Source organism: Conger conger, chromosome 2 (genome assembly GCF_963514075.1).
Source record: "Conger conger chromosome 2, fConCon1.1, whole genome shotgun sequence".
Taxonomy (NCBI): domain Eukaryota; kingdom Metazoa; phylum Chordata; class Actinopteri; order Anguilliformes; family Congridae; genus Conger; species Conger conger.
In genome coordinates, this window is record NC_083761.1 from 62,016,250 (window position 1) to 62,130,308 (window position 114,059).

Sequence of the window (114,059 nt, forward strand, 5' to 3'; positions counted from 1 at the left end):
CAAAAAAGTAGCAAACAGTATGCAGCAGAAAAAGAACTACCTTGAAATCTTTTTTCACTATTCAAAATTCAATTTCCCCTTGCCCTCATGCTAAATTAAAGATTTATGTTATTTTCTTAATTGAATTCTGATTGAAGAAGGTATCTGACATCAAGGAGTAAAGGTCAAACAATTGATGAGCTGTCAAAATATTGATGGCAGAGGTTGTGGATGAGAGCTTTTCTGCAAATTGAAAAGCCAATGTGAGCCTGTTTATTAGGCCTTGTTCAGGCTTTATTGTATATTCACCAGTTTATTCCAAGTGCTGATTTTCACAGGCTTCTTCCTGCTGTTGATGGTTCAAGGTTCAAAGGTCATTTTAAGAGCTACAGTATAATTATGAACTGTTCGACCTGTAAGATTAATCTCCTCAATATCTGTATCATCACAACACTACACTATTTTGAATGGTGAATTAAATAATAATTATTATTCAAAGGTTTTAAGCACAAGTAACTTGTTTATTCAAAAGGTTTTAAGCACAAGTAACTTGTTTACACTTGTCACTAATCAGGGAAAAAGTGCAAAGAATTGTTTCATCATTTTAGCACCACATGGTATCAAAATAGGGTTAAAATAAACCTTCTCACAGAGGACATTTCGTGATCTGCACGCTATTTTAATTCAGTGTACATCATACCAGATTAAAAATAGGAAGTTGTTAGAAGGTCGGTTACAGTTATATAATCTGTTAAAATTAGATATTGTTCACAGCCTTCCTGACAACAGAATTTATGCTACACACATAAGCAAATGTTATAGCAATTTATAATTAAGTGTCAAAGCACTGGAGTTAAGACATGGCTAGCCAGCGTTGTACCTAAGATAAAAGTACACACTGCATTGAATATCCACACATTTGATCTAGCTTGCAAGGTTGAAATATCTGAAGCACTTAATTTCATTAATTAGTTTTTTCTGAATGGCAATGCAATATACCCCTTGGACGTTTGGAAGTCTGATGTTTAACGAATTACATCCACTATCGGTAGTGTTTTGTTTTTTTGACATTGTCACAGTTCATTAAAAAATAATTATTTTTCGAGGGATAAGTCACCAGCCTTGCCATTATAAGTTGGGAAATTAATGTAACATGAGTGAGATGAGAATTTTTAGAAACTATGAGTATGTCAGTGTCTTTCTAGCTGGTATTGAGTTGTAATATGTAATGGTATCACTGTGGAACATGAGGAAAACAATTTTCAGCTTCTACCGGCGGTTTTCTTAAACTGGCAATAAACTTAAAAGCTTTAAACAGTATGTCAAATATTTTATCCTGGAGATGTATGAAGACAGTCCAGACCCATATAATGCATCAGCAAAATACTTATGTATGAGTAATATGTAATTACTAAAAGATGGAATTATGGTCAAATGACTTATGAAGTCATTTTTGTCCATGTAATGATCGTATGATTACCTTGGAAAGTAGGCACAGTGTAGGCACAGTGCTTTTTATAAGACTTTTTTGCCCAGTCTTCCTTGTGGTTTTCACTGCTGTGGGTCTAAAGAAGTGGATATCTAATACTCTGGTGAATCCATTCCATAGAATGTTCAGTGTATGGTTGAGGCTGGCCTGAACATTAGACTAAATTTGCATGCAACAATTCACTTTCAATTCTTTGGAATTACAAGAGGAACATTCGTATTTGACTGAGGCAGTTGGCTGCATGGTATTTATCAGTAAAAGCTTAAAAGAGCTCATCTGCTCTTGAAAAGAAGTCTAATAAAACTTTGAGAATAATTCCCAGTGCCTTAATTAATGCCTGTAAGTTAACATCTGTTTTTCATAAACGGGTCATATGAAGGATATACGGACGACATGCTTGCTACTAAATATTCAGCTAATGCTGAATACAAGAACACAGCAGCATGCTTATCAAGAGGCCCTTGGTGAAATGTTGCCGCAATAAACACGTAGCTATTGTACATGGTAAAAACAACCTTTGGCCTTAATGAAATGTATTCACTGGATATTAAGGGATAAGAACTAAGAACATTTGCAATAGCACATTTTCACCAGGGCAGAATTGCACCAGAGTTGTAATGGTTACCACCCTCCAACCCACCAATGACATACATTATTAAAACACATTTAAATGGAAATGTGTCACAATATTAAATCACTTTTTTTTTAAGTTATGAAATTGTTTTATCTCCCTTTCTCCCTGTACACAGTGTCTGGTTGCACTTTCAGACCAACCTGACTACACAACATCAGTTCTATTCCTGCAAATATTTAATTATCTAATGATGGGGCAGCAACTAAATGCAAACAAGCATGCAGACATGGTCAAGAGGTTCAGCTATGTTTTAGACCAAATGTCAGAATGTGGAAGAAATGTGATCTGCGACTGTGGAATGATTGTTGGTGCCAGAGAGGGTGATTTGAGTATCTCAGAAACTGCTGATCTGCTGATTTTCACACACAATAGTCTCTAGAGTTTGCAGAGAATGGTGCGAAAAAAACCCCCAACATCCAGTGAACAGCAGTTCTGCAGACAGAAATGCCTTGTTAATGAGAAAGGTCAGAGGAGAAGGGCCAGACTGGTCAAAGCTGACAGGAAGGTGACAGTAACGCAAATAACCACTCATTACAACAGTGGTATGCAGAAGAGCTTCTCTGAATACACATCAAACCTCTAAGTGAATAGGCTCCAGCAGCAGAAGACCAAAAAGTCTAAAATATAAGTCTAATAAATATCTATAAATAAAGTGCTCACTAAGTGTATGCAAGACACTGTGATCAGAGTGTCTGCTAAATGGCATTAGCCATGGTATAATCAGCAAAGGATTCATGGCTGGGGGAATTCATCAATGAAGCCAGCCTTCAAGTGTTGTGCTGTGCTGTGCTGATTCAGTTGTTAAAGTATTGGGTTTGATTTTCTAAAAATGCTTTTAAGAAGTCCCTCTACTATATAAACATTCATTAACATATAGATGACAGTGAAGCGCCCCAATGTCATAACTATATCAATAACCTTGTGCCTCCATAATTAAAGAGCAATTTTATATTGAATCATACAATAAGAAGTGACACAAGTGTATGCTCAGATTAACAGTATTAGTCAAATAGTGAAGTGGAGAAAATGGCCCAAATTGCGAAGCTCCATTTACAATCTTTTTTGAGTGGAAACTTGGAAAAGTAAAAGTAAGAAGTGTTAAAATCAATTAATGGTCCCCTCCCTATAATCTTCTGCCCGGACATTGTCAGTTAGCCAGACAAAGGCATCATTGTTTATTCAAGTTATAAAGATCTGATTATTCTCAAGACAATCAACTCCATGTTTTAAACCATGAAAGACTTTATCTGAACAATGTATTCCTCTGTCCCCCACCCTGTTCTCCAACTGTTGTGTTTGCTTTGTAAGGATTGAGGTCATATTTAAGTGGTGATGCAGAATCAAACTCACACCAAATGCCACTTAAAGGGTGGCAGTTATATTTCCCTTTGGCCAAAGGTCCTCTTTTCATTCAGAAATGCAAGCTATCAAAAACAAAATCACAAAATAAGAAGGCTACAAAAATTAAAAAAAAGAACAAAACAACTCATTAAAAAGCCAGGTTTGTGCACCATAAAAGTCACTTGCTCGATCAGGCCTTTTTTAAACCAGAAAAACATCATTAAATCCCACACTGATTCTTCTAGGACTGTTTTTCTGATTTCCCCCTCATAATATCAGACGCATATGCATGCAAACAAGCTACATACACATTCATTAACAATACAAAAAAGTGAATGGGAACAATTTCAGCTGTGCAGACCAGTGCAGTGAAACCCCCTAACTTAGCATTGGTCACTTTCCTTTGTGCAACCTTTACTGAATAAAGGTTTTTTTCCATATACTTGCAATATGCATATGCTGGCCTCTCAGAATGTGTCATCATTTTCAAGACTTGGATTTGTACAGTAACTCATTGTCTCTCAGTGGTGAGAAGACCTACTGAAACACGGCTTCCCCTTTGGGGACCCCTTACCCTCATCCACACATTTAACTGCAGCGTGCCATGCACTTGCACAGTGATGATACAAAACTGCCTCACACAGGCAACAATGCTCCTGGCCTTCATCTGCATCTGTATCAGATCCACCTGCTAGATCTGCGATCGTAGTTTTGTCATTGTTTATACGGAGCTCAACCCACACATCTGGCATGCAAAGCTAGTTTTTCCTGCAGTCGTTTAGCTTTGTTTGGCTTCGATTTGCAGGTACAGTATAGCATGACCAGGAAAACAAGATACAATCTGCAGGACTATCCTGCATGAACGCGGCGCTATTATTTATTTCTGCTTTCTCATCTCAGAATGGCATCAGTTGTTTCTTGTTGCGGCAACAAATGAAGGGTATCAATTACGGCACAGAATGCTCTGAAATGATCCGTAAACTGTTTGTAAATTGAGTATCCTCCTCGGGAAATGTTTTGTGCAAATTCAAACAGAGACACTGCCTAGTGCTTTCGTCTGATCTGTGTGTTGCATGTTGAAAGATTAAAGTGTATGAATGAATCATTTACAGTAAATCACTTTATCACTTAATATCTTGTAGCCCTTGTTCAAAGTGCTATGTGTGATGGAGCAGCGATAAGCTGTTTTCACTCTTCCTCTCGGCAAAGAAGTGTTGGTGATGGAAGTTGCAGGACAGAGGTAAGAAGGAAGGCTCTTGCCTCAAGGCTGCTTCCTTCCTCTCTCCAAAAGCATGCAAGATGGAAAGAGATACTAATACCTTCTAGCCTCTTAGCCAAAGATCCAGTGACAGGGATAACGCAGTAAATGCAGCAACCTTTGAACCTGACAGTAAACACAAAGCACATTCTCTTCATCGAGCACACTAAGAGCAGGTACAGCCCAAACTGCTGACCTGCCCTAAAATCATTTTTGCTATGAACACGCAATGTGATAATCATGGCTAGTGTGTAACTGGAGACAGACTTAGGTTTAGAACCAGTGCATTGGCCTTTCCTATTCCCTCCACACAGTTAAGAGGATTAAATCATTCAACAGAACCACAGGGAAAAGGCATGATCATGAGCATAGCTTTGATTTAAATAGCTAAAAAACGCACTCAAATGTGCAATGGACACCCAGTTTCTATAATGTGTGTGCACGTTGTTAATGATTTAGCTCTGGGTCGTGCCTAAACTCCTACATTGTTGTGCCAGAACCATTCTGTAAATATAACACTAAAGAATATTTGAGATGATTTCCAGACATCACATCTCACGTCTTAAACAATATTCTAAAAGAACATATAAATACAATGGAGGAGCCAAAATGTTTAATGGTGCTATCTAGTTGACGGTATTGGAAATTCAGAGGTAGACATTATTCCAGCAGTACCCTAATAAAGAGAGGTATAAAGCAATCAATGGATGGGATAAACCTAATTTAAGGAAGCAATATTGGAAAGGACATTATACCACAAAGCAAATTTATGGTCTCGTGAAAAGTGCTACACAAGTAATTTAACTATGCAGGAGCAGTGAAGACTAGGCTGAGAAGAACATAACAGCCACTCCACAGATATGCTCACCAAGTACATATTCTACACACACCATTTGAATGGAACAGAAAATAGCATTCAAACATTTCTTACGAGTTTATAATGAATTCAATTCAATAATGAAATGAATTCAATTTTTTGAAAGATTTAACATAAAACTGTGAGATATGGCTATGCATACAAATGAAAACTGGTCAAATTGGCTTTGCCGTATTGCTGAATTTAAACACTGCAGACCGTGAACATTAAGACTTCAGTTTTCAGCTCGTGCCACATGGGTAAATGCTGTATTTGTCTTTTCCACTTAGTAGAAGCGCTTGGTGTATGACGGCATCTGCCAAGCTTATTTCAATGAATGACAATAATAAGTTGAAGAATTTGCTCCCACACACACGTAATTGATGTGAAAGGCCACAGTTACCATGGCTCGCTCGACCACATCTTTATCTGGTTACATGGTCACACAGGAGGCCAAGCTGGCCCGGCTCTCTCTCAGCCGGCCTGTTACAGCACAGTGCTGCTCAGGCAATTTTCAAATTTGTACCCAGCCTTGCCTCCTGGAAGCCAGGTCTGCCACAGGCATTTCCAGGCAAACACTTAATCTCTCCCTTTTAAGCATTGACAGAGAGCGCGGAGTGTGTGAGAGAGGAGGTAGACAGGACCAGTGTGAAGGAGAGAGAGACAGAGCTGGTAGACTAAAATTATCAGGGGCAAAGCGTTTCCATGTGCTTGCATGTTTTGAATTGGATGCTGCTGAAAAGAAAAAGCAGAAGAAGAAAACATAAAAGATGAAATTACAGCTGTGAATTTTGATGATGCTTGTGGTTTCTCCCTCTCTGGATCCTGTTTCGCTTGGGCCATGCTATGCTATTTCTCAGAACTGAAAGAACCATCTTCCTGAAAGACTCTTTCAGATCTCCCAGATATCTGCACGTAGTCAGGTCTACATAATAGTGAGCCAGTGACCCAGTGTTACTCACAGCCTGCTTCACTGTTACTGAAAGGCTGGCTCACTCTTACTCACAGGCTGGCTCATCTTTTCCATTTGCCTTAATTCAGTTATATACATAAAGAATACATTTTCTATTTTTGAACTTACAAGCCTGTCCTTTCTCTGAGATGCAGTGCTTGACTAGCAGTTGTCACAGTAGTTTTTGGCCCTCTTCAAAGTATGCACTGCAGGGTCCTTCCCTAGAGAGTAAGTCATTGGCTCCCTGCCTCCTTTGATTACCCTTACAACCCTCTAATGGCCGCCGCAGTTCTACCCCAGCACACAGGAGAGCAGTCATGTGAATGAGAGTAGAGACCGCAGCTCCTCTCCCAAAAGGCCTTTTACCACCAAACTCATTAAACCCCTGCGATTGTATGAGCTCAGATAAAAGCCATGTCAAAGCATGTAGCAGGCCTCTCCGTAATGTCATGTCAAGTGTGACAGGGTCATAATCTCTAACCCCTTTCAATGTCTCCCAGCCAGCGGAGCTGATACCTGCCTGTCATTACCGATGCAAAGTCCCTCTGGTGTTGACGGAGCTGTCAACAGATTAAGGACTACAAAAACCATTCTGCTTTTTTGTGCTAGTGAAAACCCACGAGGTGGAACAAAGCATTAAATACATGGTGTTAAAAGCCCAGAGGCTATATTGTGGTAGGCCATGAGAATCTCAAGAGCACATCTCAGAGACAAGAGAGTTCAAGTAGTTTGCCTGCGTCCCAGTCAGAAAGGTGGAACTAGTCTGTTTAATTAACATAAGCTTGGTTTGTGTCATCTTCCACTCATTGTGCAGACAGTATTCCATTCCCGTAAATGTAACTCTTCTGCTTGTTTTCTCTTTGTTTAGTCATATTAGCTCTTGTGCGGGTAAATACATGAGCAAACCCTTGATACAAAAGGCATGTCCACATGGTCATGGGCTTAAAAGTGTAAATTCACAGTTGTCATAAGATGCCCATCTCACTATTAATGTTAAAAAAAATCTCTGACCAAATGCATAGGCAGCTATTTCTCATTTGTCAGAAGAGTTCCTGCTAAATTGTGAAATAATGCACTCACTGCAGGACTTAATTTGGCATATGCATTAAAATGTGCCTGACTCACTAGAGAGGAGCAGGGAGATCTAACATGTCCGCACGTCAACTGTCAACTCGCTAATGAAGGGGAGAAAAGAGCAGTCTGTTTATTCCACTGCCCCTCTCGTCCCTGGCCAAGGCATGTGGAGGGGCAGCATTCGGGTTCTGCATCATGAAATTAATAAAAAGAACATTTCATTTTGGATTATTAAGTAATGACGTTTCATCCTTTCCTGTCTTGATTTATTTTCCTGGCCATCTGCACCTCGTCAGTCAAGCTGTGTGTTGATTTATAGTTCTGCTTCAATGGATATTACCAAGGAGGAAGCTATTATTTTCTGCAGTAATTGGTTAGAAAAGTGGGGGAAAGTGAAGAATTAGGACTCACTTTTACACCACATTAAAAAAATAATATGGACGCTTAACTGCCATAGTCTTCGCATTTACGTTTGAGAAACACGCTTACTGTATTTTTACATTTACTGAAGTTAGTAAGCAATATTTAGTGTAAGTAGAGTAGAGTAATATCAGTGTCAGCTGAACTTGATATGTGTTAAAAAGGTGTATTGGTTAGAATGAATGTCCCCCACCCCAAAGGTGATAATAGACAACCTTTGAACTAATACAGTCTCTTTGAGGAATGATGTCACATCACATGTGTCAAGTCACATTCAGGCAGTCCCATGGTGCAGTGTGGGTACACATCAATCATAAAGCAAACCCCAGAGAATTACTGAGTCACTTCAACACTGCGAGTGTCAGGTCAATAAACAGCATTTTATCGGCAAGGGACTGAATACCCTGCCAATGAGTGTGCCTCTAATCCCCAGTGTTTATTGACAAGTGATATTAATGAGTGAAGCACCGACAAGGTAGAGAACGCTGCTCAGTACAAACAATCAATTACACCCCCACATCATGGTTTCTCTCTCTCTCTCTCTCTCTCTCTCTCTCTCTCTCTCTCACACACACACACACACACACACACACATTTTAATTTTGCTGTACCATCAACCATCCTGAAAGATTATCATGCAGGGCTCCCAATGTATCTTCAGTATTACAGATAATGAACACATTTTTTAACTAAATTGTGATCTGTTTCCTAAAATACCGTAATGAAGACACAACTTTTAAACCAACATTTGCACAAAACCTGTTTAGTCAATATTCACTTTAGACAATTAAATGAATTTTAGCTGAGAGCAGTAGACCCAACAAAACAGTTACCACGTGTAACAGTTTTAAGTGTTGTAACTTCTAGCAACTGCAGCACATTCTTTATTTGTACAACTGTGAATAAAATTAACAAATAGTAATAATAATTATTATATATTTTTGCTAAACCTGCTGAAGCACCCTCTCTTTGTCCTTTGGATAACTGGATAAACACCTGCACAGTTTATTAAATTTAATAAAATGATTTCCAGGTATTTCATATAAACATGGCAGTCAGTTTTATGTTTAATATTCCTGTTTTTCGTGATTTGTGAATTACTGGGAATTAACTACAATTAACTACAATTTTGGCACTACTGGTGTCATATTAATGTCTATTTTTACATAATCAAGTTACAAAATGATCCAAATTAAGGCTAACAATATCTTAACTAATCTGCAATGGTGCGTGCAAATTCAAATTAATTACTCCAACGGAAGAAAAAAAAACATGATTATTCATGATTGTTTTCAAAGATGTACTTTCTCAACGAGTGTAGATCAAGCATTACATTTGTCTAATTAAAATACCTCAAAAAAAAAAAAAAAATGCCACTGCATTTTGCAAAAATGTCTATATCTTGTATTTTAAAAGTCGTAATTTGTTCTCATTCACAGTACATGACCACGGATATTTTTTCTCAAGTGCGTAACACAAAAAAGCTATGAACTGTCCTCTACCTATCTTCCAAGATATATCTCAGAACATATAAAGGGGCTTACCTGTACCATTCGAGTCCCTTGTCATAAAACCTGTCGAAGAAGTGCGGCTCAGCACCGACAGCTCTAACGTCAGGGTGAATGCGAAGAAATTCGAGCAGCGCTCTCGTACCCCCTTTCTTCACGCCAATGATTATGGCCTGTGGGAATTTTTTGGTCCCGAAGTTGTTGAACACAGAGATGCTGTTGTCGACATCTTCTGTTTTCGCCGTTTCACCGTTCGATACCTGTTGATGTACGTGTCCAATCTGTTGCAGGATGGAGTGTAGCTCACTCAAGCCAGGAAGTTCTTGGGCTACTGAAATTGTAGAACTTCTGTTCCAGTGGCCCTGTGCGCCAAGTTGTTGCTGAGGTGAAGGCGCCAAAGAGCCGAATTCGTTATGCACGGTGTCCACTACATCGTATTTGTTTGTGTTCGTTAAAGTTTGATGGTCATACACTGGTCTCGGAAGGGAGTCGCAATATCCGGTAAGACAGTAAAATAAATAAGTGAAAATAATAATCATGGTAAAAAATACCGAAACTTTGGACTGCGCCTTCAGTTGTCCAAAGTTGAACCTAGTCCTCCATATACTACATCCCATGAGTCGCTATGCTGATCAATATGCAAGAGGCAAAACGTAATCATGCTTCATTACACTACCCAAGTATTTAGACAAATTCAAAACTAAAAAAGTTAAATGGGAAGGCATGCCAAGAACCTGGATCAACAGAATGTCTGGTCTAACGAGCTGAACAGTTGTAAGCCAATCCCTCTGTTAAACGAGATAATCTTCCAGTATATGCCATGCATGGTTTTCATTTAGTCGTCATATTATAAATAAAAGAATGTCATCAAAGTTCCACAGGCAAGAACATTTCCAGTTCAGTAATGCCAATTGAAAATTAATCCAGTCCCCCGTGCTTCACTGAGTTAAAGCTTTTTTGTGATAATTATTTATGTCAGTGATTCCACAGAAAGACTCGCTTTGCTCAGTTGCGTGATCCTCTCTTCTCTGTTTCAGTCCCTCTCCCGGCAGCCAAGGTTTTGCAGACTCTTTTCCTTGTAAGGTTGTTATCCACGCCCTTTTTGAAACTCCCCACCCCTTTAGTTTATCCGTCGTATTTTGGAAAAAGAAGCATTCTAACGTAAGTCAGCTGTTAGACAGACATTGGACGACACTAGGATCAGGCCAACATCTATTATAGCAAAGTAAAATAATGTGTGGCAAATCGGGAAACGTTATCGTTTCATTGATAATAATTTATTTGCATAACCTGGTCGACATTCAGTGAAACAGACCAAATACTATATTAAATTAGCCAGTAACTGTCAGTTAACAAAGATTGACCTAAATTCTTGCAATATCCAAATGTTCTTGTCCTGGTGCGTTTTAGTTTGCGGAGTTGGTAATTAGCTATCATTCTCACGCAGAAATGAAAGGCGCAGTTCCGTACGACTGTTCTCAGAGAACTGACATAGTTGTCCCTACCAACTGTCCGTAAGAACACGCCGTATCGCAAGACAGACTGGACACAGGCTTATTCCGTTTTTACACGACACCAACTGGGGCCGGACAGGTGCCATCTGTCGGAAGCTCTCGTGCCCATCAGTGTAATCAAGAAGACAGTATTTCAAATACACTTAAGTAAAACATCTTAAAGACGACCATTTGTTTTTCTCAAGCTCTGTTACGTATTCTTGTGAATGAAATGCTCTCACTGCAGTAGCCTATTTGAATGCTTCATTAAATTGTACTCATAGTAAAACTCTTAGAGGAAAGAACTAAACAAAGAGCAATTGGAAACAACTGACACAAAACTCGTTAAAGGAAACCATTGTAATTTTCCAGCTAAGAGGAATTCTTGACAACTTCTTCTTAATGTTAGCCTGAGTGATCTTATCTGCTGTTTTAAATTTGAGACTTTGATATTTAGATAATTCATGATATTTATTCTGTACACAGGTGAATTAGAAATCAGCTTTAGTGGATCTTGGTTGTATTTAGTGTGATCTCTCAAGAAAATTGTATACACCTGCGGCAATTTAGGCTGTAAATACAAAGGGGGTAGTTATAAGTTAAGTCATTTTCATTTAAATTTTTTCATATAATTAAAAATACGTTAAAAAAATACATTTCATTTCACAGTAGAAAAAAATACAGTTTTAATATTCTATTTGTCTTTGCAACACAGCAAAAACATTAAGCGGGCATGAACACTTTCTGAAGGAACTGTAAAAAATAGGCAGACCTGTATCCTAGTTTGTACCACTTCAGCTGGAATGATGGAAGGTTTATAAAGGGTTATCTCAGTCAATGGTCAAAATACATACATTCAAAATGCACAACTGACCAATTCAAAATGGTCCATTGTGAAAGGACTCATATTTTGCATTTGCAGAGCAAACATGAAAGTCACCTGCCTCACAATACTCACAGGTAGATGCATGCACCAACACACATAGAATATCAAATAAAAATGACAGCATTCATTTAAAATGGCTAACCATCTTTTCAGTTAAAAGTAGTTATTAAAAGGCCAGTCGTTTTCCAGCTGATACTTGTTTGTGTGTCTGATAGCTAAGCCAAAGACATCCTGCATGGCATATTGGAGGCATGCTGATGTGATATTCTGCAGATGAGTTAATTGAACTCATGCTGAAGCCTATTGCACTCTTTGCGTTTCTACATATACCATCTCTGGATCATTCCAAAAGAATAACTAAACATTCATAGGCTTTCAGAGCTATTATAGAATATCAAAATTTTCATGTGATCTAGTTTGAATCATTCTTTATACACACAAGACCATGATTTTTCTTTTTCTGAATAATGACACTCTCTCTGGCAATAGAAAAAATTAATTGATTTAATGCCCTTCTGAAATAACATAAAAGAATATACAATAACAAACACTGGAATTATGTTTTGTATATGAATAAACATGCTTTGTACAATTAATAACACTGCTTGAATACAGCCCATCCCTTAGATGTTCTGTTACCATTCTCTAGTATTGCTATATTAAATAACCAGTAAGAAGCATTGCGAGTAGTATGAATATAATAATGTAATTTACTGGTAATATAATAATTGTACCCAATCAACATGAGTAGTCTAGATCATGTTTTTGTTTTCACAGACACATGAAAGTAATGCAATTTAGACCTTTTGTTTGAGAAAAGCACATTAATTGAGATAATTAACCTTGTCTGCCATATTCAGATAAGGTTAATATAGACCATCTTTCTCTAGCTTTCCTTTTCAGGAATTAATTGGAGAAACCCGGGCAGCTGTTTACAAGCTCCAGCTGCAGTGAAAGATGAATGTTCATTCAATGCCGGAGACTTGCATGCGAAGTCAAGCGAGGCAGTTCATGTGCAGATCATTATCAAATGAAAGTCAGGTTGAAACCAGTTTTCTTTTCTTGCATCTATTTACCGAACAGAGCAAGAATCCAGAATAGAAGGGAAGAGGGCCTTTTGATTTTTGTGAAAGTCAGACTCTGAGATGCTAATGCATGGTAATGACTACCACTCAGAGGAAGGCCCCAGAAATCTGCATTCAGATCAAAAACATTCTGTGTATAAATCATAGGCTGGTACAAATGCTCATCTTTGAACCATACGTGTGTATCCCTTGTGCACAAGTGACACAAGTGTGTTGGTCCAATGCTGTGTCAGTTGAAAACAACTCATTTTTAAACATATTTTTAATGTGCTAATACTTCCTACAACAGTTAGCATGTACATAGTTTCACTGAAAGCAAAATTATTACTTCTTTGAATATTTGACATTTGAAAAGTGTATTGGAACTTCTAGAATATGTATTTAACATTTTAATAATTGTCAATTGTCTTATTGCACAACTTCATCACTTTGACTCAAACCAAGTACTTAATGTTCACCATGTCAACACTGGCTTAAACCCCAAGCTGAAGTAATACTGAAAGCAAAGGTTTGGATATACTGTAAATTCAGATGTAACAGAATCATTAAAATGATTACCACAGAGTACCAACAACAATAACAATGTAGCAGATACAATATTAATTTAAACACAATTATGTAATAATGCAACGTGAAGATTTGTATGTGTTAGCAAGTAAAAGTAAAAAGTATACTATGTAGATCTGTTCAGATTACCCACAAAATAGTTTTAAAAAATCATTGGCCATAGATATGCAAGTAATCACACTCCTATAGCCACTCAAGTTCATTGTACTATAGATTATCAAATTGATACATGGTTTATAACATTCTACACACAGTACTATGAATCATTGTTTGAAATGAATGTTAAAAACAGTTTATGTTGTTGTAGAATTCAATGTTATTATACATATTAGGAAGGGGCCTCCTGAGAGCCTCAGTCTATAAAGCTTTGAGGAAGGACTGAGCCCTGTAACCTAGGCTGCTAATTAATGTCTAGGCTATGTTGTTATCCATCAGTGGTGCTGAGTCTGCAGAAGTGAGACACAATGGGGTTTTTCCTGATGTAAGCTAGCCAGCCAGTAAAACAGGGTTCCTTGGGGTGCAGTACCACCCCATTCTCCCCAGATTGACTCGGATGAATGATGGTTTTGTTTTATTTCATTCCAACATTTATCTGTACCCAAAGAAGAGGTAATTTCTGACTCATCTATGTCTATGACACATGTCAATCACCATTGATCCTCATTGCAGCATGAAAGCACCTCAGTTTCACTCCACATACATCTTTTCCCTTTCCAATATACAGTAAGTCTATAATTGACCAGGTCCTGTACATTAAAATGGTTTAAAACATATCAGATATCAAAGAGCACAAGTGTGTTGTGTTACTGCAAATATCATCTTGATACAGTTACATTGTGTTCATGAGCATCACCACAGTTATTCTTACTGTCTTTTCCTTCTTTTTTCCCCAGTTATCATACTTGCAATGACCTGGGCTTTGGCATGAGAGAACCTCAGTCTGCCTGTTTTTGTCTCGCCTCTTATGTCATTAAATGGTACCCTATGTCAGGTGTTGTGATAGGCCTGTGAGTGACATTTCCAGAGACACATTCCTCCAGCCCTGTGTAATGCGTTAACCGAAGGAAAGAAACAGCTGAACAAAGCTTTGCAGAGTACTGTTATTCCGTGCCATGGCAGATAAAGCACTGTCACAGACTGAGAAGCCTCTTTGAAGAGCATATCTGATTAAACAGTCCCAGCTCAGAGGCTGCAAGTCAAAACAGACCTTCCTGATGAGTGTCTTCTGCCGTGCCAGAGCCTCAACACCTTGTTTACAAAAAATGAAAATTATTGGTTGAGTTTCCAGTTTGAGTGCTAGTAAAACTATAATTAACCCATCTTCATTTTTTGCACTGCAACGAGTGGTAAGAACAGAACACAAACTGAACTCCTTGGGAAAACCGCAGAACGCCTTACGCCCTTACTGTGACATTAAGCAGGCTCAAGCTTACCTTTGCAAAAAGTAAAAGACCAAATGTGAAACACAGGGTTTCAGGGACATGCACGATGATGTGTATGTGAAAACACAATCCAGGAAATAATGTTATCCTGGAGCAAGCAACTTAGCAGCTTATTCAGCACACATACTGAACTGGGTGTCTATTTTCACATGGAGGTATATTTTTTCAGTTATAAGTTATATCAGCACTTGCCTCTCAGTGTTTTCCAAGATTTATTTTGGTCAAACAATGTTCTTATATACCTACCCAGGTCCAGTCTGGGGTTTGAGGGCCCTGTTCTTACGATCTAGCCGAGTGAGAGGAAACAAGGCAACCCCAGTCTTTCCCAGAATCTGTCCATCTGGTGCAAACCATGCGTTAGACCGAGTGACACCTGGCTTCCGCATTCAACAGCACATCCTGCGGGTGTGAAGGCCAGGGCTCAGGGGTGGTACAGGCCGAGGGAAAAATCCATGGGATGCTTACTGAGGACATGCACAGTTCCACATGAACAGTAGTAAACTGAATTGGCTACTGTTGCATTGAAGGAGTTTGTAAATGTAGCAAAACCCATGGATATATAGATGTATATCTTTGCTATCAAAAGGATTTTTGCGCTTTCAGTTTTGTGACAAAAGCCGAGATGTCAGATTAGCAGGAAACATAAAAAAAAAAATTGCCTTCAGAAAGTTTGTACTTTTTCTTTACCACACATAGTTTTCCAGCTCAAATTGATTACGGCATAAATAAATGCATTATGGTTCATGTTTACTTATTGTGTCTTTGGGAAATACTTTCAGGAGAACCAAAAGCCTGGATTCAATTTGAAACATTTGTCTATAACTTTAAATTAAAATGAGTGTTGCTTTTTTTCTTCAGTAATGCAGTCTGGTGAGTTTATTTTAGTGATCACGGATCACTCCAAGGGTGGGCCAGTAGTGCAGTGAGTGGCACTGTCGCCTCATAGCAAGGAGTTGAAATTCTGGCCCAGAGCCTTTCTGAGCAGAGCTGGCATGTTCTGCCTATGCCCTCAGGGTTTGCTCTTGGAACTTCTCCCACAGCCCATCCAATTAGGTTAATTGGACAGTCTAAATGACTGTATGAATGTGTGAATGAATAGTGTGAGGGCATTGAAATGGGTTGGTGACTTGTCCAGTGTGTATTCCTGCCTTTCATCCAATGACTGATGGGAAAATGTCCAGCCCCCCGCAAGCATGACCAGGAGTAAGCTGTTTAGAAAATGGATGGATGGATGGACGAGTGGACGATTCTCTCCAAACCATGTCTGGGAAAAGAATGTTATGCTTACATTTATTTATGAGTGAAAGTTAAAGAAGAATTGTGTCAATAGATTATCATTCAATGAATGTAATTGAATTTGTAGTCACATTTAGAGGGCAACCTATGGCCAAATTATACAGAAATCATTATCTATAATACTAGAATGAATTATAATACCATGTGATCGCTGTAATTTTTTCACCATTATTGTAAATACTGGATTTTATGTGATGATTGCAGTGGTTTGTCATTGTCACAAGCCGTCACCCACCCAGGGAGGATTAACGAGCTGGACACAGGGAGATATGGAAATTTTGGATTGCACCGGCATTTTATTCAATGTGATGCTGAATGGAGGAAGGGAGAGAGAGCTAGAGTGAACTTACAAACAAACAAATGTCTTTGTTTGTCACCCTAAAAAATAATAAAGGCAAAACAACCAAGGTAAAATAATAAAAAGAAACTTGATTTTCGCTATTTCACTTTTCAGCTCCATCTCTCTGACCACAGCTCTCTGGGACGTGGTTCCCCGGTCTCAGCCATCTACTGTGGAAAGAGCAGACATTTTAAAAGCCTGAACTAATTCGCAATGTTGTCCAGGTGTGTGCCTACTTAACCAGTAGGTGTGGTCCTTGGACGGCCCTGCTTCCTCCCCGCAAACCATGCCCTTGCCACAGTCATGCACTCCACTCCTCATCAGAGAAGTGGAGTATTTGTATTGCAGAAACAATGTGGAATTGATTTTGGGATGAGCTAGTTTCCCTCTGCTGATTTGCATACGTAATTCTTATCACATGCATGCTCTTCCGCGATTTGAAACAGAGATGCCCTCCCCCTCTTCTCCCAAAAGGCATTCTCATTTTTCACTGAAAACTAGATTTACACAGGGTTCTCCCTAAAAAAAGTGTTATTTGGGTTTTTTTAATCAAAAGAACTGTGTGATATCCTGATGGTAAATTAAATGGTAAGTAAATATAAGATTAATAAATAAAACAGTGATATAATTAATTTGCCATGGAATAAATTACATAATTGGATTTGTCAATACAATCTCAGGGTGTTTGTTAAAGCTGCAATGTTATGGTTAGATTTTTACTTTATGAATAATATACTGTAGCTCATTCAGCTACTGTTCTTTACACAATTCTACACTGCCCAGACTAAAACCAGTTGATGTTACATCACTGATTTAATTGAAAACTAAATTTAAAATACTGAATTTGTACGGGATATTGATTGACTCAAACACTACAAATAACATAGCTGAATGCAATTATTGGAAACTTTTAGAAGATGTCTCATTTTATCTCAGTATTAGGTATGAGGATGTACAGTCTCTGTTGTATTGATGGGGTTTTTCAGTTTCAGAGATATGTATCAGTGAAGATGAACAGAAACATTCACAGCTTCTGTAGCTACATTTACAGTTCATGGGGTACATCAACAGCTGAGAAATGACTTTTAGAACATTCTTTCTTCATGAGCAAGTTGACACTGACAGCATCTTCTCCCATCTTACATGCATGTGTTCAAAAGCACTTAAAGGTGCTTAGAAACATCCCTTTACCGAAAGCACTTTCCACCGCAACTTTTATCAACAGCATTGGTTGGCAAAACTTTATTTAGGCCAATACAGACATGTTTCTTTTTGGAAAGCATATAATTAATCAACACCCCTAAAAACATAAAGTATGTTATATACATCTAGTGTCAGAAAGTATGGGTCATCAAAAACATGCCTGCACTTACTCAACACCTCAGTCTGAAGTAGATATGCTTTATTCTGTCAAACAAATACCTGAAACGTGCACTCTTTGTTACTCCTCAGAACATTTTAGTGCATTATTAGTAAGCATGCTAATGGAAATCTCATGATTTCCATTAGCATTCCATTCCATGAACCAGACAATTTCATTGTCTGGTTTTTCTGTGAGAGTGAATGTTCGCAGAATAACAGAACGGAATGATTTCCTGCACAGAACCAACCATGTGCCACATAATTTTAAAATATTCAGGAAAAGTGTTGATTGCTTCAAAGTTCTTAACATTTTGGATCAAAGCTACAAGTCTGCTATCAACCAATTCTATACCATCAAGAGCATTTAGTTAACAAAGTACATCATCTTTCACAACAATCCACAGACAAATCACCACTGTTGCTGTTCTAAGCAAATCTGCAAAGCCTGTGCACACACAAGCAAATCCCATTTGGCAGGGTAGCTGAACTAGATTAAGAGCTCTCACAAAGCCGCATTGCTACAACCATCTTTTTTCTTCTTCTTTTTTTTTTAACTTTATTTACTTGACTGATTATATTATTATAAGGGCCACTTATGCACTAGATGGATCTTTAAAATGTTAACAAAATGTTCACTCATAAACAGCTCGGTAAGCTTATAGAATGTGAAAAACAATACAGTTCCTGAGCCTTTACCCAACCATTTTAGAAAAAAAAATATTTTTGAGGCTAGAGGGATATAAAGTTGTAACTGGGTGACAGCAAAACAATTATTTCAGTTTCTATCCAGATTTTTATTTTATTTTGTTTTCTCTCCCAGCTGGACTAGAGAAATCTATTCTGAGAGCTTCAGAGTCAGACACCAATACTAACAATTCTGTATTCCAAGACTCATAAAAGCAAACATTTGGCAAATGTATATTATGTTTTAGGTTCTCTGGACAGAGAAGATTTCCTTGGCTTTAGGTCCACTGATGCTGTGCCCATATGTCAGTGATTATGGTAAATTACAAGTGTCCTTCATGAAAGACCATGTTCTACCCAGGGCTTGTCATTTGCAGGGCTATTAGGAAGCCCTCAGTCACACGTGAAACACTGCTATGGCCAAAGTGCACAGCAGTCAAACCAGGCTCGCACAAACCAGCCCAGATTTGGCGTCTGCATACACTCAGTGAGCACTTTATTAGGTATTTATTAGACTTACTTCTGCTGCTGTAGCCCATCCATTTCAATGTTCGATATGTTGTGTGCTCAGAGATTCTGTTCTGCATACTCCAGTTGTAATGTGTGGCTATTTGAGTTACTGTCGCCTTCCTGTCAGCTAGAACCAGTCCTCTGACCTCTCTCATTAACAAGGCCCACAGAGCTTATCGCACAATTCTCTGTAAACTCTTGAGACTGTTGTGTGAGATCAACTGTTTCTGAGATATGCAAACCACCCCGTCTGGTACCAACAATCATTCCATAGTCAAAGTCACTTAAATCACATTTCTTCCTCATTCTGATGTTTGGTCTGAACAAAAGCTGAACATCTTGACCATGTCTGCATGATTTTAGGCATTCATGCCTCATGATTGGCAGATTAGCTATTTGCATTAAGAAGCTTACGTATTGCTCTACCTAGAAAAGTGGTCAGTGAGTGTAAAGAAATAAAAAAGTAATATGTTCATGCTATTAGTTTATTCTGGTAGACTAGTAGGGATTAGAGGAAGGTTGTAGATTAGTTTTAGGCGAAATATGTGCAGAAAAATAGAAAATCCTGAAGGGTTCACACACTTTCTCACACCATGATACCATATGGCCATTGCACAATAACCGTTGTCTGAACCAGTGGGCTTGCTGGTTCGTTCACATGGAAAGGCAGGTCTTGAAAAGGGATATTAAATCACCTAGCAGGAATGCGCAGTCTGGCCTCACCCTGGGGCAGCGGTCCCTTCAGACTGAAAGCAGGGCGTCCCCAGAGGCAGGCGTGTCAGACAGGATCACAGAGGACACCCCAGAACAAAGACTCCACGGCGCAGAGCCATGTTCCTCCCTTTATGCCCTCAGCCTTTCATCATAAAAGGAGCCACATGAAGCGAAGTTTTATTCAGTGGTCACCGGTGATGTTCATTAAGGCGGGAGAGAAAAGAATATGAGAACGGATGTGAGCATTATGGTGACGCTCAACTTGATACGGCTCCTATTCCGGCCCCGCCAGCTTTGACAAGCAGGCATCTTCTTTCCTTTTGCCCCGTGCCCGTGGATAACTCAAGGGAAAAGGAAGAGCAATACAGCTGGTGATGAATTATGAAGTCACAGAACACTACCCATAACAAGGGAAAATCTTTGCTTTCGTGGTCATAGATGGTAGAAACCAATAATGGATCTTCAAATGCAATGAACAACAGTTGTTAGCGATTTTAAAGAAACCTATGAGATAAACACTTGACACTTTTGGGTAAGCCACACATTACAGGTGCTGCATCAACACAGAAATGAACAAAAACAGTCTTGTGCACATCCTCAACATTTGACCACTGTGTAGAGATACTGCCATTGTGTTCTGTAGCCTCTGTAACTCAGACTCCAGCAGCAAGAACCAGAGAGATGAGACACATACTCTACCCACATCACACTGAGGAGACAAACTGGAGTCCATTGCACATATCTCCCAAATATCAATTGAATATTAAAGTGCTGAGCAGAGCTGACTCAGTGTCTCTTTACAGTATTTAAGCATTCTCCTGGTGTTTTTGCGATCTGAGTGTGTTGTTGCTGTTTTTACAGTATATATTAGTGGAGGACCACAGTCAGATCTAATGACAGAGTGGGGTATTACAGGAGTGATGGCTTTGTACAATAGTTTAGGCAATACTTAGAAGTGTCTATGGAATGCACTCAGCCATATCACTAGCCTGTAGTCATTATGGGAAAAGCGCTAAGAACTGAGCATGTCATTATTTGGTTGCAAACATGTCTGTCTCGAACCTCAGTGGCTGGCTTGTTCAGACCAGCTGCATGCATGATGCTAGGTCAGCAGTATGTCCCAGAACATAAGTGGACCTTCTAGAAAAATCATAACAGTTTATTTTTTGTTCAAGAGTTGTGTATGAACTGTGCTTATTTGCCTGATCAAATTCACGTGGAATCTGAATTAAAATATACATTTTATATATTTCTTCTTTCACATAATGCATTTGAACATTATGAAGCATGTGCTACAGGTCAAATTTCTAATGACTATTTTATCAAAGTGTGATCCACTGTATAGATAGCATTCCAACATGGGACGTTAATAATCTTTGTCAATACTTATTACCAATTTTGGAATGCAAGAGGAGTACCGGGGGCGACATGGCTCAGGCAGTAAGAGCAGTCGTCTGGCAGTCGGAGGGTTGCCGGTTCCATCCCCCGCCCAGGCTGTGTCGAAGTGTCCCTGAGCAAGACATAACCCCCAAATGCTCCTGCCGAGCTGGTCGGGGCCTTGCATGGCAGCCAATCGCTGTGAGTGTGTGTATGAATGAGTGAATGGAGAAGCATCAATTGTATAGCGCTTTGGATAAAAGGCGCTATACAAATGCCTGCCATTTACCATTTACAGTACCTCTGTTCACAGTTGTGACCAAACCGGAAACTTTATCTTAATGTAGGTGCGGTGATTATTTATCAATATACAGTATAATGCAACTAAGTACAACTTATACTTATGTATGTTCTGCATAAATTAAGCAAGGATTGAGTTAGACCTTATTTCGGAATAATTTTCTTTGTCCATTAATATTTTATCTCATTATTGTATACTGTATGGTGTAAATCTTAATTTTAGAGACAGTACCTCTCTATGATGTCTCATAGGGCATTCAGATTTAAATATAAATTCATATTGAGAGTGCAGTTAAAGTATGTTCTGTAATTTAAAACCTTCCCTACATGAAGTATGATCTGTCCTTATTATCAGCATTCATAAAATCCTGAAATATCCTAAAAGTATACATTTGACTAATTATGCACAATAAAATTGTGAATCGAATCCAGTTATTTATAATACTAAAGGAAATTGGAATCTCGTTAAATAAAAACAGATCTTGTGAGGAAAATCTCAGTACACAGTATAACAGGTTATCCACCTTCGTTTCAATGACTGAATGTTTGCAGAAACATTTTAACTTGCTATTGCTCTGATTAATCAAAAGCAGGCTAATGTACATACACAGTCTCCTGTGCTCATTAAGTTATGCTTCATTCAGAAACGGAAACAATAAAATATTTATACATTTATAAAACACATGTATGCTTAATTGCCAAACTGACCCCTTACAGCCCTCAGTACAGTTCATAGTGCAAACTCAAGTGGCAAAGCCCTGGCATGCACATTACAGTGCACTGCAAGTTCTGTGGTTAACTGTAAGTATAGGGGAGGCAATTGTGTGCCTTACAAAACAGGCACAGCAGAGAAAAAAGCTTTCAAAGAAGAACAGGATGTAAATACCGGACATGTCTGCACAGGAATGCTCTTTTCAACCAGGGAATTGAGAATAAAATGTTTATCGGCATTGTAAGTCAAGAAATGGACCTGGAAGACAAATACGCCATCAAAGCTGCAGAAGAATGCTGACTTGATTTCCCATTAAACATTTACTGCTGTTAGAAAGAGTTTTTTAAATAAGTTTTTATATTTTTGTTTGTTTGTTTTTCAGTGTTACATACATGTAAACAAATTCAGTAAAGCAAGGATGCTTTCAAAACTGAAATAAACAGTTTTAAATATGTTAAATTACAGGTAGGTGCTAGACATTGGTAGTGGTTGAGGCGAGTTTCCTCCTCATCACTGTAAACAACTTTGAGTTTCGAGAACAATGCTATATAAATGCAATTATCTATCTAAATATCAAAAAGGTTCATATAAAGGGCAGTAAAATTTGTTAAAAACGAAATCAACTCCATATTGTTGTGACCACCCATCGCTTTTAAAAAAGCATCAATCTTAGGTACACTTTCCTGCAGTTTTATAAGGATTTTATAAGAATATTATAATTATATATATAATATAATATATAATATAATTTTATCATATATTATTATAGAATTTTATAAGAATTTTATAAGAAAATCAGTAAGTCAGTTGGAGCAAGCATATTGGAGAACTTACCACTGTTCTTCTGCAAATGTTGGCTGTCTCGCTTGCTTCTGGCTATCCAGGAAATCTCAGTCAGCCACGGTCAAGTTTTTATCTGTAATATTATGTTACTTTGTTTAATGAGGAACTTATGCACTGGTAAATCACTTTGGAATAAAAGCATCTGTTAAATGATTAAAATGTAAATGTAAATGCAAGACTTTCATTGCAACATTAATTTTTTTGGAAATCTGAAATTTGTTTTTAGGTACTGGCACAAAAAATGTATATCAAAATATCTAAGCGCAAATTTATACTTAAAAAATCTAGGGTGCCTAAGACTTTTGCACAGTGCCGTACAATATATTACACTGTAAAGACTGTTTTTAAATAAATTGTTGGTTGAGAAATTAATCTGGCTTTTGTTGTAAATATTGCAAGTAAATATTGCAGTTGTGCCAGGAAAAACAAGCACTGCATGTTTGCTCAAAGCCCTTGTTATACGTTCACATTTTGTGGATAATTTTCAGAAAAATACATGTGATTAATCCAGTTTTAGCAAAAGAAAGGATCATATTTTGAGAATTTATGCACCGCTACACTGTGAGGGTTAATCATCTTAAATGATAATTATTGTCATTCTGGGTCAGTAGTTCAGATACAACATTTTTTAGTAAAAAAGTGTTTTATCTTTTCCCACCACTGTGACAGAAGGTAAAATTCCCAGCTGTTCCGATGTCTCCGTACTTGAAGTCTTCACAACATGATCCAAATCAAACCCAACATTTGGCTGTGACAGAGGGTATCTTTTTACACACATGTTGCAGCTGCAGCCTTGCAGCCGAACAGATGTATCAGTTGCCTGTGCATTGACTATACAGGTAAAAGTGTCAAGGCTCAGAGAGATTTGAGAACACTAAAGTGTATTTGAATACCAAAGGAAATGCCCAACAGCACATTGAGATCGAATGACACAACAGTGTGTTTTGACAGCTTCTAGCAACATACATAGAGCAAATTTAGAAGCTTACTGCCTTTTAACCTCATTCATACTCAAAACAGGTCTATGCAAAAAAGGGCTGGGGCTAACAATTCGGTCACTTTAACTGGTACGGCAAGTTTAAATTGACATATTCTTGTTTAGTTTTTAGCATTCTATATGTAGCTGTAGTATATATAATATGCATTGGATTGACAAAAGTTAGCTTCATTTATCACTGATAATGCATTAAAGGCTTCAAAAAAGATATCAAGTCTAAGATACCTATCACTGTGAAGTTAAAGCATCTTCACAAACATATTTCACAGCATATACCTCATGATGCTACATTAATTACTATTCTTAATGGATAATTTTGTTTGCAGGCATGCTCATATAGTCAATAAATGTAGACTCCTGCTCTTCAAGCAGTGCTCATAGAGCAACACCTGCATTAAAGTTTCTGGTATACTACTCTGAAACTGATTTTTATTTTATTTTAACTGTAGCTTTACATTGTACAAAAATATTCACAAATGTTATGGTAATGGTCTTTAAAAAACGAATGCATGAAATTGTAAACTGCTGAAATGTAAATATATAATAGATAATACAATAGAAATACATATAATAGAAATACAACTTGTGACTATATTGATACCATTATATATATGGTGAAGTTCTGGCAACTTTCGTTGCCAGTATTTTATTGTAAAAATGTATTGTAATTTTATGGTATAAATGACAGTAACAATGCATTAAGCATTTTGTATATTATGTATTACGTTTATGTATCATAAATAATACAATTATTTCTATTTTAGCTGTTTAGAATGTATACCTTCTCTATTTTACAGACTTTTACCATAGACAGTACAGTGTACTGTTATTGCATTACATTGCATTATTGGCATTTGGCAGATGCTCTTATCCAGAGCGACGTACGACAAACTGCAAAGTGCATACCCATAACCAGGGACAAGTCTGCTGAAAGACCCTAGAGGGAAGCACAGTTTCAAGTGCTAAGGCTACAACAAAGATAAGGATTAGGTTCTATTTCATTATTGAGTTTTATTACACTGGATTGATGTTGCCAGTTAGCTGGTGATTTAGCCTTGAATTCAAGCCACCACTGTCATTGGCCTCTAAGTTACAAAATAGTCACAAGACAGGACATCAACCCAAGGTCTTGCCAGTTGACTATGTTCAGACAATTTCTGAAGAGTTAGTTATTTACTCTGAACTCAGAAAATTTAGTTTATACAAAAGGAAAATGTGGAAAATGTGAGTCACTCATGTTATTAGCGCATACTTTACATCTCTCCGTCATTCAAAACATTTTCTTTCTCATCTTTCCAGTCTGTTCAGTTAAGATAGACAACATGACCACTGCTAATTGCTGGACTTTCAATAATAGTTTTTGTAATTTTGACTGTTGCAAATATTCCAGATATATCACCTCAGGAATTCATCATTGAATGTACTTAAACTGAACCATCAAGTAAAGCCAGACTGAAGTATACTGAAGTTGTGAGCCCTTCAGGTATCTTTCCATTAGCCTGTGACTTAACCTGTCTGACTGGACCAGAATATGCAGTATATCAGTCCCACACTGCTTCAGACTGGGCCATAAGGACCTGCTGTAAATGGGGATGGTTTGATTGTGAAGATGCAGCCTTTGAATTGTGCTGAAAGTGCCAGTCTTGTAGGACAAAATCCCTATTGTCACCCATGCAGAATAACATGCAGAGTTTCTGACCTTGCTGAATACCCACTTACCAAAGCCCTGAGGAATTAGACTCAGGAGGGGCTCTTAAACGAGAAGCTTGTGGTTAGGGGAAGAATCTAGTCGAACCACTCGTGGTATCTGGGTTTGCCAGCATGTCAGTTGGTGGGCCATTTTCATGCATCAATACAGGCTCTCACATCACTGGATCCCCTCACATTGTCAGGGGAAATGGCACACGAGTCTTTCAGAGTGTCATCTTCTGAAGGGCTGAATGCATGTGACCTGTGACTCATAGACCAGTCCCTGTGGCCACTGGTGCTTGTCTAGGCTCTCTTTGTTGTTTCTATGTAAGGATGTTATTCTAACGGTACAAGAGGGCCTTCAGCAAGAAGCGTTAATGGCACATACTGTACAATACAACAGCCTAAGGGTAGGGGTGGAGGGAGGGGGTGACACAAATAATACCGCTGAGTGCCAGTTTCCTGTTTCTGCTGAAGGACACCTATTTCACCTGCATCCCACACATACAGTCAGTAACCGAACAGGGCAATTGGTAACTGTAGACTGACTACTGGTCAAATCTATGAGTGTGTATTTTATGACACAGTAATGACAGATTCACACTTGGCACAACAAAAACAGAATGGATACAATATATTGGCTGACATGACAAATATAATTTGAGCTGGCACCATGTACAAGGGTTGAACTTTTGCACACAATTCATCCACTGTTCAAAAAAGGTAGGGTTAATGACTACAACTGTTCACCCCCTTTCTTCATGAGAAAAATTAGTTGAGGATGCAATGTGGTTCAATGTTGAAAATGTACTGTCCTTGACATTTGTTGAAACAAGCAAAACTTCAAAACTTTACAGATACATAAAATGTCTGAAGTAAAAAAGAGCACTCTTCTTCCCCAAAATATCCCAAAGATGAGATGTGCCTCATCAGAAAATCCCCTCTCTGGTGCACTGGCAGCTGTGGACAGAATGCTGTGTGCTTCACACACCTTAAACCACAATAAGTGTGAAGAATCAGAGGCCCATGTCCCCATACCCCTACCTGTGCATCACAAAGGACTGCACTTCCCCCATATCATGCCTGTTTTGTGTCATACACAACTCTGATGGATGAATATGTTTCCAGAACTAATAAGCAGCATCTGCAGGTATGTTAAATCACTGTAATATTAATAGTTTTGTGTGGATACTTTATACAAAATAGCTTATTTGTTTTTTTGCATGATTATTAGCTTTTGAACAGTGGTTGAAAATACTTCCAAATGGCATACTTTATTTCTTATGTCAAAACTACCTGAGCCAATGTGTAATTTCAAAGAACGACTACAACCAAAGGAGAAGGAGAAAATGTTTAAATGGCATCGACAACAATCAACACTGCCTTTTTTCCACAGAAGTAAGCAATCAGGCCCCTTCTGATAGGCTATCTGAGGGGCAATTTGCTCTAATAAGACCACCCATCATATCCAGCTGTGGGCCGCATGTGCTGCCACAGGACTGGGTGTTTTTCAGAGGGACATCTTCTGCTGGGCCCCCCGCTTCTGCAACCAATCATCCTGCTTCCCTCACAGATCTGGATTTCATACAGAACACATGGAGCCCAGGGGCTTCGCTGAAGACAAGATGCAGATCAGTGGCAGGGGTTTTTTCCATCGACAACGTCAAGGGTTAAAGTTCATCAACTTGAACGTAAGGACTTCACATGTGACTGTACAGGTCTTGTTTCAAGAAGAATCACAATTTGATATAAATTTAACCCTGGTTGCCATGTACGATTCATGAATCCAATATTCCTGTCAGTTGGTTAAAATAAATAGTTAATGAGTAAAATCTCACAATTTGCAATTCAATTTTTCCACATATTCATAAATATATGCAATATGTGGCATATGAATGTACTATATTATAATTTTGCTTCATGAAGCTTTCAACAGCTTGATCATTCCAACTGTCCATGTATTTGCTTGTACTTGTTTTTGCTATTTACTTGTTTTGTAAAATCAGGAACAAAAGCATAAATAATCCTTGAAAAAATATACAAAATTGCTGCATATGAAACTGTAATGAAAGATGAATGTTTCTCACTGCCATATCACCATTGGCGATTATAACATCCACAATCACTGGATTGACTGTGCTTCCTTCTCAAACTCATTGTCAAATTGTCCATCTGACTGGACCTGTGCCACCCAACAAGGTTAAATGAATCAAAAGACAGATTAATAAAAAAAAAACCTTCTTCTTTCCTATTTGGATCTTTGAGGTTATCATATTTTAAGGTCTGCAGCAGGGGACTAGTGAAAAGATTCTGATTGAATAGTTAGTCTCAGTTCTCTGTATATGTTTGCTTTGAAGCCTCCAACTGCCTGTGTTCAACAACTATCTCTGCCAGGGAAGATAAGAACATGAGACTGAGGTCAGGTCTGATGTTTACAAACATTCCTCTCCAATATCTTCAAAAATCTGTCTTCAGAAATTATTGCCATTCATCTAAATGCCTGCATATCACTGACCTGTACTGTATGTAGTATATCAGAAAGACAGGTCACACATTTCTTAAAGAAACAGATTCAATAGTAAAATGTGTTTTGATATCTGTTTTGAGTTTATATTTCCACTACAATACCAAGAGAACAGAAGATCTTTACATTTTTATCAGTTGTACATCAGAAACTGTTGTTAGAAGAGCAAATAGGTAAATTACAGGACCGTTAGGACCTTGTGATATGTTTATAACATGGAGCTAAACACAGTAACAATGCAAATGCACTGTGTACAGAAGCATGCTGTGATCCTGCATGGTACTGTGAATAATGCAGGCATTGTCAATATTGTGCCTATCCATGGCATCTTCACCCTGGAACAGAACAGTCCCCACATGAAGTCTTCTAGCAGAGTAACAAAAGCACCTCACTGGCATTGTGCAAAGAAAATATCATGAGGCACGTTCTTCTGATCCAAGGCGGAAATAACATTCCATCCATCTTTAAGACTATTGTATACAATTCCATATTGACCATACAGAGTGTGACAGATGTTTGGCTGCACTCATAAAAACACACATGCGTTCTCGGTAAAAACATATGGATTGAATTCCTGTTTCAAAAGGAATTTTGTATGTGTTTGTCCATGTGAATAATTATCATGCCATAACTAAAACGCAAATTCACAATGTTTATCTCATGACAATGCATGACAGAACATACAATGACAAAATGTCAAAGTAGTACAAGTTGAGTGACTGCATTGATTTACTAAACACAGATGAGATCATTTAGCCATTTACTGGATATAAGACCACTGGTTTCTTGAGTTTAAGTTCAAGAAAGCCTAGGGACTTGAGAAGCATAATTGGAGAGTGCCGTTTAGGGACAAGAAAAGGAGGGGAAATTCGTTTTTTATTAAACAAGATAATGCAAAAAACAGTTTGTGCTAAATTGGTAACAGTCCGACCCTTTGGCTGTGTCTCAAATTGCAGATTTTCGGATTAGTTAGAATGTAAATCAAGCATGGAAGTTAATGGTCATGTAATCAAATGTGTCCCAAACTTAAATACAAAAATGGACAGAATTCACTGGAAATTGACATTATGCGATCAACGACAAAGGAATGTAAGCTATCTAGATAAAAATACAATGCTGCAGCTAATAAGGGCATAGAACTACATATGCTAGCTAATGTCACTGACTGGAGATGACAAACATTAGCGACAAATATCACATCATCTCTCACCTTAACCTTAATATACATGCTGCTAAGCATTTCCCACTTTTTAATGTATTAATGAAAATATACCAACATATGTTCACCACAAATTTGTACAAAAAATATATGTTTGTGCTATAACATAGCTAGCTAGCCAACTGTCACTTCACTGCCACTAGTCGGATGCGTGTCACACTACGGTCAGAAGAGTCACGACGTTATAGGACAATGTTATAAGTGTGTCTCAAATTAACAGATTTTTAGTTGACTTGGTGCACTTGTAAGTTAAGCTCACAAGAACAGGAGTGCACAGGTACACAAGTGTACAATTAAAGTCTAAAAGTTGTGCTTTGCATGTCATTAGCATTTAAGACGAGAGGCTTGTCTCCTTCAGGACTGTGGTTGGCCAGGCCCATCCCTGTGAGTGGCAGCTCAAGTGCGCTGATGGATCGCCGGGCCCTGGGAGATGATGTATCGCTGTGGCACGGCGCTGAGTGGATGGGGCTGATGGGAGTAACATGTGACACGCGGGGATGGGGAGGGCACAGCATGCCCGACGATGAAGACGGATGCTGTGATTAACTGCCAGCAAAGGGGAAATGGTGTCTAATTCACTCCAGATGTTGTGTGAATCGGCTCCATTGACAGGTGTGGTCTCAAGGGGGCTGCAGTAAAGCAGTGATGCAAGCGCTGCCTTAATCTAATTTAGGCACTGTTCTGCTTATCAGCCAAATTAGCCTGAGAGGTCAGCTGAGGAAAACAACTGTTTTCACTGCTCTCCCTCAGTTCCTCATTCGCCTTTTGTTGTCGAGGCCATAAAGCCATCGCTAAATTCCAAGCTTGTAATGACACTGAAATGTAAAGGTAGATGTCAAACTGTGATTTTTACATTATAGGTAGAACTGAGGATTTAAATGTCTCAGCAGAGTCATCAAATTAATCATCAATGATTTAAAGTATACAAAGTAGGCCATCATAGGCTTTGAAAGTAGGCTAGAGGGAGAGCATAAACTCATCACAGGCCATTTCTCTCAAGGCTTTTTGACCATTTCAATGAGCCACCTGAGGAGGAATGACAAATTGAGGAACCCACCCTAGGTGATATATGGCCCATCTGTTTTGGCGTCAAGTATTCAAGTAGTCTCTACATACACTCATAAAGAGTCCTTATTGTTTGGTATCCACCTGCCAGTCTAAGCCCAATGGGATATTCAGTGTAGGCAACAGGCGAAGGGAGAGTGTGAAACAGACTCTTTGCGGTGGCTTGTGCCCATTCCACACTCCCACACAGCTTAATCAAACAAACACAGTAAATGCCCCTGTGTTTTGGCCTGTATCGCTCCCACTGGCTTCCACCACACAAAGCAGCTGCAGTCTCCATGCACCATTAACCATTGAATTCCTGTTTTTAATGTTGTGTAACTAAGACTGATTAGAGTCTTTCACACATGCCTGTAAATGTTTTCATTGCATTAAACCTGGACCTAAACCTGATAAACCAATTAGGTCCTGCTGCGATACTAGAGGCAGACAAAAAACACAGTTCCTCCAGACAGGTGTGTTTCGCATGGAAAGGGTACCTGAACTATATACTATGCTCACCTCAAATGCGAATGTATGGCTCTGGCAATTGGAAGGTGCACTTAAAGTGTAAACCAGAATGTGCCCACATTGAATTATTGCATAACTAATTAAGTTTAATACAGTTCAATATTAACTCAGGAGGAAAGACAACTCCATATCACCTCACTGAACCTATTCTCAGTTCTTATACTGTACACAGTACCAGCCAATCTCAGCCTCTGTTCCAAACTGGTGCACGTTCCCCAGCCCTCTTCATCCTTAGTAGACTCAATGATTCCATTGGAGAAGAACAGCCTGTTCGTTTCAATGAATGAATCCAATTTAAATGCATCACCAGCTTATATTATTCCTAAACAACATTGCATACGGTATCAAGCCCTTTATTTTTACAGAAGGTGGATTTTGGTGTTGATCTGACCATGGTATTACTCACCTTTTAATGTAACAATAGGCAGAAGCATTCAAGTCAAATTTTACAAAACACAAAAACAAGAAATAGCTTATTGAAGGCAGCTTTACTTTTGGAATTTATTTTGCTCCTAGTATGTTATCCTTCCCAGTCTTCTGTGCCCAACCCCCCAATATTGGATTGTGTCCATATAGCAAGCTAAGCCACTGAAATGTCAGAACCATTCACACCTGATCTTTGAACTCCACCTGTTCTCCCAAACCCTGTGAATTTTAGATCCACACCTGTACTGAAGAGTACGTATAAACACTTGGGAATGCTTTCTAAATTCCTTTCTTGTTTAGGACTCCACTTCAGCTCTGTTTGAAGGTGGCATTTAGGAAACATCTGTTGAGGGCCTGATGTTTGTAATCTCTCTGTGCCATTCTTTTTGATGTGAAAAACAGAAGCAGATTTGCACATTTGCTGTCAACAGTGGAGTGTATGGTTGCCAGTTCATGCACAGCCAAGTCCTTGCTGAAGTATGCAGTACGTTATATTACATTAAACGCTACAGGCCACCTACAGTACACGATCAACCATAACAATGTCCTGGTATCCACAATGACTCCTCCTTCTAACAGGCAACAAACCTGTCTCTCTGAAAGCCCTTTTATCAGGCTCTTAAAGTGTTTCCAGTGAAGTTTTCTTGCAAAAAAAATAAATAAATAAATAAAATAATAATAATAATAATAATAATACTTTGGAATCATTCTATGCATTTATGAGAGAGATACATGTTCATCAGCCTGTGTCCTGTTTCTCAGAGACTTTGTGTGGGGGTGGTCAGCAATCTTTCCCCTCTAGTCCTAGTATTCAAGAGAATACATAACTTAACTGAGAAACACTGGATTTAAGGGACAGTTTGATACACTTGACTGCCAGAAATACAATGAACTCTAGAGCATAGTTACAGAGTAAGATACTAACATAGACAGACACATAAACTAAATTATATCCTCAACAGCAGAGGCTGTAATTATCCAAGTAAGGTGAGGTCATTACTTTCCATAGTGGGATTAAAGCAGAGTAACATTTTTGTGATGTACAGCACCATCAGCTGGTAACATCATGCCACTGCAGGCCCCAGAAGACTACATTGAAACCTCACAGCAAGGCTTACTGAGGTAAATGATTGCACTAGTATTTGATGTCCTGTGTTCTGTTCAGACCAGTACAGTGTTACCTAACAAGTCTGTGATTCAGTCATTTAGCTAATCCAGTGTAAATAAAGAAAACGGGATTCCAGTGGATATCTTCAGATATGAACAGCAGCAGGGGACCCACACTTGATTTCAGATTTCTGTTCAATTATCTCAAATGATTCACTCCCTCCCCACTGTGCATGTTCAGCCTTATCAGACTGAAACTTCTAGGGAGACGCCTGTGCTGGGACAGAAATCATTTACAGATATAACGTAACAAAAGAAGCAGTTTAACCTCTGAAGTATCACCCCTTTTCTTAACACAAGCTTGGAAATTAAATAACCAAAACAAAATGGTTACTATTCTTGAACCCTTTTGACCAGAGGCATAATCCTGGCCTCTTCTATAAGGTAACCCTTTGGGGTTCATTTTCTAAGAGTCACTAAATCACTAAATCAAAGTTACAGAAGCTCAAACACAGTAGAAGTGGAAGATTTTCTGTTTTTGAGAGGATACAGATTTGTGTGGCTGTGCCTGACTCACTTGGACTGGACACAACACTGGACAAATCCATTTCAAATTTGGACATTTGGAGACTCCAAAATGGCACATGGAAACTAAATGATGTTATGGGTCTTGTGAGGTGTGAAATACAGTATTCTGCTTCCTAAAGTATACTGTTGTTGCTAAAGCAATGGCATCTTAAAATAGGTTACACACACAACCGTGTGTTAACGCTTTCAAACGGTATATTCGTGAAAGTGATTGAAAATTGTACCTTGAAAAAATGAATGAATGCATGTTTTAGCCCAGCACTAAGACTCCTGGTTCTCTTCAGCAATGATGTTCTGTCTCAGAGGTTCTATGTGTGGACATTAGCCGACTAGTCTTTAAAAAACAAAAACTTAATTGAGGTTGAAACAATTTCCTACGATCATGCAACCTATGCTCTAAAGCCATGCTTTCCTCTATTAAAATTACTACATGGGCCCTTGGGCTTGAGAGAATGAGAAGGGGAAAAAGTACCAGCATAAAATGAAAACAGATAGTTATGTCAATAATGATGAATAAATGCTACAAAATGTGTTTGCTAGTATGTACAGCGCAGTCTGTAAGTATTTGGACAGTGACTTTTTTGTTGTTGTTTTGGCTCTATAGGATTTAAAGCCTTTTTAAATGCTATATAAATATGCACATTTCCACCATGTAGCCACATAGAGAAACTTTCATTCTGATACCACTTTTCATTTGTGTTTTCAGTTAAGTGACAGAAAGTTCCATCCTATAAGTGAATGAGTGTGCCAATAGTATTGAATGATTCCTGAAGTCACTTTTAACCATCAACTTCAAGATGTTTAGCACCAGTCCTACGACTCACATGTGAGTGAACAATTAAAGTGAAATCTTCACTCATTAACAGAGAAGTTTAAAAAATGGTGTGCACTTCATTAAACAATCATTAACAATACATGAGCATACTGTGCCGTGTCTGTCTGGTTATATCCAGCATATACTCTGGGAAAACAACTGTTTCATGCAAGCTTTCCTTATTTAATGCGTTAATCTAAGGGCTGAGCCAAAGACTAACTGGGTCTGAATCAGTTCAATGCAGAGCAGCAAGCCAAGACCAACTGCAGTCAAAGCCTGGAAAAGGGTTTCACACACCATGGCAGCCAGGCCTACGAGAACAGCAGCCTTGTCAGCACCGGCTACCGACATGGCTTCATTTCAGCCTGGGATGCTGGCACCTGGGACAGAGGCTGGCATGAGAGGGCACCGGTGCCAGAGCCCTGCTGGGGCAGTAATGAGCCCCAGAGAGCAGAGCACTGCCCCCTCTCACCCAGTCAGTGCCAAGCCAAGGAAATGACTTCCAGCTGGGGCAACTTTTATTAACCCACAGAAGGGAGGGGCAGACAGAAACCAGGGGCACAGTAGGAATTGTCCAATACCCAACTAATTCTAGTCCTCTATTTCTGCAATTATTGCATAATTATAATTGCATAATTATACACATTTCTGAGAACCAATGCCACATGGAAATTAGAAATGATGTGCGAATTTAACCAAGTGTGTTCACTTCTGCCCAATACCTTGCTTGCCTACTTGCATTTGTCATTATAAAAACTGCGAGCGTCTTCTGGGAATGGGCCTTTTTATTTCTGTGTTGCATATAAAAAGCATGTGTCCAATACACTAAGCTCATTATCCATGATTCAATAGAAGAAAAAAGGGGGGGGGGTGACACTAGCAGCAGTGGATAGTGTCACCACCAACTAACTTTTAGCTAAAGTTAGCCAACTAAATACAGACAGGAGTAATGTCAGCAGGTTATGCTTTATGAATCATATTACACTGTGGTTTCTCAGCTCATTGCTATCATGGCACACAGTCGTCTGAATCTGAGAGGCAGGGTTGAGAATGGGGTGTAGTTGTTTTGTATACAAACACAGGAGCAAGAAATCCTGCATAGTTCACCACCTTATAAGAAGTAAGAAGTAATTAAAGCTGGTGAAATTTAGTAAAATAACAAACAAGTAAAAAAACTAAGTACAGTCCAGATGAATGACTTTAAAACAAAATGAGAATGACCAACTTCAAAATTCTAGTTAAGTTTAGAATTGAAAATGATTCCACATGAACACATGATCATTCGGCAGATGTGGCTGTGGGCTAAAATGTTCTTCAAAAGCATCACCATAGGTAAGTATTCAGGCATGTTGTAAACAAAAAACACAAATTCTGCCAGCAGTACATTTTCTCAGGATTGAAAAAAGAATTCTATCTTTGTGGCAGGGCAGTGTTGATTACGCAGAACATCTATTTCTTGTGGGTGTCCGTGTGTCTGTGGAGGGCTGAAAACACGCTCATATTTCTACCCCTGTGACAGACAGATGTGTAGCCCTATACCACAAACAAACAAAATAAGAAACCAATCACAGAGATGAGGATACTTTGTTGAAAATTACATTTATTGATTGAACACCGTTACTTAAAAACTTTTAAAAAACTGAAAAAGTTTTTAAGTTAAAAACTTATATTAAGTACCTGAAACATACAAACATAGAAGTATTGCTTCATTTTGGCTGAGCCATCTCCATTAAAAGCTGTTTAAAAGTATAAATATTTTGAGAACTAGTTTTTTTTGCTGAATTTTCTGTAGTCAATGACCTTTGTAGTGTCCCTTAGTTCACCTACACATGTGGAAACAATGCCTTTTATTTGAAGAGACCACAGCCGTCAGGATGCAATGCCAGAGGTAGTAATAGAAGAAGGGGCTTCAGTTAGGTAAGCTATGCTTGTTACATGTGCATAGATGAGATCAAGCATACATTTCTTTAATTGGTTATCCAAAGAATCAACAAAGAGAAGAACAGGCAGTACTGCCAAACCCTTCAGGGGTATATTTTCTGTTACACTTTCTGATTTTGGAACAAGACAAATCTTGAATTGCAAAACTAGACAGACACTAATTTGCTATTCTGGAGTTGATCTGAGGAGCCCATAGCCTTGGGTTATAAGCCCACCTGGCTATTACAGAAGATTTCAGCGTCAGGCGATTGCTGGGAAACAGTCTAGTTATTTGAACAATAAAATCCCAAAACTGTATCTAATGGGGATTCTCCTGTTGTGGCAAAATGCTACCATCAGAGAATGCTAAAAATATATCGGGCCAATTTTAGTATACCTTCCCTTTCTGCAGAGAAACTGTAATGAACCAGACCAACAAATTGATAGGCAGACACACTGCAATGGGGACAAAGGTCTTAATCTTTTCTACATCCAGGAATGATTGAAAATATTGTTAAATCATTGTCTCCAATCAGTGGTACACTGCCATCGATTAACTGATTTAGTAAACATTAAGTGCAAAGCTTACAAACAAAGTCTTTCTACAGTTCATATACTAGTGTGTGCGCTCTTGGAAATTAAAATCAGAGCGTCTCTGCATTTGTATGGGTGATCATTTAGACATCTGAATACTGGATGCCCCATTTGGGGTTTTACCCAGCATGCTTCATAAACTGACCACAGGACCCACAAAAACAGTGCTACTCAATCACTTGTTGTCTTCATTATTCCAGCTGCTTTTACTGTGCGTCAACTTTGTCTGAAACAGAAAGGGAAGAATTGATCCAGTGAACATGCAATTTACCATTACAATTGAATTAATGACAGTGATGAGAGAACCCTATAGATGAAGTACAAACAACAATGTCAAAAAAACTATAGTAGGGCTGTGTGCTACCGCCATTTTATTTCCACGTCTGTGAACAATCATAATGCTCATCAGCATGGTTTGATTATGTGTGGTATCGCCAAAATAGGATTTTGTTTGATACAGGAAGTGAACTGGGACTGCGTGTTTTTCATAGCTAGTTAGCTACATATTTTCATATATTGTACCTTTTCAATGGTAAATGGTAAATGGTTGGCATTTATATAGCGCCTTTATCCAAAGTGCTGTACAATTGATGCTTCTCATTCACACACACACTCACACAACGGCGATTGGCTGCCATGCAAGGCACCGACCAGCTCATCAGGAGCATTTTGGGGGTTAGGTGTCTTGCACAGGGACACTTCGACACAGCCCGGGCGGGGAATCGAACCGGCAACCCTCCGACTGCCAGACGACTGTTCTTACTCCCTGAGCAATGTCGCCATGTCGCCTCTTGGATTGCGATCATGAATTTGGTTCTCCTTTCAGCTTCCCAACCAAAGCAACTGCTTGTAAGAACATGACTCAATAAATTGTAAGAGATTTTTAAAGGCAAACTGTGCAGGGGTTTTAGCCTTGCTGTCGTCATGGGTTTACAATCAAATAATCTCCTCCACTGTCCTCAACCCTGCCCACTCATCTCACTCATATTTTCTATCAGTTTTTATTTATATATCTGTTTTTTTATTTTTCTTCATAGAGGAAAGCAATGCCAAGGCTGACCCTAGTTTTTGAGTCCTGTTGGCTTTGCTGAACTGTACTTGCGTTTCATCTCTGTCATTGCAAGTAGCTAGCTAACACGCTGCTAAAACCATTTAGCCCCAACAAAACGTAGCAAAAAGTTGATTCAAATGGAAATGGCGGCACGTTGAACACCATGTTGCAAGCCGTGGGCGGACTGACTGACGTAGGTATGGTGTCTGAGGCCATTCGGGCTTTTAAGCACAGGTCTACTTCATTATTGATTCAGGCTACCCCCCAACACACCCGCCAAACGGGGGCAAATCCTGAATTGCAAAACGTTGCACAACGTTGTGGGGTAAACCATTCATCCCATGAACTGTAGCAAAACATTTTCTGATTGGACGTGCATATGAGCCCATCTCACAGGCTCTATAGCCACACCCAGCCCTCCCCACACACACAAAAAAAAATAAAAATAAAAAAGAGTGCCACGCCCATAATATACTGAACGCAGAGGATTCGGCAAAATGTGTACAAAGACAGAGATTGCCAGTGAATCATATATGGTCCATTTCCAAGGTAAAACATGGTGCATAGTATCCTGCATGTTTATATAATGTATACACACATAGTACACACACCTTTAGGGACAAACTTCAGCGAGCTGCTGAATATTCAGAAGCGAGACGTTCCCTCCGTTGGCCCGTCGTTGAGGAATTCGTGCCCCAGTCCATTCCCACACTTTCCACACAGGACCTGAAACGAACCGTCACACCAGCAGCACCGCCCCTGGTAAACTCACTTCCACAGCAGCGGAAAACACCAGCAGTAACATTAGGTAATGTGTGGTATCTGTCAACTTTGAGTAGTGCTACTTCATCATTTTAACACCCTCAATTTGATCTTCAGATGTAAGAACAGTTCTCTTAAAGATGAAAGCAAGACAGTTGCACATTCAAGAAAAAAATAAAAATAAATTTTAAATCGGTCACCTTGAAGGCGGTTAGTGTCTCCATATGTTTGGTAACACTGTCCTCACGTATGGTCTCGGTGAAGGCCGGCCAAGGAGATGAATGCTCAAACTTGGATCTGCTGGAAAACAGCTTATGCCCACAACTGGCACACACATAAATACCTGCACAGAACACAAATAGTTGGAATATTAAAACCTGAACGTTTATAATGTTTTGTCATAAATATTACGTTTTGTTCATGTATACTTTTCCTAGACAGCAAAGAAATACTGTGCCAGACATCTTCAGTGGCAGGCAGGCAGGCAGGCACATTATTAAAGCCCACATCATTTGATCGGTGTTATGGGATACATGACTTTACATGTCCTAAGAGAGCCTTCTCCTGTGATTTGAAACGGGGTTGCTTCATAGTGAAACATAGCTATGAAACTATGAGTGAAAATATGATCTTGCATAGTCATTATATTATTATTGTTAACATGTAATGTCCAGAATTGCATAAGCATTATAACGTGCAATCGCGTGCAATTGGCAAGGTTAAGTGTATATTGAAGGTGCTAAGTTTAAGGATGCAAATTCAAATTACAAGAATGACACGTTTCCCCATACTTTACAATTGGCTACTTGTCTTACCGAGGACGCATAATGTATTGTAATTCGATTTAATTTCCGGATAACAAGTTCAAAAACAGGAAAACTATTTTAAGAATACTTGTCACTGTCTTAGTCAAGGAATGGCAACGTTCCTGCCAAACTTGTTTCCGAAGTGCTCCAAAAAGCTTTGGACTGAAAGGAAACCACAAGCTTAAAGAGGCCGGAGTGCTTCAGAGCGAATGTTTGACATCCCTGACAGGGAGTCTCGCGCCTCGGTTCAGTCAACGCAATTTCTCATTTAATTATAGTAGTATGCTTGCAAACACTAGCAGTTAACATAACCGTTATTTTGCAACGTTTGTGTACCAAGTGAAATTAAGGGTTCAAAGTCTCATTCGATTACACACACACACGTTACGTAAAAGAAGTTACATTCATATTTTGATCCATACACATTCCGCGTTTATAGCTAAAATATCAACTATTTTTATTTTAAATATGTTCATTTACAAACGTTCACATACATTACGTCCAAATCAGCGCGGAATAAAAATGGGGAAAAAAACGTAGTTAAGCAAGTTGAGTTACATAAACATAACCACATGATCATAATTCGACGTCTAATTCGAGCACTTGGATGACTAGCTTTAAATGTTCGCTTAAATATTGACGCGAACACGTTCATTTTAGCCTACATAATTTGCTTAGCCATTCATGAATCACATAATAGCAAGTTAGCTTCCTAGCCAAGTTATGAATAGTTCAGAAAGCTACTTACCTGGTTTGAAGTGGTCTTTAAATTCCTCACCACCCAGAAAAGAACAAAACGACATTTTGAGTATGCCTATCTCTCTAGGTAAGTAGGTAGTGGTACTGATTCGTTATGAAACCACTAGAGCAGCATTGCCTACTGATCCAACAGCCAGCCTATCAAACAAACTACCGTATATCAACAATGCAGCAGATCCAGTCACGTGTAAAATCACGTGATCTAACTAAGCCGCTCGATGGAGCTGGGAGCTCAGAGCTCAGAGTGGTTGAAAGGATAACTATGTATTTATTTTTCTTAGTCTTTTATTACGCTGCCTGTTCGAATAAAATAAAATGTAAGATTACGTTAGCCAGGGGCAGGGATTTCCATTCTCTGAGAATCTCGCAAACTTACTCGAGGTATTGCACGTTTGTATGCCTCTGGTGCCAAAAAGCAAATTTCACAAAGTCAAAGATTTTACCATGGCCAAATGATAGTATTTATATTACTTTTCAACTGTAACATTTCTTCACACTGAACTAATTACACTCCAGGGGCGAATCTATTTTTTTTTCTGAGCCCAGCAAAAGAAGACCTATTCCATTCCAATTTGGTCCTTCGGATTTTGCATCACACTGCATGCTGCTTTAAGCCTTCTGAGATACTCAAACCACCATGGTGGTCAAACTCACTTAGATCACATTTCTTCCCCATTCTAACATTTGGTCTAAAAAACAGCTGAACCTCTTGACCATGTCTGCAGGCTTTTATGCATTTAGTTGCTGCCACATTATTGGCTGATTAAATATTTGCATTAACAAGCTGGTGTACAGGTCTACCTAATAAAATGCTCAGTGTATATATTACATTATTTCCATTATGCAATAGAGGACTAATATTAATATTAGTAAAAAATTACAATAGATTAATCAGAGACATAGCCCAAAAAAATAGGTGTGTCAAAATCTACTTTTTGGTACATTGTTGATAAGCAAGAACGCACTGGTGAGCTAAGCAATGGCAAACAGCCTGGTAGACGATGGAGAGGCCAGTGTAGTGGATGACATAAGGACCCTTTGAAAGGTGAAGAAAAATCCAGTTGTAACTGTTCAACAGACCAAGAACACTCTCCAGGATGTAGGTGTTGATGTGTCAAAGGTGAGATAAGTGTGGATTTTAAGCCTGCCTGTGTCCATGTTTGTTTGCTACCCTACCCTGAATCGGATCCTTGCTCACCCTGGACCTGCTCTGGACCATCCTCCAGCACCTTTCTTCACGCTTCTCCAGCACCATGTTCTCACTACCTGGCTTCGACCTCCACCTGTCCTTCTACATCTGCCTGCCTGATTCCCCATCACCCTGTTTGCTTGGCTCATGACCCGTGGCCTGGTCTTTACTACAAACGCTGCATATTCCTGTATTTCCATGATTTGCATTACATTACATTACATTACATTATTGGCAATTGGCAGACGCTCTTATCCAGAACAATGTGCAGTTGATTAGACTAAGCAGGGGACAATCCTCCCCTGGAGCAATGCAGGGTTAAGGGCCTTGCTCAAGGGCCCAATGGCTGTGCAGATCTTATTGTGGCTACACCGGGATTAGAACCACCGACCTTGCGTGTCCCAGTCATTTACCTTAACCACTACGTTACAGGCCGCCCCTTTTTGCCATACCCTGACCACAACGACATTACCCAAAGAAAAAATAAATAAATGTGTCACTGTCCAAGTACTTATGGACTGCACTGTAAATTGGAATTCTTAAGACATGGAGATACAAGGTTTGAAACTGAAATGTTTAGCAATGTAGTTACAACTAAAAGGTATTGTAAAATACTAGCTAGTGCAACAACCCTGTTCAGTTTTAAATGTAATACTTACAGGTTTCACAGACACAGGTTAAGCCTAATCCAATACTAAATTAAGTTTGAATGGATATTCTCCATACAGAACTGAATTTAGTCCAGGAATAAACCTAATCCGTGAAACTGGCCCATAGTATTAAATATTAAGACTAATTGACTGAACTGTACAATGACTTGTTTGTGATACAATATGCAAGAAAAAGCATTTACATGAAGATTTACTTTCATTCTTAAAATGAAGGAGGGAAACCTCATTTTTATTTGCAGAACTGTTTTTTTTATTTTGTAAACTCAGGGATTTTTTGTCTTGCTGTATAAATAAGGCAAATCTGTGAGGTATGGATTTGTCCTTAAGTAGTCCAGTCTGTTTGTTGTCATTGAGCATTAGCTTTCTTAGCAGGAGTGTTTATCCAGTATTTAATATAAATAGTTTCAGTTTCAGCACATACCATTGTCATTCATACTTGCAGTAATTTTTTAGTATTTCTGGTAGCTCCAGCCAGTCCAGAGCCATTCTGTGAACAATGTGTTTCTGAATTGTCTTCCGGCACAGTGTCTGTAGAGATGAAACTAAGAGAAAGAGGAAATAATAGAAACACTTGTTTATGTTAGAATGTTAAACTGTTGATTATGAAAGGTAATTAGCATGCTTTGATAAAAAAAATATAGTGTGAAATTGATGTACCAACAATTTAAACAGAAAATCAGTTCCATTGCATTAATTTATTTGATTTGTTTTGTGCTTAGTGTGTGTTATCACCATCTTCTTTCTTACTCATACTGTGTATTCTTTGCATGCTAAATCCTAGCAGGGGGGCAAACAATTGACATTTCTCAAAAACTCAAGGTGAGATTTTAATAAAATGTCAAATTATGTTTGTCTGTTTTCATACACATTTAGAGCGGTGGAACTTACAGCCGTACTCCACCTGGATAATTCGGACGCATTTGGTGGCAGCGAACACGTCTACCACGGCATAGAGTGGCTGCTGGGTGGGAATTCCTTTGGCGCTGGCGCCCATGTCTTCTCCATTAATGACGATGTGCATGTCGGCGATGCCCTGTCCTCTGGGCACAAACAGCACTCCGATGCGGCTGCGACGGGCGGTAGGGGGGAGCGCGTTCGTTTTGTACAGGTCGTCCAGGATGTGGCTGAAGCGTCCAGGCCGACTGCGTCCTACCAGTTTGTCCCTAGGGATGCGTACATTTTCAATATGAAGGTGGGACTTTGTGAAAAATGTGCAAGGGTTAGAGACTCTTTCCTCTGCCAAAACTCTGCCCTCTGCGTCTTCTCTGGCTTCCCCCTCCTCGACAACCTTGTTGTGGGATCGGGTGATGGCAAAGACCCAGCTGTTACCCATGTCCACTAGGTCAGGCAAGGAGTACTCAGGTACTGCCTCCAGTCTTCTTGGATCATGGGCTGTCAGCCCGATCCTTAAGTGGCCACACCAGCCCAGTTCCTTGTCCTCAATCTCAACAAGGAAGATCTCTCCGGGGACCAAGGGGTGTTTGCTGAAGCAGACTCCATTAGCAAAGCTTTCAACCCTTGTGGCTTGTGTTGCTGAGTTGTCCAGTGTGACATTTACCCCGTGAATTGGGTGGAATTGCATGAACCGGTCCTCCACAACAGCCATTGGCCTGTACAGACAGTCATGACAGTGTAAACGCACTTACAGCCAAACAGTTTAGCAATGCAGTAATTCATTTGAAAAATATATCCTTTTATAACAAAAGGACAGTGGCGAAGCAGCACTTCACATAAACTAAAACAAAATAACTTTTCTGTACAAACCTGAGAGCAGGAAACCAGCAGGAAAAGTAAGTAACAATCTTTATCACTGATGTCACCGTCCATTAACAAGTAGTTCAGGAAAAAACACATTCATTCTGGCAGAAAAGCATACACAATTAGCCTGGAGTCAACACTGGTCTGACTGTTGCCTTAAGAAATCTCTAGTGCCATGCATGTGACTATTTTAGAACAGCTGCATATGTCACTGGACACTTTCAGCTGATGACATGTTAAGAAGGGAGGAGTTACAGCCTCCAAATAAGGTGGGCAACGCCCCTGGGACAAACTGCCCCATATACAGTGGGCTCCTGAATTACTGGCACCCTTAATAAAAATGAAAAAGGATATAATAAAGAACATAGATGATAATATATATGTTATGTTCAAACATATAGGAAAACTATATACTTTTACATACTTTTATTTCAGTACGTTTCCTCTCATATTTCAACATTTTATATTAACATAACATGAGATGTTATGTATAACAATGAGAATGTAAAATCCCTTTGTCATCTATCAGCATGGGAACAGCCCAAGAACTGTCAATTCAGAAGAGATAGGTGGTGATTGACCATCACAGATGTGGTAATGGGTACAAAAAAAATGCTTAAACAGTCACTTAGAACTGTAAGGGCAATAATAAAATGTAAGACATAGAATCTTTGCAAACCTGCCAGGAAGAGGACATAAGTGCATGTTTTCCTCACAGATACTGAGGAAGATGGTAATAAACAAAACCAAGCATCTGGAGTTTGCCTGACGTCATTGGAAGCATGCAAAAAAGGGAGTGTTATGGTCAAAAATTGAATGTGGCCATACACATCATCAACATGTCTGGTGGCAAAAGAGGAATGCATTCAAAGAGAAGCACCTCATAATACTGTCAAATAAGGAGATGGGTCATTGATGTCTATAGCCAATAATATCTATATTCATCCAATGGCCATCTCAATTTCCAGACTGGGGTGTTTACACAATTATTAAACCAGGGCTACCATCCATCCATCCATCCATTATCTGAACCCACTTATCCTGATCAGGGTCGCAGGGGGGCTGGAGCCTATCCCAGCATACATTGGGCGAAAGGCAGGAATACACCCTGGACAGGTCGCCAGTCCATCGCAGGGCACACACACCATTCACTCACACACTCATACCTACGGGCAATTTAGACTCTCCAATCAGCCTAACCTGAATGTCTTTGGACTGTGGGAGGAAACCGGAGTACCCGGAGGAAACCCACGCAAACACGGGGAGAACATGCAAACTCCGCACAGAGAGGCCCCGGCCGACGGGGATTCAAACCCAGGACCTCCTTGCTGTGAGGCGGTAGTGCTACCCACTGCGCCATCCGTGCCGCCCCAGGGCTACCAATAACTTGATTTTGTGGAAATATATTTATAATTAGAAAAATGTAGGACTTCGACATTAAATAATAAATAAAGCACACTACTTTATACAAATAGGAAAATATAGCTTATGTCAATTACTATAATTTTTTAGGTTACAGGAAATAATTCTGGAGCCCACTGAAGCTGTTAAAAAGCACATTTACGGTGAATATATATATATATATATATATATATATATATATATATATATATATAGTATAATGATAATATATTGCATAATATTACATTTAATAATATTTCTCACTCTCATTTTATGTTGTACTCAAACCTTCTAAGTACAATGCGCTCATTATGCTCATCAGGACATCACAGTAAATGTATCAGAACATTCTAAGAAACTTGACCAGATTCTTTCAGTGTTGTTTCCAGAATCTTCCACACAGCATTATTTTTTGTCTTAATGAACATGAAATGTAATATCTCACAGGCAGGCAGGGCAGCTAGCCTTCAATTCAGAGAGCCATCCAGCCATTATAAAAATTAAACAACTATTATTGTTGGGAGGTCTAGTGATCTCGTACATTCAAGGCTCCCAGCTTTATTGGTGATTTTCCAGGTGTTTTGTTTACCATGCACATGCTCGCACTGGTCCTGGAAAATCACTGAGGTATCTAGCTCTCATTAATGATAATGTAATTGAATGTGAATGATGGAAATATGCTTAGTGGCGATTGAATCTAGCTGATTAATCACCAGTCACAACAAACCTGCATTTTTGATAATTATGTTAGTCCCTCGCGAAATGGTGTTTTCACAGTTCCTGTTTCTGACCGCCAGAGGCCGCCAGTTCCCTGACGCTATTATTTCTCATTTTTGTCTGTTTGGTCACCTTTTGTGGTTTTTGTCTCATTATTGTACTATTAGATTGACACGGTTTGCACCTGTGTTTTATTAGTTAATTTAGCTCACATGGTTTTCCAGCACATTTAAGTCCCGTGTTCCCTGTGTTTCAATGGGTCTCACTGTTGTTTGCAAGCTTCAAGCGGCCCTGTGTACAGTTTTATTGCTGATTGTTTCCCAGTGTTTGTTGTTTTATATATTGCTCCTAGTTGTTCAGATGAAGGCTTTTGTATCACTGACTGTAGTCTCATGAGTGTGCTCCTGCACTTTTTTCTTTTCCCTGAGCACCATGTAATAGGTGTATTTATATTCTACCTCACATAAAGGATTACTTATTAAGCAATTACCCATAAAGTTCTTCCACCAGCATCCTGCACATACAGGAGCTGCATGCCCCACCCACTGTATCCAGGATAATACCAAAAGGCCCTGGACTGTTTGGATGTTCCAACAATATCCCACAGATAAGCATCCTTTCAGCCACCTAGCTGTGTCTGGATATATGCAGTGGTCTGAACTGACAGATGTATATGTGTGTCTTTGCGATGATCGTTATATTACCAGGAGACACTTGATATCTTACGGCTTAATAGAGGCATTGGGCTTCTGTGAAACCTTTCGTGTAGTGTAGTATAGGCTCAAAATGAATGCAGATATACACATATAATGTTGTCCAACTATTTTGACCCCCTGTTTCCTTACAGTAGGTGGTGGTAGTGCTGGTCTCACAGCAGCCATTAAAGGGAGTCAGCACACCTCTTTAGTCCTTCATAAAAGTGGGTTTATTGGCCTGTGGGGGAAAAGTATCAAAGCATGACACAATTTAATTTGATACTTAGACAATGGCAAGGGCATTGGGGAATTAGAAGGAAATACAGAAAAATACTGTGAGGTCAGTCAAATCAGCTTCAGTGGGGGCTTCCTGATTGCCCTTTGCTTCCTGTGTGTCAGTCTGATGCGAGTAAGTGATTAATAATGCAAAATGGAGTCCTGCTGACGCTCCATGAGCCTCATTTTCTTTCTGTGGTGTGATCGATTTTGGGGGAGGGGGGTACAGTAGAAGTGGGGAATGTACATTTGACCAAGTGTTGCGGATTGTTGATAAAAAAAGAAGAAGAAGAGTTTCTTATGATTCAGTTGAATTTTGAAAAGTGTGTTTTAGTCTTATACATTCATCCATCTCAACTAATTCTATGGTCATGTCTATGGGTCAGCTATCACTGATCACTATATTTCAAACAGGCAAACATAGCTATAAAAAAAATATTTGTCACAGTGTTACTGAGTATGAATTATATAATTATAATTATATAGTAATTATATAATTATTGTTTGTTTGTTTGTTTGTTTTTTTCCGAACAGTGTTTGTAAACGACAATGGTTCCTGATCCTTTTCATAGAAATTCTGAGTAATGAGAGCCTACATCTCAGAGAATTGTGTTTTTTAATTTTTTTATTTTTAGAGGGGGGGGGGGTTCATCTGGATTAAAGTGCACTGCAGCCACGACAATAATAATCAGATTGGTGAGCCACAGTATCAGCAAAGTCACTTCAGGATGGAGACAACTAAAATGAAACGGTGGGGGAAGATGAACGCATCACTGTTGCAATGCTTGTTCACTGTAAAGAGGACTGGACTAAAGACATGTCAAGCAGAATGTGAATGGTACAGTCTTCTGCACCCACTCTACAGTATACTACAGAAGAGATTAAGGTCCTCTTAGTAGGTTATTTATCAGCTGCCCTTCTGTAAAACATCAGGACGCTATATAGGAGCTAGATGCGAACGATAGCCATTTGAAGTCGTAACTGAACAATGTTATATGACTGTAGATATTTTTTGACGAAAAATAAATGTAGCCTAGTAGTACTGAGGAAACGAACAGAGGCAGTTCTTTTATTTTGTCGGAGATGTAGTTTTTTTTTTAGAAATTGTCTTTTTTTTTTATTTTTTTTATTTTATTTATAAAGAAGCACAATATCAGATGAGGTAGCAGACTAATGCCCGGGAGTAGGTTAGCAGTCGCGCAGTTCCTCGTGCAGAGACTCCGTCTAATGTTTGTCACGAATGTGATGTTCTATAGAGAACATCTTTCTCTCTCTGCACCTTAGGGCTGTTCCCCGGCAACTGGGAAGCTATTTCAACGACGTTGGTGAATTGGAATGATAACATGGAACAGTAATTTATCGTGCGGAGAAAACCGGAGCATTTAAACTCTGATTACCATGTTCAGGTGAGTTCATTTCTTCAAAAACTCTGTGTAAATTATTGATACTCTGCTACAGTATATGCGTGTTTCCTTGGTTTATACGAGAATATATATTGATTTTAAGTTGTCATGCGTATTGTGGAGTTTATATCTGACCTAGAGCTGTTTTCGAATGAAGATTCACCATTCGAATGGTAAGATTCAGTTTCCTTGGACCCTCATAAAACATTTCCTTCACAACCATGGATTTTAAAGTAATTGATGCAGTAATGTGGGCAGACGACGGAAATTGCAATAACAAAATAGTTTGCAGAAAGTGAAACTACAAGACGTGTCTGTGTGGTAACACGAACCATTAAAAGAACATTCAATGTACTTGATTGCTTGGACATCCACGAACCAGCAGAAAATAGCAAAAATGCATTTTGTCTATGAAAAAGGAGGATAGCAAGCATTTAATAACTTACTGGAAAAGTGAACTTCTGCTTTAGAGGGCCGTGTTGTTCTTGGACATAATCTATCCTGTTTATAGCTCAGACGTCAAGACTAGGGTATCAGACATGTTGTTAATATAATGGTATAGGCCACCATGCCTTGTGAGAGTGTGGTATGGACAACTTGCAGCAGTGCTCTCATATGAACTTCAAACGTGAATCTGTGCTTCCCTCAGTAGCTTCAAAGTCTCCAGCTTTTGGTATCAACATTGTGTCCTTTTACAAATGCAGGAAAGACAATTCTCTCATTAGAGGTTTTACCAAATATGTACATACGTATGCACACTTTCAGGATGTGTGTATGTGTGCATGTGTGTGTGTTCTGTCGTATCTGTCATCATCTATATTTCTAAAATAGAAAAGTGTTAGCTATTTTGGTCCCCAGTCTTGTGGAAATATTCACATTTTCATCTGTGATTATCTTACATATTTTCAGTAATTTTCAAAATGTATGTCTGTCCCAGCAATTATTTTAGATGCTTTACGTTATGAAGACTGATGCTCAGAGAAATTGCACTTGGATGTACATTAGTCAATGCCAGATGCTGGACTGTGTCCTGTCTTTCTTTCCCCAGCTATTTGTGGCATGGGATAGTGCATTCTGCCCCAGGGGTATCCAGTCAGAGGTGAATTATCACAGCTCATCAGCTAAGATTCCACTTATGGATGTGGCGTTCGAGCCTCCACAAAGGCCAGTGCTGCTATATTCTTAGATAATGCAATTTCATGTCTTGTTTCACTTCAACAACCATGAATTGATTTGGAATGACATTCCTTAGCTATGACCATTCTGATAATGTACTGAAAACTGTGCCATTGTTCAATTTTGACATTGCTTCTGATATGGCTGATGATTTGTAATCATTTTTAATATAATTTCAGCTTTAGTGTATGTTTTTGACTGGCCCACAAATGTTTGTGTGTGAGATGAGATATATTTGCAATTTTTGCATGTTATGATGACCTGCCAACTGGTATAGGGTGATTGCAGGTTTGAGGTTTAAAGCAAAAATCTAAAATAAAATATACACTTAATATATATGGATCGTTCTTAATCACATGACAATTTCCTTGACGATTTTTCTGGTGAAGCACTGGGGTTAAACTAGGCCTCGATCACATGGCATCCATTACAAATATTATGATGTTGCCCAATACCAATATCAGTTTTCATATGAAGGTTGGATGCTTGACTTGTAACAGCAGAAAATAAAGATCTAAGGTGGGGGGGGGAACTTCACTGTTGCAGCAACCCTCTGCTTGCTCTTCTTTCTGTTGACAACAATTTTCTTATCCCTAGTGGGTAATAATCTTTGGCAAATAAAAAAAAAACTACTTCTCTCACTCCTGATCAGCTCAATTTGAGCAACCATAAACTGCGCAGAAATGAAGCATGAGACCTGAGATTTACAAAACAATATATTTGACAGAAAAATACATTGAGTTCAATGGGCAGCTTATCCTCCAGCAGAGCAGATGAGTCAAGGTCACATGGTTTGTGACGTGCATTAAGAACGCAATACAGTTTGTACAGTAACATTGCACCTCCAGAGGCTATATAGCATGTACTGTATATGCACAGATATGTAGCAGCTTGCTGCAAGTATTCACAATTGTGATGGTACTTCATTCCTAAGTTCAAAAACAGCACAAGCGTTTCCCTCTTCCTAGAGCCACAGAGAGGCATGCTTTAGATGTGGTTGGCCCAGACAAGGGATAGCCTACCACACTGCCTGTGTTGATGTAAGCCTAACTTTAGCCAAGCTTCTTACAAATTGATATTGAAGCTACATTTAATAAGGTAAATGAATACTGACATCCTTTTTGAGAACTAGCTGCAGTTATAGAAATTGGGTTATCCTTTTTGCTCTTCCCTCCTTTATCTCCCAATTTGGAATGCCCAGTCATATTAGCACTCATTACTGATTGGGTCCTCCACTATCAATTCCAGACAGCCCAGATAAGCACATGCTCTCCCCTGAAGCATGCAAGGCCAAGCGTCAATTTCTGTTCTACCGCAGCTCACAAGTCAGGCTTGCACGGAGAGAAAAACACTTAATCTGCAGCTTAACAGACAGTGGGGAACAATATTGTTTCTTCAGAGAGTTATTTTCCTTTTATCCAGGGTGATGGAAGACACATGGATTTTACATGTCTGTAGTCTCGCTTTATATCCCAGTGAAAAAGGCCACAATGTAGTTCCCTTCCTACAACTTGAACTTTAACATAAAACACCTGTAAACTATATACAGGTGTTTTATGACGTTTAAATGCTTTAAACTGTATAAACGTGTCTATAAACACTTACTATTTAATAATATGATACATACGTGTACTTATATAAGCAGATAATCATCAGTGAATTGCATTTTAAAAGTTACATTTTTAAATGAAAATAGAACTCTTGTAAGCTCAATGGGAGGGCAGATGCATTGTTTTTGTTATTTAAATATCTTTGTACGTACTGGTGTTCATGATTATGTCTATCTTAACAGGTGCTCTAGGACCTGTAGAATGTTTCATATTTTAGAAAAAATAAAGACCACCTGACATATTTATAAATGCATGGCATCTAATCCTCAATTTCACCCTTCTTCCCTCCATTGGGATTACATGGTACTGCATGTGGTGAAACTTATGTCGGAATGAGCCGATAACAGCATGGCCAGGTTAAAGAGTTTGCTGAAAAGTTCATTAACAGTGGTGGCGGGAATAATAAAAAAAACTAAAAAAAACCAAAACAAAGTCAAACAAAGTCTAATAGACCGATGAGATGGGTAATAACCTGTACCAAAGTGATGGGAAGAAGAAAATGTAGAGAAAGAAAGCCACATACTCATGGTCCGAAGCATGCCACCTCATCTGTGAAGCATGGTAGAGGTTGTGACATTCAGTGGTGTGATTGGTGTGATTGGCTGAGTTGATTAGATTTGCCTGCAACATATGTACTCTTGTGAGGGAAAATTGGGTAGTAACTCATTCATCTGTTACTGGATTACTGGACGTGGACAGTGGACACATCTTCCTACACTCTCATTCTCTCGAAAATGGTGAATAAATTATATGTAATAACAAAACAAGTAGTGGGAGGGCTATAGAGTGAGTGAGCTCGGGACATAAAGGCAGATAGGGAAAAGGAAAGAGGAGAAATCTGAAAATCTGGTGGATTAGCGGTGGATGTAATTCAGTGCAGCTGGCGTGTAAAATGGTAGTGCTTCACTGGGCCATCTGGGCCAGGGCTTTACCAACCTCTCTCACAAAAGCACAGCCCCTGTGGGCATCCATCTTCATCCTTTTCCCCTGCCGTGTCTGGGTATCAGGCGGAATGCAAACAATGGGCTGAATATTTCTGTCCACATAGCGATGTGTTTAGTGTAGTCTGTGACATCATTTGCTTTAAGCACTGAGTTATTTCTTTAAACATTTTGTTATGTTCTGGGAAGAAGGCAGAGAATAATATAAATATTTTCATTTGCATTTGCAGTTCCACACATTCATACAATGATTCATATTTAGATTTGTTTCTGGATTATGTTGGATTATCTTGCATTTATGTGGAAATCGTGTGCTAGTGTGTTTATCCAGGTTGATACTGTTTTCATTTTCCAGTGTCATTTAGGTTCATTTAAAAACATTGAGGTTAAACACTTTTCCAGCTAACACTTTTTGGTTGCCATATAATTCCAGGAAAGTTGTGGTAAATGGTCTCAATGCATACATTCATCTGCCTCCCTGGATTTTTCATGAATTTTATTTTAGTCCAAAAGGAGCTTGACAGGAATAGCATTTGAATGTTATTCTGTTTTTTATTTCAGTTACACATTTAATCTGCTGCTCATCCAAAATGTAGCTGCTTAAGGACGAGCCCATAAGTCCACTAAATTTTAAAGACTCTGCCCAGATAAATAAATACTTTTTTACATGTACATTTCTGTCAACAAGCAGCCCAGCTGCTTAGATGATATGCTGCAGCTATATAAACATATTATTGGACAGTGAATTCACATACTGTTTATCAAATATAAACAATACACAAACTTCATAAGGAATACCATACAACTCATGACTGGCATTTTATTATTTTGACAAGTGACCTTATGTAATCGGCTCTATAAGCTCTACAGTGTTTTATACTAAAATTCATGCCACTCAAGCTGGTGTCTAGCAAAAGCATACTTTTCTGTTGATATTGAAACAAACACGGCAGGGACAGATCTAATCTACTTTATATACAATGTCTGCAGACTGCACTGAAACACGTCCTGCCTTGGGGACAATGCAGGGATTGTCCGAATGCACTGAGGTCACATGAGTCAGCAAAATCTGCCTTTCTAGTACGCCAGTGCCCCACAGGTGTTAGGCCAGGTGATGTATGCAATGCTGCAGTAAAACCAATCTCTCAACATAAATGATTTTACTGCAGATATGATATCCATCCATCCATCCATTATCTTAACCCGCTTATCCTGAACAGGGCCGCAGGGGGGCTGGAGCCTATCCCAGCATACATTGGGTGAAAGGCAGGAATACACCCTGGACAGATATTGTGTGACAAATTAGAGAGACAAAAATACTTATAATATGAAACTAGAATTGCTGCTAAAGAAAACAAAAGCTATGCACATCTGTGCATGGCCTGATCTCAAATGCAAAGATTTCTCTGTGCTTCTTAATGTCAGGTGAATGGTACATTTGAAATGTTATATATGTAGAATTTTCTGAATCCTCAATATTGTATAGAAAAATGTCATGTCAGCATGTATTTATCATGGCAGTCATTATGAATTGCCTTGATATGCCTTGTTGTCTTAATATGTAAAAGGCTCCCATATGCATTTACTGAGAGGTATGAATTATACATGTAACTGTTTTGTGGTTGTATATTTGTCAGACCAGCGTGTGTCTGTGGGGCAGGACTAATGCTGTTTTGATGTTTAGTAGGTCTACACACCATGAGTGTTTTGTGGAGGAGGTGGAATTACTGTAAATCTGCCAGCTGTTGTCAAAGCAGAATTTGTGCCATGACTGTGTGAAGCAATTACATGATTGGGCACCCATTTAACCCACTTAAAATGTAATAACAGACACAGCAGGGTGAATTTCAAACCCTTCTTTCCCATTTATCTTAATGATATCTGGTACAGTCTTGCTGTGTCTCATGACGGGACTCCCTTTAGTGAAACTTGTTCTGATATCTGAACTAGCACGTATATAAATTACCCTTCATGGTTCATATGTGAGCAGGATGTTAAGGAGGCAGTTGGCTCAGGGAGATTCCCACTATTGAACGATGCTGAGTTGTGTCAAGAACCTCTGATTACTTGCAAGAAATATTTTTATATGACTGTTCAAGATCAAGTTTACACATACATTTGAACACACACTCACATTGAGTATCCTTTTCTTGCCTTCCCTTACATGTACTGTACATATTGCACTTTTCATAAAAAAGGATACAAGAGAACAAGGAGCAAAATATATGTACATATTTGTACTTATTTTTTATTGATGGTACCTCATATTCTTGGAGTGCTGAACAATTAAATGAACTGCACAGCATGCAAACTCATAATCAGATGGACTCGTGCTCTCGGATGTAATGCTGCAGCTGTGTGTGGTTGCACCTGCAACCAAACATGTGGATTAACCCAGCATCCCTAAATCTATTTGGTGACTGGCATAATCAACTTTTGTCCAGGATTATATTTTTGCAGTTTAAAGTAATGGATTAAATTCTCCATGCTGCCCTACTTTTTGGAAGATGTCTGTATAAAAAAGCACTTTCTGTTCTATATTTGTGTGCCCATAGCCCAGACTTATCCAGCTTTCTAGTAAAGGGGCATTTCACATTTGCTGTACAAGCAGGGGAACAGTTCTGTGCTGAGGCAAAAGCAATTAGCCAGTATACAGCAGGCAGAATAGCATCACATGGTTTCTGGAACCTGAGGCCCCATACTGAAAGGACAAGCAGAAAAAAGCCTGCAGGTACTCAAAGCATTTCGAAATGAAAATATTGTCTCGAGTTGTCTTTCTTTTTCTTTCTTTTCTCAAGGTGTCTTCTGTCTGCAGTGCCAAGATAGGAAATGGCAGGGACTCCAGAGATTGAGCTGGATCACAGGCCCCCTTATGGTTCCCAGAGACAGCCCCCCAGTCCCCCCCTGGGCCAGGCCCTGCAGCCTCTGCAGCAGGGCATCGTGATCCAGCTGACCGGCACAGAGGGGGAATGGGACAGTCTGGAAGAATGTGAGGAAGACGGACTTTCTGTCTTCTCCCCCAAAGAGAATCCCAGACCTAAGGATGCGCAGCCGGAAAGGGACAGTGGCCACCACTCGTCTGCTTTCCCCATCTCCCCGTCTACTCCTGGATCTCTGGGGGACCTCTCCTTTTCGGCTTCCAGCTTCCTCTCCCCGCACTCCTCCTCAGCCACGGCGACCACGGCCCCCGGTCCGCTGGCCAGCCTGGTGAAGTCCTTATCCACAGAGCTGGAGTGCAAAGAGACCTCCTCCCTAAAGTCCAGGCCTCTCCTCAGCCTGGTCAAATCCATCTCCACTGAGATATCACGTAGCGAGCCTGAGGTGTCTCAGTCCAAGTCAGACTCCAGGCTCAACCTCCATCTCTGGAGACAGCTGACCCAGCCCAAGGGTCGCAATGGAGACTCCAGGACTGCTCCCCCTTCCCCTAGTAGCCTCTCCCCCTCTGAGCCAAAAATGGGCTTCTTCAAGGTGGAGCTTGAGGACACTCGTCGCAAGCTGTCAGAAGCCATGCAGGAGCCCTTCAGCATGTTCAGCAAGATCATGGGGGACGAGAGCACAGGCAGCCCTAAACCGCAGAGGGCAACATGGCCTTCTGACTCCCCCAGCTACAAGGGGGCCTGCGGAGAGAAATCGACTGGTGACGCAGTGGTTGCTGAGACCCACAGCAGGAGCAGTAAGGTCCCTCTGAGGCCGTGCTACTCTGCCGAGCTCAGCGGTAAACTGGAGGTCTGCACGTACGGCGATCTCATTCAGGCGGTGGAGGTAGATGGTAGAGGAGGGCCACATGGACTCCTGGGAGACGTAGTCTCAGCACGGCCGTCTGCCCCTGTGCCAGGTATGTGGCTGCTTTGTGTAACTATGGTGGCCTACAGCTACCTTATTCTGCCTCTGCCCTCCTACTTGTCCGGTCTGGCACTGGGCCTGGCCTGTGGCTTTATGGCAGGACTGCTGCTAGTCCTCCTGGTGACTCCCCGGCACCTGACTCACCTGCACCAGATTGCCCTGAGCCTGGATGAGCATCCCCAGTCCCACTTCCTCAGTGGGGAACACAGAGAACCAGGGGTCCTAAAGGTGAGTTGATATGACAACATCAAGGCTAATACTATCTCTCAAGGGACTATGTGCACTCCCTGTTGACTTTGATCAAATAACATCTCAGTGGGTAAAACTACAGTTGTCTGTTTGCCAGGTAATACTCTTATGTTTGGGATCATTGTACTGCTGCAAAATAAAATCCAACAGTACGTAAGTTTTGAGGCATTTGGTTGGATATGAGCAGATAAGATTTTTCTGTACACTTCAGACATTATCCTGTTTGGTCAATATTGAGATCACGATGACTCATTGACTTTGGGAACAACATGCATTTATTGAACTTTATTGAAAAACCTGTCTTTTTAACAGTGGATAAAAGTAAAAAAAGAAAGTGACATATATGAATATACATGGGCGATGTTTTACCCTGTGTGGTCTTCGGAGCAATTTGGCTCTTAAAAGTAAAAGTGTGCTCTGTCTAGTGATTAACTGGTTTAATTATAATCACTACAGAATGTAAATTGACTTTGTATCTCATTAACACTGCATGAGATTCAATTAAGGAAAACCAATTACAATAGATTGTTCAGACAACTGTCTCACTTGTGAACAAATCAAAAGGACAGTTGAAACCAATAATCAGTTTAAATAAGATTTCTTGCTCCTCTAGGTATAGGCTGCCAAATGGACCAACTAGATCAGTCTGCGTATGTTTCTCCTCAAACTATGCTGTTAGAAATTGACTGTAGAAACGGACTGTTCAGCCATTCCTGTTCAGCCATTCATACTCTGCTCAGTTCCCTGTGTGGAGTGTCCTACTGTGTGCAGAATATAATAAATGTATTTTTAATGGCCTCTTATCATAGATAAATGTCTGGTTACAGTGAAGTAATTAAAAAGCAATTCCAGGTGCAGGATTACAACACATAGCCTGTCAAATCCAGCTGTAATTAACATAACATTGCCATACTAACTTTGACAAATAATGCTGTTATATTTGTACTGAATTGCAGTTTGACTGCAGCACAGGGAGGGAGATAAAGGGGGTGTTCCTAAATGTGTTATGATTTCTTATAAATCAGTGACCTCATTTTAAAAGAACATCGCAGCTGAAACCCCCCATTTTGTGCTAATGAGATGTGAAAGGCCGCCTACATGTCTCCCTGACCTGAGTCTGTAATATGGTGCTGTCTGTCAGATCCTCCTGCTCCAAGGCTGCTGCTGCAGACACACTTAGTGGAGCCTACATCTGTCAGTCAAACATCTGTTAATAATCAGGCCATCGAAGTGCAGCAACCCGCTGACTCAATCAGCCGCTCACCAGCCCAGTGCTGAACACTGCACGCTCAACCAGCAGCACGTAACATAAACGACATAATATAAACCATTTATTTCCTAAAGGTATATACAACAGATGACAATATTAATTTACTGGCTGACTGTACTGTGTATCTATTGGACAGCTGAAATGATAGCTGCCAAGTCCAAAAGACTTGACTCGGTGTCATTATTATCAATTTCTTTGCTTGAAAGAAATGTGTGCATTGACTTTGTCTGCATGGACTGGAATATTTGTCATTTAGGGTGGGTGATATTGGGCAGCAGAGGTATCAGCATTGTGATATCTGATCTGTTACAGGGCTGGATGAATGAAATGCAGGCATATGACCCAGAGACTCACCATCCGTCCCTCACCCACTCCGTATATGCCACCCTGGAGGGCTCCTCCCTACGCCTGGAATACCCCGGGAGCAACATCCCTCGCTGGGCCACATTCGACAAGCCACCCCATGACACTGTGTTTGTCAGAGCTTGCTGCTTCCAGCTGGCCAACAGCAAGGTAACTTCATTTCCTAATAGGTTTGGGTTGTTCTCTTTCATGTGTTTTTGAATGATTTTTTATGCATACAAAGTGGGTTGTGGTGATAATTTGCCGACATTAAGTATTTATTGAGGATCATGACTGCTATTTTGTGACTAGGGTTGATGAGAGGGGGAATTATGAATATTATTAACATTTCACATCATTTTGTGACAGGTTTTTCTGTTACCTCCAGCTCTGGCACGAAAGAGGGTGTGGAATAAGAAGTACCCCATCTGCATTATGCTGGCCAAAGGACAGGACTGCACTGAGGAAGATGCTATAGAGGAAGTTGATGAAGAGGTGCAGGGAGCTGACCGTCACACGCCCTGTGCCACCCATTCGGGCCTCCCTGTCATTCTCTACCTCTTCAGCAGGACAGGAAGAGAGAAGGAAGAATGGTTTCAGCACTTTCTGTCTGCTTCCATGACTCAAGACAAAGAAAGCCACAGCTTATGTGGCTCTATGCTTGGTAAGGGCATTTTCTGTGTAAAGCCTGATTTATACTTCTGTGTCGAATCTACGCAGAGGCGTCTACGGTGTAGCCTACACGTAGCCGTATTCCCTACGCCGTAGGCTACGCAGAGGCTACGACGCAAAGTTACATTTCTGGGGAGGTGCGCGTCAGACTACACCGTAGGCTACAGCGTAGGAAACGCGGCTACAGCCGTAGCCTCTTTGTAGATTTGACGCAGAAGTATAAATCAGGCTTTAGAAAGAGAATAAACCAAAGCATGGTTTTAACGTTGTTCCATATTCATTTCATGATGTTCTTAAAAATTTGGATTTGCTACTTTGGGGAAACGCAAAGTTATGTTATGATTCTCCACTCTCTCTAGATGCTTCTGGCCCATGTGGGTACAGTCCCCCAGACCAAGCGCAGTGCAGTGGGACATCCAGCAGGGGGAGCACTGAAGACATTCCCTCCATTCTGCGTCTGCGGGATCTTGCAGGCAGCGTGAGGGAGAAGATCCTATTGGATTACAACACCTACATGTCCCGCTTCATCAGCTCAGAGAGCGGAAGCCCTCTTCCCAGCCCCTGTCAAGCTGCTGAAGACAGCCCCACAGCCCAGAAGAAGGTGAGTCCGGTATGGAACACACGGCAGTGAGGAAAAAAAAAATGGCACATCAACAAAATAAAAGTGACATTGTTAATCAAAAGAAATCATACTCCACTCCCGTGATTTTAGCTGTGCACTTTTAATTTTATTTCCAGCTTCACGTCTGGGAGGATAGTCAGTGTTCCGCCTCAGCTGAGCAGAAAATGAACGCGTGAAAGAAGCAGCCGTGACATACACCACAATTAGAAAGCTGGAAAGGCTGCTGGGTTGATGAGCTAATCACATAAAATACTGTGTAATTATTTGAGGATGTGCCCAGCTGCAGTCTGACAGACTGCTGGATCTGTCAGGGCAATACAGTCTTTTTGAGCAAAGACCCCAGTAATCACACATTTATTGCTTGCCTGACATGCATCGAAAACATCTAATCTCTCTTTAGACTAGCTCTGAATTGGACAGCTTCAGAGTTACAGTAAATATCTTGGTGTCAATGGTGGTTTGTTGCCTTGTTTAATAATTGATGCGTGATTAAGCTTGCTGTGATATCTGTCCCCACAGTTGTTCTGTGAGTACTCAGACAGCCATGTTGAACCTCAGCCTGTCTGGATCAATGCCCTCATAGGAAGAATCTTCTGGGACTTCCTGCGTGAAAAGTATTGGTCAGATCAGGTTGCCCATAAAATCCAGAAGAAGCTGGGCAAAATCAAGGTGAGAGATGGTCTGATGGATAGCAGTTAGAACGTCAGGCTATAGTATAGATGGTCAACACTGAGAACCTGGGGAAACAATGCAGAACACAAACTGCAGACAGTAAGGAATCGTTTAATGTAGGTTTTACGCTTCTGGGTCAGTGAATGCCAGTCAGGTATCAGCTCAGTTCACATCATAAATCCAGTTCTTTGTTGCCTCCCTATAGCATAATGTACCATTCGTGAATACTAAGCATGTCTGAAGTTGTGTACATGGAGTCCATTGATAAATTATGAGGTCAGCTATCAGCCTTCTGTAGCTGGGTGCAGAGAGCAGACAGCTTCCAGCGTAATGGCGAGCATGACAGCAACGGTGCAGCTGTTCTGCCGGAGCTAGCCGTGTGCGTCATCAAAGCAATAGGATGAGCTATTTCATATTGTTCTCCTGCTCCGAGACAGCCTGGCTGTCACAGATGCAGGCATAGACATTGTGGAAAGCCCACCAGGATGTGCCCCCCCACTCACCTACTCTAGTCTATCTGTCACATAGCAGAGAACTGCCTCCGCCTTCACCCACAGGTATAAGGGCTAACTTTCATGCCCCTCATTTCATCCTGTCATTGATTTGGGCTAAATACCTATCATATAGGATTATTTCTAGTACTATATTCTCACAGCTTTTCTTGCTTTTACTGTGCCTTGTTTTCTACATATGCACAAGCATAACATTAAAGCAATCACTTCAATCCTTTTAACTCAGATTCTATGCCAATACCATAATTGGATTTTATTGACATAATATCAGGTTAAAGCTTCTGAAAGCTGCTTCTCCTACAAAGCATACAACGGTTACACATTTCCTGTACACAAGTTGTTTTCATTATTCCTTCTGTTACATATATTATGTATGATATATCATGATATGTGCTAGCTGTGGAACATATCTGTAGCTACATTTGATTCCACATGATTCCAACTTTTAGAGTATTTCTATATGCTTTAATGATAAAAATAATAAATCACACATGCAACACACTTCCACCGCCACTCCAGGAGCTGTTCTCACAGGCTGTGGTCATCACAACCGCTTCAATTATTTTCAATGGGGTTGCAACCGAGAATTTTGAAACAAACCGCAACCTCTCACAGTCACGTTGCCCCCTGTTGGATTTTTTCAGCTTTTGCCGCTTGGGCGCTTGGCATAACAACACACAACCACAATGGCTTTAGTTCTCTCTATTGTTTTATTTTTTTTGCGATCAGCTGCTGGTGATGGTCTTGTGGGTAATGTTGCCATGGAAATGATTGGACATGCCTGCTGAGCTCCCCCCTCTCTGACAGATAGCTAACAGCTAACAGACTGTCTGCAAAAGCCATTAGCCCCATAGGTATACCAGCATGATTAGCCTCTGTGCTAAAAGATGCCAAAACAATAGAAAGGACTTGTTTCAGTGTAGGATGCTGGGAAATTTCTGTAATTGTCTCTGACATGCTGTAATGTGTTCACACTCACAAAGTGTCACCCTGATGAGTCAACTGATAATACATTTCCAGTTCCTTAAAAAGCGTGATTTCATAGGAGGCAATGCATTAGACATCTGATTAGCTCAGACCAAACAGTGATTTGAAATACAGCGATGTCAGTTGCAGGACTGTCTGATAGGCAGTAGTCTTATCATATCAATCAGAGAACAGCCTGGGGCAAACAAGAACAAGATTAAGAGGATTGAGGATTTTTTTAGGATTGTACAATCAAATGTTTAGCAAATGTTCAGATTGTTGCCACGCATATTCTCAGAAGTGCACTCAGAAGAAGCAGTCAGTTTCCCATCAGACTGCTCGACTGACACGTAATTAGCTGGGCAAAGCCGCGATGCATTTCCTCTTGTGTCTCCATGCAGTTGCCGTACTTCATGAACGAGCTCACTCTGACAGAGTTGGACATGGGCACCAGCATGCCTCAAGTAATAAGCACCTCCAAACCTTCAGTCAACCATAGAGGTGAGGAGAGGCTGGAACACAGCGAATGGCATTTTAGGTATTTAAGGGAAAGAGTCACAGTTACTGTTATGACTGAGACGTTATCATGCAGATGTAATCTCCCATGTAATCTCCCATCATGACATATGGGAATGCACAGCAATGCTTTCACACTGCTACACACACCTTTCTTTGTGATTGTGTGTGCTGGAGTGTGTGTGTGTGTGTGTGTGTGTGTGTATGCGTGAGAGAGAGAGAGAGCTCTCAGTGAGGCTCAGGGAGGATTACCCAGTGCCTGTATTAATCTTTAATAAGGAAGCTGGCATCATCAGGGGCAGACTGTGTGCCCTTTGCTCCTCCCAGCTTGAAACATTTGCCCCTGTTATGCAACTGTGCACGTCACACTTCTAGGCTCACCAAACCAGAATTATTATTTAGTCTTTTACGTTTAGGGCTCACAATCTGCTCTGAATTGCTCTTCAGCTTTCATCATGAACCTGGCACATTTTCAAAAACATTTTCTTGGTTAGACCAGCTCCATAATTGGTTCTTTACATACAAGGCAATTATGCACTGCGCAATCCACTTTCATTTCAAAAGCCATGATGTGGTCGACAGGTAAACTGTGAAGTATTTATAAACATTTAGAAGACGTTACAAACTGCTGGCCCCGTTATGCAGAGATCCCTGTGTTGCAGGACTGTGGCTGGAGCTGCAGGTTGTCTATACTGGCTGCCTGCAGATGACCCTCGAGACCAAGATGGATCTGTGCAAGTTGGGCAAGGAGAGCGGATTGGAGGCGAACAGTATGCCAGAGACAGACAGCATGGCGTAGGCTTGTTTCTCTTGATTCCCCTCTGTTACATGAGAGAAAGTGTTCCTTATGCCTGGGGCCACAGTTGGTAGGAGTAGCTGCAGTTTGTAGACAGCAATAATTGAAAGGTTCATGCTGTTCCTCTCATCTCATTCAAAGCTAAAACCCGAACACACATCAGCCAACAGCCATCATCCTACCGTAGCTCTGATCACAGTCGGTGTAGTCAGGCATAGACTCCTAGCACATCACACATCAGCTCCCTTCCCTCCTTTACTTTTCTGTTGTAGTTTGGGCCTGAAAAGGCTGGCGCTCACTTCTCCCCCTTTTCTTTCTGGACAAACTTGAGAAACTAGCCTTTTTATGGTTTTAGCAAAATGTGTGTAGCTATGTTTTGTATTCTTGCCGCTTTTTAATTTTCCAATGTGCAGAAAATAGTTTCGGCTTTGAAATAATGTGCATCCTGTAAACATACCACAAAGTGTTTCAGTATTATTTTGGTTAGAGCAGGGGTGCACAACGAATTCGTGATTTTTCGCCAACTTCTGCTCTTAATTACTTAATCGGCACAATTACACCTCGATCTGACATTTGCATAAGCACCAGTTGCAGCTGCAGACTGCAAGTGTATCGTAAGGATTTTACTGTGCTACAGCTGTTGTAAAACGAAGTTAATTGGTTGGATACATAATGGCCCTCCAGGTTAGAGTGTAGATGAGTATCACACTGCATAGTGACTGACTGTGTTTGGTTCAGCTCCCGGCCTCTGCTGTGTGTTCTGGCGAACAGCGATGAGGAGTCTTCCAGTGCAGGTTCCTCTGATGAAGAGGAATTACCCCCCTCTGAGCCCCTGGGGAATCTGGGAGAGAGTAGTGCTGCACCTGGCACTGAAAGGTCATTGTCATCCTCACTCAATAATGACTAATTTATGAGTTTATAAATCACCTGCTGTTTAGGTGATTTATAACATTTGAACAGTATATGACGATATGCCAGTAAATATTTTCCTCTTTCTCCTCCTGCAGTCATGGTGGTGGCAGTACAAGCAGGAAGATTCTGAGGTTTGTTGACAAGATTGCCAAGTCCAAGTATTTCCAGAAGGCCACAGAGAACGAATACATCAAGAAAAAAATAGAAGAGATGTCCAATACTCCCCTGTTGCTCACTGTGGAAGTACAGGAGCTGTCTGGGACCCTGGCTGTTAATATTCCTCCTCCCCCCACGGACAGAATATGGTACTGCCCGTCTGCACTAACAAGCCCATATTCTATAGGTTTACAAATTAAAATAGTAGCTGAGTAAATTCCTAATTTGCCTAATTCTTGATTGTTAAGACAAATAGTTTTGTTTACCTGATACCCTAATTCATGCCTTTTTTATCGAAAATTGAGTGGAATAACTTGAAATAACAATCACCTTTATGTCCATAGCCAGCCAATACTGCCCAGTTTTGTGAAACAAATTCACGGACCACTAAATAGAGCAAAACAAATAATTTGAAGAAAGCATTCTAATGTAACATTGTTGAATATTGCAGTAGAGTACAGTATGTTCTGCTAGTAGGAATTGGAATTTATCAATGTTTAATCAGCCGTGCTTCAGGTATTTATATTATAGTGAACTCGATAAAAATGGTGGATGCAAATATAATGTCAAATGACTGTAATTGTCTCGCTAAATAATTTTTTTTGCATCTGTGTGTGTGTGCATGCATGTGTGTGTGTAGGTACAGCTTCTGTGTGCCTCCCAGATTGGATCTACATGTACGTCCAAAACTTGGGGAGAGAGAGGTCACCTTCTCTCACGTCACCGAATGGATCGAGGGGAAGTTACAGAAGGAGTTCCAGGTACGTTCCTGTTCTTAAAATAGTAGATATACTGTATACTGTTCAAAACAGCACAGTAAACTATGAACCATGACACCTTTCCAGCTTGTTGTGCAGTATATACTATGTGATTCATGTTTTAGGTGCAGTTTTGAATTATTTTTGAATAATCCTGGTGACTCGTTTTAGAAAACAGACCAGCTACATACATTTTTTTATGATTTTCTATTTAAAATGTAAAATGTAAAATTTCATTTTATTTATTTAACATTTTCTATTTTTCTATTATATTTTCTTGTAATATGAATATATTTAATGTATATATATGTTGCATGTGTTTATATTTTTTGCATATAGGGCACTGTCCTGTGATAAGTATGTGTATCATTTGTGCCTGGTGCTTGCCTCATCCTCTGTTTTTCCCTTTCAATTACAGAAAGTCTTTGTGATGCCAAACATGGATGATATCTATCTGCCTCTCATGCGTTCCGGTCTCGACAATCCTCCAGCGTCCCAGTATTCCCCAGCTGAATCTTCACGCCAATCGTCCTTGGACTCAATGGAAAAGCTAGTGCAGGAAAATGCAGCAAACCCTACCTAGTACCTCTCAGAGGAGATGTGGAAACGCTGTCTGAAACTGCAAAATCTCCATGGGAAAGGGTAATGAACTACAGAACCCGCTTATTTTTGAGACCTTTGAGACTTGCACACCAGGGTGCTGTGCTAGCTGAAAAAGCCCATGGAATTAGCGATGTAGCAATGTGGGGATATCCACACGGAGGGATGCACCAGGAGCCCCTGAAACCCCTGCCACATTAATACTGCAGCACTTAAAGTCTGGACTGAGGAAGCGCTGTCGGAAAGAATAGATTTTTTACTTTGCTTCAGATATGTGTACATGTGCCATACAGTATACTGAGATTTTTTTTAGGCGTGCATCTCATTGAAATGATCCCGATGCCAAAAAAGCGGACCAAGTACATATCCCGTTGTGTTCTGTTGCATACTTGGATCTGTAGGATTTAATGTTGTGAAAATGTTGCATGGAAGGCATCACAGTGTGACTGTTTTTGCTACATAAGCCCTCTCTCTGCTATAAGCTTGAATGTCTTTGATTGGTTTGATTAACCCATCCAGCACAGATAATGGTGATGTAGGTGATCTTTACTCTTGTACTTTAACAAATCCAGTGTATGGCAATCGCATGTATTTTGATACAGGTTGCTCTGTGTATTCCTTTTTATTGACAATAAATTAGATCAGAGGCTGTACAAAAGGGCTGCTGTGGATTTCTGTTCATTTCCATGCTGTCATTGGGTGTCTATCAGTGCTGTGGCTGTGGGACATTTCTATGGCCGTGATCTATTTCACTAGCCACTACTTCATCTTCATTTTCATGCACCATGTTGTCAGGAAAGTGAAGTTTAAAGTGAAACATGGTTAATTTCCAACCTTCTAACACCTTCGTATAACGTTCGGAACTCTGAATACCAAACACAAGCACATCAACTGTTAAAACCCTTCACTTATCCAACATGTAAAAATAAATGTGTTCAATTTCATTGGTTAATTATTACCAAATATCAAATAAATTGCCAAATTTGTTGATAGGCAGAGCAACATATTCAATGTCTAAGTCCAAAGATGAGGGGTCAACTACCTTAAACAAAGAAGATTAACAATAAAAGCAGTAAATCATGGACAGTCACAAGAAAAAGATGAAGGACAGGTGTGCTGCTCTTCCTCCCAATCCATAGAGTAATACAACTGTCAGCACAGGGGGAGCAGGATAGAGAACGACCAGATAACATGCAAGACAATGTCCAAATTCCTGTTAATCCGAGAAATGCAAATAATCCTATCAGCTTCCATACCGCCCCCCCCCCCCCCCCCCCCATAATGTGTGGGACAGGGGAAGCATATAATACTGTAAACCATGCGATCATAGCTCAGTTCTGCTTTATAACAGGGCATTTACATCATGGACAGTCTTTTCATGGTATGCACAGAAGAGGCAGAGCCCAAAGACAAGAACATAATATTATTCAAGTCAGTAGTGCATTGTACTGTATCTCCTTAGACTTACTGGCAGACAAACATGTCTGCATCTTGTACAACTTATTTTATATATAGCCATGGCTGTATTGGATTTGATCAATACTGTTAGTGTAGTGAGGTAACTACTATATAGTGTCAGCTATCTTGTGAATCTGCAATTATACTCACTCTGGTGTATGAATAATATATGACTTCCATAAATGTCAATTAGGAACAAAGACCGCAGTTCTTATTCTATTACAGTCATAATTAATTGATGACTTGAGGAAACTGGAGTCAAACACCATAGTTGTTGCTGATGGTGTGTTGATTAATAAGTACTGAATTCACCACAAGTATATATTTTAAAGGATTTGTTACAGTCGAAAATGTCCTTTATTAAACATTTGTGTTTCATCAGAAATTATACAATTTCAATGTAAACATGTAAATATATGCAGCCTGCCAGTTCAAATTGGACCCAATATAAACTGTTTAGTACAGCCACAGCCCCAAAAGGGCTAATCTTGATTCAAAAAGGACTTAACTACATGTTAAAGTGTTTCTGTTGTACTAATTGTTGTGAAAGTGGGGTTACAACAAAGAAAATATAATGAGGATTGACACCCCCTGGTGGTCAGTAAAATAAATACACCATGGAATAAACTTTACAGTAGGGCACCTGATTAGGGTATCTAAATATTAATCATTACACACAAACTGGGTGTATTTTAAAGGGACATTTCTCTGTTTGAAGTTTTATTTAGATGTTAGTATATGTTTTTAATTGGCCAAAACAGTTGTGATAATAATATTTAAAATAAAATTTAGTTTCTGCTGACTTTACAGTGGAAGGTATAGGTATTTCAGGGTTTGTGGTCTAAAGCATGGAAATAACACTTTGAGGTGAATTTAATGTGCGATTTGTACATTTAGACATAGAATGTCTGACAAAGATACCTACACTGAGCTTACCTCCTACAATACAGAATGTGTTGCTGTTAAATTAAATTGTTTATAGGAAAGTGTCACAGAAGCCATTCGGCCCATGAGACCAGTACTATTGTGGCTGGAATGCAGTGTAGAACCAGCCAGAAAGCACACAATGTGTCTAATCATGGACTAATCACAATTTAGCTTGACCAGAATTGCCGGAATGATGTCTCATTATGATTTTATTTATTTATTTTCATTTTTAAAGTTTCAGAATGGCCACATAGAAATAGGCATTGGGTTTGGTCTCATATTCATTGTTTTATTTCAAATCTAATGTGCTGGAGTCAAAACAAATCAACAATTTGTCCAAATACTTACAGACTGCACTGTATGTATAAAATGAAATTATTCTCATTTGTTTATTTAAAAATCACAATCCTCATGCACCATACATTACATACCTTTGTAATTACATGATAAATTGATTTTGGTAGTGGGCTATAAGAATTGCTGAGGATTCCGTATGTAGACTCCACTGAACAACCACGCCCCCCTCATAAGTTTTATGTACCTTGCACAGTATGGTGGTTACTTTTTCTCCAACCACATATATTATAGACCATAAAAAAGTATAATAGCATAAAAATACCAATTTTGGCTTTGGACAATGTAGTGTAAACACTGGGCCCAAATTCAATTATTGAATTAACTATACATCAGAAAATAAGAGAGTTTAATATTACTGTTTAAAAGCAAACATTCTGAAACCTATAAAAACACCAACAATAAAACAAAATCAGTGTACAAAAATCCTGCTGTCCAAACAAATCACTTCATACTCTGCATTAGTTATTAATAGTATATATTGCACATATATCTTCAAATAAATTATTTTGCATAAATAGCTATTCTGAAAATACAGACTTTATTTGCTTCCAAATGTTTCAATGGCACTCATGTTCCAGTTATTTCAAAGAAGGTTCCTCTAGATGCGGTGTCACTCAAAGCCCATTGACAGTAAGAGGAGACGTCAGGCCAGTTCAGGGCAGCACGGTCAGACGCTCATGCTTCAGGAGCTGCTGCTGCTTGTGCTGCTGCTGCTGCTGGTGCTGGTGGTGCTGGTCTCCCCCGTGTTCTCCTCCTGGCTGTCCAGCACCTCCAGGCTCTCGCAGATCAGACCGATCTGCCTCTTCATGTGGGCCATGGTGTTCTGCATCTTCCTCATCTTCCTCTGCAGCGTGGCGGCGATGGCGCGGTGGGTCTGCCGCTGGGCCTCGCACTCCTGCCGTAGCTGCCGGTAGCAGTTGTGCTGGGCCTGGGTCTGGAGCGAGAGCAGGGTGCCGCAGCCCATGGGGCAGAGCTGCCGCCAGTGCTCGCAGCGCTGGGCGTGCGTCTCCAGGTCCCGCCGCAGCACCTGGGCCCCGCAGCCCTGGTGAGGGCAGGCCACGGGCTCGAACAGGCAGGCCGTGCTGTGGCAGTACTCCTCAGAGAGGGGGAAGGTGGCAGCGCAGCCATGCGGCTCGTTTTTGCACTGGGAGAGAGACAACGAGGCAGCAAAACCCATTGGTATCGCCATGAAGAATCGTGATGCTACGCTTCGTGTCGCACCACGATGCTGATTAACCAGGGTGGGAGAGAAGCCTAAATAATATTTTCTCATTCAGGAAGGAACATGGTATTGTTTTAGAATGATACTGGTTATCAACTCACTGTATAACATGAAAGAATGGCATTGAAAGAATTACTTGAAAGAACTGATTCAAAGCTCTGCCCATCACTTACCTTGATCCGTAACCGACTGATGGACTTGCTCAGCTTGTACATCACAAATATGAAGCTCTGATTGACAGGCTTTCGACAGCATGGGCAAGTTTCCTGTCTACAGAAAAAATTGGGGATATCTGCTCAAAGTTCTGGCGGCGTGCAGTCTCAGATACAGAAGTCCATTGCTAACAGCGAACATATCAAAATAAATCAATATTAATCCCACTGTCCCAAATGTAATAAACTACAAAATGTAAGGTTGTACCATCATCCTTTTAAGTAAAACCAAAACCATTTATAGTTTTCTTAATTCAACAAAAACACTTTTCTTAATTTATGCATAAACCATATACAGTACACATTACAAAAAGGAAAGGAAATGTGGATAGAAAATGTTCTCTGTAGATTTTTAAGCAAATGTACTTATTGCACTTTACCTTTTAAGCCATTGTAAAATGCACTTTTTGCAGAATACATGGTTGCATGCGACTCGTACAGGGCACCTCAGAACACCCTGGCATATGGTGCAGATTAGGTCATAGTCTGGAGTGTCCACAAACAGTTCCACGTCGTAACCCCCACTCTGAAACGCATTAGTTGTGTTAGTACGATTCATTATGGCTAGTCATGTCCTAAAACAGAAACAGACGTCAGACTGTAATAGCAGAACAGTGTTCAGAAATAGTCTGTACTATGAAGCTACTTATGAATTTATATGACATGAATTTATAATCATTGACAAACCTAGACCTGACTAGTCCAATACTGTTGATTATTGTATTTTGTATTTGTGATTTTTTTTCTTTTTTTTGTAGAAGACAGAGGCCACATAGAAAAGACAATCAACATTTTTCTAAATTGTTTCCTCTCCTAAATGTTATCCTGACTGCTTCACAAAATAGATTTAAAATCACAGAGATTAACTGACATTATCTGAAAAGACAGAAGCAATAGACAAACAGCACAGAATCCTTTACAGTGGAACAGGAATAGTTGCAGCTGTGAGAACAGTGTGGCAGTTCATTCAAAGCTCTTCTGGAACATCAGCTGATTGACCATGTGAGTGAACAAAGCACTCTTTTAAACTCTCCTTTTAACCCTGCTAAAATGATCATGAATATTGAAGCCCAACATCTATATAGTTTCAGTAGTATATTGTCAATTCATTATAATACTATTAAATTATGAATTAATTTAGCACAAATTTTAAATATAAAGCAGTCCAGATTTGGGTGATAATATATAAAATGTGTGTGTGTGTGAGTGTGTGTGTGTGTGTGTGTGTGTGTGTGTGTGTGTGTGTGTGTGCAGTAGATATAAGGACATTAAAGCAAACAGAAAATAAGAAAAGAGAAAATGCCAAAATTCAACTAATACCCAGTGAAAAATATCAAATGAACTCACCATAGTTTACACCTCTAGTGTTATAGGGTCTCTCTTGATTCTGTTGCCATTCCTTCTCCATGCTTGTACAGTGCATTTAACTCCAGAACAATGCCCAGCACAATACAAACGTGTCCATGCTTGCTCATGCATAACAGTAAATAACAAAAAGAGTTAATAATAAGATCATTTGACTAATATGCATATGAAGATAAAAAAAACTCTACTGTATATGTTCTGTTCTTTCAAGTTCTAGCACAAGAGACCAGCTATGTTTATACTGCGGTAACATTCAGGCACAAACCACCTGTGTCTTTTTGTACACTCCAGGTTTTACCGCTCTGACAATGACATTTCCATGGAAACCATCGAGCTTTCAATGGCAGTCAGCTCTAGAGATTATAAACAGTTCTCTCTTGGTGGTATCGTGAATGGTTCTTTAGAATACAGTGGTATTTTCTGTTGTGTAACTTTTATAAATACACTGAATTTATTTATTTATAAGTTTTATTTTTATATTGTTTGCAAACCTGTATTGAGGGATTCTTCGTCCATTAACACTGCTAACAACCGATGATTTGATGGGAGTTTGTAAAATTACTTCCAATCTCAGTGGAGTAAAATGGACCATTTTGCACATTTTAATGCATAATGTAATTCACTTGTGAATTATACCTATTACTGTAATGATATACATATGAATATGTTCATAACAGCCTTTTAAACTATTTCATCGCCATTTCTTTCTTTTTTTATTTTCTTCAATTTTCCAATGTTTATTATTCTAAATTACATTACCAAGAATGTATTTTATTGCTTATGATTTTGGAAAATATATCAATATATCATTATATATCATTATCGTCTTGAAAATGTCTAAACATATACATCACAGTTGCATCAACATCGCACAATTTATTTATAGATAAGGGTAGCTAGCCATGAGGAAATCCCAGATCCTGAATTGGTGTAGTGTTCCTTAGAGCAGTTAGAGCAGTGGTAACCCACCCTGTTACTGGAGATTTACGTTCTTGTACTGTAGGTTTTCATTTTAACCTTAATTTGTCACATCTGACTCGACTAATTAGCAGCTCTTTTTCCGAGTGTGCACGTGTGTGTACGCGTGTGTGAGAGAGAGCAAGCGAAAGATAGAAAGAACCAGCAGGGGGCAGCATTACAATGCACAAAATCTATGCATTATTCCAGAGAATTTTCGGTAAACTAAGTATGAGTATTCGATGCTCTGTAGTTCTGGGGGAACAATGCATTGTCTCATCTATTCCATGACAATTTTATGAACTTTCCATGAATGAGTCACTAGACATTTGCTGCGTCTGTGGTGTACGGTAGCATCGGTAATGTCATTAGTGGTGAGACGTGTAAAATTGAAGTGGAAGCCCTTAGTAAGTTCAGGGTGTGTTCGATAAGCATTATTATAGAAAGTATATTCTGTTCTTTCATGATGTAAAGCATGGTTAATTTGTATTAATGTGTGCAGTTACATTTTGACAGAGTTGTTGAGGCACTCAGAGGAAATAAGCTTCCAACGAAAAATTCCAACAAACAAATAATATAAAGCACGGTGTTAAATTTTAATCTTGGTACAATTTTCAACCTCAAGAAAGAAATGGCACATCTTCAATGGAACTTCATTCCCTGCCGATAACCGTAAATTCCAAGCTTGTTCATTCTGGTCTATTATGGATAGTGCTTGTTTTATGCAGTTCGGTTCAAAACCCAGTCTAGCCACGATAAGATTTGCACAGCTGCTGGGCCCTTAACCTTACGGTGCACCAGGGGGATTGTTCAACAACTTCAGTCAGTCAAAACAACTGTAAGTCGCTTTAGATATAAGTCCCAGCAAAATAGCCAATTATTAAACTGATAATTAAAATACATCTGTGCGTAGACTGGGTTTACCCAAACAGGTAATATGATGGTCATTCTGGTTGATCAACTTGGTCATGTCAGAGCCGCTGATTCCACCCTGCAGGTCACCAGCAGCATAACCATCTATGGTGGGGTTTTTCTGAAGCATTGTACTAGGCATCACATTTTCAATGCTTTTAAGGATGTATTCTCTGACAACCTTTCTTTACTAACTTAGGTTAGGTTGATAACCATCTCTGGTTATCTCCCTACTCAATATTCTAGCTCATTTCGATAATTCTTCTGACGAAAGTTATTTGTCGGCACGATGTTATTTAGGCAAGTAGGAACAACAAGGGGTGTTGATCCAGGAACATGTCACTTTGGTAAATCACGCGATCCTCGTCTGTAGTGTTCCTGCTCTAGGCTATATGCTAGTTAACTATTAGCTGACTAGTTTTGAAGCTAAGTGCTTCGCGGCTCGAACTGCTTTCTCTTTATCAGCCCAGGACGGGATTCTACTGTTGATATTAAGTGACCATCATTGTTTATTAAATGATGAAAGGTAACGACATATCCGGGCGTCGTTACCTTTCCCGGTTCTGTTCCCTCAGTATTAAGACCTTGCTATCCTTGCTCGTGGCCAAGAGTGTGTTCGCTCTATCAGTCCACGTGAGAATGCAATGTCTGATCATTAAGCTACTATTATTACGGTGCAGGAGTGCTTTCGCTCTGTAATCTGGTGGTTTGAACTGACCGGCTGATAATTTTATGACTGTGAGAGCAACTAAACCATACCCAGTTTATTTTCTCAACCGTAAGCACCCTCTACTATTCGCTCGTGACCAAGGAGTGCTTCCACTCTGCCAGCCCGTTGTATCATACCATCGATATTACTGCAATGGTACGATAAATCCATACTGTACTTGGTGCTAGTGTGCACGTCTACCTAATAGTGTTGACTGAGTGTATATGTGTTTTACCATTTACAGAAATACCAATTTTCAGTAAGGATGCACTTAAATGTAAATCACCCATTGAATCACCAATCATTTAGTATCTTCTTTCAAAATGCCTTTCCAGGTCTTCGCTGCAGCTGCCTGCAGTTGATCTTTCTTTTAGGAGGTTTCCGTCTTCAGTCTGCCCTTCAGCAAGTGAATTGTATGCTCAATGAATTTAAATCATCTGACTGATTGGCCAGTCCTAAACATACCACCTTTTCCCACTGATGAATGCTTTTATTGCATAGGCAGCGTGTTTGGGGTTTGGGCATCGACTTTCTGCAGGACAAGGTGCTGGTCATCCTACTGCTTCCATCCTCCATTACATTAATAAAGACAAGCGAGCCTGTTCCAGAAGCAGCCATACCTGCCCAAGCTGTGACACACACTACCTACTACTAGCTTTGGCCTATGGGCTGTTCCTTCCTTAGCTCACACTTTTGCCATTTTTGGTCTCACCTGTCCATAAAATTTTGTTCCAGACCTTCTGGCTTGTTTACATTTTTTGGAAAATTATAATCGGGCCATTTCTTTCTGCTGATTGTCAGGTGTCAAAACCAAAGAACAAATAGAAACCCAGAAATAGGCAGAATAAGTGTCTTAATCTTGTGAAAGGCAGGACAAGCCGGCTGTGGTCAAATGCAGGCAAACAGGTACAAAAGGTAATCAAGTTTGTAATAGGTGTCATGGGCAGAAGTCTGAGCACAAGGCAAACTGGGATGACAGAGATAATCCAATACGTGGTCGAGGTCACAGGCAAAAGTACAAACTCACTGAAGTAGGCCTACATAATAGATAATAGGCCTAAATGGACCATTATGAAAAATAAATCATATTTACAGTGAATGCACAGAACTGTGTTGTGGTTAATACTCTCTTGATTTATCTGCCTTGAGGACTATAGCTGTCAGCACCGGAGATCAAATCAAATACAATATGTTTTTCTATTAATGTGGTTCATCTACTTTCAACAGGTTGCTGTACAACTGGTTTGACTTGTGCCAACTACTACTGGAATTCCTTCAAGGAACCTGAAAGTTTCCTCACGCAAACATACTGTATGTGTGCAATTATTTGTGGAACCAGATTGCAAACAAGATAACTAATGCATTTCTTATGGGAACTTCTTATGTGTATTTATGTCATCTATGTTATGTAAATGCTGTAAAAGGACACTTTTTCAAATACCCATTTCCAAGTTTATATGTGGTAAATGCATTAAAAAAAGTGCTTCCTCTTGACGTTAGAAAGCCGTTTCTTACTATGATAGAGGTAGTTATTGGTTAAAATTTGTTAGAAGGGGCTAAGAATATTTGTGCAGTTGAATCAGAGTCGTTTTGTTTACACAAAGAGAGCATGGTTATTACTTCATTTGTTATCCAAACACTCAATCACTCTCAATATTTAATACACCATGCCCTGCAAGGGGTGTTGTGTGAGATTGGCTTTTTGAATTGTTTGGCATTTTTTTGGGGGGGGAAAGTGGAGCAAATTTGTGAAGCAAAAACTGTTCTGAAAACAGTGGAGACCTACAGACTATTTTGTGGACCCGATGATGTTTTGTTGTTTCTTTGGGAAAATACTCATCTGTTTGTGTTAAGGACTTTACAGTACACCTGTTATATGTGTACTGTACTCACCCACATGAGCACCTGTGTTTTCATGTTTTGTCTTATTTGTGTGAGAGTTTTGTTTTGTTTACCTTTAAATATTATATGTGTCATCTTGAAATTACCAGCTACCATCTGTTTCAAAGCATAGGCACTTTCTTTCATTTATTTATTTTGTGGCTTATACTTGTCTATGTCTGTTACTTCTTTATTTAAGGTAGTTGACCCTCGTCTTTACATTACATTAATGGCATTTGGCAGACGCTCTTATCCAGAGCGACGTACAACAAAGTGCATATCCATATCCATTTATTTATTTATTTATTTATTTATTTATTTTAAACAAACAAACAAAACGCAAAAGTATGACCAAACCCCTTAACTAGCCAAACACTGCTTACCTAGCCAAACTAAAAATACTGATACACAAAAAAGTACATCACAGAAAGACAACAATTAAGGTTCACAGGGAGGTAGAGAGGGACGGGGAGAGGTGCTGCTTGAAGAGGTGCGTCTTCAGTTTGTGCTTGAAGGTGGGAAGAGATTCTACAGTTCTGACCTCAACGGGGAGTTCATTTCACCACCGTGGAGCCAGAACAGACAGTAGTCGTGAGCGTGAGGTGGAGGTTCGGAGAGGGGGAGGTGCCAAGTGGCCTGTGGAGGCTGAACAAAGAGGTCTGGCAGGGGTGTAGGGTCTGATGATTTTTTGTAGGTAAGCTGGGGAAGACCCCTTAACTGCTTGGAAGGCTAGCATCAATGTTTTGAATTTGATGCGAGCCATGACAGGCAGCCAGTGGAGGGAAGTCAGCAGGGGCGTGACGTGAGTATTTGGGAAAGTTGAAGACCAGATGAGCTGCTGCATTCTGGATAAGCTGGAGGGGTCTGATGATGGACGCTGGGAGGCCAGCCAAGAGGGAATAGCAGTAGTCCAGGTGGGACAGAACCATCGCTTGGACCAGGAGCTGGGTCGAGTAGGGGGTGAGAAAGGGGCGGATTCTCCATATGTTGTATAGGAAGAACCTGCATGACCGGGTCACCGCCGCAATGTTCTCGGAGAGGGACAGTCTGCTGTCCATCACCACGCCGAGGTTCCTTGCACTGGGTGATGGTGTAAGTAGGTTTAGATGTAGATTTTTATGTTGAAACTTAAAATTATTCCCTTACTTTCCTTGTGATTTGTGCATTTTGATACACATTGATTCAACAGGTTGCTCTGCCTATCAATGAATTAAGCCATTTATTTGATAATTGATATCTTTTGGTAATAATTAACTAATTAAATTGAATACATTTATTTTACATGTTGGATAAGTGAAAGATTTTTGCGACAGTTGATGCGCTGTTAAAATTGCTGGACTCGTAAATGAACCATATTTCACCTTAAACTTCACTTCTCCGACAATTGCCTCACAGCAAGAATGTCCGTGGTTCTTTCTGCATGGGTTTCCTCTTTACATTAACATTCAGTTTTAATTAGCAGATGCTTTTATGCAAAGCGACTTGCATAGTAGTGCATATCAAGGTCATTAGAACATACAGAGCGGATTGGATAAGCTACAATTGTTGTACAGCCATGAACATCATTTCCAGTGCACAAGGCTAAGTAAGGAATTACAACTAACTACAATACCATACAATAAATACACATGCAAATATAATATAAATACAAATTCAACTTTACAACAAGTGGCAAAAATTCAGACAGGTGAACAACATAGCCATGGCAATAGATCCTCCTGCAGAGGAGTCAAGGTACAGTGAAGAGATTAGTCTTAAGAAGGAAAATGGGCAGTGATGGAGCAGTTCTTATTAGAATGGGGAGGTCTGTCCACCACTGGGGAGCTAGGGTGGAGAAGCTCCGGAGTTGGGACTGTAGGGGCCTCGCATGAGCCGCCAAATAACATAGGGATTTTACTCTCTACGAAACCGGAGCACCAATTAATGTTATGTAGCAGTATAACTACAAAAGGTAATCAGTCTCATAAAATTACTGTTTTCAGAAATATCTAACCACAAATGTAGTATTTTAATTAATAATTCAACTAACCAATATCAATTATTAAACATACCAATAACCCGAAGGTTGTTTTATTGGTTGTTATAATTTCTTACAATTTAAAATCTTTTTTCTTTTTCAAAACACACTCAATAACACAAAATAATAATTTTAACAAAAACAAGCACTACTTTCAAAAGTAGACAACAATTCTAAATTAAATGAAACATAACTTTAAACAAAGGTGTGCAAACAGATGATTAAACAAAAGAAAAACAAGTCTTTAGAAAAATCATATCAAAACAAAAGGAAAGCAACAAAGTGAGTTTTTAAGAAAACCCAAAGCGGGCAAGGATATTTAAAAATGGGGTCCATCTTGCTCGGGTTCAGCAGGTGTTGAGGACCTCTTGCCCCTCTTGGGGGGGTGGACTATATAACCAGTTCTTTCCAGTGGTCCACCCCCCATTTCTCTCTCGCCAGGGTCTTGTTGATATGAAAGTCCAAGATCACGCCGTCTTGGAGGAGGTTTTGTATCCTCCTCCGGAGAGTGATCAGGTCTACAGTTGTTTTTTGGTAGACCTTGATGTTCCTTGCCTCCCACAGGACCTGTTTCACGATGTTGATGATTCTCCACTGACGCTGGAGCTTGATGGTCTTGCATCCCCCCGGCGGACTGTAGAGGAATGCCCTCAGCCATCAGGGAGGACCTTGGCAGGAACCTGCTTAGGGAGACAGAGGAACAAACAAGGCCCCAGACCCTCCGGGCCACGGAGCACTCCCAGAAAAGATGATCCATGATCATTTTGTAGCTCCACGAGGTTAGGCCAGCCCTGGGCAGACCCGTCCTGTAGGCAAAGTCCTTCAGGGCTCGGTAGACGTAGGTTGGGGGTCCCAGCTATAGGGTATGGTGAGGTCCAGCACACCCAAGCCCATTGCTCTGAGGAAGGGGGTGGCATAGTACCTGGCAAAGGTACCAGAGGCCTTACCCACCTTCCCTACGTTCTGGACAAGGGTGGCCAGACCCTGCACCATAATGATGGTTACAATGTCTGGGACCCCCCACCCCCCATTCCGCTCCTCCTTGAGGAGGGTGACACGTTTCAGTTTTTCCATAGTGCTCCCCCAGACAAAGCGGAAAGCCATCCAGGTGATTAACTTCGCGGTGGCTTTGTCTGGGGGAAACACCCTCCCCACATAGAGGAGAATGGGTAGGACAATTGCCTTCAGGACAAGGATCTTACCCGCCATGGTCAAGGGCCATACACTCCAGCTCCTGATTTTATTTTGATGTGGCGGAGGGCTCCCTCCCAGCTGGTTCTCCCTCCTCCGTCAGCCTGGAAGGTCACCCCCAGGAGCTTGATGGTATTCCTACGCACAGGGAAGGAAACGGTCAGCTCCTCACTCCAATGTGGAGACAGAAACATTTCACTCTTGTCCCTGTTGACCAGGGCGCCAGTGGCCACACAGAAGTCGTCCAACACCTTGGTGGCACAAGTGATAGAACGACTATCTGTGGTGACGATGGCAATGTCGTCCATGTACGCCATCACCTTTAGCTGTTCCCCCCCGGCTCCAGGTAGTGGGTAGCCCACCACCCCTGGATTGGCCCTGAGGGCCTGGAGGAACGGTTCCAGGTAGATGACATACAGGAGAGATGCTAGAGGGCACCCCTGCCTGATACCAGACCTGACATCGAACGGGGCAGAGGGCTGCCGATTGACAACCACTCTGCCCATTATGTCTGTCAGACAGATTTTTGTCCAGCGCAGGAGGGGGCCAGGAATGTTCATTTTCTCTAGCACTCTCTCCAAGCACACATGACTCACCTGATCAAATGCCTTCTCTTGATCGAGGCTGAGAAGGCACAAGGGGGACCTCCGCTCCCCGGAGTGGATGATTAGATCCCTCACAAGGAGCAGGTTGTCATTTATGGACCTCCCCTGCACACTGCAGGTCTGGTCCGGTCCGATCACCGATGTTATCGGGCCTTGGAACCTCCCCATCAGCGCCTTCGCCATGATCTTATAATCGACTGAGAGGAGGTTGATCGGCCGACAGTGGCGGAGGTCCTTCAGGTCCCCCTTCTTTGGGACAAGAGCTACTGAGCTCTGTCTCAGTGAGGCGCCTAACCGCCCCTCCCTGTACGCAGCCCTGAACACTTCCGCCACGTCCCCCTTCAGGAGATCCCAGTGAGCCTGGTAAAACTCAGCTGGGATTCCGTCAGGGCCTGGAGCTTTGTGCATGTTCAAGGAGTGCATGGCCCTGGTGAGCTCAATGCTCAACTCCGCTTCCATCTGCTCATCTCCCAGGCTTCTGTCCAGGCAGCCCAGGAAGGTGTCCATGAGAGCCCCGTCTGAGGGCCTCTCGCTGTAAAGGCCCTCGTAGAACTCCCTGGCCACCTCCCGGACCGAAGGATAACCCGATAACCCGACGGTTGGAAGTTCTTTGAAAGACTGATTTGACTCGGCTCTCATGTCTATGTGACACCAACACAAGACAAACCGTAACTACACGCCATGCAGGGTGGACGTTACGGAATTGTCCTGTGGGATCGTGGGAAATGTGGTCCTTACAGGACAAATGCGAGTCATTCATGTGGCTGGCAGGATGAGCAAGTTGCCCTGTGGCAGCAGAGTGTGTAGGGTTGAATTATGTCCTATAGGCAGAGAGGGACCATCTTGTTGGCTGCAGCCAGAGTCAGGACTTTGAATCTGGGTATTCGGGTTTCCTTCCGCAGACATGCAGGTTAGGTTACCTAGAGAGCCTAAATTGCCCCTGCATATGAATGTATGAGTGAATGGTATGTGTGCCCTGCAATAGATTAGTATATTCTTGCCTGTAGCACATTCACAAAATTGTCACGCAAGCTGCTTTATGAAATATATGTCTTGCAGCTTGCTGCTACTTATCCCACATGGACGACTAGGAAGCTCAATTTGTGTTTGTTTGTGGCTGGTGCCAACTTCAGCGAAGGTCAAAGCTCTCTGTGCACTTCCTAAAATACTTAAAACCCCAACCCCGCTTGTTCTGTTTTGACCCACTGTATTTGGGCCCCTTTGGCTGCTCAGAAGTTTATTTTGGATTCTGTTTCTGTTTGGACTGCCTGTGTGTTTTTGACCCTTTGCCTGTTTTATCGACTGGTATGAACTGTATTTACTCTCTGGATTATCCTGGCTGTATCCATTTGCCCATTTTATAAACCATTGCCTAGACTTTCATTTTTGAACTGCCTGATCGCTGATATATCTGATTGCTGGAACTCGACCAGATGACATCTTGATGGAGACAGCCAAAGTCTGCAGAACAACTGTCGTTCTCCAACATTAAAAGCTGTTTTCTTATAAAACTGCGGGGCAGTGTATCTAAGAAAATAGATGCAGTTTTAAAGGTGAAGGGTGGTCACAGCAAACATTGATTTAATTTAGTGTTTAACTGTTTACTGCACTTTTTCCGTTATTAAGCGTCTTCGCTTAATGGAATTATTTTTGCATGTGCCTTTTGCACAGTACTGTATGTTTGAATGTGTGCATTTCGTCAACATCCCATTGCGTCAAATTCATCCCATTTCACATTTAATTGGTGTCACAGATGTTGTGTTGATTTTTCTTTGAGATGTTCTTGCCGAAGAACCTTGCCCCAAGCATAAAATGTCAAACTGTAGTTGATTTCCTTTGTGTACAGTATCTTATCTTGTGTTTTGCTGCATACACATTATGTAGCAGGGAGGAAAGTGGAGTGGTCAAGCTGGTGAGGGGCCGTCTTGTTGGCTGCAGCCAGAGTCAGGACTTTAAACCCCAGTCTGAGTCTTCACCTTTGTCAGAATGTTGATCATAATTTTCAGTGCCAATTATTTGTAAGCCTGTTATTTTTGAGATTCCTGAGTTTGTCTATTCCCCTCTGTTCTAGTTGCCTGTGGATTACCTGGCTTTGACCCTTGGACTGAATAAAGACATTTTTGGAATAATGTGGCATGTGTTTGAGTTTCTGGCTGCGAGCATAACAATTTAAACATACAGACTGATAAACATTACAGCAATTTTACCTGTAAAGGTACACTCCTTCAGGGGCACTGGAAAAATTTCAAAAAAAAGTTTTTTGTGAATCATTATATTTACAGTAGCCTTTCCCATGAATCAGCGTAATCTGATTTAGAATCAGAGGTTTTGGCTGTGATTTAGGTATCACAGTACTAAACAGTACTAAACTGAATCAAATATGTTTTCATTGATGTGGTTCAGCTACATTCAACAGGTTGATAGGCTACAACTGGTTTCTGGAACCACACAAGGCTAACTGAAAATAAAATTCCTTCACGTAGGCACAAGCATATGTAACAATATAATTTATGTTATGTAAGTTATGGAGCGGCGGCACGGATGGTGCAGTGAGCAGCACTGCCGCCTCACAGCAAGGAGGTCCTGGGTTCGAATCCCCGTCGGCCGGGGCCTCTCTGTGTGGAGTTTGCATGTTCTCCCTGTGTCTGCGTGGGTTTCCTCCAGGTACTCCAGTTTCCTCCCACAGTCAAAAGACAGGTTAGGCTGATTGGAGAGTCTCAATGTGTGAGTGAATGTTGTGTGTGCCCTGTGATGGACTGGCGACCTGTCCAGGGGTGTATTCCTGCCTTTCGCCCAATGTATGTTGGGATAGGCTCCAGCCCCCCTGTGACCCTGTTCCGGATAAGCAGGTTCAGATAATGGATGGATGGAAGTTACGGAGCCAGATTGAACCAGGAATAAAATTCCTTCTGGGCCCTTTAAGTGATCTATGTTATATACAGTGGGCTCCAGAATTATTGGCACCCTTGATAATATGCACAAAAAATACTAGAAAATAATAGTGATTGACAAGCTTTTGTGTAAAGTCGTGTGTGTCATCAACCAAAGTCTTACATTGTTCAAATAAAAAACAGGTTTCACGATTATTGGTTACAGTATTATTAATACTGTACAAACATCCCTGGCAAAGATGAAAGCCATGATTTACATAGAATTTGTAGGTAAGAGAAAACATTTGGGGGATGTTTAACTATTCCTCCATGCAGAACCTTCATTTCTGTCTCATTTATATTCTTGGGTTATGCTGATGGACCCCTCTTTTTTTTGAACGGTTTTTGTACTGTATAGCTGTGGTTTAGTTTAGTTTGCTGTTAATTGGGCCGGTGAGTGTTTATTTTGCATTCATTGCTTTATTCAGGACTTTATTCAGTTTTCAATCACTATGGTAACAGGATATTTGAAAGCGTAAAAACTTGTGGTTCTTTCTGTATAACCTACTTTAAGATGCCATTGCTTTAGCGATAACAGTTCCTTATTTTGTAACATGTGGGTGGTAAAATAATGTGGGGGGACCTCACGTTCTCTGCATTTTGGAAATCCACACACTACAAGAAACCTGTCCATGTTCATAACGTGTGCTGTCTAGCGGACCAAATGTATAATAGTTTCTCATTCTAAAAATGTGCTAACTCGGAGAAACGTTGATAGAATGTCCATTGTTTACTTAGAATTTCTCTTGAGGAATTATGTTGTACATTTCGCCTTTGTATACTTCGACAAAAGTACTTGTACATAGAAATTCTACTATCTACGTTTTGTATAGGCTCTCTCAAAAACAATGAGCCCAAGTACAACGGTCTCTGACCTGTATTTGTAACGTAGTTGCAGAGAAAATGTGTTACCTCATCAAAGAACCAACTAAAGTGATGACTAAAAATCATTAGCTAATGACATTACATTTCCAACGGCGTATAATTTGCCTCAGTTGCACTTCGGCCAAAACAGTTCTTGGGATTTTATACCAAAAAACGTTGAATGGAGTTCCAATGAATAGTGAGTGAATATTTCTGAGGAAGACAGTGACAACACCATTCAATTCCATTTAATTTTGCATATGTCATTTTTAAACTTGTTTTATTACAATTTTTAAGGTAATACTTAAGGGATTAACGTGTGACAGTGAAATTGATGGTTTGACTGATGGATTGACTGTTTCCTGAATGTGTACGACAGAAGTGTGATGCAAGGCAATATGTACACAAGGAATCATATTACTGTTTTATTTTCTGGTTTATAATGTCTTTAAAGCTCATTTGATTAAGGTGTGTACAAAACTGAGAAGGTTTCCTTGCAGGAAATGAAGATAACAAAGCTCCTTTGAGTTAATGTCTATACATGTTATGAATATGTTGTAAGGAAACCAATAATAGTTTCAACCATGTTACTTCTGCTTCTTGTGGATTTGATGTTTTAAAGTAATGTCTCTTCAAACCACACATTCATAAGCCCTCATGAATACTTTCAGTGACTTTTCCATGGTTCAGTTGGTAAATGTATGTACTACAACTTCTGGTGGAGGGCATGACTTGATGGAGAGTGAGCCAGAATCAATCAGAATCAGAGAGAGTAAGTCTGCAGAAGAACTGTGGTTCTCAAATCAACATTAAAAGCTATTTTCTTATAAAACCATGGGGCAGTGGATCTAAGAATAGATGCAGTTTTAAAAGTGAAGAGTGGTCACAACAAATATTTATTTAATTTAGTGTTTAACTGTTTACTGCACTTTTTAAACATATTAAGCATCTTCGCTTAATGGACTTTTATTTACGTGCCTTTTGAACAGTACTGTATGTTTGAATTTAATAGTCATGCAAGAGTAAAGAAAAGAACGATATGCTGTAAAAAAATTGGTTTTAGCCATAAGTGGAGAAGCCAGCCATTTGCACTGTGGTGAATGTATTGGTTCTGCTTTTCAGTCTGAAATGTCCAGTGAAAAAATGTGAAGAGTTTTTATTAAAATAATAAGAATTAATGAACATGATCTCATACTTTATAAACTTCACAAAGGAAACAGCCAACATACCTGCATATACAATGCCTTTCCCAGCAATTTGAAGAACAATGTAAAAGAACATTAATTAATGAGTAATGTGCATATAAGGCACATTAATGTTTTCCACTATGGAAAATATGGATTTCAATTTCAACATCAGAACACAAATATGCAAAAGAAATATATCAATGAGGGGAGTACACTATTGCAGAAAACAGCGCAACCAGCTCCAACGAAGAAAAATCTTGCTAATGCTAATATTGCATGAGTATTTGTACGTCAAGAATGGTGTATTGTTATTTGAATTGTTCGTTTACGGTTTTCATTGTGATTTCTATTACACATTTGAAATTATAAATAATATTGCTATTTACAACAGTATAACAACAATATAGTTATTTACAACAGGAGTCTGAATTATCCGCAGGACCATTGTAACCTAAATCAACCCTAGTCCAACCGGAGGAGATCTTCAGGAGGTTGAGGTCAGAGCTAAGGGGGCTGAACCTTCCCTCAGCAAGGCCACCATCTGCACTGTGCAGCTCCACCATGCCTGTGGGGCTGCCACTGAGAGAGTCGCTACCCGGGCTGCTGCAGTCATCGCTGAAGCTGGACTCACTCCCCAGGCTAACTCCGCTCAGACTGCTCTTGCGGCTCTCGTTCTCTGACGGGACAGGTGGGAGGACATGGCTCTGTTGTGGCTCTGCCAGTATGTCCAGAGAACGTGACCTTTTCTTGTTAGCAGTACTGAGTGTTCCCCTTGGCATGGGGGGGAACGGGTCTGAGTTATGCAGCTGGGCCATGTTAAGTGTGGAACACTCCTTCCCCATCCCCACACTTCACCAAGTAGGGAGCTGGGAACCAGGCCAGGCATTTGGCATCATTCTCCACTCATCTTTGTTTTTTCGAAGTGTCTTTCGTCTTACAAGCGTTTTCAGGTCTCTCATGCAAACATAGGACTGAGTACATCCCTATATAGTGCGCATGTAGGCGTTGCCAGTATCGTCACCAGCATCGGAGCTTCAGGGAAACTCTCGCTGTGAGCAGCGTTGTTTGCCGACTTCCCGACTGACTGATAAAAACATCAGCACCGATTTCGTCCACACGCCTATTGCGGACAGCCAATGAGAGTGTAACTGTGGACGGGCTGTCTGAGACTACTCCAGCCATGTAACGTTTCTCCCTAGGGGTTATTCTCGATTCAAACGCTGAACTCTGAATAGTTAGGCTGCGTTACGTTTTCCATAGTTTATCGGAATTTCCCTGTTGAAATGTCCAACTTCTGACCTCTAAGCGTTCCAGGTGCACTACGTCACACGTTGACAAAAAACATGGCTGACGGTGAAAAACTGGTTTTGTTTATGTGGCAAGTGTTTCACCGCATGAACCGGCCACATTCTGCACTGACCCAACGGCAGAAATGCACTCGTTAACTGTGCTCTGGTCTCGTACATTGGTAACTAATCTGCAAAAGTCAGTAAATGGTATATTTCCAAATGGTTTCACGTGTTTGTTTGTGTTTTTTTACATTTTCCTAAATAAAGAAGATAACTTTCAGAGATCATTTGCCCTAACCAAATAACTAAATAACATTGGCAACAGGCTTTACTATATGAGTGTGCTTTATTTTAATGACATGCTGGAACAAATACTTTGCGTTGCCTTTTAGTTGGTGGTTTACTATTTACGATGTGTGCCTCCATTTGTGCTGCCGTTTTTTGTGACGTCGGACAACTGCTTCTCGTGAAGTTGGGGTAGATGGATTTGCCGAGTTGTCTGGAACGCAGCATTAGCTATGATATTGTGATCTTGACACCGCGTGATGATCGAAGCAGGTGCTTCATTACACAGAAAAGTAGACTACTGTAAAAAAAAACGTATATGATAAGACAGTTAATGCAAGATTATATTACATTTTATGGTTGTCAACGCATTTGTTTAAGAAAAACTAAGGTAAAAATATCTTAAATAGGTTTGTGTCCACCCACTAGGTGGCTGTGTATGCACCCATTGCATTATGAAGATTTCCCAAAGTATTTCACCTCCTTAAAATCTTCATCTGGCAAAAACAAAGCTATCATTCTATATCTTAGACATACCTTAAATTCTTACAAACAACACAATTGTGAAAAGTGTCAAATGAAATTATTTGATGTATGCATAGATGACATGAGTAAAAATTATATATGATATTTTGGGAGTTGGTAACATAATTTTGAGAAAAGTGAGATGAACAAAAGACCTACTGCTTAAATGGTAATACAAGTAAGTCTTTCAATCAAATCTACTGTCATCTGGCTCCTTGTTTATTATATTTATACATGCAGACTGAGAAACATTACAACAATTTAACCTGTAAAGGTAAAATGCATGGAACGCCCCTTCCCAGCTCAGCCCCAGATGACTTTGGCTCAGTCTCAAATGTATTCAAACCTTGGTGGCACACCCATGATATTTTACGTGAAACAGTTGGGAGAAATTCCAGGCACGTATGCAGGAACAACAGCTGGCAAGAGGCCATGTACGGGCCCAATCCAGCGATACATCTGTGGGACTTCCAAAATTTGCCCATGAAGATAGAGCATTCAACTTGTCTCATATAGGATTAGCCTTCTTGGTTTATTGAAATTATACTTAAAGTGGCAACAATTAATTAAAGGACATGAGCCAGGGGCACTGGGATCATTTCAGAAGTTTTTTATATTTACAGTAGCCTTTCACATGAATCAGAGTTATCTCATTTACAATCAGAGGTTATTGCTGTCATTTAGGACAGTATCACTGTACAAAACTGAATCAAATATGTTTTCATTGATGTGGTTCAGCTACATTCAACAGGTTGATAGGCTGCTCCTGGTTTATGGAACCAGATTGTAAACAAGACTAACTGAAACTAGAATTCCTTCACGTGGGCACATGCATATGTTACATATTATCATGTATATGTTCTGTCATTTATGTGACCATATTGAAACAGGAACAACATTTTCTTCTGGGAACTTGTGTGGATGCCCTTGTGTGCATTTAAATAATCTATGTTACATACAGTGGGCTCTAGAATTATTGGCACCCTTGATAATATGCACAAAAATACTGTGGTAGTCCTGGTTTAAAACATCCCTGGCAAAGATGAAAGCCATGATTTTCCTATAATTTGTGATAAGGTCCGAGAAGTCATTTGGGGGATGTTTGACCATTCCCCCATGCAGAACTTCATTGTCATTTATATTCTTGGGATATGCTGATGGGAGTTTAGGGACCCTCAGTTTTTCATGGGTCGCTAGTTTAAAGGTAGGTTGGGAGATATTTAGCGGGGATTTTGTACTCTTCCGGGGTCACAACATCAGTTGTGAAAAAAGAAAATGCGCTAGGCTAGCACAGCTACTTCGTCATATTTTGTTTTCAGTGCACTTCCTGTTCCACTCCCAAGTATAATAAATACATGCCGTTCTGGTGTGCAGGGAAAAATTCCCTTTTTAACAAGCACAAATATCCACACACTACAAGAAACACGGTAATGTCAGTGTCCTTTTCAAAACCTGTCCATGTTCATAACGTGTGCTGTCTAGCGGACCAAATGTATAATAGTTTCTCATTCTAAAAATGTGCTAACTCGGAGAAACGTTGATAGAATGTCCATTGTTTACTTAGAATTTCTCTTGAGGAATTATGTTGTACATTTCGCCTTTGTATACTTCGACAAAAGTACTTGTACATAGAAATTCTACTATCTACGTTTTGTATAGGCTCTCTCAAAAACAATGAGCCCAAGTACAACGGTCTCTGACCTGTATTTGTAACGTAGTTGCAGAGAAAATGTGTTACCTCATCAAAGAACCAACTACAGGCATGCTATTGAAGTGATGACTAAAAATCATTAGCTAATGACATTACATTTCCAACGGCGTATAATTTGCCTCAGTTGCACTTCGGCCAAAACAGTTCTTGGGATTTTATACCAAAAAACGTTGAATGGAGTTCCAATGAATAGTGAGTGAATATTTCTGAGGAAGACAGTGACAACACCATTCAATTCCATTTAATTTTGCATATGTCATTTTTAAACTTGTTTTATTACAATTTTTAAGGTAATACTTAAGGGATTAACGTGTGACAGTGAAATTGATGGTTTGACTGATGGATTGACTGTTTCCTGAATGTGTACGACAGAAGTGTGATGCAAGGCAATATGTACACAAGGAATCATATTACTGTTTTATTTTCTGGTTTATAATGTCTTTAAAGCTCATTTGATTAAGGTGTGTACAAAACTGAGAAGGTTTCCTTGCAGAAAATGAAGATAACAAAGCTCCTTTGAGTTAATGTCTATACAATACTATTTCTGGAATATGTTGTAAGGAAACCAATAATAGTTTCAACCATGTTACTTCTGCTTCTTGTGGATTTGATGTTTTAAAGTAATGTCTCTTCAAACCACACATTCATAAGCCCTCATGAATACTTTCAGTGACTTTTCCATGGTTCAGTTGGTAAATGTATGTACTACAACTTCTGGTGGAGGGCATGACTTGATGGAGAGTGAGCCAGAATCAATCAGAATCAGAGAGAGTAAGTCTGCAGAAGAACTGTGGTTCTCAAATCAACATTAAAAGCTATTTTCTTATAAAACCATGGGGCAGTGGATCTAAGAATAGATGCAGTTTTAAAAGTGAAGAGTGGTCACAACAAATATTTATTTAATTTAGTGTTTAACTGTTTACTGCACTTTTTAAACATATTAAGCATCTTCGCTTAATGGACTTTTATTTACGTGCCTTTTGAACAGTACTGTATGTTTGAATTTAATAGTCATGCAAGAGTAAAGAAAAGAACGATATGCTGTAAAAAAAAATTGGTTTTAGCCATAAGTGGAGAAGCCAGCCATTTGCACTGTGGTGAATGTATTGGTTCTGCTTTTCAGTCTGAAATGTCCAGTGAAAAAATGTGAAGAGTTTTTATTAAAATAATAAGAATTAATGAACATGATCTCATACTTTATAAACTTCACAAAGGAAACAGCCAACATACCTGCATATACAATGCCTTTCCCAGCAATTTGAAGAACAATGTAAAAGAACATTAATTAATGAGTAATGTGCATATAAGGCACATTAATGTTTTCCACTATGGAAAATATGGATTTCAATTTCAACATCAGAACACAAATATGCAAAAGAAATATATCAATGAGGGGAGTACACTATTGCAGAAAACAGCGCAACCAGCTCCAACGAAGAAAAATCTTGCTAATGCTAATATTGCATGAGTATTTGTACGTCAAGAATGGTGTATTGTTATTTGAATTGTTCGTTTACGGTTTTCATTGTGATTTCTATTACACATTTGAAATTATAAATAATATTGCTATTTACAACAGTATAACAACAATATAGTTATTTACAACAGGAGTCTGAATTATCCGCAGGACCATTGTAACCTAAATCAACCCTAGTCCAACCGGAGGAGATCTTCAGGAGGTTGAGGTCAGAGCTAAGGGGGCTGAACCTTCCCTCAGCAAGGCCACCATCTGCACTGTGCAGCTCCACCATGCCTGTGGGGCTGCCACTGAGAGAGTCGCTACCCGGGCTGCTGCAGTCATCGCTGAAGCTGGACTCACTCCCCAGGCTAACTCCGCTCAGACTGCTCTTGCGGCTCTCGTTCTCTGACGGGACAGGTGGGAGGACATGGCTCTGGTGTGGCTCTGCCAGTATGTCCAGAGAACGTGACCTTTTCTTGTTAGCAGTACTGAGTGTTCCCCTTGGCATGGGGGGGAACGGGTCTGAGTTATGCAGCTGGGCCATGTTAAGTGTGGAACACTCCTTCCCCATCCCCACACTTCACCAAGTAGGGAGCTGGGAACCAGGCCAGGCATTTGGCATCATTCTCCACTCATCTTTGTTTTTTCGAAGTGTCTTTCGTCTTACAAGCGTTTTCAGGTCTCTCATGCAAACATAGGACTGAGTACATCCCTATATAGTGCGCATGTAGGCGTTGCCAGTATCGTCACCAGCATCGGAGCTTCAGGGAAACTCTCGCTGTGAGCAGCGTTGTTTGCCGACTTCCCGACTGACTGATCAGCACCGATTTCGTCCACACGCCTATTGCGGACAGCCAATGAGAGTGTAACTGTGGACGGGCTGTCTGAGACTACTCCAGCCATGTAACGTTTCTCCCTAGGGGTTATTCTCGATTCAAACGCTGAACTCTGAATAGTTAGGCTGCGTTACGTTTTCCATAGTTTATCGGAATTTCCCTGTTGAAATGTCCAACTTCTGACCTCTAAGCGTTCCAGGTGCACTACGTCACACGTTGACAAAAAACATGGCTGACGGTGAAAAACTGGTTTTGTTTATGTGGCAAGTGTTTCACCGCATGAACCGGCCACATTCTGCACTGACCCAACGGCAGAAATGCACTCGTTAACTGTGCTCTGGTCTCGTACATTGGTAACTAATCTGCAAAAGTCAGTAAATGGTATATTTCCAAATGGTTTCACGTGTTTGTGTTTTTTTACATTTTCCTAAATAAAGAAGATAACTTTCAGAGATCATTTGCCCTAACCAAATAACTAAATAACATTGGCAACAGGCTTTACTATATGAGTGTGCTTTATTTTAATGACATGCTGGAACAAATACTTTGCGTTGCCTTTTAGTTGATGGTTTACTATTTACGATGTGTGCCTCCATTTGTGCTGCCGTTTTTTGTGACGTCGGACAACTGCTTCTCGTGAAGTTGGGGTAGATGGATTTGCCGAGTTGTCTGGAACGCAGCATTAGCTATGATATTGTGATCTTGACACCGCGTGATGATCGAAGCAGGTGCTTCATTACACAGAAAAGTAGGCTACTGTAAAAAAAAAAACGTATATGATAAGACAGTTAATGCAAGATTATATTACATTTTATGGTTGTCAACGCATTTGTTTAAGAAAAACTAAGGTAAAAATATCTTAAATAGGTTTGTGTCCACCCACTAGGTGGCTGTGTATGCACCCATTGCATTATGAAGATTTCCCAAAGTATTTCACCTCCGTAAAATCTTCATCTGGCAAAAACAAAGCTATCATTCTATATCTTAGACATACCTTAAATTCTTACAAACAACACAATTGTGAAAAGTGTCAAATGAAATTATTTGATGTATGCATAGATGACATGAGTAAAAATTATATATGATATTTTGGGAGTTGGTAACATAATTTTGAGAAAAGTGAGATGAACAAAAGACCTACTGCTTAAATGGTAATACAAGTAAGTCTTTCAATCAAATCTGCTGTCATCTGGCTCCTTGTTTATTATATTTATACATGCAGACTGAGAAACATTACAACAATTTAACCTGTAAAGGTAAAATGCATGGAACGCCCCTTCCCAGCTCAGCCCCAGATGACTTTGGCTCAGTCTCAAATGTATTCAAACCTTGGTGGCACACCCATGATATTTTACGTGAAACAGTTGTGAGAAATTCCAGGCACGTATGCAGGAACAACAGCTGGCAAGAGGCCATGTACGGGCCCAATCCAGCGATACATCTGTGGGACTTCCAAAATTTGCCCATGAAGATAGAGCATTCAACTTGTCTCATATAGGATTAGCCTTCTTGGTTTATTGAAATTATACTTAAAGTGGCAACAATTAATTAAAGGACATGAGCCAGGGGCACTGGGATCATTTCAGAAGTTTTTTATATTTACAGTAGCCTTTCACATGAATCAGAGTTATCTAATTTACAATCAGAGGTTATTGCTGTCATTTAGGACAGTATCACTGTACAAAACTGAATCAAATATGTTTTCATTGATGTGGTTCAGCTACATTCAACAGGTTGATAGGCTGCTCCTGGTTTATGGAACCAGATTGTAAACAAGACTAACTGAAACTAGAATTCCTTCACGTGGGCACATGCATATGTTACATATTATCATGTATATGTTCTGTCATTTATGTGACCATATTGAAACAGGAACAACATTTTCTTCTGGGAACTTGTGTGGATGCCCTTGTGTGCATTTAAATAATCTATGTTACATACAGTGGGCTCTAGAATTATTGGCACCCTTGATAATATGCACAAAAATACTGTGGTAGTCCTGGTTTAAAACATCCCTGGCAAAGATGAAAGCCATGATTTTCCTATAATTTGTGATAAGGTCCGAGAAGTCATTTGGGGGATGTTTGACCATTCCCCCATGCAGAACTTCATTGTCATTTATATTCTTGGGATATGCTGATGGGAGTTTAGGGACCCTCAGTTTTTCATGGGTCGCTAGTTTAAAGGTAGGTTGGGAGATATTTAGCGGGGATTTTGTACTCTTCCGGGGTCACAACATCAGTTGTGAAAAAAGAAAATGCGTTAGGCTAGCACAGCTACTTCGTCATATTTTGTTTTCAGTGCACTTCCTGTTCCACTCCCAAGTATAATAAATACATGCCGTTCTGGTGTGCAGGGAAAAATTCCCTTTTTAACATGCACAAATAAGATATCACAGGTATCGTCTGATGAAACAGATCCAGTAAAAACACAACAATAGCTATTCTTCTATTTAAATTTCGTATTTATTTGCAAAGAAATGACAGAAAGTGAGAAAGCTTATCGGCTTTCTGATTTGAATCAGACATAGTAAGACTCTTATACACACTTTTCCTGAAGGGGGGGCTTTACCAAAACAAAAAGACATGAAGCTGGCCACGAACATTTATCAGTATTTTGTCTTCTGAATACCCCTTGTTGACCTTGCTGTAAGACCAGAATGTGCTAGCTGAGAAGTAGAGACATTAAGGTGAAAGGCTGTCTGTCTGCTGGAGAGAGACAGAGAAAGACTCATAAATGACTTAATTCAGAAAGTGGTCTAACAGTATAAGGATTATCACTAAAAGGTTATTTGTAATCATGTGATTGTCTTTATGTTAACACACATTGTCAATTAAGAATCAATTGAGAAAATTACCCTTACACTGGCTTTCACTGAACTCAATGTCTTCGGTCTTCTGTCTGATGCTAAATTACTTTACTCGGAAGATGCTTGTCACCACAATATAAATATTTTCTTATCTGATCTGGGCACCATCTAAAGTAAAGGCACAGTGATTTGACTGTGAAGCAACACCAGTTGCATATGAATGGTCTGAATGAAACACTGAGCAAAGGAGGCAAAGATCAATCAACAACCTGTTTTATCATAATACCATAATATGCTACCAGAACGTGAAGCTTTAATTGTGTAATTTCTATTTCATGTAATTGTTATATTGGTACAGGGGGAAATGGAAAAAATAAAATTAATACAAAATATGTAGCATAGATTGTCAGTATAGGTGTGGTTTACTTTAGTTTGCTGTTAATTGGGCCGGTAAAGGTTTGCTTTGCATTCATTGCTTTATTCAGGACTTTATTGAGTTTTCAATCACTATGGTAACAGGATATTTGAAAGCTTTAAAACTTGTGGTTCTTTCTGTATAACCTATTTTAAGATACCATTGCTTTAGCGACAACAGTTCCTTATTTTGTAACATGTGGCTGGTAAAACAATGTGGGGGGGGTATTACCCTCATCTATGTGTAGGATAATTCAGTATGACTTAAGCTCATCAAAGAATCAACTAGGGGCATGCTATTGAAGTGGTGACTAAAAATCATCAGCTAATGACATTACATTTCCAACGGCGTATAATTTGTTAGGTTGCACAACATTTTCAATATGTCAGCTGAGTCAGTTGCACTTCGGCCAAAACAGTTCTTGAGATTTTATACCAAAAAACGTTGAATGGAGTTCCAATGAATAGTGAGTGAATATTTCTGAGGAAGACAGTGACAACTCCATTGGCAACACAATAGAGGGCATTTTCAGTGACCCCATTTTATATTGGTGAGCATCAAAATATATTCTCAAAATATTGTATTATTATTCAGTGTGCTTATAAATAAGGAGCCAGCCTCTTTTGAATAATTAATAGCATGTGAAATTATGGAATGTGTTTGACTTGTTGATGGGGGTTGGGTATTTGATAAAAACTTCAATCAGTGGACTTCAGTGAATAGATGAGTATTCAAGATGGTATTATTATGATTATTGTACTTAATTTTTATGATCTTCTCGACCTGTTGCTGTCTGAGGATAGATGCAAGAGAAGGGCGTTTGGGACAGAGATGTTGGGGAGGGTGACAGGCACGGGGAAGTGCAAACACTTTTTTTCAGGATAGTTTTGTAAGCAAAATGCTGTATTTTACACTTCATAAGTCCATAATATTACTTAGTTCCATGTGTCCCTTTGGAGTCTCCAAATGTCCTTTCTGGAAAACTGCCCATACATAGAGCATAAAAAACAATGCAGAATGATATTATCCTCAAATATTATCCGAAGCACAGCAGCCACAGCTACAATAATCTATATCCAGCCAAAAACAGAACATCTTTTCAGTGAGAGAAATACCCTTTCACTGTGTTTGAGTAATATTCCATTCCATTCCAAAATTCCATTTAATTTTGCATATGTCAAGAAAAGGTAATACTTAAGGGATTAACGTGTGACAGTGAAATTGATGGTCACATTGGTCCACAATGAACAACATTGTTTACCGCAGAAGTGTGATGCAATACAATATGTACACTAGGAATCATATTACTGTTTTATTTTCCGGTTTATAATGTCTTTAAAACTCATTTGATTAAGGTGTGTACAAAACTGAAAAGGTTTCCTAGCAGGAAATGAAGATAACAAAGCTCCTTTGAGTTAATGTCTATACAATACTATTTCTGGAATATGTTGGAAAGAAACCAATAATAGTTTCAACCATGTTACTTCTGCTTTTTGTGGATTTGATGTTTTAAAGTAATGTCTCTTCAAACCACACATTCATAAGCCCTCATGAATACTTTCAGTGACTTTTTCGTGGTTCAGTTTGTAAAGGCAAGTACTAAAAGTTCTGGTGGAGGGCATGACTTGATGGAGAGTGAGCCAGAATCAATCAGAGTCAGAGAGAGTAAGTCTGCAGAAGAACTGTGGTTCTCAAAACAACATTAAAAGCTATTTTCTTATGAAACCATGGGGCAGTGGATCTAAGAACAGATGCAGTTTTAAAGGTGAAGAGTGGTCACAGCAAATATTGATTTAATTTAGTGTTTAACTGTTTACTGCACTTTTTAAACATATTAAGCATTTTCGCTTAATGGACTTTTATTTGCATGTGCCTTTTGCACAGTACTGTATGTTTGAATTTAATAGTCATGCAAAGGAAAAGAACAATATGCTGTTAAAAATGTGGTTTTAGCCATAAGTGGAGAAGCCAGCCATGTGCACTCTGGTGAATGTATTGGTTCTGCTTTTCAGTCTGAAATGTCCAGTGAAAAAATGTGATAAAGGGTTTTTATTAAAATAATAAGAACTGATGAACATGATCTGATACTTTATATACTTCACAAAGGATACAGCCAACATACCTGCATATACAATGCCTTTCCCAGCAATTTGAAGAACAATGTAAAACAATATTATTAATTAGTAATATGCATATAAGGCACATTCATGTTTTCCACTATGGAAAATATGGATTTCAATTTCAACCTCAGAACACAAATATGCAAAAGAAATATATCAATGAGGGGAGTACACTATTGCAGAAAACAGAGCAACCAGCTCCAATGAAGAAAAATCTTGCTAATGCTAATATTGCATGATTATTTGTACGTCATGAATGGTGTATTGTTATTTGCATTGTTCGTTTACAGTTTTCATTGTGATTTCTATTACAACCTACACATTTGAATATTGCTATTTACAACAGTATAACAACAATATAGTTATTTACAACAGGAGTCTGAATTATCCGCAGGACCCTTGTAACCTAAATCAACCCTAGTCCAACCTAGCGACCTTGCATTTGCTTCAGCTCAGGAAGACGGGCTTTGGATGCCAGGGCAGCTTTGCGTGTGAAAGTGGTGCAGCGGCTGAGAATCTCCTGGTCCCTGGGCCGTGGGGGAACCTTGGGAGCGGAGGAGATCTTCAGGAGATTGAGGTCAGAACTACGGCGGCTGAACCTTCCCTCAGTGAGGCCACCATCTGCACTGTGCAGCTCCACCGTGCCTGTGGGGCTGCCACTGAGAGAGTCGCTACCCGGGCTGCTGCAGTCATCGCTGAAGCTGGACTCACTCCCCAGGCTAACTCCGCTCAGACTGCTCTTGCGGCTCTCGTTCTCTGTCGGGACAGGTGGGAGGACATGGCTCTGGTGTGGCTCTGCCAGTATGTCAAGAGAACGTGACCTTTTCTTGTTAGCAGTACTGAGTGTTCCCCTTGGCATGGGGGGGAATGGGTCTGAGTTATGCAGCTGGGCCATGTTAAGTGTGGAACTCCGCATCTCCTTCTGGACCTGGACAAGTGGGTTGATATAAGGTTGCAGGTACATGGAGGGCACATAGCCAGCTTTTCCTTTATTTCTGTGGGGGAAGAGACAAGTCCAAGATTAAAGGTGTAGAAATTGGCAGCTTTGCCCTTACTGCACAAGTAAGGCATGTGCAATCACTGTGTAGAAAGTGCCTTTAGAACAATAAACCAGGCACAACAGAACAGTCTCTAGGTGGAATACCTATAGCTAAGCTGTCACTTGTAGCCTACTATGCTGTTTTGGAGCTGACATTCTAAGTGCCACCCTGAACAATCAATACAATCTGACATTAACGCAAGATCAAGGGGGAGTCGGTATACCTGATGAGCCACCAGCCATCCTCAGACCTCTGCAGCACCTCCACCACAGAGCCGATGTGCACAGAGACCTCATCTTCTTTTTTAGATGTATAGTTCCTGACTGCACGGTACATCAACCCTACATGCAAACACAAACCAGAAAAAAAGTTAACCGTTATGAATCTTGTTGGTTCTCATCTCTTCGCATATATACCATAACAACATTAGGTAGTCATGAGAAAGAAATTAGCACCAAATCATGTTTTGCCATCTGATTCAACAGCAGTTGTTTGTGGGAATAGATTTTAGGAAGCAAGGATGACATCACAAACTGGAAGCATGTACTATTGAAGGAGAGACACCCTAAAGCATATTCTGATTGGATCTAAAATTAATTTTACTAAACATATTATCCCAGTTTAATTCCTGGTGTTCCCCAATCTGCTGTTGTTGTGCCAGATCTAATGTTTAAACGAATAGCGTAGAGCTGCTTTTTTTGTGGCAAAGATCCATTATTCTATATATCAATATGTTGGCAAAAAAGAAGGATCCCCACACTATGTGTAGAGCATCTGCAGCAACCTGTACTAAGTTGATACACATGATCAAGTACAAATATCCATGTTGCCTCTTACCAACTGCAGGTGTCCCATCGTCATAGTCCTCTTCTCCTTCCCCATCCTCACACTTCACCAAGTAAGGAGCTGGGAACCAGGCCAGGCATTTGGCATCATTCTCCACCAGCCACCAACCTGAACAGATTTAATATCAGTGAGACACCTGAAGCAAAACTGAAGGGTCTCAACTTCTCATTTGGACTACAACGCTCTGGCTGTTGAATAATTGGCCACTCATCCTATTAAATTTTTTGTCTCCTGACAACAAGGTATCAATATATTTAATTACATTCATATTCATATTACATTTATGTTTAAAATCCAGTCTCAGAGAGACAATTCTACACCATAGCTTAGAGAAGTATATAACCAAAATAATGGATGTAGGCTGTATTACCAGTTACCATGAACATAAAATAGTGATTAAATTCAAGTTATACTTTTACTTGAAATCACTTTTTTAATCAAATGAAAGCCCTGTGACTGCAAAGGCTTGTGACTATGAAATAAAGGCCAGAAAATCTGAAAGTACTGCATGCTTTAAGAGGCTAACCTGCTTTGTCTTTGATGAGTACATCCACTGTCTCATCCACAGCCACTCTGAAGGCCCTGTTCTTGGTGTCCTTTGTCTCATATGGAGCCACACAACGGTATGATTCAGGCACATAAGGCTGTGTCACATTGCCCATGCTGAATCGCTTGCCACCGATGGCATCGATCCCCCTGTCATTGCTGTCTGCAATGTCCTCCAAGGGCAGAATCACAATGCTGTAGACAAGACAGACACAAACAATCTTTTCACATCCTGGAAATCACCCTGGACAAATGCATGCCTAATATAGTGTTAAATATAAACTCTTTATATGAATTGCCTTTCCTAACAAATCCCTTCTTATAAATCAGCTGGAAAGGTCACATACCTGTTCTTTGAAAACTCTGGCTGCAGGTCCTGATGCTGTGGCAGGAAGAATTGGATCACCTCTGAGCTCTGAGTGACACTGGGTTCACATTTCAGCAGCTCTGTGCAGTAATTTTCTAGAAATGACAGGCGCCGCAATGATTTGCTGGAGTCGTTCCTCTGAACGGTCTTTGTGTTCCTTGCTGAAAAGGAGGAAAGTAGCTGAATTAGCACACCTTTCAAGATAGCAATACACAGAATGATTTGGTTCGTATGAAAAGCGAATTTACCTCTGAACCTGGGAATCACTCTTTCTGATGTCCCAAATGTTTTTTTCACAGGAAATAGCTTTTTCAGTTGCTTCTAGTTAAAGAAAATAATACATTGTTTTAGACCAGAAAAATCCACAGCATTGACTGTTCATTTATTCAAAAAGACGTCTGATTAACTTACATGCAGTTTTTTGAACTCCTGGAATGATCTGTAAACAACGATTTCACTATGATCTGACCAAAGTACAGAGGCCATAAACATCTGGAAAAAGATTAGACAACGGAATGTTAAGTTCAATTGACAGGTCTACATTGACTTTAAACTTGGACATATTTACAAATAGCAATTCGAATTTTACCAAGTTGGCTGCACTTTCTTTAAAATAGGGTGAAGATGTTGAATTTAAATGTCAGCCAAAATAAATTATAATATGATAGCATTACATACTAACATAAGAACCATCCCTTAATTTCAACAAGAGCTAAAATCGTGAAAAAAAGTGAAATTATTTGGTTATCAGCATTAAAAGCAGCTTATCTCAGGTCCCATACCTTGCTCGAGTCCTTTTCCATCACCCCAATAAGCCTGACAGCGGTTGGGTATCTTTCGTCGCTCATCTTTGTTTTTTCGAAGTGTCTTTCGTCTTACAAGCGTTTTCACGTCTCATGCAAACATAGGACTGAGTACATCCCTATATAGTGCACATGTAGGCGTTGCCAGTGTCGTCACCAGCATCGGGGCTTCAGGGAAACATTTCGTGTGCTCTCGCTGTGAGCAGTTGTTTGCCAACTTCTCGACGACTGATAAAAACATCAGCACCGATTTCGTCCACACGCCTGTGATTGATATTGCGGACAGCCAATGAGAGTGTAACTGGACGGGCTGTCTGAGACTACTCCAGCCATGTAATGTTTCTCCCTAGGGGTTCTTCTCGATTCAAACGCTGAACTCTGAATAGTTAGGCTGCGTTACGTTTTCCATAGTTTATCGGAATTTCCCTGTTGAAATGTCCAACTCTAAGCGTTCCAGATTCACTACGCCAAACGTTAACAAAAAACATGGCTGACCGTGAAAAACTGGTTTTGTGTGGCAAGTGTTTAACCACATGAACCGGCCACATTCTGCACTGACCCAACGGCAGAAATGCACTCGTTAACTGTGCTCTGGTCTCGTTACATTGGTAACTACATAGCTGCCAACTCTCACGCTTTCGGCGTGAGACACACGCATTTGCATGTGCGTGTGAATACAGGCAAATGCGTGTAGTTGGCAGCTATGTAACTAATCTGCAAAAGTCAGTAAATGGTATATTTCCAAATGGTTTCACGTGTTTGTTTGTGTTTTTTTACATTTTCCTAAATAAAGAAGATAACTTTCAGAGATCATTTGCCCTAACCAAATAACTAATAACATTGGCAACATTGTTTCAGATCAATTCGCAAGCAGAACAGGCTTTACAATATGATTGTGCTTTATTTTAATGACATGCTGGAACAAATACTTTGCGTTGCCTTTTAGTTGATGGTTTGCTATTTACAATGTGTGCCTCCATTTGTGCTGCCGTTTTTTGTGACGTCTCATGAAGTTGGGGTAGATGGATTTGCCGAGTTGTCTGGAACGCTATGATATTGTGATATTGTGATATTTCTATTTGCTATGATATTGTGATCTTGACACCGCGTGATGATCGAAGCAGGTGCTTCATTACACAGAAAAGTAGGCTACGGTAAAAATAAAAACGTATATGAAAAGACAGTTAATGCAAGATTATATCGCCTACATTTTATGGTTGTCAACGCATTTGTTTAAGAAAAACTAAGGTAAAAATATCTTAAATAGGTTTTTGTCCACCCACTAGGTGGCTGTGTATGCACCCATTGCATTATGAAGATTTCCCAAAGTATTTCTCCTCCTTAAAATCTTCATCTGGCAAAAACAAAGCTATCATTCTATATCTTAGACATTCCTTAAATTCTTACAAACAACAGAATTTGTAAGATTGTTTCGTGAGTATGAGAAAAGTGTCAAATGAAATTATTTGATGTATGCATAGATGACATGAGTTAAAATGATATATGATACTTTGGGAGTTAATAACATAATTTTGAGAAAAGTGAGATGAACAAAAGACCTACTGCTTAAATGGTTATACAAGTAAGTCTTTCAATCAAATCTAAAAATCAAAATTTGCCCTTGAAGATAGAGCTAGAGATGTTGGGGAGGGTGACAGGCACAGGGAAGTGCAAACACTTTTTTTCAGGATAGTTTTATAAGCAAAATGCTGTATTTTACACTTCATAAGTCCATAATATTACTTAGTTCCATTTGTCCCTTTGGAGTCTCCAAATGTCCTTTCTGGAAAACTGCCCATACATAGAGCATAAAAAACAATGCAGAATGATATTATCCTCAAATATTATCCGAAGCACAGCAGCCACAGCTACAATAATCTATATCCAGCCAAAAACAGAACATCTTTTCAGTGAGAAAAATACCCTTTCACTGTGTTTGAGTAATATTCCAAAATTTTACATATGTCATTTTTATGCTTGTGTCAAGAAAAGGTAATACTTAAGGGATTAATGTGTGACAGTGAAATTGATGGTCACATTGGTCCACAATGAACAACACTGTTCACCGCAGAAGTGTGATGCAATACAATATGAACACGAGGAATCATATTACCGTTTCATTTTCTGGTTTATAATGTCTTTAAAGCTCATTTGATTAAGGTGTGTACAAAACTGAGAAGGTTTCCTTGCAGGAAATGAAGATAACAAAGCTCCTTTGAGTTAATGTCTATACAATACTATTTCTGGAATATGTTGTAAGGAAACCAATAATAGTTTCAACCATGTTACTTCTGCTTCTTGTGGATTTGATGTTTTAAAGTAATGTCTCTTCAAACCACACATTCATAAGCCCTCATGAATACTTTCAGTGACTTTTCCATGGTTCAGTTGGTAAATGTATGTACTACAACTTCTGGTGGAGGGCATGACTTGATGGAGAGTGAGCCAGAATCAATCAGAATCAGAGAGAGTAAGTCTGCAGAAGAACTGGGGTTCTCAAAACAACATTAAAAGCTATTTTCTAATGAAACTGTGGGGCAGTGGATCTAAGAACAGATGCAGTTTTAAAGGTGAAGAGTGGTCACAACAAATATTGATTTAATTTAGTGTTTAACTGTTTACTGCACTACATATTAAGCATCTTTGCTTAATGGACTTTTATGTGCATGTGCCTTTTGCACAGTACTGTATGTTTGAATTTAATAGTCATGCAAAGGAAAAGAACGATATGCTGTTAAAAATGTGGTTTTAGCCATAAGTGAAGAAGCCAGCCATTTGCACTGTGGTGAATGTATTGGTTCTGCTTTTCAGTCTGAAAAGTCCAGTGAAAAAATGTGATATAGAGTTTTTATTAAAATAATAAGCATTGATGAACATGATCTGATACTTTATATACTTCACAAAGGACACAGCCAACATACCTGCATATACAATGCCTTTCCCAGCAATTTGAAGAACAATGTAAAACAACATTATTAATTAGTAATATGCATATAAGGCACATTAATGTTTTCCACTATGGAAAATATGGATTTCAATTTCAACCTCAGAACACAAATATGCAAAAGAAATATATCAATGAGGGGAGTACACTATTGCAGAAAACAGAGCAACCAGCTCCAACGAAGAAAAATCTTGCTAATGCTAATATTGCATGATTATTTGTACGTCATGAATGGTGTATTGTTATTTGCATTGTTCGTTTACAGTTTTCATTGTGATTTCTATTACAACCTACACATTTGAAATTATAAATAATATTGCTATTTACAACAGTATAACAACAATATAGTTATTTACAACAGGAGTCTGAATTATCCGCAGGACCCTTGTAACCTAAATCAACCCTAGTCCAACCTAGCGACCTTGCATTTGCTTCAGCTCAGGAAGACGGGCTTTGGATGCCAGGGCAGCTTTGCGTGTGAAAGTGGTGCAGCGGCTGAGAATCTCCTGGTCCCTGGGCCGTGGGGGAACCTTGGGAGCGGAGGAGATCTTCAGGAGATTGAGGTCAGAACTACGGCGGCTGAACCTTCCCTCAGTGAGGCCACCATCTGCACTGTGCAGCTCCACCGTGCCTGTGGGGCTGCCACTGAGAGAGTCGCTACCCGGGCTGCTGCAGTCATCGCTGAAGCTGGACTCACTCCCCAGGCTAACTCCGCTCAGACTGCTCTTGCGGCTCTCGTTCTCTGTCGGGACAGGTGGGAGGACATGGCTCTGGTGTGGCTCTGCCAGTATGTCAAGAGAACGTGACCTTTTCTTGTTAGCAGTACTGAGTGTTCCCCTTGGCATGGGGGGGAATGGGTCTGAGTTATGCAGCTGGGCCATGTTAAGTGTGGAACTCCGCATCTCCTTCTGGACCTGGACAAGTGGGTTGATATAAGGTTGCAGGTACATGGAGGGCACATAGCCAGCTTTTCCTTTATTTCTGTGGGGGAAGAGACAAGTCCAAGATTAAAGGTGTAGAAATTGGCAGCTTTGCCCTTACTGCACAAGTAAGGCATGTGCAATCACTGTGTAGAAAGTGCCTTTAGAACAATAAACCAGGCACAACAGAACAGTCTCTAGGTGGAATACCTATAGCTAAGCTGTCACTTGTAGCCTACTATGCTGTTTTGGAGCTGACATTCTAAGTGCCACCCTGAACAATCAATACAATCTGACGTTAAAGCAAGATCAAGGGGGAGTCGGTATACCTGATGAGCCACCAGCCATCCTCAGACCTCTGCAGCACCTCCACCACAGAGCCGATGTGCACAGAGACCTCATCTTCTTTTTTAGATGTATAGTTCCTGACTGCACGGTACATCAACCCTACATGCAAACACAAACCAGAAAAAAAGTTAACCGTTACGAATCTTGTTGGTTCTCATCTCTTCGCATATATACCATAACAACATTAGGTAGTCATGAGAAAGAAATTAGCACCAAATCATGTTTTGCCATCTGATTCAACAGCAGTTGTTTGTGGGAATAGATTTTAGGAAGCAAGGATGACATCACAAACTGGAAGCATGTACTATTGAAGGAGAGACACCCTAAAGCATATTCTGACTGGATCTAAAATTAATTTTACTAAACATATTATCCCAGTTTAATTCCTGGTGTTCCCCAATCTGCTGTTGTTGTGCCAGATCTAATGTTTAAACGAATAGCGTAGAGCTGCTTTTTTTGTGGCAAAGATCCATTATTCTTTATATCAATATGTTGGCAAAAAAGAAGGATCCCCACACTATGTGTAGAGCATCTGCAGCAACCTGTACTAAGTTGATACACATGATCAAGTACAAATATCCATGTTGCCTCTTACCAACTGCAGGTGTCCCATCGTCATAGTCCTCTTCTCCTTCCCCATCCTCACACTTCACCAAGTAAGGAGCTGGGAACCAGGCCAGGCATTTGGCATCATTCTCCACCAGCCACCAACCTGAACAGATTTAATATCAGTGAGACACCTGAAGCAAAACTGAAGGGTCTCAACTTCTCATTTGGACTACAACGCTCTGGCTGTTGAATAATTGGCCACTCATCCTATTAAATTTTTTGTCTCCTGACAACAAGGTATCAATATATTTAATTACATTCATATTCATATTACATTTATGTTTAAAATCCAGTCTCAGAGAGACAATTCTACACTATAGCTTTGAGAAGTATATAACCAAAATAATGGCTGTAGGCTGTATTACCAGTTACCATGAACATAAAATAGTGATTAAATTCAAGTTATACTTTTACTTGAAATCACTTTTTTAATCAAATGAAAGCCCTGTGCCTGCAAAGGCTTGTGACTATGAAATAAAGGCCAGAAAATCTGAAAGTACTGCATGTTTTAAGAGGCTAACCTGCTTTGTCTTTGATGAGTACATCCACTGTCTCATCCACAGCCACTCTGAAGGCCCTGTTCTTGGTGTCCTTTGTCTCATATGGAGCCACACAACGGTATGATTCAGGCACATAAGGCTGTGTCACATTGCCCATGCTGAATCGCTTGCCACCGATGGCATCGATCCCCCTGTCATTGCTGTCTGCAATGTCCTCCAAGGGCAGAATCACAATGCTGTAGACAAGACAGACACAAACAATCTTTTCACATCCTGGAAATCACCCTGGACAAATGCATGCCTAATATAGTGTTAAATATAAACTCTTTATATGAATTGCCTTTCCTAACAAATCCCTTCTTATAAATCAGCTGGAAAGGTCACATACCTGTTCTTTGAAAACTCTGGCTGCAGGTCCTGATGCTGTGGCAGGAAGAACTGGATCACCTCTGAGCTCTGAGTGACACTGGGTTCACATTTCAGCAGCTCTGTGCAGTAATTTTCTAGAAATGACAGGCGCCGCAATGATTTGCTGGAGTCCTTCCTCTGAACGGTCTTTGTGTTCCTTGCTGAAAAGGAGGAAAGTAGCTGAATTAGCACACCTTTCAAGATAGCAATACACAGAATGATTTGGTTCGTATGAAAAGCGAATTTACCTCTGAACCTGGGAATCACTCTTTCTGATGTCCCAAATGTTTTTTTCACAGGAAATAGCCTTTTCAGTTGCTTCTAGTTAAAGAAAAGAATACATTGTTTTAGACCAGAAAAATCCACAGCATTGACTGTTCATTTATTCAAAAAGACGTCTGATTAACTTACATGCAGTTTTTTGAACTCCTGGAATGATCTGTAAACAATGATTTCACTATGATCTGACCAAAGTACCGATGTCATGAACATCTGAAAAAGATTATACACGTTCAAGTTCAGTTGATCTGCTTTGGGTTTAAACATGTAACATATTTACACCTTCCAGTTAGAATTAGTTTAGCATTGGTTAAGATGTTGAATTTATAATTCAGTCAAATAATTAATAACAATTATAAATCTATATGCCTTTGCAAATATTAACATAAAATTCCCTTAATTTCAGCAAGAGCCAAACTGTATTTATCCAAATTGCACATGCCATTATGGTGAAATAATTTGGTCACCGCCAGTTAAAGCAGCATAGGCTATCTCAGTTTCCCCACCTTGCTCGCGTCCTTTTGCATCACCCCAATAAGCCTGACTGTGGCTGGGTATCTTTGGTCGGTCATCTTTGTTTTCAGAAGGCTTAGATTATGCTCAGCAACTGTCCTTCGTCTTCCAACCGTTTCCACTCTCATGCAAAAGTGATCGAGTTTATATAGTCTGCGCTGTAGGCGTTGCCGGAGATGAGTGCTTTTTCCGTGAAAGAGTTGAGGAAATTCCAGCACGTGCGCCGGAAAAACAGCTGGCGAGAGCAACAGGGAGTGGATCTTCTTACGTGCGTCAGTTAGCACACAGATATTTGTTTGTATTATAACCGGTTCGTTGAAAAGATGCTTGATTAATTTAAGAACATACATTCACTTAATACAGTACTTATAGTAAGCTAACTGAAATAATGTTGTTACAATAATTGTATCGATGGAATGTGCCAGTGACCGTTGTGGAACACATTTGACGAACATTACTGCACGATACAACAGCGCCTTTGCACGCCTTAGCGTGTATATTAGGGTTTATGTGGTTAGGGGAGGCCGGAGATGGTTGAAACATTGGGTTAATTGATGAGTTGTGGTAATGTGAGCACTATCGTCTGGACCCATATTCCCCTTTGAGCTCATGGGAGGAATTTGATGGCTATGCAAAATTTTGGGTGTTTTAAGTCAACAAAAACTGTTTTCGAGGTAGGAAAGAAATAATTCCCATCACATCTATTTTTGGTTTAGCAGACACAATATTGTAGGTAAAATTGTTTAACTGTAGGTAAAATAGTTTATCTCGTCAAGATATCTACATTTTCTCTCAACATGATTATGTTTACAAATAACATTGTTAGAAGGTTGCATTGAGATAATAAACATTTGCATTGAGATAGTTGCTATGTATTACAACCAAGTAGTTGACACATTCTTATGAATGCCAAGGTATTCACACCATGATGAAAGAAACATTCTCTTGAAATGCAATATTTTGGGAGACCTTTCAGTCTTTGTGTAGTCATGAAATGGTAGAAAAAATAAAATGACGTGCCCTTTGGAGTCTTCCCAACCAGTGATTTATTTAGCATTTTGCAGAAGTAATAAATCCATCATGTAAGAGAAATCAATGAATGCCTGTCATCTTGATGTAATTTCCCAGTACTTATTCGGATGGGAGGGGCATGCAGGTGTGTCTTCAAAGTGTAGGTGGTGAGTGGGAGCTGGCTGCAAACACAGCTGCCACACTGATCTGAGGCAGCTTGAACTATGTGCTTGTGTGATAGGCCGCCAAATCTCTCTCTCACGTTCCCGTTCAAGGTCATCGCCCATCCAGGCTGTGAGCACAAGTCATCACCTGGAATAAGCACCGCATCTGCCTGTGCGGACAAGGCCCCAGGAGGAGGAAGTTTAGCCTTTCAGCACGTGCTGCTTACCGTCCACCACAGGTCAGCACTGTCTTCTCCTGGTCAGTGCCAGTTTACACATCTGTCCACAGTCTATATCAGCAGACCAGTGGTCGCCAAGCAACTCTGGTTTTCTCAGGCTTATGTTCATTCCACAGGGCAAACAACATCACATAAAATTGTGACCACAGTATTCCGGGTAGCGACTACTCAAATTGACTCTTGTTCCTGTGCAAATGAGCTTGGTTGTGTGAATATGGATGAGAATGTGAGTTTACGACTGGTGGCAGATGCACAGAACGACACAAACACTCTATCTTCCACCCATTCTCTGTAACCAGAAGGAAGAACTTTTACTTTCCCTTCAAAACAATAGTTTCAAAACAAGAGTTCATAAGTTTTGGGATCAACTTGGTTGAATGTCAAAAGTATATATTTTAAAGTGTACAGCAACACCAGCTTTTGCCCTGTCTCTGCACACTTAACAATTTTAAAGATGAAAAGGGGATCGAGTGGGAAGTGTGAAGGAGGGAGGGGTCACAGTTGCGACCACAGTTAAGATTGAAAGAATCTGACCAATCCAAACTATAGAAAGTTTAAAATACCATTAATTTCCCCAGTTATGCAAGATATTTAGCCTAAATTGTGCATGCTCAATCGGTTATTATCACAAAGAGCATCCACCTGAAGGCCTACAATGGATAACAAAATGCCAGTTCGTTATCCTACATATTCGGGGTAAGGAGATTTATTTATTTGCTTGTACATGATGTTGCTTAAGGTGGGCTCTGTTTCAGCATGTTGCTATGGTTACATACGGTTACATTCTGCAAAAAATAGAGAGAATTGATCATTCCCAGTCCACCTTAAATGTTTTACTCGCTGTTGGAACTGCCTGTTCACAATTTCCAACCATTCAGTTATATCAGATGCCATTTCACAATTTCTAAATGCAAATAGTCATGGTTAAAAAAAAAACCTGCAGGCAGCGTATTGATTTAGAACAGCGTATTAAGTTGAACGATTATACGAAAATAATCACCATCTAGCATCCAATCAGAATCTATAGCAAGAATTTATACCTAGAAAGTGGTATAAAATTCCTCTCTACATAAAAGTAGCTCCTGAGTTTTTGAAAGCTTTTTTTCTACACTTGCCGATGCTAAATGTGCGAACAATGAGCAGTGTTACAGAGTGTGCAACTCTTTACAAACAGCACCCCATACAAGCAAAATGACGTGCAGTGGCACCTTGATATATAAATAGCTGAGGTTCAGGAGCCACACCCTTTCTACTTTTTTCCCGATAAGAAGCCATCCTGCTCACCACACCTGTTTGTTGTCCTTTGTTCACTTTTCATGTGAACAAAGGACATGAAATAGTTCTGTGCCTCTCTTTCCCCGCTTTATTGTAGGGTCCAGCACGGGGTTCACAAAGCAACACTGCAAACTCATCATCCATACCTTCTCATCTGCTATCTAAAATTTATTCTATTGAATTGTGAACACACCATCCTTGTCTACCTTTCGCTGAAGGTGTGGTCTATATAGTTTGTGAAATAAAGGCATTCAAAATGGAATATGTCAGTGTAAGAAAACAGCAGGGACTATACCCACACATTATTTAAAATAGAGTTTTCAGCAAATAATAATGATACATAAGAATTTATTTATAATTGCTGTTAATAAATTGGTTTCCATTGGTCCATGGTTCTGAAGTGTAGCCTGTCTTTGACATACTTTCCCACTAACCTTATTAACTCATGAGCCTACAAAATCCAACATATTTTCATATTGTTATAATACATTTCTCTTCCTTTTTCTTGTAAAACTAGCTAATCCCATCAGATTTCACAAACGCTCAACTGCTGAAAACTGTCCTAAATGACCACAGAATCCCACCTGTTGGTAAATGAGTGCAGATTCATGATAATTGTACATAATGACCTCTTATATGGCATGCCCGAAAGAGTCTGGCATCTAAGAATAAGAAAAATAACTCAGAGATTGAAGTCCTGCTTTCGGAGATTGATAAGTGAAAGCATGTCACTGAAATTAAGAAGAAATGGTTCAATATGAAAATGTCTTCTTCAGTTCACTGAAAATATTTTGCATGGCTACATTTAATAGTTATTACCAATCAGCCACCCATATCAATGAGCACCTTGAGAAACACACATTCCAGGCTATCAAGCAAAGACATTTAATATGTTGTATTTTGCATCTGATATAATTGTGTGTGATACTGCTAGCAATTGAGGAAGGGGAATTGGAAAGGCGAAGGTGCTTTATTGTGTATCCTACATCTGTAGTCTGTTGTCTGTCTATTGCTCCTATGATGTTTGGTAATGAAAGTCACTTTGGTAATGAAAGCGATGGCATGAAAGTCACTCTTAATTTGTACTTGTTCAACGACAGCAAATTGGAATGATGTACCTGGGTGACAGTCTGACGAAGGCTTTAACTCCTTAAGTATCAACCCTTTTCTTTCTCACTGGTAAGCTTACTTTTAATGTGTTCTATCGTATAAAAATCAGACCAGGCCAAACCAACGAGCTACGAAGTACTTTACAACAAAATCAGCTAATAAGTGTTGTGGCACCACGATTACTTATTTATCCTCACAAACTGGTTATATCCTAACTCTTTTGGATGTAAAGTCATTACTAAAATGAGTAAGAATACAAGGTACAGTATGGTAGAAATATTTTTCAAGAACATGGACAGCAAAATAAAGTACACTTCCTTATTTTATTGGTTTTATGGACTGTTTTATGAATTATCCATGAAAAGTTTTAAGTAATTCATTATTTTATTTGTTTTAGCAATGCATTAATTAGCCATTGAAAGGTTTTTAAAATGAACATTTTGTTATTAGTTTTCCTCAAGGAAGTATGTATGCCTAAATAACATTTGTGTTTATGGAATCTTTTAAACAGAACAGGAGTGAAACTTTTTACAGCATTTTTCATAAGGTAAATTAATGTATACAATATTATTGAATGAGACAAAGTTGTTGGCAATATTTCCATTATCATCATGTCTCTTATTCACAGTCTAAGCTGATTTGTCAAATAAATGACTGCATGAGTGATCAAGAGCATCTCTGTGGAGAGCCCCAAACATTTCCTTGTGTTATTACATGCAGCTGTATTATATTCCTGCAAGTGAATCATGCATTCATTTCGGTTTCTTGCTGAAAGAAAATAACTGTCGGAATGTTCTGGCTTCGCACCCAATCTTTCTATAGTCGACAGGTGGCCTCTGTTTAAACTCTAGTTGATGTTATTTGAGTACTATAAATAATTTGGCATTCCCCATAGAATGCTGTAATACAAGTCATAAAGAATTGTGTGGGTGTATGAGAGTATATGCAGTGCAGTCCATAAGTATTTGGACGCCGACACAGCTTTTATTGCTGTGGCTCTACTCCAGCACTTTTAATCTGTGTACGTGCATGTACACACATTCACATACTCAGACACCCCCATACACTTTTTGTATGTACAGTATGTGGGTGTTTAGTATATCTTAAAGATCCCTCGGGTTCATTTCCTCTCCTGCTCAATTGTATCAAATATATAATTAAATATAATTATATAATTATGTTTCTGTTACATTGTTATGTGTACAGGTACATACTGTATCTTGTTTAAGTACCTTGACAATGACAATTAGATCGGGAAATGAGATGTCATTTACAGTGTAGTCTGTATTTGGACAGTGGTCCCATTTCTCTTCTTCTGGCTTTTGGCACATTGGGTCTGAAATGAAACAATGAATAAATATGAGGTTAAAGTGCAGACTATCCCTTTTAACCTGTCTTTGCATCCACATCGCTATACACCATGTCTCTTGGTTCTGTTATCTCTTCCCACGGCTTCTCTTATCGCTCCTACGCTGATGACACCCAACTCTTCATTTCCTTCCCCCCTGACACCCAAATCACCACACAGATCTCTGCCTGCTTGGCTGATATCTCTGCATGGATGACTTCCCATCACCTAAAGCTCAACCTTGCCAAAACTGAGCTTCTCTACATCCCTGCTAAGTCCTCTCCGTCAATCGACCTCTCACTGACTGTGGAGGACTTTGTAGTTTCCTCCTCCCGTACGGCAAAGAATCTTGGGGTGACTCTTGATAACTGCCTCTCCCTGGCTCCACAAGTATCCTCCACTGCCAGAACCTGCAGGTTCTTTCTGTTTAATATACGCCGCATCCGTCATCTCCTGACGGAGAAAGCCACCCAGCTCCTAGTCCAGGCGCTCGTCATTTCCCGCCTGGATTACTGCAACTCCCTCCTAGCCGGTCTCCCAGCGTGCGCCATCAAGCCCCTCCAGCTGGTCCAGAATGCTGCAGCCCGCTTGATCACCAGTCAGCCCAGGTCGGCTCATGTCACCCCGCTTCTCATTGGCCTCCACTGGCTTCCTATTGCCGCACGCATCCGATTCAAGGCCCTAGTGTTGGCATTTCAGGCTGCTAAGGGGACTGCCCCACATTACATACAATCCCTGATCACTCCCTACTCCCCAGCTAGACCACTCCGGTCTGCCAGCTCTGGTCGCCTTACGATTCCCTCTCTACGGGCACCTGGCGGTCGAGCTGCACGTTCACGCCTGTTTTCCGTTCTGGTTCCTCAGTGGTGGAATGACTTGCCTACCACTGTCAGGACAGCAGAATCCCTCCCCCTATTTCGACGCAGACTCAAAACACACCTCTTCAAACTCTACCTTAGTCCCCCCTCCTGATTTACCCCGCCCCCCCCTTCTGATACCCCTATCCCTGTCTAACCCCCCCCACACACAAAAAAAAGAAAAAAAAAAAAAAAGAATTGCACTTATGATGACGACTATATGTTTAGAACAGCAGTCCAGGTGTATTTTTCTAGTTCTGGATGTGATGCTTTGACTTGTGGTAGAACCTATGCACTTGTAAGTCGCTTTGGATTAAAAGCGTCTGCCAAATGACTAAAATGTAAAAATGTAAACATCAGGTTATCTGTGTAGGAATTACATCTCCTTTTTATACATAGTCCCCCCAATAGTAATTGGACAGTTGGCTTCTCAGCTGTCTCTGAGTACTCAGGTGTATTCAATAACTTCCTTAATATGAGAAAGCTTTCAGTATCTAGTTTTGATTCTTAGCTTTTGATGACACGAGGACCAGAGTTGTGCCAAGAACAGCAAAGGAAGTCATTTTCAGGCTGAGAAATATGGTTCCTTTTACCCACACTTTCCTCACTCTGGCTCAGGTTGATCTTCATCTCATCTGTACTGTAACTTGGCCATTCTATTATTGAAGCATGCCAGGAGTTTGTGTCTTGTGGCAAACCCTCTGAGGATATGCTAGCGTAATCGTCACTTGATGGTTGTCTTTGACAAACCTACATTTACATCACGGAGAAGGGTTCTTGATCTTTTGAACAGTTACAAAGGGATTTTTCTTCTACACTGGTCTTCCGTATATTGTTTGGCCTATGTCTTTGACTGTTTTTTTTCTTGTCAGCCCAGTGGTGGCAGCTAGTTAAGATGAGCCCCGGCGCAAGATTTTTTTGTGGGCCCGCTAATGCATATAACCTATGCACGCACGCATGCACACAAACACATGCACAGACACACACACACACACACACACACACACACACACACACACAGCACCATTAGACAGATATTTTACAGACAATACTTTGGATTTCATGGCTCATGAGTTACTTTGGTTATCTGGACAGGCTACATCATTTTGTGATACTAGAACATTTGTATAAATCAAGTCAGAACCATGAATCAATGTAGATGGCCAGAGAATCAAAGTCAACAAATCAACTAACCATAGTTGGCATGTTTACATAACTAAAACATAGGCCTATAGGCTACTCATGTGTCAGTATCAGAGGAAAAGCACAATGTATGACACTGAACAATACACATTGAATGTATTGTTCAGTGTTTTTATGCCTAATTCATTTAATGCTATTCTTACAATAAATGATTAATTCATGTATGACAATCAGTTAAATTCTTAGCTTTTTTCATCTTCCAACTTGTCTTTTTCATTATTATTTAAAAAATGTACAGTATATTTCTATTCATTTAGTAGTTTATACAATATACCATTTAAAAATATATATATATTTCATTTTTCTCTTTTTCTCCCAATTTGATTGCCAATTGTACCCTATCTAATCCAATTAGTGTTAGCTGGTGGATACACCGCCCACACCCCGTCTCTCGGCTGCCTGAAGGGATCTGGCGACCTGAGAAAAACACGCCTTCTTCAGGCCGTCTTGTCTCATGCTCGTGACCGTGATTCCAAGGCACTATTGTGCACGGTGATACACTAACCCTGCCGAGTCCCTCCCCCTGGAGCAGCGAGCCAATTGTGCCACTCCACGAGAGCCGGGCAAACTTGGCAGGACACATGGTCTAAATTTAGCATGATCACAGACGAAAGTGTAAAGAAAGTGTAATAACCATGACCGAGTTTGTTTATTTAAGGATATATAAACACACACCACTGTTGAAGAGAATGTAGTCTGTGTGTTATTTTCCGGTGAGTGGTTAAAATGATCCATCCATCCATCCATCCATTATCTGAACCCGCTTATCCTGAACAGGGTCGCCGGGGGGCTGGAGCCTATCCCAGCATACATTGGGCGAAAGGCAGGAATACACCCTGGACAGGTCGCCAGTCCATCGCAGGGCTGGTTAAAATATAAAGACTGTGGGGTGTCTCGGTGGCGCAGCCTGTAGAGCACTGACCGCATGCTCATTGCGAGCCGCGACGTCGGCGGTTCGAATCCGACCGTCTGACATTTGTCGCATGTCTTCCCCTCTCTTTCGCTCCCATTCTTCCTGTCTCTCTATACCAGGGGTCGGCAATATACCTATACCTGGTCCTGGAGAGCCACAGGGTGTGCTGGCTTTCGTCTCCACTTTAAAATAAGCAACCGATTCAGACCCAAGAAACCAGGTGAGGTGAGTTAACTGTGTGATCAACGGCTTTCACTGATCAATTAATGCCAAGTGACAACGAAAGCCAGCATACCCTGCGGCTCTCCAGGACCAGGGTTGCCGACCCCTGCTCTATACTATATACTGTCCAATAAAGCTGAAAAAGGCCTAAAAAATATATATATATAAAGACTGTAAAAAACTGATATAAGATATGGGCCCCAGTGCAGCTGCAGCCCTACTGTACATCACCGCCACTGTGTCAGCCTTATAATGGCTTCCTTGACTTTAATTGGAACAACTGTGATCCTCGTGTCTAGCATCAAAACTACAGGAGATACTGCAAGCTTTCTTATACATGTAGTAAGGAAGTGTTCGGATACACCTGACTAATCAGAAACAACCAAGAAGCCAATTGTGCAATTACTTTTGGTCCCCTGAAAAGCCAAAATAATTTAAATTGTATCACTGTCCAAATGCTTACGGACCTCACTGTTGGTACAAGAAGACTGATATGCAGGGGACAAAGAACAGAACAAAGGAATGTTGTTCTGAAGCACTGTTGTTGAATGGTTAACTTGAAAATGCTTTGGTTTGCATCATACTGGGACATAATGATGTACCGTTTCTCGGATTTACAGGAAAAAAACAAAGTGCAGTGTAATATAATATGAACAATATTATAAAATAAATATA

At 40.0% G+C, this 114,059-nt stretch overlaps 7 protein-coding genes across 9 annotated transcripts in view; 1 reads left to right on the forward strand and 6 right to left on the reverse strand.

Moving 5' to 3' along the window:
• si:dkey-121b10.7 (heparan sulfate glucosamine 3-O-sulfotransferase 6) overlaps positions 1-10,539 on the reverse strand; it is a 23,788-nt gene extending 13,249 nt beyond the window's left edge. The window contains exon 1 of the mRNA XM_061231337.1: positions 9,548-10,539. Coding sequence (XP_061087321.1) covers positions 9,548-10,128 — 581 coding nt within the window. The 5' untranslated portion in view covers positions 10,129-10,539. The remainder of the gene's footprint in view (positions 1-9,547) is intronic.
• A 25,102-nt stretch (positions 10,540-35,641) lies between these two features.
• On the reverse strand, positions 35,642-41,862 carry msrb1b (methionine sulfoxide reductase B1b). 2 transcript variants are annotated; one of them, XM_061233227.1, is made up of 4 exons: positions 39,943-40,132; positions 38,589-38,731; positions 38,238-38,352; positions 35,642-36,801 (listed from the first exon to the last, which is right to left on the reverse strand). In XM_061233227.1, exons 1-4 carry the CDS (start codon positions 39,995-39,997, stop codon positions 36,782-36,784), a joined length of 333 nt encoding a protein of 110 aa, XP_061089211.1. In that variant the 5' UTR covers positions 39,998-40,132; the 3' UTR covers positions 35,642-36,781. The 2 variants fall into 2 exon arrangements, with proteins under 2 accessions (XP_061089211.1, XP_061089212.1); XM_061233228.1 differs by lacking the exon at positions 35,642-36,801 and having other exon boundaries at positions 38,240-38,352; positions 38,615-38,731; positions 39,943-41,862.
• Positions 41,863-42,041: 179 nt separating this feature from the next.
• On the reverse strand, positions 42,042-43,731 carry neurl2 (neuralized E3 ubiquitin protein ligase 2). Its single transcript, XM_061233226.1, has 3 exons — positions 43,578-43,731; positions 42,702-43,423; positions 42,042-42,355 (listed from the first exon to the last, which is right to left on the reverse strand). Exons 2-3 carry the CDS (start codon positions 43,417-43,419, stop codon positions 42,240-42,242), a joined length of 834 nt encoding a protein of 277 aa, XP_061089210.1. The 5' UTR covers positions 43,420-43,423; positions 43,578-43,731; the 3' UTR covers positions 42,042-42,239.
• A 4,211-nt stretch (positions 43,732-47,942) lies between these two features.
• tex2l (testis expressed 2, like) lies at positions 47,943-65,032 on the forward strand. 2 transcript variants are annotated; one of them, XM_061232048.1, is made up of 12 exons: positions 47,943-48,066; positions 54,589-55,861; positions 57,465-57,665; positions 57,864-58,158; positions 58,526-58,767; positions 59,308-59,457; positions 61,340-61,439; positions 62,117-62,249; positions 62,989-63,126; positions 63,258-63,467; positions 63,959-64,079; positions 64,495-65,032. In XM_061232048.1, the coding sequence occupies exons 2-12, from the start codon at positions 54,620-54,622 to the stop codon at positions 64,657-64,659; spliced, it is 2,997 nt and encodes a 998-aa protein (XP_061088032.1). In that variant the 5' UTR covers positions 47,943-48,066; positions 54,589-54,619; the 3' UTR covers positions 64,660-65,032. The 2 variants fall into 2 exon arrangements, with proteins under 2 accessions (XP_061088032.1, XP_061088033.1); XM_061232049.1 differs by lacking the exon at positions 47,943-48,066 and adding an exon at positions 49,131-49,162.
• Positions 65,033-68,100: 3,068 nt separating this feature from the next.
• rnf151 (ring finger protein 151) lies at positions 68,101-84,312 on the reverse strand. The gene is made up of 5 exons (XM_061230481.1): positions 83,943-84,312; positions 69,724-69,728; positions 69,233-69,378; positions 68,814-68,910; positions 68,101-68,562 (listed from the first exon to the last, which is right to left on the reverse strand). The coding sequence occupies exons 1-5, from the start codon at positions 84,310-84,312 to the stop codon at positions 68,101-68,103; spliced, it is 1,080 nt and encodes a 359-aa protein (XP_061086465.1).
• Positions 84,313-95,025: 10,713 nt separating this feature from the next.
• On the reverse strand, positions 95,026-98,604 carry LOC133122848 (NADPH oxidase organizer 1-like). Its single transcript, XM_061233073.1, has 8 exons — positions 98,501-98,604; positions 98,130-98,210; positions 97,967-98,039; positions 97,699-97,879; positions 97,332-97,546; positions 96,797-96,913; positions 96,183-96,300; positions 95,026-95,914 (listed from the first exon to the last, which is right to left on the reverse strand). The coding sequence occupies exons 1-8, from the start codon at positions 98,564-98,566 to the stop codon at positions 95,347-95,349; spliced, it is 1,419 nt and encodes a 472-aa protein (XP_061089057.1). The 5' UTR covers positions 98,567-98,604; the 3' UTR covers positions 95,026-95,346.
• A 2,787-nt stretch (positions 98,605-101,391) lies between these two features.
• On the reverse strand, positions 101,392-105,146 carry LOC133122752 (NADPH oxidase organizer 1-like). Its single transcript, XM_061232900.1, has 8 exons — positions 105,036-105,146; positions 104,662-104,742; positions 104,499-104,571; positions 104,231-104,411; positions 103,864-104,078; positions 103,329-103,445; positions 102,715-102,832; positions 101,392-102,446 (listed from the first exon to the last, which is right to left on the reverse strand). The coding sequence occupies exons 1-8, from the start codon at positions 105,099-105,101 to the stop codon at positions 101,879-101,881; spliced, it is 1,419 nt and encodes a 472-aa protein (XP_061088884.1). The 5' UTR covers positions 105,102-105,146; the 3' UTR covers positions 101,392-101,878.
• Between the last annotated feature and the right edge of the window lie 8,913 nt (positions 105,147-114,059).

What these genes read in the sequence shown, in the direction of transcription:
- tex2l (XM_061232048.1), top strand. Translation starts at nt 54,620, where the DNA reads ATGGCAGGGACTCCAGAGATTGAGCTGGATCACAGGCCCCCTTATGGT. An exon ending in TCCAGCTGGCCAACAGCAAG is followed by an intron (nt 57,666 to 57,863) that starts GTAACTTCATTT and finishes ATTTTGTGACAG; the next exon opens with GTTTTTCTGTTACCTCCAGC. An exon ending in CCCCCCACGGACAGAATATG is followed by an intron (nt 63,468 to 63,958) that starts GTACTGCCCGTC and finishes GTGTGTGTGTAG; the next exon opens with GTACAGCTTCTGTGTGCCTC.
- LOC133122848 (XM_061233073.1), bottom strand. Translation starts at nt 98,566, where the DNA reads ATGAGCGACGAAAGATACCCAACCGCTGTCAGGCTTATTGGGGTGATG. An exon ending in AGGAGTTCAAAAAACTGCAT is followed by an intron (nt 98,040 to 98,129) that starts GTAAGTTAATCA and finishes TTCTTTAACTAG; the next exon opens with AAGCAACTGAAAAAGCTATT. An exon ending in ACTCATCAAAGACAAAGCAG is followed by an intron (nt 96,914 to 97,331) that starts GTTAGCCTCTTA and finishes AAATCTGTTCAG; the next exon opens with GTTGGTGGCTGGTGGAGAAT.
- rnf151 (XM_061230481.1), bottom strand. Translation starts at nt 84,312, where the DNA reads ATGGGGAAGGAGTGTTCCACACTTAACATGGCCCAGCTGCATAACTCA. An exon ending in ATTTTACAATGGCTTAAAAG is followed by an intron (nt 68,911 to 69,232) that starts GTAAAGTGCAAT and finishes TTTTTTCTGTAG; the next exon opens with ACAGGAAACTTGCCCATGCT. An exon ending in TCAGTCGGTTACGGATCAAG is followed by an intron (nt 68,563 to 68,813) that starts GTAAGTGATGGG and finishes TCTCTCTCCCAG; the next exon opens with TGCAAAAACGAGCCGCATGG.
- LOC133122752 (XM_061232900.1), bottom strand. Translation starts at nt 105,101, where the DNA reads ATGACCGACCAAAGATACCCAGCCACAGTCAGGCTTATTGGGGTGATG. An exon ending in AGGAGTTCAAAAAACTGCAT is followed by an intron (nt 104,572 to 104,661) that starts GTAAGTTAATCA and finishes TTCTTTAACTAG; the next exon opens with AAGCAACTGAAAAGGCTATT. An exon ending in CGATGGGACACCTGCAGTTG is followed by an intron (nt 102,833 to 103,328) that starts GTAAGAGGCAAC and finishes GTTTGCATGTAG; the next exon opens with GGTTGATGTACCGTGCAGTC.
- neurl2 (XM_061233226.1), bottom strand. Translation starts at nt 43,419, where the DNA reads ATGGCTGTTGTGGAGGACCGGTTCATGCAATTCCACCCAATTCACGGG. An exon ending in TATCCAGGTGGAGTACGGCT is followed by an intron (nt 42,356 to 42,701) that starts GTAAGTTCCACC and finishes TCTTTCTCTTAG; the next exon opens with TTTCATCTCTACAGACACTG.
- msrb1b (XM_061233228.1), bottom strand. Translation starts at nt 39,997, where the DNA reads ATGTCGTTTTGTTCTTTTCTGGGTGGTGAGGAATTTAAAGACCACTTC. An exon ending in TAAAGACCACTTCAAACCAG is followed by an intron (nt 38,732 to 39,942) that starts GTAAGTAGCTTT and finishes TGTTCTGTGCAG; the next exon opens with GTATTTATGTGTGTGCCAGT. An exon ending in TGAGGACAGTGTTACCAAAC is followed by an intron (nt 38,353 to 38,614) that starts ATATGGAGACAC and finishes GGTTCGTTTCAG; the next exon opens with GTCCTGTGTGGAAAGTGTGG.